At 44.9% G+C, this 144,179-nt stretch overlaps 1 long non-coding RNA gene across 2 annotated transcripts; it reads left to right on the top strand.

The window, feature by feature from the left end:
- Nucleotides 1–29,815: 29,815 nt before the first annotated feature.
- LOC130302886 (uncharacterized) lies at nucleotides 29,816–139,831 on the top strand. 2 transcript variants are annotated; one of them, XR_008853035.1, is made up of 5 exons: nucleotides 29,835–29,937; nucleotides 30,352–30,380; nucleotides 117,599–117,769; nucleotides 118,591–118,742; nucleotides 139,161–139,831. It is a non-coding gene; the product is annotated as an uncharacterized LOC130302886 (long non-coding RNA). The 2 variants fall into 2 exon arrangements; XR_008853041.1 differs by lacking the exon at nucleotides 30,352–30,380 and having other exon boundaries at nucleotides 29,816–29,937.
- The last annotated feature ends 4,348 nt before the right edge of the window (nucleotides 139,832–144,179 follow it).

The following is a 144,179-nucleotide window of genomic DNA, read 5'->3' as shown; positions in this document are numbered from 1 at the left end:
TGCCCGTTTTAACTTCGAGATTCATTTTCGCCCTGCTGACAAAAACATCAGGGCTGACGCCCTTTCTCGTTCCTCTGATGCTTCCGAATCGGAAGCCCCCCTGCAACACATTGTTCCTCCTGAGTGTCTGATCTCCTCTGCTCCAGCTTCTATCAGACAAACACCTCCTGGAAAGACTTTCGTCCCTCCACGCCAGCGCCTCAAGATCCTCAGGTGGGGACACTCCTCGCACCTCGCCGGCCATGCTGGCGTCAAGAAGTCCATCCAACTCATCTCCCGTTTATATTGGTGGCCTACCCTGGAAGCAGATGTCGCTGATTTCGTTTGGGCCTGTACAGTTTGTGCCCGGGACAAGATTCCTCGCCAGAAGCCTGCCGGACTCCTTCATCCTTTGCCTGTTCCTGAGCTACCATGGACTCAGATTGCCATGGATTTTATTACGGACCTACCTTTATCCCATGGCAACACAGTCATCTGGGTGGTCGTTGATCGTTTCTCTAAGATGGCACATTTTATTCCACTTCCAGGCCTTCCTTCTGCGCCACAGTTGGCGAAGCAATTTTTTGTGCACATTATTCGCCTTCACGGGCTTCCCACGCATATCGTCTCGGATATGCGTTCAATTTGTATCGAAATTTTGGAGAGCTCTCTGTAGTCAACTAAAAATCAAATTAAATTTCTCGTCCTCCTATCATCCCCAATCCAATGGGCAAGTAGAGAGAGTTAATCAGATCCTTGGTGACTATTTGCGACATTTTGTTTCCTCCCACCAGGACGATTGGGCTGATCTTCTACCCTGGGCTGAATTCTCGTACAATTTCAAGGACTCTGAATCCTCTGCCAAATCCCCGTTTTTTGTGGTGTACGGCCGTCATCCTCTGCCCCCCCCCTCCCCACTCCCACTTCTTCTGGTATGCCTGCTGTTGATGAAGTTACCCGGGACTTCTCCACCATCTGGAAGGAAACTCAAAAATCCTGTTACGCCGAGCGCTCCGGGTCCCCGCTCCTCCCCGGAGCGCTCGCAACATCCTCGCAATCGCAGCGCCCCGGTCAGACCTGCTGACCGGGTGCGCTGCGATACCTCTCCCAGCCGGGATGCGATTCGCGATGCAGCTCTCCGCTAAATATGTCCGCTTTCGTGTCCCCAGTTACAAACTGGGACCACGCTATCTTGGTCCTTTCAAAGTCTTGTGCCAGATTAATCCTGTCTCTTACAAACTCCTTCTTCCTCCTTCTCTTCGTATTCCCAATGCCTTCCATGTCTCTCTCCTTAAACCACTCATCATCAACCGTTTCTCTCCCAAACTTGTTTCTCCCACTCCTGTTTCCGGTTCTTCTGACATCTTCTCCATAAAGGAGATACTGGCCTCCAAGACGGTCAGAGGAAAAAGACTTTTTTTGGTAGATTGGGAGGGCTGTGGTCCTGAAGAGAGATCCTGGGAACCTGAGGACAACATCCTAGACAAAAGTCTGGTCCTCAGGTTCTCAGGCTCCAAGAAGAGGGGGAGACCCAAGGGGGGGGTACTGTTACGCCGAGCGCTCCGGGTCCCCGCTCCTCCCCGGAGCGCTCGCAACATCCTCGCAATCGCAGCGCCCCGGTCAGACCTACTGACCGGGTGCGCTGCGATACCTCTCCCAGCCGGGATGCGATTCGCGATGCGGGTGGCGCCCGCTCGCGATGCGCACCCCGGCTCCCGTACCTGACTCGCTCTCCGTCGGTCCTGTCCCGGCGCGCGCGGCCCCGCTCCTTAAGGCGCGCGCGCGCCGGGTCTCTACGATTTAAAGGGCCACTGCGCCGCTGATTGGCGCAGTTGGCTTAATTAGTTCATTCACCTGTGCACTTCCCTATTTAACCTCACTTCCCCTTCCCTTCCTTGCCGGATCTTGTTGCCATCGTGCCAGTGAAAGCGTTTCCCAGTGTGTTCCTAGCCTGTGTTCCAGACCTCCTGCCGTTGCCCCTGACTACGATCCTTGCTGCCTGCCCCGACCTTCTGCTACGTCCGACCTTGCTCTTGTCTACTCCCTTGTACCGCGCCTATCTTCAGCAGTCAGAGAGGTTGAGCCGTTGCTAGTGGATACGACCTGGTTGCTACCGCCGCTGCAAGACCATCCCGCTTTGCGGCGGGCTCTGGTGAAAACCAGTAGCAGCTTAGAACCGGTCCACTAGCACGGTCCACGCCAATCCCTCTCTGGCACAGAGGATCCACCTCCTGCCAGCCGAATCGTGACAGTAGATCCGGCCATGGATCCCGCTGAAGTTCCACTGCCAGTTGTCGCCGACCTCACCACGGTGGTCGCCCAGCAGTCGCAACAGATAGCGCAACAAGGCCACCAGCTGTCTCAACTGACCGTGATGCTACAGCAGCTACTACCACAGCTTCAGCAATCATCTCCTCCGCCAGCTCCTGCACCTCCTCCGCAGCGAGTGGCCGCTTCCGGCCTACGACTTTCCTTGCCGGATAAATTTGATGGGGACTCTAAGTTTTGCCGTGGCTTTCTTTCACAATGTTCCCTGCACTTGGAGATGATGTCGGACCAGTTTCCTACTGAAAGGTCTAAGGTGGCTTTCGTAGTCAGCCTTCTGTCTGGGAAAGCTCTGTCATGGGCCACACCGCTCTGGGACCGCAATGACCCCGTCACTGCCTCTGTACACTCCTTCTTCTCGGAAATTCGAACTGTCTTTGAGGAACCTGCCCGAGCCTCTTCTGCTGAGACTGCCCTGCTGAACCTGGTCCAGGGTAATTCTTCCGTTGGCGAGTACGCCATCCAATTCCGTACTCTTGCTTCCGAATTATCCTGGAATAATGAGGCCCTCTGCGCGACCTTTAAAAAAGGCCTATCCAGCAACATTAAAGATGTTCTGGCCGCACGAGAAATTCCTGCTAACCTGCATGAACTCATTCATCTTGCCACTCGCATTGACATGCGTTTTTCCGAAAGGCGTCAGGAGCTCCGCCAGGATATGGACTTTGTTCGCACGAGGCGTTTTTTCTCCCCGGCTCCTCTCTCCTCTGGTCCTCTGCAATCCGTTCCTGTGCCTCCCGCCGTGGAGGCTATGCAAGTTGACCGGTCTCGCTTGACACCTCAAGAGAGGACACGACGCCGCATGGAGAATCTTTGCCTGTACTGTGCCGGTACCGAACACTTCCTGAAGGATTGTCCTATCCGTCCTCCCCGCCTGGAAAGACGTACGCTGACTCCGCACAAAGGTGAGACAGTTCTTGATGTCAACTCTGCTTCTCCACGCCTTACTGTGCCTGTGCGGATATCTGCCTCTACCTTCTCCTTCTCTACTAAGGCCTTCTTGGATTCCGGATCTGCAGGAAATTTTATTTTGGCCTCTCTCATCAACAGGTTCAACATCCCAGTGACCAGTCTCGCCAGACCCCTCTACATCAATTGTGTTAACAATGAAAGATTGGACTGTGCCGTGCGTTACCGCACGGAACCCCTCCTAATGTGCATCGGACCTCATCACGAAACGAGTTTTTGGTCCTCTCCAATTGCACTTCCGAAATTCTCCTTGGACTACCGTGGCTTCAACGCCATTCCCCAACCCTTGATTGGTCCACAGGAGAGATCAAGAGCTGGGGTACTTCTTGTTTCAAGGACTGTCTTAAACCGGTTCCCAGTACTCCCTGCCGTGACCCTGTGGTTCCCCCTGTAACCGGTCTCCCTAAGGCTTATATGGACTATGCTGACGTATTTTGCAAAAAGCAAGCTGAGACTTTACCCCCTCACAGGCCTTTTGACTGTCCTATTGACCTCCTCCCGGGCACTATTCCACCCCGGGGCAGAATTTATCCTCTGTCCGCCCCAGAGACTCTTGCTATGTCTGAATACATCCAGGAAAATTTAAAAAAGGGGTTTATCCGCAAATCCTCCTCTCCTGCCGGAGCTGGATTTTTCTTTGTGTCCAAAAAAGATGGCTCCCTACGTCCTTGCATTGATTACCGCGGACTTAATAAAATCACGGTAAAGAACCGCTACCCCCTACCTCTTATCTCAGAACTCTTTGATCGCCTTCAAGGTGCCCACATCTTTACCAAACTGGACTTAAGAGGTGCATATAATCTCATCCGCATCAGGGAGGGGGACGAATGGAAAACTGCATTTAACACCAGAGATGGACACTTTGAGTATCTGGTCATGCCCTTTGTCCTGTGCAACGCCCCTGCCGTCTTCCAAAACTTTGTTAATGAAATTTTTCGTGATCTCTTATATTCCTGTGTTGTTGTGTATCTGGATGATATTCTGATTTTTTCTGCCAACTTAGAAGAACATCGCCAGCATGTCCGCATGGTTCTTCAGAGACTTCGAGACAATCAACTTTATGCCAAAATGGAGAAATGTCTGTTTGAATGTCAATCTCTTCCTTTCCTAGGATACTTGGTCTCTGGCCAGGGACTACAAATGGACCCAGATAAACTCTCTGCCGTCTTAGATTGGCCACGCCCCTCCGGACTTCGTGCTATCCAACGTTTTTTGGGGTTCGCCAATTATTACAGACAATTCATTCCACATTTTTCCACTATTGTGGCTCCTATCGTGGCTTTAACCAAGAAGAATGCCAATCCTAAGTCCTGGTCTCCCCAAGCGGAAGACGCATTTAAACGGCTCAAGTCTGCCTTTTCTTCTGCTCCCGTGCTCTCCAGACCTGACCCATCTAAACCCTTCCTATTGGAGGTTGATGCCTCCTCAGTGGGAGCTGGAGCGGTCCTTCTACAAAAAAATTCTTCCGGGCATGCTGTTACTTGTGGTTTTTTTTCTAGGACCTTCTCTCCGGCGGAGAGGAACTACTCCATCGGGGATCGAGAACTACTGGCCATTAAATTGGCACTTGAGGAATGGAGGCATCTGCTGGAGGGATCAAAATTTCCAGTTATCATTTTCACCGATCACAAGAATCTCTCCTATCTCCAGTCTGCCCAACGGCTGAATCCTCGCCAGGCCAGGTGGTCGTTGTTCTTTGCCCGTTTTAACTTTGAAATTCATTTTCGCCCTGCCGACAAGAACATTAGGGCCGATGCTCTCTCTCGTTCCTCGGATGCCTCGGAAGTAGAGGTCTCTCCGCAACACATCATTCCTCCTGACTGTCTGATCTCCTCTTCTCCAGCCTCCATCAGGCAAACTCCTCCAGGGAAGACCTTCGTTTCTCCACGCCAGCGTCTCGGGATTCTCAAATGGGGTCACTCCTCCCACCTCGCAGGCCATGCGGGCATCAAAAAGTCCTTGCAACTCATCTCTCGTTTCTATTGGTGGCCGACTCTGGAAACAGATGTTGTTGATTTTGTGCGGTCCTGTACTGTCTGTGCCCGGGATAAGACTCCTCGCCAGAAGCCTGCTGGTCTCCTTCACCCTCTGCCTGTCCCTGAACAGCCTTGGTCTCTGATTGGTATGGACTTTATTACAGACCTACCCCCATCCCGTGGCAACACTGTTGTTTGGGTGGTCGTTGATCGATTTTCCAAGATGGCACATTTTATTCCTCTTCCTGGTCTTCCTTCAGCGCCTCAGTTGGCAAAACAATTTTTTGTACACATTTTTCGTCTTCACGGTTTGCCCACGCAGATTGTCTCGGATAGAGGTGTCCAATTCGTGTCAAAATTCTGGAGGGCTCTCTGTAAACAACTCAAGATTAAATTAAACTTCTCTTCTGCTTATCATCCTCAATCCAATGGGCAAGTAGAAAGAATTAACCAGGTCCTGGGTGACTATTTACGGCATTTTGTTTCCTCCCGCCAGGATGACTGGGCAGATCTTCTACCTTGGGCCGAATTCTCGTACAACTTTAGAGTCTCTGAATCTTCTGCTAAATCCCCATTTTTCGTGGTGTACGGCCGTCACCCTCTTCCCCCCCTCCCTATTCCCTTGTCCTCTGGTTTGCCCGCTGTAGATGAAGTGATTCGTGATCTTTCCACCATATGGAAAGAGACCCAAAATTCTCTTTTACAGGCTTCATCTCGCATGAAAAAGTTTGCCGATAAGAAAAGAAGAGCTCCCCCCATCTTTGCTCCCGGAGACAAGGTATGGCTCTCCGCTAAATATGTCCGCTTTCGTGTCCCCAGTTACAAACTGGGACCACGCTATCTTGGTCCTTTCAAAGTCTTGTGCCAGATTAATCCTGTCTCTTACAAACTCCTTCTTCCTCCTTCTCTTCGTATTCCCAATGCCTTCCATGTCTCTCTCCTTAAACCACTCATCATCAACCGTTTCTCTCCCAAACTTGTTTCTCCCACTCCTGTTTCCGGTTCTTCTGACATCTTCTCCGTAAAGGAGATACTGGCCTCCAAGACGGTCAGAGGAAAAAGACTTTTTTTGGTAGATTGGGAGGGCTGTGGTCCTGAAGAGAGATCCTGGGAACCTGAGGACAACATCCTAGACAAAAGTCTGGTCCTCAGGTTCTCAGGCTCCAAGAAGAGGGGGAGACCCAAGGGGGGGGGGGTACTGTTACGCCGAGCGCTCCGGGTCCCCGCTCCTCCCCGGAGCGCTCGCAACATCCTCGCAATCGCAGCGCCCCGGTCAGACCTACTGACCGGGTGCGCTGCGATACCTCTCCCAGCCGGGATGCGATTCGCGATGCGGGTGGCGCCCGCTCGCGATGCGCACCCCGGCTCCCGTACCTGACTCGCTCTCCGTCGGTCCTGTCCCGGCGCGCGCGGCCCCGCTCCTTAGGGCGCACGCGCGCCGGGTCTCTACGATTTGAAGGGCCACTGCGCCGCTGATTGGCGCAGTTGGCTTAATTAGTTCATTCACCTGTGCACTTCCCTATTTAACCTCACTTCCCCTTCCCTTCCTTGCCGGATCTTGTTGCCATCGTGCCAGTGAAAGCGTTTCCCAGTGTGTTCCTAGCCTGTGTTCCAGACCTCCTGCCGTTGCCCCTGACTACGATCCTTGCTGCCTGCCCCGACCTTCTGCTACGTCCGACCTTGCTCTTGTCTACTCCCTTGTACCGCGCCTATCTTCAGCAGTCAGAGAGGTTGAGCCGTTGCTAGTGGATACGACCTGGTTGCTACCGCCGCTGCAAGACCATCCCGCTTTGCGGCGGGCTCTGGTGAAAACCAGTAGCAGCTTAGAACCGGTCCACTAGCACGGTCCACGCCAATCCCTCTCTGGCACAGAGGATCCACCTCCTGCCAGCCGAATCGTGACAAATCCCTTCTACTGGCCTCATCCCGGATGAAGAAGCATGCCGACAAAAAGAGAAGAACTCCTCCTGTCTTTGCTCCTGGAGACAAAGTGTGGCTCTCCGCCAAGTATATCCGCTTCCGTGTCTCCAGTTATAAACTGGGACCACGTTATCTTGGACCCTTTAAAATCAAGTGCCAAATCAATCCTGTCTCCTACAAATTCCTTCTTCCCCCTTCACTCTGTATTCCTAACGCTTTTCATGTTTCTCTCCTTAAACCGCTTGTCCTTAACCGCTTCTCTCCCAAGGTTGTCGCTCCAGCTCCTGTCTCCGGCTCCTCCGATGTCTTCTCTCTTAAAGAAATTCTTGCGTCTAAGACGGTTAGAGGTAAAAAAAAAATTCTTGTAGATTGGGAGAATTGCGGTCCTGAGGAGAGGTCGTGGGAACCCGAGGATAACATCCTCGACAAAGACCTCATTCACAAGTTCTCGGGTTCCAAAAAGAGGGGGAGACCCAAGGGGGGGTACTGTTACGCCGAGCGCTCCGGGTTCCCACTCCTCCCCGGAGCGCTCGCAGCGTTTACCCGCTCGCAGCGCCCCGGTCAGACCCGCTGACCGAGAGCGCTGCGCTAGTGTCTCTGGCGGGGATGCGACCCGCGATGCGGGACGCGCCCGCTCGCGGTTCGCATCCCAGCCTTCCTACCCGTTTGTCCAGTCCCGGCGCGCACGGCCCGCTCCCTAGGGTGCGCGCACGCTGGCTCTCTGCGGTTTAAAGGGCCACTGCGCCGCTGATTAGTAACTTCATCTGTGCACTAGTCTATATTACCTCACTTCCCCTTCCCTGTATTGCCAGATCTTGTTGCCATTGTGCCAGTGAAAGCGTTCCTTGTATGTCCCAAGCCAGTGTTCCAGACCTCCTGCCGTTGCCCCTGACTACGATCCTTGCTGCCTGTCCTGACCTTCTGCTACGTCCGACCTCGCTCTTGCCTAATGCCTTGTACCGCGCCTATCTCAGCCGTCAGTCGGGGTTGATTCGCTATCGGGTGGAACGACCCGGGGGTTACCTGCCGCAGCAAGTCCATCCCACTTTGCGGCGGGCTCTGGTGAATACCAGTAACCCCTTAGACTCTGTTCCCCTGGTACGGCCCACGTCATCATCCCACTGACACAGAGGATCAACCACCAGTATCCTCACAGTACCCGGATCCTGACACCTTGTTACATGCCTTGAGGGGTGTAGTTTCCAAAATAGTATGCCATGTGTTTTTTTTTTTTGCTGCTGTTCTGGCACCATAGGGGCTTCCTAAATGTGACTTGCCCCCCAAAAACCATTTCAGAAAAACTCATTCTCCAAAATCCCACTGTCGCTCCTTCCCTTCTGAGCCCTCTACTGCGCCCGCCGAACACTTGACATACACATATGAGGTATTTTCTTACTCGAGGGAAATTGGGTTACACATTTTAGGAAGATTTCTCTCCTTTTACACCTTGTAAAAATTCAATAACTGGGTCTACAAGAACATGCCAGTGTAAAAAATGAAGATTTTGAATTTTCCCCTTCAATTTGCTGCTATTCCTGTGAAACACCTAAAGGGTTAACAAACCTTTTGAATGTCATTTTGAATACTTTTAGGGGTGCAGTTTTTATAATGGGGTAATTTTTGGGGTATTTCTAATATGAAAGCCCTTCAAATCCACTTCAAAACTGAACTGGTCCCTGAAAAATTCTGATTTTGAAAATTATGTGAAAAATTGGAAAATTGCCGCTATACTGTGAAGCCCTCTGATGTCTTTCAAAAGTAAAAACATGTCAACTTTATGATGCCAACATAAAGTAGACATATTGTATATGTGAATCAATATATAATTTATTTGGAATATTCATTATTAGCAGAGAGCTTCAAAGTAAAAAAAAAAGCAAAATTTTCAATTTTTTCATCAAATTTTGGAATTTTTCACCGAGAAATGATGCAAGTATCAACAAAATTTTACCACTAACATAAAGTAGAATATGTCCCGAAAAAACTATCTCAGAATCAGAATGAAAGGTAACAGCATCCCAGAGTTATTAATGCTTAAAGTGAAAGTGGTCAGATGTGCAAAAAATGGCCGGGTCCTACAGTGAAAATTGGCTGGGTCCTTAAGGGGTTAAGGATCCGGGGTTGTTCCATTTTTGCATTTTTGTTTTTCCTCCTTACCTTTAAAAAATCATAACTCTTTCAATTTTGCACCTAAAAATCCATATGGTGGCTTATTTTTTGCGCAATCAGTCATTTTATCATGACATCAGTCATTTTACCCAAAAAAACTATGGCGAAACAGAAAAAAATAATAATTGTGAGACAAAATTGAAAACAAAAACAAAAAAAAAAACGCCATTTTGAAACATTTGGGGGCTTCCGTTTCTACACAGTAAATTTTTCGGTAAACATGACACCTTCTCTTTATTCTCTAGGTCCATACGATTAAAATGATACCCTATTTATGTAGGTTTGATTTTGTTGTACTTCTGGAAAAAATCATAAAACTACATGCAGGAAAATACATTTAAAATTGTCATCTTCTGACCCCTATAACTTTTTTATTTTTCCGCCTATGGGGCATTATGAGGGTAAATTTTTTGCGCTGTGATCTGACGTTTTTAGAGGTACCATTTTAGTATTGATAGGACTTATTGATAATTTTTTCATGATCTAACATTTTGGACTTTGGAATTTTTTTACACGTACGCCATTGACCGTGCAGTTTAATTAATGATATATTTTTATAATTCTGACATTTCTGCATGCGGCAATACCACATATGTTTATTTTTATTTACACTGTTGTTTATTTTTTATGGGAAAAGGGGGGTGATTCAAACTTTTATTAGGGAACCATTGATCAATGATTCTGCCGCTTGACTGCTCATGCCTGGATCTCAGGCACTGAGCAGTCATTCAGCGATCGGACACCAGGAGGCAGGTAGGGACCCTCCTGCTGTCTCACAGCCGTTCGGGATGCTGCAATTTCGCTGCGGATATCCCGAACAGGCTCCTGAGCTAGCCGGCAACGATTTACTTCCACTTTAGACGCGGCATTCAACTTTGAGGGTCCTCAAAGGGTCCCTGCCATTGTTATAGAACGGGAGCGGACTCATGACGTACGTGTACGTCATGGGTCCTTAACAGGTTAAGGATGAGTGCACCCCCATTTCAAATAAATGCATCAAGCTGAATTTATTGACAAGACTAATACCTAATGTTTCTAATTCCTAATATTTATCCAGTGCTGGATATAGCCACACACTGTAATGCACACATCATCATGATTCATTTTTCAATATTTTCTAAAGCTTTTGTTTGTCATACTTCAAATAAATAATAGTAGAAACTCTTACCTGAGATTTATGGTCATACTATACTACAACTACATAGGGGGGAATTTACTAACTGCCTCTTTAAACAAAGCTCTTATGGTACTAAAGAGCGCTGTGAGTGGTACTTAATTTATCACATACGTCGGTTCGTAAAAAGTCACATATGTGTAAATGCGTGCTTTGAGTTATAAGTTTGTGACAGCACTTACAATCTCTTTCAGAGCAGCAGATAACAATGACAGACAAGCCTTATGAGTCAGCAACAAATTTATTTGTGCAGTTCTTACAAATACTTTAACTATTAAATAATGGAAAAATCCCCCCAAAATTTTTGTTAACTATTCAATAATGGAATAATCCCCAAACAAGATTTTTTTAAAATAAAAAACACAATCCGTGGATAACTCAAACTAATATATTTATAACATGTTGACAGTGTGCACCATTCAATATAATCGACTGTTCTTTGTATTCATGGTATTTTGTAAGTGTGCTCATAACTGACATAAATGTGTGCAATAATTTATGCTAAAAATAAAAAGATGTGTTTAATAAATGACAAATACATAAACAAAAATCCTTAAAGGGTAACTTCAGTGGAAATTTTTTTTTTTCAAATCATCTGGTGCCAGAAAGTTAAACAAATTTGTAAATTACTTTTATTTAAAAATCTTAATCCTTCCAGTACATATGAGCTGCTGTATACTGCAGATATACTTCAGAGAAATTTGTGAGGTTCTTTCCAGTCTGACCACAGTGCTCTCTGCTAACACCTCTGTCTGTGTCAGGAACTGTCCAGAGCAGCAAAGGTTTTCTTTGGGGATATCCTTCTAGTCTGGACAGTTCCTGACACGGACAGAGGTGTCAGCAGAGAGCACTGTTGTCAAACTGGAAAGAACTTCACAATTTTCTCTGTAGTATACAGCAGCTGATACAGTGGGGATCAAAAGTTTGGGCACCCCAGGTAAAAATTTGTATTAATGTGCATAAAGAAGATGGAAAAATCTCCAAAAGGCATCAGATTACAGATTAGACATTCTTATAATATGTCAACAAAAGTTACATTTTATTTCCATCATTTACACTTTCAAAATAACAGAAAACAAAAAAAAATGGCATCTGCAAAAGTTTGGGCACCCTGCAGAATTTATAACATGCACTGCCCCCTTTGCAAAGCTGAGACCTGCCAGTGTCATGGATTGTTCACAATCATCATCTAGGAAGACCAGGTGATGTCAAACTCAAAGGTTTTAAATGCCCAGACTCATCTGACCTTGCCCCAACAATCAGCACCACGGGTTCTTCTAAGCAGTTGTCTAGAAATCTGAAATTGAAAATAGTTGACGCTCACAAAGCTGGAGAAGGCTATAAGAAGATAGCAAAATGTTTTCAGATGTCAATATCCTATGTTCAGAATGTAATTAAGAAATGTCAGTCATCAGGAACTGTGGAAGTTAAAGCAAGATCTGGAAGACCAAGAAAAATATCAGACAGAACAGCTCGCAGGATTGTGAGAAAAACTATTCAAAACCCACGTTTGACTGCACAATCCCTCCAGAAAGATCTGTCAGACACTGGAGTTGTGGTACACTATTCCACTATAAAGAGATACTTGTACAAATATGGTCTTCATGGAAGAGTCATCAGAAGAAAACCTCTTCTACGTCCTCACCACAAAAATCAGCGTTTGAACTTTGCAAATGAACATATAGACAAGCCTGTTGCATTTTGGAAACAAGTTCTGTGGACCGATGAGGTTCAAATTTAACTTTTTGGCCGGAATGAGCAAAGGTACACTTGGAGAAGAAGGGGAACAAAATTTAATGAAAAGAATCTCTGTCCAACTGTTAAGCATGGGGGTGGATCAATCATGCTTTGGGGTTGTATTGCAGCCAATGGCACAGGAAAAATCTAAAAAATGTCCGGCCGAAACCGATACCGAAACCGAAAATGACTTCTCCCCGTCTTCTGGTAAAATGCAGCGCTCCGCTCATTAGATTAAATTCCCCCACATTAGATTGCCAGCTCCCCCACATTAGGTTGGGAGTTCCCCCACATTAATAGACAGCTCCCCCACAATAGTAGACAGCTCCCCCACATTAATAGGCAGCTCCCCCACAATAGTAGGCAGCTCCCCCACATTAGGTCAGCATTTCCCCCACAATAGTAGGCAGGTTCCCCACAATAGTAGGCAGTTCCCCCACAATATTAGGCAGCTCCCCCCAACAATATTAGGCAGCTCCCCCCACATTTGTAGGCAGCTCCCCCCACATTAGGTCAGCAGTTCCCCCACAATAGTAGGCAGGTTCCCCACAATAGTAGGCAGTTCCCCCACAATATTAGGCAACTCCCCCCAACAATATTAGGCAGCTCCCCCCACATTTGTAGGCAGCTCCCCCCCCAATAGTAGGCAGTTCCCCCACAATATTAGGCAGCTCCCCCCAACAATATTAGGCAGATCCCCCCACATTTGTAGGCAGCTCCCTCCCACAATAGTAGGCAGCTCCCCCCCAACAATATTAGGCAGCTCCCCCCAGATTTGTAGGCAGCTCCCCCCCCAACAATATTAGGCAGCTCCGCCCACATTTGTAGGCAGCTCCCCCCCACATTAGGTCAGCAGTTCCCCCACAATAGTAGGCAGGTTCCCCACAATAGTAGGCAGTTCCCCCACAATATTAGGCAGCTCCCCCCACATTTGTAGGCAGCTGCCCCCACAATAGTAGGCAGTTCCCCCACAATATTAGGCAGCTCCCCCAACAATATTAGGCAGCTCCCCCCACATTTGTAGGCAGCCCCCCCCCCCACAATATTAGGCAACTCCCCCCCAACAATATTAGGCAGCTCCCCCCACAATAATAGGCAGCTCCCCCACAATATTAGGCAGCTCCCCCCAACAATATTAGGCAGCTCCCCCCACATTTGTAGGCAACATTAGGTCAGAAGTTCCCCCACAATAGTATGCAGGTTCCCCACAATAGTAGGCAGTTCCCCTACAATATTAGGCAGCTCCCCCCACATTTGTAGGCAGCTCCCCCCCACAATAGTAGGCAGTTCCCCCAACAATATTAGGCAACTCCCCCCACATTTGTAGGCAGCCCCCCCCACAATATTAGGTAGCACCCCCCCAACAATATTAGGCAGCTCCCCCCACAATAATAGGCAGCTCCCCCCCGCACATTAGGTCAGCAGTTCCCACACAATAGTAGGCAGCTTCCCCCCCACCCCACAGACATACAGCTTCCAGCCATATACAGTGTATGGCTGGAGGCTGTATGTCTGTACTGCTGCCCCCACAGTGTTCCGGTCACCGCTCCTCCGGCCCGAGGTCACATCTACTGCTATGGCCTATGGACCATAGCAGTAGGTGCCGGGACCGGAGGAGCGGTGACCGGAACACTCAAGAAGATGACGCGCCGCCGGTCACTTACCAGGCCCTGGCCAGCGCCCGTTCTCCTGCGACGATCCTGCGGTCCTCCTGCGTTTCTATGGTTGTACGCACGGGACGTCAGTGACGTCCCGTGCGTACGACCATAGAGGCGGAGAAGCGAGGGACCGAAGGAGGATCGCAGGAGGACACCGGGGAATGGTGAGTGACAGGCGGACATCCTTATGTCCCGAAAAGATTTTTCGGGACACAGGGATGTCCGAGATAGGAATACTTCTTTTTATGTGCCCGGGCCAGCTCCCGTGTGTGGCTGCAGGCAGGGGCCGACCAGAGCATATAAAAACTAATACTGTATACTATAAACCAGGGGGCCTCCAGCTGTTGTGAAACTACAACTCCCAGCATGCCCGGACAGACTTTGTCGGTCCGGGCATGCTGGGAGTTGTAGTTTCACAACAACTGGAGGCCCCCTGGTTTTTTAGTATACAGTATTAGGTTTTATATGCGCTGGCCGGCCCCCGCCTGCAGCCACACACGGGAGCCGGCCTGGGCACATAAAAAGAAGTATTCCTATCCCGGAGAGCGCACCCCCCCAGATGTTGCGCCCGGTGCGGCCGCCCTCCCCCCTGCACCCCCCACGCTACGCCTCTGCCATTGGCAGTGTTTGCAACTTGTGCTGTGGGCAGGCAGGGGAGGTGGGTCATTATCGGCACATTTTTTGTTGTTTCGGCATTTCCCCGAAATAGCTATTTTCGGCCGATATGTATCGGCCGCCTATATATCGGTGCATCCCTAATTATAAGAATGTCTAATCTGTAATTTGCTGCCTTTTGGAGATTTTTCCATCTTTCCTTGGCTTCCTTATGCACATTAATACAAATTTTTACCTGGGGTGCCCAAACGTTTGATCCCCACTGTCAATACTGGAAGGGTTAAGCTTTTTTAATAGAAGTAATTTACACATCTTTTTAACTTTCTTGCCATATATCAATGGCTTAAGCTGGTATTGGTGGTGTGGGGGACATTTTCTTGACATATTTGAGTCCCATAGTACCAATTGTAACGGTCCGGACTGGGGACTGGAGGGGGATCCACTGGACCAGAGGAGTGATGGCGTGGGCCGTATCCTGGGAACGATATCTAAGGAGCTAGTGGTCTTCATCAGGGCCCGCCGCAAAGTGGGATGGCCTTGCTGCGGCAGGTAGCCCCCAGGTCTTTCCACCAGATAGCGACTCAACCCCTCTGGTTGCTGAGATATGCACGGTACAGGAGGAACAGGCAGAAGCGAAGTCAGATGTAGCAAAGGTCAGGGCACGCGGCACAGGATCAGAAGCGGTAGTCACTAGCAACAGGTCTAGGAAGGCGGCACGGGTTCAGAGGCGGTGGTCACAGGCAAGGGTCGGCAACAGGCAGGGAACACTATAATGATATGGAACGCTTTCACTAGGCACAAGGCACAAAGATCCGGCGAGGGCAGGAAGGGGCTGCAGAGGAGGGGACCGGAGCGCTCACTGTTACAGTACCCCCCCTTAGGTCTCCCCCTCCTTTTGGTACCAAGAAAACTGGGGATGAGGCTGCGGTCCAAGATGTTCTCCTCAGGCTCCCAAGATCTCTTCTCAGGACCGCAGCCCTTCCCCGGATGAGCTTGGACACCAAAATTTCCTTGACAGAGAACACATCGGTTGTGCCGGTCACAGGGGTAGGGGAAGAGACCTTGGGGTAGAAGCGGTTAAAGATGGCAGGCTTAAGGAGGGAAACATGGAAAGAGTTTGAAATCCTGAAGGAAGGTGGAGTTGGTAGGACACCGGATTGATTAGTTTCTTGATTCTATAGTGACCCAAGTAGCAGGGACCCAACTTGTAGCTTGGGACCTTATATTGTATATATTTGGAGGATAGCCACACCTTGTCATCAGGGAAGAACTCTGGAGGAGCTCTGCGTTTCTTGTCTGCCTGAGACTCTTGCGGGCAGAGGCTTTGAGGAGAGCGGTGCGAGTCTCTCGCCAGACAGAAGAGAAATCCTGGACAACGTCGTCAACTGCGGATACCGGAGAAGAGGAAGTCAGCGACAGCGGTGGAAGCGGGTGGCGACCAAAGACTACAAAAAATGGAGACTTGTTAGAGGCAGAGGTGTGTTTGTAATTATAGGAAAATTCTGCCCAGGGAAGCAGATCGGACCAGTCACTATGGCGTGAGGAGACGAAGTGGCGTAGATAATCTCCCAAAATTTGATTCACCTGTTCCACTTGGCCATTGGACTGAGGGTGATGGGAAGACAAAAAGTCCAACTTGACCCCTAGCTGACCACATAGCGCCCTCCAGAATTTAGAAACAAACTGTACCCCTCGGTCTGAGACAATGTGCATGGGGAGACCATGGAGGCGGAAAATGTGTTGGAAAAACTGTTTGGCCAATGCTGGCGCGGACAGAAGACCAGGCAGAGGTATAAAGTGGGCCATCTTCGAGAAGTGATCTACCACGACCCAAATGACTGTCATTCCATTGGAGGAGGGAAGGTCGGTAACAAAGTCCATGGCGATATGGGACCACGGAGTCTCAGGAATAGGGAGGGGTAAGAGAAAACCAGCTAGCCTCTGGCGAGGTGACTTGTCCAGAGCACAAATCATACAGGCTTGGACATAGTCCGAGACATCTTTCTCCATAGTAGGCCACCAGTATCTTTGGGAGATAAGCTGGAGAGACTTCTGTACCCCAGGATGACCTGCAAATAAAGAGGCATGGCCCCACTTGAGGACACATAGCCGCTGACGTGGGGGGACATAGGACTTGCCTGGAGGGAGAGAGCGCAGATCCACTGGAGCAATGGCAATTATGCGCTCAGGCGGAATTAAATGTTGGGGAGTAGTTTCGATGCCCACCACATTGGAAGAGCAGGAAAGAGCATCCTCCCTGATATTCTTGCTCACTGGACGAAAATGAATAAAAAAATTAAAGCGAGCAAAGAACAACGACCAGCGAGCCTGACGTGGATTCAGCCTTTGAGCGGATTGGAGGTAGGCAAGGCTCTTGTGGTCCGTGAAAATACTCACAGGGTGGATGGAGCCCTCGAGAAGATGCCTCCATTCCTCAAGTGCCAATTTTATGGCCAACAGTTCCCTGTCACCAATAGAATAGTTTCTCTCGGCGGGAGGGAAGGTTTTGGAGTAAAAGCCACAAGTGAGTGTCTTGCCCCTGGGTGACTTTTGGGTAAGTACGGCTCTGGCTCCCACAGAGGAGGCATCCACTTCCAGGGAAAATGGCTTAGTGGGGTCAGGTCTGGAGAGTACAGGTGCGGTGGCAAAAGAGCCTTTCAAAGACTGGAAGGCCTCTTCAGCTTGAGAAGGCCATGATTTAGGATTAGCCCCTTTCTTGGTCAAAGCTATTATGGGAGACACCAGAGTGGAATAATGGGGAATGAATTGCCTATAATAATTGGCGAAACCCAAAAATCTTTGAAGGGCACGGAGACCAGAGGGGCGTGGCCAGTCCAGTACCGCTGAGAGCTTGGCTGGGTCCATCTGTAGACCCTGGGCTGAAATGATGTACCCTAGGAACGGCAAGCTGGACCGCTCGAACAGACACTTCTCGATCTTAGCGTACAATCGATTCTTTCTAAGGCGCGAAAGAACTAGACGAACATGGACCCGATGTTGATCCAGGTTGGTGGAGAAGATGAGGATGTCATCAAGGTATACAACCACGCAGGTGTAGAGCAAGTCTCTAAAAATGTCATTGACAAATACTTGGAATACCGCAGGCACGTTGCAAAGGCCGAATGGCATCACCCGGTATTCAAAATGGCCATCCCGTGTGTTGAAAGCGGTCTTTCACTCGTCACCCTCTCGGATTCGGATCAGGTTGTAAGCTCCACGCAGGTCCAACTTGGTGAAAATCCTAGCCCCATGGAGACGGTAAAATAACTCAGATCAAGGGGAGAGGATAACGATTCTTGATGGTAATCTTATTTAGACCTCTGTAGTCTATGCAAGGACGGAGGGTGCCGTCCTTTTTGGTAACAAAGAAAAACCCAGCGACAGCAGGAGAGGAAGATTTTCTTATAAAACCTCTCTGTAGATTTTCCCGAATGTAATCCGACATGGCGAGAGTCTCTGGTGGTGAGAGTGGGTAGATTCTACCCCGGGGTGGAGTAGTCCCAGGCACCAAGTCGATAAGACAATGGTAGGGTCTATGCGGTGGAAGAACCTCGGCTTGCTTCTTTCAAAAAACGTCAGTGAAGCAGTGGTAAGGCTCTGGAAGACCAGGTGGCGGAGGAACAGCGAGATGTTGCTTGATAAAAACAGACTTGAGGCAACGGCCGGAGCAAGAGGAACCCCACCTCAGGATCTCTCCGGAGGACCAATCCAGGATGGGACAGTGACGCTGAAGCCATAAAAAGCCCAGGAGGAGTTCTGAGGAGCAGTATGGAAGGACCAAGAACTCCGAAGTCTCTGTATGCGAAAATCCGATGTCCATCTGTAATGGCAAAGTGCGGTACTGCACAGTGACAGAAAGTCTCTCACCGTTGACAGTAGAAATGAAACATGGCTTGAGCAACCAGAGAGGCGTGGATGAAATTGCCGGCAGATCCGGAATCCAGGAAGGCGGTAGCAGAGAAGGGGGACTTGGCAGGCACGATGAGCTGTACCGATAATGTAGCAACGCCTCTCCCACATTCACTAGGTGCGTGCGTTTCCCGAACGTGGAGGACGGAGAGGACAGTCTCTAAGGAAATGCTCGGTACTGGCGCAGTACAGATACAGATTCTGATTTCTTTGACAACTCCGTTCTTGAGTGGTCAAACGAGACCGATCCACCTGCATGGCCTCCCTGGCGGGAGGCCCAGAGAAGGGTTGCGGTGGACACTGAAAAACCGGAGCCAGCTGAGGATAATGTCTTGGACGAGCTTTCTCCTTTTCATGCAGCAGTTCCTCTTTTCTTTCCAGGAAACGCTTGTCAATCCTAGTGGCCAGCAGTATAAGGTCACTAAGGGTAGATGGCATCTCACGTGCCGCCAGGACATCCTTGATTTCATTGCATAGTCCCTTCTTAACCCCTTAAGGACCGGAGGTTTTTCCGTTTTTGCATTTTCGTTTTTTGCTCCTTGCCTTTAAAAAATCATAACTCTTTCAAATTTACACCTAAAAATCCATATGATGGCTTATTTTTTGCGCCACCAATTCTACTTTGTAATGACGTCAGTCATTTTGCCCAAAAATCTATGGTGAAGCGGGAAAAAAAATCATTGTGCGACAAAATTGAAAAAAAAACGCTGTTTTGTAACTTTTGGGGGCTTCCGTTTCTACGTAGTACATTTTTCGGTAAAAATGACACCTGATATGTATTCTGTAGGTCCATACGATTAAAATGATACCCTACTTATATAGGTTTGATTTTGTCGGACTTCTGGAAAAAATCATAACTACATGCAGGAAAATTAATACGTTTAAAATTGTCATCTTCTGACCCCTATAACTTTTTTATTTTTCCGTGTATGGGGCGGTATGAGGGCTCATTTTTTGCGCCGTGATCTGAAGTTTTTAACGGTACCATTTTTGCATTGATAGGACTTATTGATCACTTTTTATTCATTTTTAAATGATATAAAAAGTGACCAAAAATGCACTATTTTGGACTTTGGAATTTTTTTGCGCGCACGCCATTGACCGAGCGGTTTAATTAATGATATATTTTTATAATTCGGACATTTCCGCACGCGGTGATACCACATATGTTTATTTTTATTTTTATTTACACTGTGTTTTTTTTTTATTGGAAAAGGGGGGTGATTCAAACTTTTAATAGGGGAGGAGTTAAATGATGTTTATTCACTTTTTTTTTTCACTTTTTTTTTGCAGTGTTATAGGTCCCATAGGGACCTATAACACTGCACACACTGATCTTCTATGTTGATCACTGGTTTCTCATAAGAAACCAGTGATCAACGATTCTGCCGGATGACTGCTCATGCCTGGATCTCAGGCACTGAGCAGTCATTCGGCGATCGGACAGCGAGGAGGCAGGTAGGGGCCCTCCCGCTGTCCTGTCAGCTGTTCGGGATGCCGCGATTTCACCGCGGCTATCCCGAACAGCCCACTGAGCTAGCCGGGATGCTTTCGGTTTCACTTTAGACGCGGCGTTCAACTTTGAACGCCGCGTCTAAAGGGTTAATAGCGCGCGGCACCGCGATCAATGCCGCGCGCTATTAGCCACGGGTCCCGGCCGTTGTTAGAGGCCGGGCCCGACCCGCTATGACGCGGGGCCACGCCGTGGCCCCGCGTTATAGATCGGGAGTGGACACATGACGTTCCAGTACGTCATGTGTCCTTAAGGGGTTAAACATGGCACATAGAGCATCATCATTCCAATTCAACTCTGAGGCAAGAGTGCAGAATTGGATGGCGTAATCACCCATGGTAGAACCTCCTTGGGTGAGGTTCAGCAAAGCAGTCTCTGCAGAGGACACCCGGGCAGGTTCTGCGAATACACTGTGGAACTCTTGGCAAAAATTCCGGACGGAGATAGTGGCTGGATCAGAGCTGTCCCACAAAGGTGTAGCCCAGGCCAGGGCCTTCCCTGTTAACAGACTGAGAATGAAGGCCACCTTGGCACTTTCAGACGGGAACTGGTCGGCCATTAATTCAAGGTGGAGTGAGCACTGCGACTGGAACCCACGGCACTGCTTCAGATCTCCGTCATACTTGTCGGGCAAGGACAAGCGGATTCTGGAAGAGGAGACGGCTGCTGGCTGAGGTGGAGCAGCCAGCATAGGCGGAAGAGACGGCTGTTGCTGGACAGGCAAGAGCTGCTGCACCATGGCGGTCAACTGAGCCAGCTGTTGACCTTGCTGAGCGATCTGCTGCATCTGTTGAGCCACTACGGTAGTGAGATCCACAAGGCTAGGAAGAGGTACCCCAGCGGGATCTTACTGTAACGGTCCGGACTGGAGACTGGAGGTGGATCCACTGGACCAGAGGAGTGATGGCGTGGGCCGTACCCAGGGAACGGAATCTAAGGAGCTACTGGTCTTCACCAGGGCCCGCCGCAAAGTGGGATGGTCTTGCTGCGGCAGGTAGCCCCCAGGTCTTTCCACCAGATAGCGACTCAACCCCTCTGGTTGCTGAGATATGCACGGTACAGGAGGAACAGGCAGAAGCGAAGTCAGATGTAGCAAAGGTCAGGGCACGCGGCACAGGATCAGAAGCGGTAGTCACTAGCAACAGGTCTAGGAAGGCGGCACGGGTTCAGAGGCGGTGGTCACAGGCAAGGGTCGGCAACAGGCAGGGAACACTATAATGATATGGAACGCTTTCACTAGGCACGAGGCACAAAGATCCGGCGAGGGCAGGAACGGGCTGGAGACCTTAATCAATGGTGCGCTGGCCCTTTAAATTTCATGAAGCCGGCGCGCTGCCCTAAGGAGCGGGGCCACGCGTGCTGGGAGGCAGGGGCAGCGCATGAGGATGGGGCCGCGGGTAAGTGGACATGGGATGCAGCATGTGTGCGGGGACCGGCCGCCACACTAACCGCATCCCCGGCGGAGGAGACCCTGTGCTCCCGGTCAGTGTGTCTGACCGGGACGCGCAGGGACACCGTAGACCGGGGCAGAGACAGCAAGCGCTCCGATCCAGAGGAGAGGACCGGAGCGCTCACTGTTACACCAATGGAGCATAGTTTAAATGTGACAGCCTACCTGAGTATTGTTGCTGACTGTGTCCATTCCTTTATGTCCACAATGTACCCATCTTTTGATGGCTACTAGTGTTGAGCGGCATAGGCCATATTCGAATTCGCGAATATTCGCGAATATATGGACGAATATTCGTCATATATTCGCGAATATTCGCATATTCGTTATAGTCTCGTATTATTTTCGCATATGCCAATATTCGCGTATGTGAAAATTAACATAAGTGAATATTGGCATATACAAAATTAACACGCGCGTAAATTCGCATATACGAAAATTAGCATATGCTAATTTTCGCATATGCGAATTTTCGCACGCCAGTCTCACACAGTAGTATTACAGCCTTCTTTACACCACACAAGCTGGAAGCAGAGAGGGATGATCACTGTGATGTGTACTGTGAAGAAAAGAAAAAAAAAAAAAAAAACGAATATTCGTAATTACGAATATATAGCGCTATATTCGCGAAATTCGCGAATATGTGATATTCGCGAATAATATTCGAATTGCGAATATTCGCGAGCAACACTAATGGCTACTTCGAGAAGGATAATGCACCATGTCCCAAAGCTCACATCATCTCAGACTGGCTTCTTGAGTATTATAATCAACTCCCTGTACTCCAATGGGCTCCACAGTCGCAAGATATGAATCCAGTAGAGTATCTTTAGGATGTGGTAGAATGAAAGATCCGCATAATGTGCAGCTGATAAATCTGCCGAAACTGTGTGATGTCATCATGTTCATATGAATGAAAATCTTTGAGGAATGTTTCCAGCACCTTGTAGAAAGTATGCCACGAAGAATGAAGGCAGTTCTGAAGGCAAAAGGTGGTCCATCCTGATACTAGCAAATTGTACCTAGTAATGTGGCCAATGCATGTGTACTAAATAGTCTTTTTAGTCTCTATTAAAAAATTTGTATTGTGTATTTGTTTTATTCTTTTTATGGTTATTTGGGAGGCCATCTTGTTTGAGTTATTTACAGCAGTTCCATAGAGCAGCCTTGATGCAAGCAACTGGACAGAAAAAAGTTAAATAACAACTTAATGGCCTTTTACACTGACCAATTATTGGCTGAATTAAAGTTTTTAGGTACATTTATTTCCCATAATTGGACTGTGTTAAGGGGCCAGAGATTAGCAAGACATACAAGACAATGCTAGTTTGTTTGATCAAAAGAGGCCTAAAAAATTATTAAAAATTATTGTTATTTGGCTGCTTGTCAACCTGTGTAAACAAAGGATGTGTGAGCAACAATGATGGAATTAAAAGGAAGCATTAAACGGGCTCTGTCAGGTACAAAAACTTTTGATATGTTGTAAAGCATACAAGACCAATAGGTTTTGCAATTGCTTTCATTAGAAAATTTTCAGTATTTCATATTAAGAAAGCCAGTCAAACAATTGCCCCCCCCCCTGCCTGCTTGGACACATACTAGTCCTGCTGTGTCCATGCATAATCACCTACGTCATGGACACACTTCCTTGATTGATAGCTGTGAGCGCAGGGCTCATAGCTGGAGGAAAAATCCTCCCACTGTCAGCTTGTGTCCCGCTACTGTCAGTGAGGACAAGCTGGGAGTTGTAGTTTTGCTAATGCTAGGGGAGATGTGAGCAGACAGCATACTGAGGGAGGGGGCGGAGACCTGCACAGTGAGGCCATGCCCCCTCCCTTTGAGAGGAATTCAGACTAGGGAGCTAAATTAAAAGTGTAATACAAAAATAAATAAAGGTGCTGGACACATAAAAATTATATGTACATGGTCAGGATTAGGTACTGAGTGATATATTAAAAAAAGTGTTTTTTTTGTTGGATCTGATGGGTACGCTTTAACAATATTTACAGGAACTTGCTGGGCCATCTAAGAGAATGATGTAAGCATGCTCTGTGATATTTGCAGGGTGGGGAAAAACAGGAGGAGCTATTGTTACTGGTGTGATCCTGTGTTATTGGCCACCAGATTTATAATAGAGGTAGTACACTCCATTGTAATCATACTGATAATAATGAGATGACTTCTGACCCAGCTCCAATGTACACAGCAAAAGTTAAAACATAAAAAGTTATTGTCAGCCTATTGTGAGAACCTGAAATGTTTCAGGATTCTCTTACAGTGATATGACATCCAAAAAAAATAATAAGTACAAATTAAAAATATATATATATTTACCAGAAATTTCAAATTACAATTCCTATTTATTTTGTGTGAGTGACTACACAAATAATTGAAATATCTTTCCCGACATTACTTTTCCCATTTTAAGAACTTTGTCCCAGTCATTCAAAGTTCCTAATTTGGCAGCTTACAACAAGTTGATGAAGTATATATACAGTGACCCATCGACCTACGATGGCCCCGACATACGATAATTTTAACATGCGATGGCCTCTCAGAGGCCATCGCATGTTGAAGGCAGCATCAACATACAATGCTTTTTTATGTCGGGGCCATCGCGTAAACCGCTATCCGGCAGCCCTGACTGCTCCAGCTGCCACCGGATAGCCGTTTACGATGCCCCATGAGCTTCGGTGATGTCTCTTACCTGTCCTCGGGCTCTGGCGCGTCCTCTTCGGGATCCCCTGCATCGTCGGCGCTCCCCATCGACGTCATCACGTTGCTGCGCACGCCGTCCCGTCATCCAATAGGAGCGGCGTGTGTAGCGATGTGATGGCGGAGACGGAGAGCGCGGAAGCAGAGGCCTTGCCGGAGCGTCGGGGACACCTGGGGGACGCGGCGACAGCGATGGACGGCGACATCCCGGGCAGCGGTGACGGTCCAGAGAGACGGGGACAAGTGAGTACAACAGTGGTCTACAACCTGCGGACCTCCAGATGTTGCAAAACTACAACACCCAGCATGCGGGGTGTTGTAGTTTTGCAACATCTGGAGGTCCGCAGGTTGTACACCACTGTCCTATACTTTACATTGCACGGATCTCTCAACATGCGATGGTTTCAACAAACGATGGTCCATTTGGAACGGATTACCATTGTATGTTGAGGGACCACTGTACAAGTGTTGATACTTACCTCTGAAGGTTACCAAGGCTTTCATCTGGATGACCTCCAAAGCGCAATCATTTACTATATTATTATACAATCAGGCAATATTTTCTTCCAAGAAAACCTCTCAGAAAAGAGATCTCTAACCCTTGCATGCCTAATAGCAAAATAGCGAATGGGCACGTCTGCTTAGGACATTGTACATGTGTAAGTAGTGCCTAAAACAGAAAGGATAAGTGAACTATTTGCAGCAAAGGTTTCCATCAAACATTTCATTGTAGGGCAGATCAGCAAGGCTGATGCTCATAAAAAAGAAAATTATGCCCATAAAAATGTAGAAAAGCTAATCTATAGGTTTAATCGTCTCTGCTTCCCCTTCTCTGTCGTTAATCATGCTACAAATTGTATGTAACCCATAGCTGTTTTTTTTTTACTTTTATGGGATTCATAAGCATCACCAATTGACTTGCTTCTGCATAAGCAGCATGGGATGAAAGTGTCCTATGACATAACGTGCGAGTTCATGAAGAAAGAAAAATGGAAGACACGTGAGTCATGGTGACTTTGTTTTCTAAACATGCTGTTCACTTGACACATTTGTCACACAGGAGAATAAAAATACCCATTTTTGTGTTTCTGTTTGCCTGTATCATAAGGCGGCTCTGAGTTCTGTCAGCATTTACAAGCTGTTCCACAGTGTTGAAATTTACTGTCAGTACCAACGTATTCCTTTTGTAGATGATAAAGCCGCCTTGAGAGACATCAAGGCCACATGTATAGGAATACAAATAGAAAATCCCTTGAAATTCAAGTGACTGGATGCCGATTCTGCTCTCTTCCACATTGTGCTTTCATTAAATGAAATCTTTAGTGTACTTAGAATGTAATTCCTTGACCGACAACACAAGTACTCCTCACGGGCACCTGCAGGATTGTTACATTATAGGAAACACTTATTTACATTAAAGTGGACTTAGAAATCTTTGATGCTTGAGAAAGCATGTAAAGCAACACAACTAGCTGTGAATATAAACTAAAGTACCGTATTTTTCGCCCTATAGGACGCAACGGCATATAAGATGCACTCAATTTTAAAGGGGCAAAATATATAAAAAAAAGATTCTGCACCCAACAGTGATTTTCAACTGTGGAAATCCAGATGTGGCAAAACTACAACTCCCAGCATGCCCGCATGCTGGGAGTTGTAGTTTTGCAACATCTGGAGGTCCGCAGGTTGAAGACCACTAGATAGGAGGTAATACTCACATGTCCCTGCAGCTCCAGACCCATCACCGCTGCCCTGGATGTCGCCCTCCATCGCTGTTGCCGCGTCCCCGGGGTGTCCACGACGCTCTAGACATCTTCTTCCCCGGATCCACGCTCTCTGTCGCCGTCATCAAGTCACAGTCATCATGTCACTACGCACGCCACTCCTATTGGATGACGGGACGACGTGATGACATCGAAGGAGAGCGCTGCCATGCAAGGGATCCCGGCACGGAGCAGACACCGAGGAGGCAGGTAAGGTCCCTCTCGGTGTCCCGTAAGCTGTTCGGGACGCCGCGATTTCACCGCGGCGGTCCCGAACAGCCCGACTGAGCAGCCGGGTTAGTGTCACTTTCGCTTCAGACGCGGCGGTCAGCTTTGATCGCCGCATCTGAAGGGTTAATACAGGGCATCACCGCGATCGGTGATGTCCTGTATTAGCTGCGGGTCCTGGCCGTTGATGGCCGCACCAACTTTTCCCCCCCAGTTTTGGGGAAGAAAAAGTGCATCTTATGCGGCGAAAAATACGGTAGTTACTGTGCACATGCATGTTCTGCCATTGAATGCTGCATTCTTAATCATTTTTTTCAACCTCAGAAGACTTCTTTTATGTGTCAATAGGAAATGGACTTCCAACTATGAGACACATATATAAAAGTTTTTTCGTACTACTCCTTGAACTCAGTACAGTGACCCCCTGACCTATGATGGCCCCGAAATACAATCATTTCAACATACGATGGCCTCTCAGAGGCCATTGCATGTTGAAGGCAGCATCAACATACGATGCTTTTGTATGTCGGGGCCATCGCATAAACGGCTATCCGGCAGCGCAGACTGTTTCAGCTTCCACCGGTTAGCCGTTTACAGTGGCGTTGCTTGGGTTGGTGTCACCCGGTACGGTAGAAAATGGTGTCACCCCCATACCTACCCCCTACCCCCAGTAAGTTTTTAGCCTGTTGTGACAGACACCACTGTTGTAGCGCATTGTGAGAAATTCCAGTATAATAATCAGATATACCAGTTGCCACAGAATAGGAAAGTGTTAAAGAAGTTTTCACCATTGAAATATACAGCTCCCAGAATTACTTAAAGGGGTACTCCACTGGAAAACATTTACTTTTATATCAAATGGTGCCAGAAAGTTAAACAGATTTTTAAATTACTTCTATTTAAAATCTTAATACTTACAGTACTTATAAGCTGGTGTATGCTCCACAGGAAGTTGTGTAGTTCTTTCCAGTCTGACCACAGTGCTATTTGCTGACACCTCTGTCCATGTCAGGAACTGTCCAGAGCAGGATAGGTTTGCTATGGGGATTTGCTCCTACCATGGACAGTTCTTGACATGGACAGAGGTGTCAGCACAGAGCACTGTGGTCAGACAGAAAATAAATTAAAAAAGAAAAGAACTTCCTGTGAATCGCTTATACAGCAGCTAATAAGTACTGGAAGGATTAAGATTTTTAAATAGAAGTAATTTACAAATCTGTTTAACTTTGTAGCACCAGCTGATTAAAAAAAATGTTTTCCAGTAGAGTACCCCTTTGAGCAGTGGTGAGGTTATGCTGGGAGTTGTAGTTTCACTGACCTAACTGTAGAACTGACTACAGTGACTACAGCTCTGATGTAGAGAGGAGAATGTACAATGGTATCAGTGACTACAGGTGACATCTTCTCTATAGTGAGGAGAATACACAATGATATCCGACTACAGGTGACGTCTTCTCTATAGTGAGGAGAACACACAATGATATCAGTGACTACAGGTGACGTCTTCTCTATAGTGAGGAGAATACACAATGATATCAGTGACTACAGGTGACGTCTTCTCTATAGTGAGGAGAATACAAAATGATATCAGTGATTACAGGTGACGTCTTCTCTATAGTGAGGAGAATGTACAATGACATCAGTGACTACAGGTGATGTCTTCTCTATAGTCTTCCCTTATCTAATTCAGATGGTACATACCGCCAGGACTTGTTCCAGCTAAAACTTCTCTCTGCATAATGTGACGCCCAGACGTCTCCTCACTATGTCAGCGCATTGTCATCCTCTATATGAAAACAATTATTATTATAAACCTGACAGACCCTGTATCTTCTAAATATAATACTACTATACACTATACTCTTTGATTATAAACCTTCCATACACCGTACCCTCTGAATATAATACTACCACACACTGTACATTCTGAATATAATACCAACACATACTGTACCCTCTGAATATAAATCTGCCACATACTGTACCCCTGAATATAATACTGCCACACACTGTACCTACTGAATATAATACTACCACATACTGTACCCTCTGAATATAATACTACCACATACTGTACCCTCTGAATATAATACTACCACAAACTGCGCCCTCTGAATATAAATCTGCCACATACTGCGCCCTCTGAATATAAATCTGCCACATACTGTACCCTCTGAATATAAATCTGCCACATACTGTACCCTCTGAATATAAATCTGCCACATACTGTATCCCTGAATGTAAATCTGCCACATACTGTACCCCTGAATATAAATCTGCCACATACTGTACCCCTGAATATAAATCTGCCACATACTGTACCCCTGAATATAATACCGCCACATACTGTACCCTCTGAATATAATACTACCACCCACTGCGCCCTCTGAATATAATACTTAGAGATGAGCAAACTACAGTAAATTCAACTCGTCACAAACTTCTCTGCTCGGCAGTTGATAACTTTTCCTGCATAAATTAGTTCAGCTTTCAGGTGCTCCCGTGGGCTGGAAAAGGTGGATACAGTCCTAGGAGACTCTTTCCTAGGAATGTATCCACCTTTTCCAGCCCACCGGAGCACCTGAAGGCTGAACTAATTTACGCAGGATAAGTCATCAACTGCCGAGCCGAGAAGTTCGTGACGAATCGAATTTTCTGTAAGTGGGAGGCCGGTCGGGCACAGATGGGGGGGGGGGGGGTGTCTGTGTAGCTGGGGGGGATGTCTTGGTGTCACCCCATTAGGTTGGTGTCACCCGGTGCGGGCCGCATCCCCCGCACCCGGGTCGCAACGCCACTGGCCGTTTACAGTGCCCCGTGTGGTCCGCTGACAATCACTTACCTGTCCTCGGGGCTCCGGCACGTCCTCTTTGGGATCACCTGCATCGTCGGCGCTCTCCGTCGTCGTCATCACGTCGCTGCGCAAGCCGTCCCGTCATCCAATAGGAGCGGCATGTGTAGTGATGTGATGGCAGTGACGGAGAGTGAGGATGCCGGGGAAGCAGAGGCCTTGCCGGAGCATCGGGGACACCCCGGGGACGCGGCGACAGCGATGGAGGGCGACATATTTAGGGCAGCGGTGATGAGCGGTGACGGTCCGGAGCGGCGGTGACACGTGAGTATTACCTCCAATACCAGTGGTTTTCAACCTGCGGACCTCCAGATGTTGCAAAACTACAACTCCCAGCATGCCCGGACAGCCAACGGCCATGCTCATTTATGTAGCTTACTTTCCCACATTGTATTTTGTGTTTTTTTTGGAGATCAGCTCCCTAGTCCATGTAACCAGATTTATAAACTTGCATAAACTCAATATTTATGCGATAGAATCTCTGTCACTCAATAAAACATATATTTATGTGTGTGTGTGTATATATATATATATATATATATATATATATATATATACACACTTACATAATAACAGTAGGTAAAATACTTACAGTTCAAAAAATGGTAAGGAAACCCTTTACAATTACCTAGATTTCTACAATAATTATTTATAAATTAGGTGATCTGGTTATTAACAAACTTTACTGTTTGTGTTTTTTATTGAGCACATTGGGGGAGATTTATCAAAACCTGTACAAAGGAAACGTTGCTCGGTTGCCCATAGCAACCAATCAGATTGCTTCTTTCATTTTTAACAAGGCCTCTGCAAAATGAAAGAAGCGATCTGATTGGTTGTTATGGGCAACTGGGCAACTTTTCCTCTGCACAGGTTTTGATAAATCTCCCCCATTGTGAGGACATCACAAAGTGCAGGAAACCCTTGTATTTAGAGGGATTCTGTCAAATGGAGACTCCATAGGATAACTATTAGGGTAGCTGAAGATGATGGTAGTTGTTAAGTTTATAAAATTTTATTTTTATTTTTCAGTCAAGGTCAAGGAGGTGGGATTGAGATGCTGAAGTGCCACAGGCTGTCACACCTCCTCACTAACCCTCACCTTCCAGCCCCTAATTGACTGATAAACAGGGCTCTGTATGTCAATCAAGGAGGGGCTGAGAGGAAAGGGTTAATGGGGAGGTGTGACAGCCTGTGGCATGTGAGAATCCTTCTTTAGCAGCAGTCACCTCCACCAAACGTTTCCTGTAAATGCAAATAAGATTTGCCCAATGTTGAAGAGGAATCTTAGACCATTCTTCTTTGCAATTTTGTTTCAGTTCATATGTATTTCTGGGATCTCTTAAGTGCAAAGCCTATATAGTATTTTCTTTACAATTTTTTTAAATAGTTTTTTTGTCTTACAGTATATCACTCAACATCTCTACATCTTGAGGTAATGGCCTGCTGCCCTTACATTCTCTTCTTTTAATTAGATGTTCCCTCAATGATTGTAGGAAATGGAGGCCCTGAGACAGAGCCTACCAAACCATGATGCTCCCTCCACCGCACTTTACAGTTAGGATAAAGTTTTATTGTTGGGTATATAATGTTTCTCCTTCCAACATAGTGATGTGTATTTGTCCTAAAGGTTCCACTTTTTCAGTCCATCTCAAGTTTGCCCAAGACTGATTGTTCCACAATGCCTTTAGAAACAAAATGTTGTTTCTGTGGAAAACTTTAGTTTTTTATTTTTTAAATCAACTGGTGCCACAAAGTTAAACAGATTTGTAAATTACTTCGATTAAAAAATCTTAATCCTTCCAGTACTTATTAGCTGCTGAATACTACAGAGGAAATTATTTTCTTTTTGGAACACAGAGCTCTCTGCTGACATCACGAGCACAGTGCTCTCTGCTGACACCTAAGAACTGTCCAGAGCAGCATATGTTTGCTATGTGGATTTTCTACTACTCTGGACAGTTCTTAAAATGGAAAGAGATGTCAGCAGAGAGCACTGTGCTCGTGATGTCAGCAGAGAGCTCTGTGTTCCAAGAAGAAAATAATTTCTTCTGTAGCATTCAGCAGCTAATAAGTACTGGAAGGATTAAGATTTTTTAATAGAAGTCATTTACAAATCTGTTTAACTTTCTGGCACCAGTTGATTTAAAAATAAAAAGTTTTTCACCGGAGTACCCCTTTAATATATTCATTAATGACCTTGTAGAGGGGTTGAATAGTAAAGTTGCAATCTTTGCAGAGGATACTAAACTCTGTAAAGCGGTAAACACTATAGAGGACAGTGCACTGTTACAAATGGATCTGGATAGGTTGGAGGTTTGGGCTGGGAAGTGGCAGATGAGGTTCAACACTGATAAATGTAAGGTAATGCACATGGGGAGGAAAAATCCAGGCTGGGATTATGTATTAAATAGAAGCACACTTGGGACGACTGACATGGAAAAGGACTTAGGAGTCTTAGTTAATATTAAATTTATCTGTAGTGACCAGTGTCAGGCAGCTACTGACAAGGCAAATAAAATCATGGGGGGCATCAATAGGGGCATAGATGCCCACGACAAGGAAATAATTCTACCGCTGTACAAATCACTAGTCAGACCACACATAGAATACTGTGTACAGTACTGGGCACCAGTGTATGATATCAAATCTTAATTTATTTCACTGATAAAATCGTTATCAAAAAGTGTTAACTAATAATGGGAGGGGGGTGAGGGTACAGGTGAGTGCCTACACTCAGAGCCCTGCCTGATCTAGGGAGGGTACCTAAACTAAGTGTGGATAGGAATGGGAAACATAGAGACAATATATACAGATAAGTTAGCCTCTTCTACCAACGCGTTTCGCCTAATGTGGAGACATAGGCTCATCAGGGGACAAGAGGGCAACAAATATATACAGCGATAACAAAGTATTAGTACATTGAAACATAGATGAGTTAACACTTAAGTACTAAACGATTGACATAGAACAGATACAATCTGATAAGTAGAAGAAGATGGGAATTGGTCACAGTGGTCAGGGACAGTCAAACTAGGGTATATGTTGTCAGTGTCTAATTGTCAAGATAAAGATGCATAGAGACATTTAGAAATGGGATATCAAATACAGTACAGTATTAGACCTAAATGATGTATAATGGTGTCCTATACAAGTTAAGGTATTAATAAAGAAGTAATCTTCAGAGTATTTATATTCACTCCATGTACAATTCCATACTGCAAAAAACAAATTAGAGGACATGAGACATCCAATCTCAAAGAATATTTATAGAGATTCCAAATCGTATATCAATTTATCTTACCACAGGTGTGAATAAGTGGTAGATGCCATAATCAATAGAAAATGATGATAGATCAAGAAGGTAACGTTAGGTCTAGACAAAAAAGATAAATACAAGAAATTGTAGTGTCCAAATACAGTACAGAACCAAATAAATAGAAAACAAAGGGCCTATCACATACCCTGATGCGACAGCCTGTACATGTATGATATCCCATATAAGCCAGATTCAATTGGTTCCAAATCAAAATTGATAACTGTGAACCCAAAGAAACATCAATTGAAATTATCCATGTGCTTATAGTATGAATGTATACTGATGAAGTAATAAGATACATAGTAAGCCAGTTGTACTGACCTGTCCACAGCCACTAAATAGAGTCAGCGTGTGCATAAACAAGATGAGGCCATTTTAGCCTGAGATAGATCCCAGGTAGCTAAAGAGAGAAAATATGACGCCAGGTCAAAAAGAAAGAAACTAAGTGAACAGTCTGTAAACAAGATGAGTGAATAGTCTATGAGCAAGATGCATAAACTAACTGCTAAATACCTTATCAGATGAGGATATGATGTCTACTACCGGAGATGGTGAGCGCCAGCACGCCGCTGGATATCGAAGCTCACCCGGCGTTTAAATAGAGCTCCCGGGCGTCTTTGATGATGCTGCTTCCGGTGTATGGAACGCAGCAAAGACGTCACATCCGGCGAATTGACCCGCACAGAAGGCGGAACTAATCGCGGCGCCACACAGATCGTGTGGAGCGCAACCGGAAGTATGCTGTGGTTCAATGGACCGCAGACCCTGGCAACTACCGGTGCCTGGAACGCAAAGCGATATCTCTTCCGGTCCCCATGAACCGCAAGAGAGGAGCAATAGAAGTTAAAGAGAAACCGCAATTGGTCAAGATGCTAACCTAGATTGACACCAAAGATGACACCAAAACATGTCACATCACATCGGGTTACAATCTATTGACCTGGCATACCAGTTCAAATATATGGAAAGAAAATAAAGATAAATATAGATCAAGTACAGTAGGGACAAGGGAGCCTACCTGAAAAAACACATGGAACATTATAAATAGTCTGTCTGTTCGAGTACCACTGAGACCCAATGATATAGATGGCAAACAAATGATAAAAATAGGGATAGGAGAAGGAGGGGGGAGGGGGGGGGGACCAAAATAAAAAGTCCCATGACCTCTAAGGGTATCCACCAAGATTTTAAATGTATGATGCAAACGAAATTGCGTCATTAAGTCCAAGAGGGACAAAAGTCCGCAACTGGTAAATCCATTTTGTCTCCATTTGAAGAAGTTTTTTGTCTAGATCTCCACCCCTACTATCAAGTTGGACCGTAGTAACACTCTGGAAAGTTAAATTACAAGGAGAGTCTGGGTGGAAGAGATGCATGTGATTAGATAGGGTTTTATCCCTTTTATTTCTTATATCCCCTATATGCTCTAGAATACGTCGTCTAAATTGTCTACTAGTTTTTCCGACGTATCCCTTGGGACAGGTGCAGGAGGCTAAGTAAATGACATCCATTGTTTTGCAATTCGCATAATTGCGATTAGTGTAGACATGATCGTCAGTATAACGTTTAAAGGTTTTTGATACTTTTATGTAGTCACAGGCTTTACATCCCCCACATCTAAATGTGCCCTTGATTTTTGGGTTAAGCCACGTAGATTGTTTTGGAGTGGAGAGGTGACTATGTACTAGGAGGTCCTGTAGATTTTGAGACCTTCTATAAGTCACTATTGCTCTATCTTCAATTAGTTGTCCTACCAGGGGGTCACTTTTTAAGATTGGCCAATGACAATTGATGATTGATCTGATGTCTGACGCTGCTGCATCAAAGGTGGCAATTATGCGTGGGGCAGTCGTCTCATCAGGAATCCTGTCTTTGGATTTGAGAAGACTATTTCTGTCCTTTGTACAAGCATTTTGGTATGCTTGTTTTAGAACTCTGTCGGGATATCCTCGTTGTCTGAAACGTGACCTAAGGTCACTGGCCTCTAATTTAAAGGCATTATCTGAAGAGCAATTTCGTCGAATACGATGGTATTGCCCCTTAGGTATACCCTTTTTTAAGGGGACTGGATGATGACTTTCCCACCTAAGTAGATTGTTACCTGCAGTAGGTTTTCTGTATACTTTAGTATGAATAGTGCCGTCTTCACTTCGTTCCAATGTAACATCTAAAAAATTTAGGGAATTTTTATTAATCTCATATGTGAACCTTAGGCCAATATTATTCACATTGATATCTTTTATAAAGTCATGAAAGGACTCAGATGTTCCAGACCAAATGATCGCTATATCGTCAATATAGCGTGCCCAGAGTATGATGGAATTATGGTACATTGAGTAGTGGTCATTGAAGATAACCGTTTCCTCCCACCAACCCAGGAGCATGTTGGCATATGTGGGGGCCACTGGGGACCCCATTGCCGTGCCCCTGAGTTGGTGGTATATTTTACGGTTGAACAGAAAGAAGTTATGTGTCAAGATGAATGATAGTAATGTCATAATTAGATTGTTATGGGGTGTCAGAAGTACACTTCTGCTTTTCAGATAGAACTCGACTGCCTCCAAGCCTGACTTGTGAGGAATGGAACTATAGAGTGCTTCCACGTCGATCGTGCACAGCCAGTGATTTTGTTCCAGGGTGATGCCCTCCAATTTTAATAATAGATCAGTTGTGTCTCTGGTGTATGACGGTAGACTCAGGACAAATGGTCTAAGTATTTTGTCCAAGTAAATGCTTATATTTTGGGTCAAATTGTCCACACCCGAGACAATTGGGCGACATTTAAGAGGTGATAACCCTTTATGTACCTTAGGTAATCCATAAAAAGTAGATGTCCGTGGGTGGAGAGGAAGTAAAAAGGAAAACTCATTCTCATCAATTAATTTAGCGGATTTTGCCTCCAGAAGGATGTTTTTAAGTTCCTTATGATATTTTATAGTGGGATTGTAGTCTAGAATTCGATAGGTAGTGTTATCGTTTAATACCTGTAAACACATTTGAACATATTGGTCCTGATTCATAATCACCAAATTCCCTTCTTTATCAGAAGGTTTGATAATTATATCGGTGTTGCTTTTGAGTGACTCGAGCGCGGCCGACTCCGATCTTGATAGATTATAACTGGGTATTTGAAAGTTAGAGAGAGTAAGTTCAATATTTCGACAGACTATATCGACAAAACTGTCAATACAGTCATGATCTCCCACTGGTGGGAACCGGGTACTTTTAGGTTTTAGTTTGGTAAAAGGGCCTTCTCCTGGAACCCTATCACTTTCTGATAGCAGTGAGTTAAGTGTGACTATACCTTCTAGGTCCGATGGAGTAATACCAAGGGTGGTACAAGTACGTGTGTCCTGCATTTTAAAAAATTTTTTCCACTTTAATTTTCGTCCAAAGAGATGGATATCTTTTATCCATTCAAACGTTTTAGGAATAGCTGTCGGTACAAATGATAGACCTTTGTTTAGGACTGCTCGTTCATGTTCTGTAAGAACATGTGCAGAGAGATTGATGATCTGATTGTCCGTTGGTTCTACTAACTCCTGGGTACCTGTCCTTGTGGCCCTTGCTCCAAAAAAGAGGGAGAAGATGATGTATATGATTGTGATTGTCCAACCATTGATGGATGAAGAGATGCGGCTGGGATAGAGGAAGTTTGTCCAGAAGGTATAAATGACCCTCTTCCTCTTCCTCTTGGGTTCCTGCCCCTGCCTCGTGGATTGTGATTCCATCTCTGTCCACCGTATCTCGTTTTGTATGGTGAACGGTAATTGGGATTTCTAGATTTATCAGAATCCGATAGTTCTGCTTCCGAAGAGGAAATATCGGTATCGGTAATTCTGTTGGGCTCCTGTCCAATGAAGGTATATGCCCGGTTGTCCCTAAATTCTGTGAGATCTCTTTTGAATTGTTTGTGTTTATGTTCTTTCAGCACAAATTTATATTTCTCTATGTTGTTTTGTAGCTCACCCTCTTTTTTGGTAAAGTCTGGGTCACTTCTCAATGTGTTGGCAGTCTTTATCAGGTCTTGTAATTTTGTTGTAACTGTATCTAAATTAATCTTTTCTTCGTCTAGAAGGAGTTGCATAAATCTAATAGACGCAGAAGTCGCTTCCTTTTCCCATTTAGTCATTAATTGTGGAGTCCTGGATCGAACTGCTGGAATTATGGAAATTCTCAAACCCTTTGGGACAATATTATGAAGAATATAGTTCTCCAATGACTTAACCTCCCACCAAGATTTTAGTTGGTCTTTATATGTTGTATGTAATTCTTTAAAAATAGTAGTAAGTGTTGGGATGGATTTATTAATTTGAATGAGTTCTTTCTCTGAAAAAACCTCTCTAGCCTCCTCATTCCACCCCTCCGTATTCAGGGACTGTAAAAAGTTGCTAGCCATCTCAAGTAAGATTACTCCCTGGTAGGACAACTAATTGAAGATAGAGCAATAGTGACTTATAGAAGGTCTCAAAATCTACAGGACCTCCTAGTACATAGTCACCTCTCCACTCCAAAACAATCTACGTGGCTTAACCCAAAAATCAAGGGCACATTTAGATGTGGGGGATGTAAAGCCTGTGACTACATAAAAGTATCAAAAACCTTTAAACGTTATACTGACGATCATGTCTACACTAATCGCAATTATGCGAATTGCAAAACAATGGGTGTCATTTACTTAGCCTCCTGCACCTGTCCCAAGGGATACGTCGGAAAAACTAGTAGACAATTTAGACGACGTATTCTAGAGCATATAGGGGATATAAGAAATAAAAGGGATAAAACCCTATCTAATCACATGCATCTCTTCCACCCAGACTCTCCTTGTAATTTAACTTTCCAGAGTGTTACTACGGTCCAACTTGATAGTAGGGGTGGAGATCTAGACAAAAAACTTCTTCAAATGGAGACAAAATGGATTTACCAGTTGCGGACTTTTGTCCCTCTTGGACTTAATGACGCAATTTCGTTTGCATCATACATTTAAAATCTTGGTGGATACCCTTAGAGGTCATGGGACTTTTTATTTTGGTCCCCCCCCCCCCTCCCCCCTCCTTCTCCTATCCCTATTTTTATCATTTGTTTGCCATCTATATCATTGGGTCTCAGTGGTACTCGAACAGACAGACTATTTATAATGTTCCATGTGTTTTTTCAGGTAGGCTCCCTTGTCCCTACTGTACTTGATCTATATTTATCTTTATTTTCTTTCCATATATTTGAACTGGTATGCCAGGTCAATAGATTGTAACCCGATGTGATGTGACATGTTTTGGTGTCATCTTTGGTGTCAATCTAGGTTAGCATCTTGACCAATTGCGGTTTCTCTTTAACTTCTATTGCTCCTCTCTTGCGGTTCATGGGGACCGGAAGAGATATCGCTTTGCGTTCCAGGCACCGGTAGTTGCCAGGGTCTGCGGTCCATTGAACCACAGCATACTTCCGGTTGCGCTCCACACGATCTGTGTGGCGCCGCGATTAGTTCCGCCTTCTGTGCGGGTCAATTCGCCGGATGTGACGTCTTTGCTGCGTTCCATACACCGGAAGCAGCATCATCAAAGACGCCCGGGAGCTCTATTTAAACGCCGGGTGAGCTTCGATATCCAGCGGCGTGCTGGCGCTCACCATCTCCGGTAGTAGACATCATATCCTCATCTGATAAGGTATTTAGCAGTTAGTTTATGCATCTTGCTCATAGACTATTCACTCATCTTGTTTACAGACTGTTCACTTAGTTTCTTTCTTTTTGACCTGGCGTCATATTTTCTCTCTTTAGCTACCTGGGATCTATCTCAGGCTAAAATGGCCTCATCTTGTTTATGCACACGCTGACTCTATTTAGTGGCTGTGGACAGGTCAGTACAACTGGCTTACTATGTATCTTATTACTTCATCAGTATACATTCATACTATAAGCACATGGATAATTTCAATTGATGTTTCTTTGGGTTCACAGTTATCAATTTTGATTTGGAACCAATTGAATCTGGCTTATATGGGATATCATACATGTACAGGCTGTCGCATCAGGGTATGTGATAGGCCCTTTGTTTTCTATTTATTTGGTTCTGTACTGTATTTGGACACTACAATTTCTTGTATTTATCTTTTTTGTCTAGACCTAACGTTACCTTCTTGATCTATCATCATTTTCTATTGATTATGGCATCTACCACTTATTCACACCTGTGGTAAGATAAATTGATATACGATTTGGAATCTCTATAAATATTCTTTGAGATTGGATGTCTCATGTCCTCTAATTTGTTTTTTGCAGTATGGAATTGTACATGGAGTGAATATAAATACTCTGAAGATTACTTCTTTATTAATACCTTAACTTGTATAGGACACCATTATACATCATTTAGGTCTAATACTGTACTGTATTTGATATCCCATTTCTAAATGTCTCTATGCATCTTTATCTTGACAATTAGACACTGACAACATATACCCTAGTTTGACTGTCCCTGACCACTGTGACCAATTCCCATCTTCTTCTACTTATCAGATTGTATCTGTTCTATGTCAATCGTTTAGTACTTAAGTGTTAACTCATCTATGTTTCAATGTACTAATACTTTGTTATCGCTGTATATATTTGTTGCCCTCTTGTCCCCTGATGAGCCTATGTCTCCACATTAGGCGAAACGCGTTGGTAGAAGAGGCTAACTTATCTGTATATATTGTCTCTATGTTTCCCATTCCTATCCACACTTAGTTTAGGTACCCTCCCTAGATCAGGCAGGGCTCTGAGTGTAGGCACTCACCTGTACCCTCACCCCCCTCCCATTATTAGTTAACACTTTTTGATAACGATTTTATCAGTGAAATAAATTAAGATTTGATATCTAAACCTTATTGGTGATTTTTCACTTTTGCTATATAATATTTACCTTCACCAAGGGATACCTTTATCATTCTATGGATTGAGAAAACCAATTATCTTTATTTTCTCCTGAATTTCTTCGCACCAGTGTATGAGAAAGATGTAGTGGAGCTGGAGAGGGTTCAAAGACAGGCAACCAGGGTAATACGGGGGATGGGAGGACTACAGTACCCAGAAAGATTATCAGAATTAGGGTTATTTAGTTTAGAAAAAAGAAGGCTTAGGGGAGACCTAATAACTATCTATAAATATATCAGGGGACTGTACAGAGATCTCTCTCATGATCTATTTATACCCAGGACTGTATCTATTACAAGGGGGCATTCTCTACGTCTAGAGGAAAGAAGGTTTCCACACCAGCACAGACGGGAATTCTTTACTGTAAGAGCAGCGAGACTGTGGAATTCTCTCCCGGAGGCGGTGGTCATGGTGAACTCTGTAAAAGAATTTAAGAGGGGCCCAGATGCATTTTTGGTGAATAACAAAATTACAGGTTATGGATATTAGATCTTTATCAACTCAGTAGGGACTCATTAGGGTTATAGGTTGAATTTGATGGACTCTGGTCTTTTTTCAACCTTATGAACTATGTAACTATGTTATATACAGATTAGACGTGCATCTTTTTAGCACAAATGCACAAGCTTAGTTTGAAGGAAAAGAAAAAAGAAAAAAACACTGTACACCAAAATCATAATCTTACTGTAGAGCATGGTGAATGCAGTATTATGGTTCGGGCTGCTGTCATAGCTTGGAAGAAAGACGAGACACAGGCGATATGATAGAATTGTTTAAATACAAAAAGGGAATTAACACGGTAAATGGGGGGAGAATATATTTAAAAGAAGAAAAACGACCAAAAGAAGAATCAAAAATGTTTTATATGTTGTACATCTTGGTAAACCATTAACCTTTCTAATATACTTCATATAAAATGTATCTCCTTTTTTATAGAAATCATGGCTTGCAAAAAAAGACCTCTAGGGGTCCCCATACCATCCAGAACATGTCTGGCTGCAGCCTCATCTTTGTTCCAGCTGAAGCACAGGCTTGGACAAAGTCCTGGAAGTGAGGGCAGCATGAAAACAGAAAGGACGGGTTACAATGCAACCTATAGTGATTGGATGAAGAGACCCAGCATGACACAGCAGACTCAGGGAGGAAATTAATACATGGTGATTGAGAGCTTGCCTCAGACACACCCCTTCCTCAGAATACAGAAGCTAGACAAAAACTACTAAGTTAGGAATATCATATAATAAAAAGGTTACTTATCATTCTGTCCAGAGGAAACCTTATGATGTCAAGATGGGCAATATCTAATCATAGACATCTAATATGGAATGCAAAATACACTCCCCTCCCCCTTCTAACCAACTACAAATCACATGATTCCAAGAATGAGCAAATCCATCTAAGGATATAAACATGGAAGAAATTTTATATACTTCCGCACCATTCTGGACTATTTTCTATACATGATCTTGGTAAGACATTAAGACAAATAACAGAGTTTCATGATCTTGCTAGACTATGTTTTAGGAGGAAGAACTTAAAACAAGTTTCCTGTATGGAAAATATACTTATTATCGATAGAAAAATTCTACCAATATGTCTAAGCAATTATTTAATGTTTTCATAGATTATGAGTCTTGATTCTTCTGCAGGTAGAATGAAGTCTCGCAATATCCTAAAACTATAATCTCAATAAGGAGTGTTACGCCGAGCGCTCCGGGTCCCCGCTCCTCCCCGGAGCGCTCGCTACACTCTCGCTACTGCAGCGCCCCGGTCAGATCCACTGACCCGGTGCGCTGCGATACCGCCTCCAGCCGGGATGCGATTCGCGATGCGGGTGGCACCCGCTCGCGATGCGCACCCCGGCTCCCGTACCTGACTCGCTCTCCGTCGGTCCTGTCCCGGCGCGCCCGGCCCCGCTCCCTAGGGCGCGCGCGCGCCGGGTCTCTGCGATTTAAAGGGCCACTGCGCCGCTGATTGGCGCAAGTGGTTCTAATTAGTGTGTTCACCTGTGCACTCCCTATGTATACCTATGTGTTCCAGACCTCCTGCCGTTGCCCCTGACTACGATCCTTGCTGCCTGCCCCGACCTTCTGCTACGTCCGACCTTGCTTCTGTCTACTCCCTTGTACCGCGCCTATCTTCAGCAGTCAGAGAGGTTGAGCCGTTGCTAGTGGATACGACCTGGTCACTACCGCCGCAGCAAGACCATCCCGCTTTGCGGCGGGCTCTGGTGAACACCAGTAGTGACTTAGAACCGGTCCACTAGCACGGTCCACGCCAATCCCTCTCTGGCACAGAGGATCCACCTCCTGCCAGCCGGCATCGTGACAGTAGATCCGGCCATGGATCCCGCTGAAGTACCTCTGCCAGTTGTCGCTGACCTCACCACGGTGGTCGCCCAGCAGTCACAACAGATAGCGCAACAAGGCCACCAGCTGTCTCAACTGACCGTGATGCTACAACAGCTACTACCACAGCTTCAGCAATCATCTCCTCCACCAGCTCCTGCACCTCCTCCGCAGCGAGTGGCCGCTTCAGGCCTACGACTATCCTTGCCGGATAAATTTGATGGGGACTCTAAATTTTGCCGTGGCTTTCTTTCACAATGTTCCCTGCACTTGGAGATGATGTCGGACCAGTTTCCTACTGAAAGGTCTAAGGTGGCTTTCGTAGTCAGCCTTCTGTCTGGAAAAGCTCTGTCATGGGCCACACCGCTCTGGGACCGCAATGACCCCGTCACTGCCTCTGTACACTCCTTCTTCTCGGAAATTCGAAGTGTCTTTGAGGAACCTGCCCGAGCCTCTTCTGCTGAGACTGCCCTGCTGAACCTGGTCCAGGGTAATTCTTCCGTTGGCGAGTACGCCGTACAATTCCGTACTCTTGCTTCAGAACTATCCTGGAATAATGAGGCCCTCTGCGCGACCTTTAAAAAAGGCCTATCCAGCAACATTAAAGATGTTCTGGCCGCACGAGAAATCCCTGCTAACCTACATGAACTCATTCATCTAGCCACTCGCATTGACATGCGTTTTTCCGAAAGGCGTCAGGAGCTCCGCCAGGATATGGACTTTGTTCGCACGAGGCGTTTTTTCTCCCCGGCTCCTCTCTCCTCTGGTCCCCTGCAATCCGTTCCTGTGCCTCCCGCCGTGGAGGCTATGCAAGTTGACCGGTCTCGCCTGACACCTCAAGAGAGGACACGACGCCGCATGGAGAATCTCTGCCTGTACTGTGCCGGTACCGAACATTTCCTGAAGGATTGTCCTATCCGTCCTCCCCGCCTGGAAAGACGTACGCTGACTCCGCACAAAAGTGAGACAGTCCTTGATGTCAACTCTGCTTCTCCACGTCTTACTGTGCCTGTGCGGATATCTGCCTCTACCTTCTCCTTCTCTACTATGGCCTTCCTGGATTCCGGATCTGCAGGAAATTTTATTTTGGCCTCTCTCATCAACAGGTTCAACATCCCGGTGACCAGTCTCGCCCGACCCCTCTACATCAATTGTGTTAACAATGAAAGATTGGACTGTACCATACGTTTCCGCACGGAGCCCCTCCTAATGTGCATCGGACCTCATCACGAAAAAATTGAGTTTTTGGTCCTCCCCAATTGCACTTCCGAAATTCTCCTTGGACTATCCTGGCTTCAACACCATTCCCCAACCCTGGATTGGTCCACAGGGGAGATCAAGAGCTGGGGTACCTCTTGTTTCAAGGACTGCCTTAAACCGGTTCCCAGTACTCCCTGCCGTGACCCTGTGGTTCCCCCTGTAACCAGTCTCCCTAAGGCCTATATGGACTTTGCTGATGTGTTTTGCAAAAAACAAGCTGAGACTCTACCTCCTCACAGGCCTTATGACTGTCCTATTGACCTCCTCCCGGGCACTACTCCACCCCGGGGCAGAATTTATCCTCTGTCCGCCCCAGAGACTCTTGCTATGTCTGAGTACATCCAGGAAAATTTAAAAAAGGGCTTTATCCGCAAATCCTCCTCTCCTGCCGGAGCTGGATTTTTCTTTGTGTCCAAAAAAGATGGCTCCCTACGTCCTTGCATTGACTACCGCGGTCTTAATAAAATCACGGTAAAGAACCGCTACCCTCTACCTCTTATCTCTGAACTCTTTGATCGCCTCCAAGGTGCCCACATCTTTACCAAACTGGACTTAAGAGGTGCTTATAATCTCATCCGCATCAGGGAGGGGGATGAATGGAAAACGGCATTTAACACTAGAGATGGACACTTTGAGTATCTGGTCATGCCCTTTGGCCTGTGCAACGCCCCTGCCGTCTTCCAAGACTTTGTTAATGAAATTTTTCGTGATCTCTTATATTCCTGTGTTGTTGTGTATCTGGACGATATTCTGATTTTTTCTGCCAACCTAGAAGAACACCGCCAGCATGTCCGCATGGTTCTTCAGAGACTTCGTGACAATCAACTATATGCCAAAATGGAGAAATGTCTGTTTGAATGTCAATCTCTTCCTTTCCTAGGATACTTGGTCTCTGGCCAGGGACTACAAATGGATCCTGACAAACTCTCTGCCGTCTTAGATTGGCCACGCCCCTCCGGACTCCGTGCTATCCAACGTTTTTTGGGGTTCGACAATTATTACAGACAATTTATTCCACATTTTTCCACCATTGTGGCTCCTATCGTGGCTTTAACCAAAAAGAATGCCAATCCTAAGTCATGGTCTCCTCAAGCGGAAGACGCCTTTAAACGGCTCAAGTCTGCCTTTTCTTCTGCTCCCGTGCTCTCCAGACCTGACCCATCTAAACCCTTCCTATTGGAGGTTGATGCCTCCTCAGTAGGAGCTGGAGCGGTTCTTCTACAAAAAAATTCTTCCGGGCATGCTGTTACCTGTGTTTTTTTTTTTCTAGGACCTTCTCTCCGGCGGAGAGGAACTACTCCATCGGGGATCGAGAGCTACTGGCCATTAAATTAGCACTTGAGGAATGGAGGCATCTGCTGGAGGGATCAAAATTTCCAGTTATCATTTACACCGATCACAAGAATCTCTCCTATCTCCAGTCTGCCCAACGGCTGAATCCTCGCCAGGCCAGGTGGTCTCTGTTCTTTGCCCGGTTTAATTTTGAGATTCACTTTCGCCCTGCCGATAAGAACATTAGGGCCGATGCTCTCTCTCGTTCCTCGGATGCCTCGGAAGTAGAGCTCTCTCCGCAACACATCATTCCTCCTGACTGCCTGATCTCCACTTCTCCAGCCTCCATCAGGCAAACTCCTCCAGGGAAGACCTTCGTCTCTCCACGCCAACGCCTCGGAATCCTCAAATGGGGTCACTCCTCCCATCTCGCAGGCCATGCGGGCATCAAGAAATCCGTGCAACTCATCTCTCGTTTCTATTGGTGGCCGACTCTGGAGACGGATGTTGTTGATTTCGTGCGGGCCTGCACTGTCTGTGCCCGGGATAAGACTCCTCGCCAGAAGCCCGCTGGTCTTCTTCATCCTCTGCCTGTTCCCGAACAGCCTTGGTCTCTGATTGGTATGGACTTTATTACAGACTTACCCCCATCCCGTGGCAACACTGTTGTTTGGGTGGTCGTTGATCGATTTTCCAAGATGGCACATTTTATTCCTCTTCCGGGTCTTCCTTCAGCGCCTCAGTTGGCAAAACAATTTTTTGTACACATTTTTCGTCTTCACGGGTTGCCCACGCAGATCGTCTCGGATAGAGGCGTCCAATTCGTGTCTAAATTCTGGAGGGCTCTCTGTAAACAACTCAAGATTAAATTAAACTTTTCTTCTGCTTATCATCCTCAATCCAATGGGCAAGTAGAAAGAATTAACCAGGTCCTGGGTGATTATTTACAGCATTTTGTTTCCTCCCGCCAGGATGACTGGGCAGATCTTCTACCATGGGCCGAATTCTCATATAACTTCAGAGTCTCTGAATCTTCTTCCAAATCCCCATTTTTCGTGGTGTACGGCCGTCACCCTCTTCCCCCCCTCCCTACTCCCTTGCCCTCTGGTTTGCCCGCTGTGGATGAAATAACTCGTGATCTTTCCACCATATGGAAAGAGACCCAAAATTCTCTCTTACAGGCTTCATCACGCATGAAGAAGTTTGCTGATAAGAAAAGAAGAGCTCCCCCCATTTTTTCTCCCGGAGACAAGGTATGGCTCTCCGCTAAATATGTCCGCTTCCGTGTTCCCAGCTACAAATTGGGACCACGCTATCTTGGTCCTTTCAAAATTTTGTGCCAGATTAATCCTGTCTCTTACAAACTTCTTCTTCCTCCTTCTCTTCGTATTCCTAATGCCTTTCACGTTTCTCTTCTTAAACCACTCGTGATCAACCGTTTCTCTCCCAAACTTGTTTCTCCCACTCCTGTTTCCGGCTCTTCGGACATCTTCTCCGTAAAGGAGATACTGGCCTCCAAGAAGGTCAGAGGGAAAACCTTTTTTTTGGTCGATTGGGAGGGCTGTGGTCCTGAAGAGAGATCCTGGGAACCTGAGGACAATATCCTAGACAAAAATCTGGTCCTCAGGTTCTCAGGCTCCAAGAAGAGGGGGAGACCCAAGGGGGGGGGGTACTGTTACGCCGAGCGCTCCGGGTCCCCGCTCCTCCCCGGAGCGCTCGCTACACTCTCGCTACTGCAGCGCCCCGGTCAGATCCACTGACCCGGTGCGCTGCGATACCGCCTCCAGCCGGGATGCGATTCGCGATGCGGGTGGCGCCCGCTCGCGATGCGCACCCCGGCTCCCGTACCTGACTCGCTCTCCGTCGGTCCTGTCCCGGCGCGCGCGGCCCGCTCCCTAAGGCGCGCGCGCGCCGGGTCTCTGCGATTTAAAGGGCCACTGCGCCGCTGATTGGCGCAGTGGTTCTAATCAGTGTGTTCACCTGTGCACTCCCTATGTATACCTCACTTCCCCTGCACTCCCTCGCCGGATCTTGTTGCCCTTGTGCCTAGTGAAAGCGTTCCCTTGTGTGTTCCTAGTCTGTGTTCCAGACCTCCTGCCGTTGCCCCTGACTACGATCCTTGCTGCCTGCCCCGACCTTCTGCTACGTCCGACCTTGCTTCTGTCTACTCCCTTGTACCGCGCCTATCTTCAGCAGTCAGAGAGGTTGAGCCGTTGCTAGTGGATACGACCTGGTCACTACCGCCGCAGCAAGACCATCCCGCTTTGCGGCGGGCTCTGGTGAACACCAGTAGTGACTTAGAACCGGTCCACTAGCACGGTCCACGCCAATCCCTCTCTGGCACAGAGGATCCACCTCCTGCCAGCCGGCATCGTGACAAGGAGATTATTAATTATTTTACTTTATTAATTTATTCGCCAATCTAAATAGTATAATTCCATCCACAGTATCCAAATTGGTCTTAATTAAATGGAATACCATTTTTGTGTCTCTTACCAAGTCTAGAAACTCAGGGATTATCTTTGACATATATAAGTAATTAAAACCTGGATTGTCATAGACATCTTGGGACCTACCTAGACATCCAAATTTATTGGAGAGATAAGAATACCATGGAGGTCTCTTTCACACAGACGTGTGAATCTCTCTCTGTGTTTTGTCAAATGGGTAATTAATTGTTAGTCAGAATAACATTCACAAGACTGGCTAACTAGCCTTGTACAAAGACTCATTATCAAAGTCTATACTTGAGACCTTCCCACCAGGTCTTAGGAATGCAAACACTGAGCAATGCTCCCAGTGAGAATCATATATAAGATAATAGATATATATATATACTGATGTCCTTTACAATACTAACAGTATATGACAAAATCACATGTTTTACTGATTATTATATATATATATATATATATATATATATATATATATATATATATAGAACAAATTTTTGCATGTGGCACCCACCTGTTTTTTCACCGGAACCGCTGGAGGGTCTGAGTCGCGACTACGGGAACGGAAGTCTGTGACGTCAGGACTCAATGCAAGCCTATGGGAGGGGGTGTATTAAGCTGCTGTGGCATGACCAGAAGAGGGCTGTGATTGCAGGGTGTCCCAAAAATATTGTTGAACTGAAACTAATTTGTAGGGGGAATAGTGTAAAATTCCCTTTCAACATTGTACAAATTATATTTGCAGCTACAAGAAATATTTGGTGGATGTGAATCGTGATTGCTGCTAAAGGGGGATCCGCAGATTATTAAAGTGTGAAAATGTGAAAATGAATAGTTTTCAGGGAAATTTACTATGACCAGATTTTGTATGCCCATCTTAAGGCAAAGTGAGCTGGAGCAAGTTGTGTCAGGAGGCCAAGTCCCTACCCTGCAATGCCCTGCCTACATTTAAAAAATAGCTGTAGCAAGATTAAACACTGCCATTGACACCCCAAAGCATATTTTTTTTCAATATTTTGCCCTCAAGGCAAAAGAATTTGCCTAAACACGCAATAAGTTGGTGGTGTCACTCCCATACTTCACAACAATATTTGGCATTGTATATCATTTACTATTTTGCTGTGTCCTTTCCCACTTTGTACTGTGGACAACAGCACCATTGTGGCATAATTGATTGGAACTTTTGATTACTGTGGAGCGGTGGCTAACATATTTGTTTATTACCGTTTATATGTATGTCATTGTGTAAGTATGGGGTGTTGCCTCTTACTCCCCTAAAAGAGTTCTCTCCATTTGTTGTAATCTTTTCAAAGTAAATAATGTACCATATATATATATATATATATATATATATATATATATATATATCTATATATATATCTTATAATCTATTTGAGTAAGCAACTCCCAATTTTTGTATTGTGCTGTATAGTTTATATGATACATATATTTGATATTCTAAGAATTAGAAAAAAGAAATCTGGAAAAATAAATACTGCATCATTCCAACAAGTTAACATTCTTACTGGAAATCATAGATAGAAAACTCTTCTGGACATAACCTGTAGTAGGTACAGTTTCTTGAATTACCAGTTGTTTTATAGATAAAGGTACACAATCAAGAGGGAGCATTCTGAAAAAGGGCATGATTCAAAGGGTCACTGACAGGATCAGATTTTATTCTGGGTACAGTAGGTCTGTAAGAACCCTAACATTTATTGCAGCTGCTCTGATGCTTGGTGGCTGAAGTTCCTACCATAACTGATATCCATCATCACTTAATGCATGTTTTATTTATTTATTGTTAATTCTCTAACACTAGTGATCAGTTCCTTTATGCAGTGCAGTATCTATGTAGAAACTTTTAGGTAAAGCAATAATATTTTATGCTATTTGAAGGAACATTTAGTTTACCCTATTAGGGAATTGTGAGAGCTGAGAGCACCACACTTGTCCTCAGGTTGTGTGTGGTATTGCAACTTTAAACACAATACCAAATCCCTCACCTGGAAGCAACTCCAGGTGGGGGTGCAAAACCCTGTGTAGAGCACCCTCCCTTAAAACGTAACTTTTATTGTGTATTATCGATAATAAAACTTATAGGAACCGAATAGTTAAAAACCCAGCAGTTTAGCCACACTATTTGTATCTGCACTCTCAGCGGATAGTGTGTTTATGCCCTGTGGCTGCAGTGCTACAGGGCTTCTTTAGTGGATATATTGCTAATATTAAAACTATAGTAGCCCAGTCATAAGCCTCAGACACCCCTGATGACGTAACTGTGGTCACGAAACATGTAGGGGAGGCTGTGCTACTATAGTTTTAATATCAGCAATATATCCACTAAAGAGGCCCTGTAGCACTGCAGGCACAGGGCATAAATACACTCTCGGCTAAGAGTGCAGATACAAATAGTGTGGCTGAACTGCTGGGTTTTTAACTACTAGGTTCCTATAAGTTTTATTATCGATAATACACAATAAAAGTGCTCTCCACGGGGTTTTGCAACCCCCACCTGAAGTTGCTTCCAGGTGAGGGGTTTGGTATTGTGTTTAACCCCTTAAAGGGGTACTCCACTGGAAAACATTTTTTTTTATATCAACTGGTGCCAGAAAGTTAAACAGATTTGTAAATTACTTCTGCTGTTATGATCTTTTCTTTTTGAATTTCCTTTCTGCCTGACCACAAAAGCTCTCTGCGGACACCTCTGTCCATTTTAGGAATTGTCCAGAGCAGGAGAGGTTTTCTATTCGCATTTGTTCCTACTCTGGACAGTTCCTAAAATGGACAGTGGTGTCAGCAGAGAGCACTGTGGTCAGGCAGAAAGGAAATTCAAAAAGAAAACAACTTCCTGTGGATCATACGGCAGCTGATAACTACTGGAAGGATTGAGATTTTTTAATAGAAGTAATTTACAAATCTGTTTAACTTTCTGGCACCAGTTGATTTAAGAAAAAATGTTTTCCACTGGATTACCCCTTTAAGGACCAAGCCCATTTTCACCTTAACCCCTTAAGTACGCAGGGTTTTTCAGTTTTTGCATTTTCATTTTTTCCTCATCACTTTCTAAAAATCATAACGCTTTCAATTTTGCACATAAAATTCCATATGATGGCTTATTTTTTGCGCCACCAATTCTACTTTGCAGTGACATTAGTAATTTTACCCAAAAATCCACGACAAAACAGAAAAAAAATTCATTGTGTGACAAAATTTAAGAAAAAATTTCATTTTGTAAGTTTTGGGGGCTTCCGTTTCTACGCAGTGCATTTTTCGGTAAAAATAACACCTTATCTTTATTCTGTAGGTCCATATAGTTAAAATGATACACAACTCATATAGGGTGGATATTGTCGTACTTCGGAAAAAAATCATAACTACATGCAGGAAAATTTATATGTTTAAAATTCTCACCATTTTTGCATTGATCGGACTTTTTGATCGCTTTTTATTCATTTTTTTTCATGATATAAAAAGTGACCAAAAATATGCTATTTTGGACTTCAGAATTTTTTTTGCGCATACGCCATTGACCGTGTGATTTAAGCGATTTAATCGTGATGTCATGACCATGCGATTTTGTCGTGATGTCCCAATCAGCCCGACTGAGCTGCCGGGAAGCGTTTACTTTCACTTTCAGACTCGGCGGTCAACTTTTATCGCCGCGTACTGTTAGCCGCGCACTGTTAGCTCAGGGTCCCGGCTATGAATAGCAGCCGGGACCAACCCGGTGTTATGCGGGGTCATGTTGTGACCCCGTTTTAAACACCGGGCCCGGGCGTAGGGCGTACAGGTACACCCTACGTCCTTAAGAGGTTGAGGACCAGAGCGTTTTTTGCACATCTGACCACTGTCACTTTAAGCATTAATAACTCTGGGATGATTTTACTTATGAATTTGATTCCGAGATTGTTTTTTCATGACATATTCTACTTTAACATAGTGGTAAACTTTCGTCGATACTTTGCATTTTGCAATTTTGCATTTTTCTAACTTTGAAGCTCTCTGCTTGTAAGGAAAATAGACATACCAAATAAATTATATATTGATTCACATATACAATATATCTACTTCATGTTTGCATCATAAAGTTGACATGTTTTTACTTTTGGAAGACATCAGAGGGCTTCAAAGTATAGCACCAATTTTCCGATGTTTCACAAAATTTGCTAAATCGAAATTTTTCAGGGACCAGTTCAGATTTGAAGGGGATTTGAAGGGCCTTCATATTAGAAATACCCCATAAATGACCCCATTATAAAAACTGCACCCCTCAAAGTATTCAAAATAACATTAAGTAAGTGTGTTAACCCTTTAGGTGTTTCACAGGAATATCAGCAAAGTGAAGGAGAAAATTCAAAATCTTCATTTTTTACACTGGCATGTTCTTGTAGACCAAGGGGAAAAAGGAGAGAAATCCCCCACAAAATGTAAAACCTCATATGTGGATGTAAAGTGTTCGGCGGGCGCAGTAGAGGGCTCAGAAGGGAAGGAGTGGCAATGGGATTTTGGAGAGTGAGTTTTTCTGAAATAGTTTTCCCCCACATTTTACATTTTTACAAGGGGTAATAGGAGAAAATGCCCCCAAAATTTGTAACCCCATCTCTTCTGAGTATGGAAATACCCCATGTGTGGACGCCAAGTGCTCTGCTGGCGCACTACAATGCTCAGAATGGAATGAGCCACATTTGGTTTTGGAAAGTAAATTTTGCTGAAATGGTTTTTGGGGGGCATGTCGCATTTAGGAAGCCCCTATGGTGCCTGAACAGCAAAAGAAATAAATAAAAAAACACCCACATGGCATACTATTTTGTAAACTACACTCCTCAAGAAATGTAAGAAGGGGTACAGTGAGCCTTATTACCCCACAAGCGTTTTACAACTTTTTGTTAAAGTCGGATGTGTAAATGAACATTTTTTTTCACTAAAATGCATTTTTTTCCGAATTTTTTTTGCAATTTTTACAATAGGTAATAGGAGAAAATGCCCCCCCAAATGTTTAACCCCGTTTCTTTTGAGTATGGAAATACCCCATATGTGGATGTACAGTGCTCTTCGGGCAAACTACAATGCTCAGAAGAGAAGGAGCGCCATTGGGCTTTTGGAGAGAGAATTTGTTTGGAATGGAGGTCGGGGGCCATGTGCGTTTACAAAGCCCCCGTGCTACCAGAACATTGGACCCCCCACATGTGACCCTATTTCAGAAACTACACCCCTCATGGAATGTAAAAAGGGGTAGAGTGAGTATTTACACCCCACTGGCCTTTGACAGATCTTTGGAACAGTGGTCTGTGCAAATGAAAAATACAATTTTTTATTTTTACGGGTGACTGTTCAAAAAATCTGTCAGACACCTGTGGGATGTAAATGCTCACTGTACCCCTTTTTACATTCCTTGAGGGGTGTCGTTTCCAAAATGGGTTCACATGTGGGGGGGGGGCACTGTTCTGGCACCATGGGGGCTTTGTAAATGCACATGGCCTTCAATTCCAGACACATTCTTTCTCCAAAAGCCCAATGGTGCTCCTTCTCTTCTGAGCATTGTAGTTCGCCCGCAGACCACTTTACATCCACATATGGGGTATTTATATACTCAGAAGGAATGGTGTTACACATTTTGGGGGGCTTTTTTCCTATTACCCATTGTGAAAATGAAAGATTTGGGATAATACCACCATTGTAGTGAAAAATACTGTATTTTCATTTTCACAACCAACTTTAACAGAAATTCGTCAAACACCTGTGGGGTGTTATGGCTCACTGTACCCCTTGTTACGTTCTGTGAGGGGTGTAGTTTTACATGTGGGTGTTTTTTTTTTGCGTTTATGTCAGAACCGCTGTAATGATTAACCACCCCTGTGCAAATCACCTCAAATGTACATGGCGCTCTCACTCCTGAGCCTTGTTGTGTGCCCACAGAGCATTTTATGTCCACCAATGGGGTATTTGCATACTCAGAAGAAATTGTGTTACAAATTTTGGGGGTCAATTTTTCCTTTTACCTCTTGTGAAAATGAAAAGTATGGGGCAACACCTGCATGTTAGTGTGAAATTTTTTTTTTCAATAGCATGCTGGAGTAGACCCCAACTTTACCTTTTCATAAGGGGTAAAAGGAGAAAAAGCCCCCCAAAATTTGTTAGGCAATTTCTCCCGAGTACAGAAATACCCCATGTGTGGCCCTAAACTGTTGCCTTGAAATATGACAGGACTCCGAAGTGAGAGAGCGCCATGCACATTTCAGGCCTAAATAAGGGATTTGCATAGGGACGGACCCGGATGCAAGCATTAGACTTGCCAAAAATACCCTACAGCAGTGTTTCCCAAACAGGGTGCTTCCAGCTGTTGCAAAATTCGCAGCATGCCTGGACAGTCAATGGCTGTCCGGCAATACTATAAGTTGTTTTGCAGCAGCTGTAGGCTCCGTTTTGGAAACAGTGTTGTACGAAACACGTTTTATTTTTATTTGGGGGGGGGGGGGGGGGACTGTGTAGGGGTATATGTATATGTAGTGTTTTACCCTTTATTATGTGTTTTAGTGTAGTGTAGTGAAGTGTTTTTTGGGTACATTCACACAGGTGGGGCTTTACAGGGAGTTTCCCACTGGGAGTTTGAGCTGCGGCGGAAAATTTGCTGCATCTCAAATTTGCTCTAAACCCGCCTGTGTGAATGTACCCTGTATCAAACCTCCAGCTGTTGCAAAACTACCACTACCAGCATGCCCTTTAGCTGTCCGTGCATGCTGGGGATGGTAGTTATGCAACAGCTGGAGGCTCACTGGTTGAAAAACACAGAGTTTGTTACTTAACTCAGTGTTTCGCAACCAGTGTGTCTCCAATTGTTGCAAAACTACAACTCCCAGCATGTATGGTCTATCAGTGCTTGCTGGGAGTTGTAGTTTGCAACAGCTGGGGGCACACTGGTTGCGAAACACTGAGTTAAGTAACAAACTCTGTGTTTCGCCACCAGTGTGCCTTCAGCTGTTGCAAAAACTACAACTCTCAGCATGCAGTGACAGCTGAAGGACATGCTTGGACTTCTAGTTATGCAACAGCTGGAGGCAAACTACTAACACTCCCAGCATGCCCTTTGGCTGTCCGTGCATGCTGAGGGTTGTAGTTATGCAACAGCTGGAGACACACTGGTTGCAAAACACTGGGTGTTTGTTACTTAACTCAGTATTTCCTAACCAGTGTGCCTCCAATTGTTGCAAAACTACAACTCCCAGCATGCCCAGCCAGCCGAAGGACACATTGGGAGTTGTAGTTATGCAACGACTGGAGGAGAACAGTTTGGAGACTACTGTGTAGTAGTCTCCAAACTGTAGCCCTCCAGATGTTGCAAAACTTGAGAGAGCGCCATGCACATTTCAGGCCTAAATAAGGTATTTGCATAGGGACGGACCCGGATGCAAGCATTAGACTTGCCAAAAATACCCTACAGCAGTGTTTCCCAAACAGGGTGCCTCCAGCTGTTGCAAAACTCGCAGCATGCCTGGACAGTCAATGGTTGTCCGGCAATACTGTAAGTTGTTTTGCAGCAGCTGTAGGCTCCGTTTTGGAAACAGTGTTGTACGAAACACTTTTTATTTTTATTTGGGGGGGGGGGGGGGGGGGGACTGTGTAGGGGTATATGTATATGTGGTGTTTTACCCTTTATTATGTGTTTTAGTGTAGTGTAGTGTAGTGTTTTTTGGGTACATTCACACAGGTGGGGCTTTACAGGGAGTTTCCCACTGGGAGTTTGAGCTGCGGCGGAAAATTTGCTGCATCTCAAATTTGCTCTAAACCCGCCTGTGTGAATGTACCCTGTATCAAACCTCCAGCTGTTGCAAAACTACCACTACCAGCATGCCCTTTAGCTGTCCGTGCATGCTGGGGGTGGTAGTTATGCAACAGCTGGATGCACACTGGTTGAAAAACACAGAGTTTGTTACTTAACTCAGTGTTTCGCAACCAGTGTGTCTCCAGCTGTTGCAAAACTACAACTCCCAGCATGTATGGTCTATCAGTGCTTGCTGGGAGTTGTAGTTTGCAACAGCTGGGGGCACACTGGTTGCGAAACACTGAGTTAAGTAACAAACTCTGTGTTTTGCCACCAGTGTGCCTTCAGCTGTTGCAAAAACTACAACTCTCAGCATGCAGTGACAGCTGAAGGACATGCTTGGACTTCTAGTTATGCAACAGCTGGAGGCAAACTACTAACACTCCCAGCATGCCCTTTGGCTGTCCGTGCATGCTGAGGGTTGTAGTTATGCAACAGCTGGAGACACACTGGTTGCAAAACACTGGGTGTTTGTTACTTAACTCAGTGTTTCCTAACCATTGTGCCTCCAATTGTTGCAAAACTACAACTCCCAGCATGCCCAGCCAGCCGAAGGACACATTGGGAGTTGACTGGAGGAGAACAGTTGTAGCCCTCCAGATGTTACAAAACTTCAACTCCAAGCATGCCTGGCCTGTCCAGGCATTCTGGGAGTTGTAGTTCTGCAACATCTGAAGGGCCAGATGTTGCAGAACTACAACTCCCAGCATGCTTGGACTGTCTGGGCATGCCGGGAGTTGTAGTTTGGCAACTTTTATAAGGCAGCAGTGAAGATCACTTACCACTGATTCTTCACTGCTGCCTCCACTGCTGCCTCCGCCTCCTTACTGCTGCCGGTCCTACCGCGATTGCTGGTCCCTTGGCCTCCTCCTAGGGATGTGTTTACCTGATGGAGTTTGTCATCTAAGTGAAAGCAGCTGGTTATGGCTTTTTACATTCAGAGGATGGTGACAGGAAGCTTAGAACATGTGTATGGCCGTTCTCCAATAACTCAGCTATGAATTCTGACAGACTAGGCTACCAGAGCTGTAACAAGTAAAAGCTGGCAAGAAGTGACTTCAGGATACAAATATAAATAGCAGGAAAGGTAACGTGGAGCAGCACAAATTCATTAATCAGTATTTCCTCACAGGATGGAGAGCAGCATGTTGGTGTTGTGTGTTGCTGCTAGTTTGTATATATGGTGTGGATGAGTGTGATACTTAATATGTGGTTAGCATTTGGCTAGTATTATCATTACATAGTACTCTGCAGAATGGCTAATATGTACTGTAGATGCCAAAGACCATGAAACCATAAATATAGTTACAAGCATTATGGAAGATTAAAGGGGTATTCCAGGAAAAAAACTTTTTTTTTTATATATCAACTGGCTCCAGAAAGTGAAACAGATGTGTAAATGACTTCTATTAAAAAATCTTAATCCTTCCAATAATTATCAGCTGCTGAAGTTGAGTTGTTCTTTTCTGTCTGACAACAGTGACCTCTGCTGACATCTCTGCTTGTCTGGGGAACTGCACAGAGTAGAAGAGGTTTGCTATGGGGATTTGCTTCTACTTTAACCCCTTAACGACGCAGGACGTAAATGTACGTCCTGGTGAGGTGGTACTTAATGCACCAGGACATACATTTACATCCTAGGCATAACCGCGAGCATCGGAGCGATGCCCGGATCATGCGCGGCAGATCCTGGCTGCTGATCGCAGCCAGGGACCCGCCCTTAATGGCCGACATCGGCGATCCCGTGGATGTCCGCCATTAACCCCTCAGATGCCGTGATCAATACAGATCACGCATCTGCAGCATCGTGGTCACTAAAATGGATGATCGGATCGCCCGCAGCGCCCTCGCGGAAAACTGAGGTCCCCTCAACTGCCTCCGCTGCCTTCCCGGCGTCTTCTGCTTTGATCTGCCTTCCCCCAGACCAGAGCAGAAGATGACCGATAATGCTGATCAGTGCTGATCATATGTCCTATACATAAGCCCTCATACCGCCAAAATAGGGGGATTTTAAACATACTAATTTGGTTTAAAAGTTTGCGATTTTTTTTAAGCACAACAGTAATAGAAAAGTATGTTATTATGGGTATCATTTTAATCATATTGACCCAAAAAATAAAGAACACATGTCATTTTTACCGTAAATTGTACGGCGTGAAAACAAAACCTTCCAAAATTAGCAAAATTGCGGTTTTCTTTTTAATTTCACCACACAAATAGTATTTATTTGGTTGCACCATACATTTTATGGTAAAGTGAGTGATGGCATTACAACGGACAACTGGTCGCGCAAAAAACAAGCCCTTATACTAGTCTGTGGATGAAAATATAAAAGAGTTATGATTTTTTTGAAGGCGAGGAGGAAAAAATGAAAACGTAAAAATTAAATTGTCTGCGTCCTTAAAGGGGTACTCCGGTGCTTAGACATCTTATCCCCTATCCAAAGGATAGGGGATAAGATGTCTGAGCGCGGGAGTCCCGCCGCTGGGGACCCCCCGTGATCTTCCCCTCCTGTAGGCTTGCATTGAGGGGCAGAGCTTGACATCACACGGGGCGGGGGCGTGACGTCACATGCCGCCCGCCCTGTAGTTGCCGGTAATCAGTCCCGGAGCGGACACGCTCCGGGGACTGATTACAAACGGGGTGCCGCGTGCATGATCCCGGGGGTCCCTAGCGGCGGGACTCCCGCGATCAGGCATCTTATCCCCTATCCTTTGGATAGGGGATAAGATGTCTAAGCACCGGAGTACCCCTTTAAGGCCCAAATGGACTGCGTCCTTAGGGGGTTAAGTACTCTGGGATGCTTATAGTGCAGCATAGGCTATTATGTGTAGAGGTTCGTATGCATGACTTGTGTAAATTTATTTTAGTTGATGTGGCATGCATAGTTTGTCCTGCATTATGATTGCTATTCCCTCTGGTATGATTTTATTGTGCAGCTCACTTTTGTCCTCTGCAAATCCATGATGTCTCTGGCTTTGCATAGTAGGAGGAATCTCATCATTACACTAGCTCTGAGTCCTATCAAAGTGCAGCAAGCGATTGATCAGTGACATGGACCTTTCACATAACTCCCACTATAGGGTATCATATGAGATACAGCTTCAGCCAGTCTCCTTTTCCCAAAAAGTGTTCAGCTGCATCTCATAGGACACACTAGAGAATCGGCACACACTAGAAAGAGACAGGGGACTTTCCTACTATCATTTCACCCCAGATCTCTTACAGTGGGCAGACATTTTATCTTCACCAACACACTGTGCATGGGGATCCATACAGAGGAGCAAAGAGGATGGAGCTAAGGAGGGGTCAGAACTGCATAAAGGGATTAGATATCTGATAATGTAATCCTGTAGTTCACAGGAAGTCAGCCACGCAGGGAGACTGACTTCCTGTTTACACACTTGACCATTCAGTATATTGTCAGACTTGGGACCACATGACTCAGCTGCATTAATGAAATGTATGGATGCAGCTGAGCTGGGGTGAGACAGATAATACTGCAGTAATACTGCTGGTAAGTTAGCCTTATGGGAGCCCACCCCCCAAAAAAATTAAGGGAGGGGGCGCTGCAGAGAGCTCATAAAGGTGCGTGCGTAATGACAGATTGCGGGGGTCCCCAGCGGCGGGACCCCCGCGATCACACATCTTATCCCCTATCCTTTGGATAGGGGATAAGATGTATTAGGGCCGGAGTACCCCTTTAACTGGGCAGAGGTACTGAGTTACACTATACCTGTAGTGCCAAATAAGCCAGTAATAAAAATAGAAGAATCAGACCTCAAGGCACAGTTAACAAATTATATGTATGTATGTATATATAAGGAAATACAATTTGCAGAGATGTGGCTGGTATCAAATAAATATATGATTTATTTGGATAAAATATGCAATAAAATATTTAAGATGTAACCAAGTCTCTGAGCAGGGCCCTTGCTACAGAGATGGTACATTTTTTAGACAATAAAAGCAATTCATACATATTAAGTCATTGAGAATAGTAGTAACCAATATTAAAGGGGTTATCCACCATAAGGTGATTTTAGTACGTACCTGCCAGACAGTAATGGTCATGCTTAGGAAGGATCTGCGCTTGTCTTGGGGCTAAATGGCTATGTTGTGAGATTACCATAATACTGTGGCTAGCTTTTTGTGAACTGGCATTTCCTTTTTGAGTTTTCTTCTTTGCCTACAAATACCATAATTCCATTTTCCTCTCTCCTACACATCCGCCACCCCACCCATTGAAACATAAATGAGCTGCATCCATTCAAAAGACCTGTGGTTTTCAATCAGGGTGCCTACAGCCTTTGCATTAGTTGCAGATTGATCTCTCTCCCACCAAGCGATCGCTCCACCCATTGAAGCAGACAGGCTCCCTTTCATCAGCTGACTAATGAGTCAGGTCTCGGCCGCATTGCAAGCTGGGAAAAATCTGAGACAACAGTAATTTTGTATGCTGTTATAAATAAATACTGGGGTGAAAATCACAGAAGAATTGTGAGAAAACCGTCACACACAGGTACAGACACTATATTATGAACTACACTAACTTTACAGCCCCTGTAGCATAGTCAAATAAAAAAAGTTCCTGGGATACCCCTTTAATATTAGTATGTGAAATTGTATCACTCTAGCATTCCAAAAATAGTTGCAGCACTGGAAATAAAAACAGGATGAAGTATCCTAAAAAACTGTTAGTGCCTGATGATGTTACAGTTAGTATAGTCTATTAGGGTTAGGAATAACAGTATGCAGGTTGGCACTGGTGCTGGTGCTCACAGCGCACCCAGCCTGGCTGTGAAAATACCTGCGATCTTCTTATGAATTGTCCCTTCTGTTGTAGAGGTATAAGTTGTCCTGGCACGTAGATCTGCCGAGTAGGTGGCTCGGAGCTGTGTCCGGCCTTTGGTAGGTGAAGTAGTGGCAGCAAGGATATTAAACCACGTGTGCGGGGATATGCGCAGCACTCACAGTGGCCCCGGCCTCGTGCAGTGGCAATTTCTTTCTGAGCGCGTATCTTGCTGAATGGTGGTTCGCTTGGCAAGGGACTCCAGCGCTTGTGAATGGAAAAGAGTAACCTATCAAAGGTTAATGGTGGCAAGTTAGACTATTCAAAGTCTGTGGGCAATATCAAGACGTGTTTCGGGGGAGAATCCCCTTTTTCAATGGCAAAATGAGAATGATATTAAATCTGAAAACTTGTAGAGGATGCCTACCGAATGTGTAGAAGAAATGCAAAGAGTACAGTTGTACAGTATTGAGTCTTTGCATATACCTGATATATTTGTCAATAGAGCTTAAAAACCTTTCAAATGCTTATAATTGTACTTCCGTATACTGTTGACTAAAATATCTAAAAACACTGAAGCAGAAAACTTTGTGAAAAAAAAATTGTGACAAACTTAAAACTTTTGGCCACAACTGTAAATGAAAAATCTCCAATCAATTCAACTTTTATTAAAATTCCCCTTTTATGAAGTGGATTTCACATATTCTCTAGTCTCTTATTCCAGAACCTATCCATTTCCTTTCTGCATTTTGTATTCTGCAGGGTCTTCTATATTCTTGTTGTGGCCTAGCATAGCTATAATAGCTGCTTCGCCAAACTTAAGTCACGTAGCTAAGGTATTATAAGGCAGGCTGGACTGTAAAGTGTGGATTTCAGGTGCTAAACTCCGAAGTAATTGTGTTTCCTACATTTCATATGTATTATATATAGTGCATATATATTATTATAACATGCATACACTGAGTTCTTCAGCATGCAAAGGGTTAATCTCGCAAAACATTGTGTGGTGAGGGTGCAATGCAAGGGCAGATGTTATTACCCTAGGGGCAGATGGCATTAATCCCTTGTGTTCGTGACTCCAGGGCGTGGTTATCCTCTACCACCCGAGGTATGGCCGGTGGTTCCTGGGCTAGGCGCGGGGCAAATAATCACTCAGATGCAAAGTTACGGAAAGACAACTGCTTTACTAAGGCAGACAGATGGAATAGTCTTTACAGCTCAGTTAAGCCCAAGGAGATGACCAGTTACTTAAAGGGAACCCGTCATTAAATTTTACCATATATAACGAGTGGCAACACGTAATAGAGGTTAATATCATGTATCCTACCATGTTTGGATGTCTGCTGGCACGTCTGTAAATGTGGCAAAAACAACTTTAATAACTGTCACATGCAGTATGTAAATGAGGCTTAAGTAGTCACCAGGCATGCTCAAGTAGTCACCAGGCATGCGGCCTGCTGAAGAAGTCACGGATCCCCACGCTGTACTCACGCTCATTCAGGCTCTAATCACTCCTATTTAGACATGATTGACAGCCTACCTCTAAGAAATGACATCAGACCCTGACTGAGCTGCTGAATCATACCTAGATACGTATTATTTGAGCCTGAATAGGCGTGATTACTGCTATGGTAGCCATGACTACTTTAGCAGCCACACGCCCGACTGAGCCTCATTTACATACAGCATGTGACCATTTATAAAAGTTCATTCACATGCGACTTCTGTCGCCATCTCTACTTACCTGCCACACGGTTACAGGATACCGTTTTCTCCTTAACTCCACCTCTCCTCCGCAGCAATCCGGTCTGAGGAAGGTCATGTTTGACCGAAACGTCACATATATTTTTGGATTGCAAGAATAAAATTTACTACTATTTTCACCGCAAAGTGGAGTGCTATGTTATTATTTATTTCAATCTACACGGGTTGGGACCCTAACAGTGCACCCACGCTTAGACAGAGAGTGCTGTATCTTCTATCAACATTTATAAAAGTTGTTTACTTCACATTTATAGATGTACCAGCAGACATCCAGACATGGCAGAACACGTGATATTAACCTCTATTATGTGTTGCCACTGATTATATAGGGTAAAACTAGTGATTGGTTCCCTTTAAGGAGAATTGCGGGTTCGCTGGGACATGTAGTGGACTTGGACTGAATGAAGCAGATCCATGCTGACTTTAGCAGACTTGACTGACTTGACTATGACTGAATAGACTTCACCCCTGTGGTTGCTTACCAGGCTTTGATGTTCACCTGAAGGGGCACTTGGTGTTTAAAGCGTGGCTGTGTGGTTAGGCCTAGGTCTCTCTCTCTCAGGACACCTGACTTTCTCAGGTCTTGACTGTTCTGTACTCAGCACTGAACTCTAGACTGCACTAGCTAGCTCCTCCCTTGGTTTATTAGGGAGCAATTTGGAGGGGTCCTATAGGTCACCACACAAGACACCTTCCCTGTTTACATGATTTGATTTACATCCCGGGACCCGAGCAGTGCTTCGCAGCCGTTATCTCCTGCAGACCCGACCTGCGTAGACTCCTCAGCAGCTGCGAGATTCACCACAGCACACCAGGGCTCTCTGTCCTTTGCCTCTCTAGAGGAGTCTATTGCGGAGGGGCTTATAGGTGGAGCCTCCTCATTCTGGTACCATTTCTCCTGTGGGATGTTCTCTCACCTCCCCACTGAGGCCTTGACAATTGGAACGATGTCCTCGAGGCACCCTTGTGTCTCGCTTTCATTGATTGCCGTTGTCTCTTCTTGAGCCGTAAGGTCCTTGGTTTGTTTTTGGATCTGTTTTTTTCCTGTTTTGTTTTGTATTGTCTTGTCTCCCCTGTCTTGTCTGACTGTGTTTGGCGTGTTGTTTCCTTCCCTTCCTGGTCTCCCCTCTTTTCCTCCTCTGTTCTTTTTTAGCTTCTCTGTCTGTGGTCCTGGGTTGTCCTGGCTGTACCCATTGCTGCCTCCCCTGGCTCCTCGCGGTCTCTTCTGGTTCCTGGGTGAGCACCCTTTTTTCATAGCTTTCCCACCCTATTTTTCTTTCCTATGGCTAAGTGTGTCATCTTATATGTGAAGGGACTTAACTCCCCTACTAAGAGGCGTCTCTTGCAACTGGAGTTGGTCGCACAGAGGACCAATATTGATTTTCTTCAGGAGACACACTTTGACCTGTCTGGCTCTTCCCAATTCCTACTTCACCTTTATCCCCTGGGGCTTTCTGGGTGGTAAATCTCTACTTCTCTGTAACATTTATGCTCCCAACTCTGCCCAGATCCCCTTTTTAAGTGTAGTCCTCACTAAACTTCATAGGTACCCTCTCTCTGCATGGGGGGTGATTTAAATCTTATCTTCTCTCCCTCGATGGACCGCCACTCTCTCCTTGTTAGCCCTCTCTCTCCTGTTCAATTGTGCCTTGCTTCTCTGTTTCAGCACCTTGTTCACTCCTCCTCTCTATACGATCTCTGGCAGATCAACCACCCTACTGATAAATACTGTACTTTCTATTCCCATTCTCACAAACTACATACACGCATTGACTATTTCATTGGCAATCTGCCCATGGTTCAAATGCTGTCTGCTGCTTCTCTGGATCCTATTTTCTGGTCGGACCATAGTCCGGTCTTGCTCTCTTTCTCTCCTGTCTCTTCTTTTCCTTGGCGCTGTCATTGGCGCCTGAATCATTCTTTACTCAAATCTCTAAACTCCCGGGAGTCGATCAAGGCGTGCATCACTGAATAATTTGCTCTCAATCAGTACTCAGTCTCTTCTCAGGCGGTACTCTGGGAGGCTCATAAGTCTGTGATCCGGGTACATTGCATTGCCCTGGGTTCTCGATTGAAGAAAGATGCCATGGCTCGCTCCTCGGAGTTGCGTACGCAAATTGCTGGGCTTCTCCTTCTTTTCCCCTGTTTAATGGCACTAGACGGGGCTGCACGTTGTCCCCCCTGATTTTTGCTTTGTGTATTGAGCCTCTTGCTGCCATTATCCGGGAAGGACACAGAAATCTCTGGGATAGGCTTACATGATAGGGGATTCAAAATCGGTCTTTTTGCGGACAATGTTCTCCTTACTCTTACACGTCCTTTACTTTCGCTCCCTAACCTTTACAGAGTCTTGCCCTGTTATGGTGTTGTTTCTTGCTATAAGATTAATCTTTCTAAAACTGAGGTCTTGCCTTTAAATCTCCCCATGCATCAGTCTACTCTTCTCCGTGCCAATTACTCTTTTAAAGGGGTTCTCCGGTGCTTACACATCTTTTCCCCTATCCAAAGGATAGGGGATAAGATGCCTGATTGCGGGAGTCCCGCCGCTGGGGACCCCCGGGATCATGCACGCGGCACCCCGTTTGTAATCAGTCCTCAATGCAAGCCTACGGGAGGGGGCGTGATAGTTGTCACGCCCCCTCCCGTAGGCTTGCATTGAGAGGCGGAGCGTGACATCACACGGGGGCAGAGGCGTGACGTCACACGCCGCCGGCCCCGTGGTCGCCTGTAATCAGTCCCGAAGCGAACACGCTCCGGGGACTGATTACAAACGGGGTGCCACGTGCATGATCCCGGGGGTCCCCAGTGGCGGGACTCCCGCGATCAGGCATCTTATCCCCTATCCTTTGGATAGGGGAAAAGATGTGTAAGCACTGGAGAACCCCTTTAAGTGGTCTCCTTCTGCTATTCACTATCTTCTTACTCCCCGCTACTCCTCTCTTTACACTGCTAATTTTCATCATCTATTTCAAAATTACCGATCCCTGTTGGAGAAGTGGCGGTCTCAATACATTTTGTTTTTTAGCTATATCTTAAGCAGCGCTTAAGATGACAATCCTCCCCAAGCTACTCATCTTCTTTGAAACATTGCCGGTGCGTGTCCCTTTGTCTGCTCTCCGCTCATTTCAAATTGCTCTCTTTCGCTTTATTTGGGATGGTAGGAGACATCGTTTGCCCATAACTATGATGATGGCTAGTAGGTCTATGGGCGGGTTGTCCATACCAGATGTAGTCAAATACTATTGGGCTGCTCATTTGCGACACCTGGCAGCGTGGTCCACCTACCACGCCTACAGCCGCTGGATGGAGCTCGAGAAGTTGTGGCTGGCCCCCATCCACCAGAATACCCTTCTTTGGAGTCCCTCCTCCTCTCATGTTTCCTTAGCTTTTCTCACTACGTCTGGAATTACTGCTCTAGGAAATTCAGTTTTTTTTCCTCTGCCTCTCCCTTACAATCTTTTCTTTATCACTTTGACTTTCCTTCTGGCTTAACTTCCTGTATGGTTAGAGAATGGGTTTCTAGGAGTCTCTTCTATTGGGCTGATGTAGTTGATCCCCTTTCCAGTTCCCTATTGCCCTTTGAGCAACTGGCTTCCCGATATGGTCTTCCCCCATCCGAACGGCTCCATTACCTGCAGCTTAGTCACTTTATGTCTTTTAAGCTGGGGTCTACTGTGGCTTCCCTACCAACGGTGTGCCGCTTTGGACTGCAGATGAAGGGACTTCTTTCAGATGTCTATTCTATTCTCAATGCTCCTCCTGATGGGGGTGTCCCTTCTCATCGTTACATGGGCCATTGGGAGGAGGTTTTTAACACCTCCATCACCCTTCCTCAATGGAAGATTATCTGGGAGCGGGCTTCCAAGGCCTCTATATGTATGGTGTATAAAGAGTTTAAGATGCGGATGGGCTAATACCATACGCCTGAATTGCTGAATAAGCTTAACCCTAATATCCCTCCTCAGTGCTGTTGTTGTGGAGTGGGGCTTTGGACTGTCTTTCACATCTTCTGGTCTTGTCCGCTTATTACTGATTACTGAAAGATGTGGGCCTTTTGATTTACAATGTTCTGGGAGTCTCTGTTCCCTTAGATCAGTTAGTTTACCTCCTGCATCTCTCTCATAGGGGCCTGTCCAAGAGACCTTTTAAGCTATTTATGCATATTGTGCTTGCAGCTAAAACCCTTATAGCTAAGTGTTGGAAGCGGCCTCTTCCCCCTTTTGAAATGGATCTTCTGGCCCAGATACGTGAGATACGCTCCCTTGAATCCCTTACTGCCTCTTTGAATAATTCTGTGCCTCTCTTTCCCTCCGTGTGGGAGCCATGGGGTAGATCTTCTGACAGACAGCCTCCCTGAATTTTCTGCTCCTCTCCTTCTACGCTTCTTTTGTTCTCTTCCCATTCTCTTTTCCCTTTCCCTCCCATCCCTCCCCCCCCTCTTTTCCTTTTTGCTGTTTAGTGTTGTCTTGTCTATTGTTCTTGTGGTGGTGTGTTTTGTTGTGATCAGTGTTTTCCCTTTCTTGCTGGTTGCCCAGTTTTTTTGTTTTTCTTATTCTATAGTTCTACATGCCTTGTTGTTTTGATTACTCTGTTCCATCCCCCCTCCCTATTTTGTTGCCGAGAGACTGAGTACGCCATTTTTGGAGGGAGGCGGTTGGTGTTGGGTTTTATATATGTATTTCTCTGGGCAACTGTCTACTTATTGAAGTTTGCTGATGTTTTGTACTTTTTTCTCAGCCTTTGTTCCCTGCTTACCATGTGTAATGGTTTGTACTTCCATATTTTCCTTGTATTGTATTACAAAATGATAACTCTTTAACTCCTTGGGGACGAAGGGCGTATGCATACGCCCTCGCATCCCGTCACTTAAGGACAGAGGGCGTATCCATACGCACTCGGCATTTCCGATCACTGCCGCTCGCTGGGCGCTGATCGGACCGGGATGACTGCTGATATCTATCAGCAGGCATCCCGTGGCAATGCCTAGGGGGGTCTCGGCAATCGCAGCAAATCGCAGGTCAATTCAGACCTGTGATTTGCCGCGATCCGGGCAAATCGGGTCACTGGTGACCCGATCTCCCGGAAAATAAGACTGATCGGAGCTGTCTAAAGGATAGGAGCAAGGTGGCAGTGTTGCCACCCCCTCCTATCCCCTGCCATTGGTTGGTCAGGCTGACCACCAATGGCAGGAGGGGGGCGGGGGGGGTTAGAGTTCATTTCCCCCGCTCTGGCCACCGATCGGAAGTCGGTACAGAGCGGGGGAACACGGGCAGAGAGGGGGGAGCATGGCCCGGCTTACCCGGACATTCGGAGGCGTCATCGGCGGAATCCACAGAGCAGTGGCGCAAGCAGGAAGAGCGGTGGCCGGAAAGTGCGGCTGAGAAGGCTGCAGTGAAGATCGCGATAAGTGATCTTCACTGTGGCCTTCTAAAAGCTGCAAAACTACAACTCCCAGCATGCCCAGACAGCCAAAGGCTGTCTGGGCATGCTGGGAGTTGTAGTTTTGAAACATCTGGAGGGTCACAGTTTGGAGACCACTGTGTAGTGGTCTCTAAACTGTGGTCCTTCAGATGTTGCAAAACTACAACTTTCAGCATGCACTGACTGTCTGGGCATGCTGGGAGTTGTAGTTTTGCAACATCTGAAGTGGCACAGTTTGGAGACCACTATATGGTGGTCTCCAAACTGTAGCCTTCCAGATGTTGCAAAACTACAACTCCCAGCATGCCCAGACAGTCAGGGATGCTGGGCGTGTAGTTCTGCAATATCTGGCCCTTCAGATGTTGAAGAACTACAACTCCCGGCATGCCTGGACAGTCTAGGCATGCTTGGAGTTGCAGCTTTGCAACATCTGGAGGGCTACAGTTTGGAGGCCACTACTACGATCTCCAAACTGTTCTTCCCCAGTTGTTGCATAACTACAACTCCTAGCATGCCCAGACTGTCCAGGCATGCTGTGAGTTGTAGTTCTGCAACATCTGAAGGGCCAGATATTGCAGAACTACATGCCCAGCATCCCTGACTGTCTGGCTGTGCTGGGAATTGTAGTTTTGCAACAGCTGTAGGCACACTGGTTGGGAAGCACTGAGCTAGAGTCTGTTTCCTAACTCAGTGATTCCAACGCGTGTGCCTCCAGCTGTTGCAAAACTACAACTCCCAGAGTGCACTGACAGACCGTACATGCTGGGAGTTGTAGTCTTGCAACAGCTGGAGGCATATGGGTTGGAATCACTGAGCTAGAGTCTGATTTCTAACTCAGTGGTTCCCCACCAGTGTGCCTACAGCTGTTGTAAAACTACAACTCCCAGCATGTACGGTCTGTCAGTGCATTCTGGGAGTGGTCATTTTACCACAGCTGAAGATTTGGGGTGCTCCCCCCCCCATTTGGGGTGCTCCCCCCCCCCCAGGGTACATTCACACGGGCGGGTTTACAGTGGGTTTCAAGGAAACTTACTGTGAACCCCTGCCTGTGTGAATGTACCCTAAAAACACTACACTAACAAATAATAAAAAGTAAAACACTACACATACACCCCCTTACACGTCGCCCCCCCCCCCCCCCCCCAATAAAAATGAAAAACGTCTCATACGGCAGTGTTTCCTAAACGGCGCCTCCAGCTGTTGTAAAACCACAACTCCCAGTGTTGCCAGATAGCCATAGACTGTCCTGACAGGCTGGGAGTCTTGCAACAGCTGGTGGCACCCTGTTTGGGAAACACTGCTGTAGGGTTTTGGTGGAGACAAGCCCTGTCCTTGTAACCGGGTCCACCACTATTGCAAATTCTTTATTCAGGCCTCAAATGCGCATGGTGCTCTCTCACTTCAGAGCCCTGTAGTATTTCAAGGCAACAGTTTAGGGCCACATATGGGGTATCTCCGTACTCGGGAGAAATTGCATTACAAATTTTGGGGGGATTTTTATCCCATTACCCTTTGTAGAAATGGTAAATTTGAGGGAAAAAACTGCACTTTAGTGAAATTTTTTTTTTCATTTACACATCCGAATTTAACGAAAAGCCGTCAAACACCTGTGGGGTGTTAAGGCTCACCGGACCCCTTGTTACGTGCCTTGAGGGGTGTAGTTTCCAAAATAGTATGCCATGTGTTTTTTTTTTTGCTGTTCTGGCACCATAGGGGCTTTCTAAATGCCCCCAAAAACCATTTCAGCAAAATTCACTCTCCAAAATCCCATTGTTGCTCCTTCCCTTCTGTGCCCTCTACTGTGCCCGCCGAACACTTGACATACACATATGAGGTATTTCCATACTTGAGAGAAATTGGGTTACAAATTTTGGGGGGCTTTTTCTCCTATTACCCTTGTAAAATTTCAAAAACTGGGTCTACAAGAACATGAGGGTGTAAAAAATGAAGATTTTGAATTTTCTCCTTCACTTTGCTGCTATTCGTGTGAAACACCTAAAGGGTTAACAAACTTACTGAATGTCATTTTGAATACTTTGAGGGGTGCAGTTGTTATAATGGGGTAATTTATGGGGTATTTCTAATATGAAGGCCCTTCAAATCCACTTCAAACCTGAACTGGCCCCTGAAAAATTCCGATTTTGAAAATTTTGTGAAAAATTGGAAAATTGCTTCTGAACTTTTAAGCCCGCTGATGTTTTCCAAAAGTAAAAACATGTCAACTTTATGATGCAAACATAAAGTAGACATATTGTATTTGTAAATCAATAAATAATTTATTTGGAATGTCTGTTTTCCTTACAAGCAGAGAGCTTCAAAGTTAGAAAAATGCAACATTTTTTATTTTTTCATCAAATTTTTTAATTTTTCACCAAGAAATGATGCAAGTATTGACAAAAATTTACCACTAACATAAAGTAGAATATGTCACGAAAAAACAATCTCGGAATCAGAATGAAAAGTAAAATTATCCCAGAGTTATTAATGCTTAAAGTGACAGTGGTCAGAATTGCAAAAAATGCTCCCGTCCTTAGGGTTATAATGGGCTCCGTCCCCAAGGAATTAATAAATATATACAGTTGCAAAAAAAAAAGACAGAGTAATAAATAACATAGGTCACTTAACCATTTAGGGCACATATAATGAAGGTCGACTCAGGGGGCTCTGAAATAGAGTCCGCCACACTGGACAGAAAGGGTACAGGAGAGCAACTCCTGTATTGAACTACCACAATTGCATTTGCAAAAGTGGTTTATCTGCACAACAAAGAGCAGAATCTAGTCCCAGCTAAGACTCCTAGACAATGCAGGAGTTGTCCCAACTCAACCCACCTAGCCTGGAAAATACTAAGTTAGAGTTTAGCCCTCACCTTGGTCAGCCTTCACATATCAATTCCTCTCACCCTACTAATTCCTTAGAAGACTGATTTCTGTAAGTCTAGACCACTTTTTCATGAGTGCATCAGAGAGTTATCTACATCTGTCTACCTCTGCAGAAAGAATTCTCAAGTGTATGTGCATCCACACCAAAGTCAAATTCCCGAATAGTCTGTGAAAATTGTGTCTACTTAAAGTGACAGTCAGGCCCGTCGCTACTGGACCGGCAAACCAAGCAATTGCTTGGGGCCCCGAGCTGGCTGGGGGGCCCCGAGCAGAACTGGCACTTGCCCGTCCTGTAGCGGTGGGGCACTTCGGGGGGCCTGCACATTTCAATTACCTTTTTGTAGGGCGCAGGCTGTTGGGAGTAGTGTTGAGCGGCATAGGCCATATTCGAATTCGCGAATATTCGCGAATATATGGACGAATATTCGTCATATATTCGCGAATATTCGCATATTCGTTATATTCCCGTTTTATTTTCGCATATGCGAACATTCGCGTATGCGAAAACTATCATATGTGCATATTAGCATATACAAAATTAACATACGCGAAAATTCGCATATGTGAAAATTCACATGTGCTAATTTTCGCATATTCGAATATTCGCATATGCGAATTTTTGCGCGCCAGTCTCACACAGTAGTATTAGAGCCTTCTTTACACCACACAAGCTGGAAGCAGAGAGGGATGATCACTGTGATGTGTACTGTGAAAAAAAAAAAAAAAATAATATTCGTAATTACGAATATATAGCGCTATATTCGCGAAATTCGCGAATTCGCGAATATGCGATATTCGCGAATAATATTCGAATTGCGAATATTCGTGAGCAACACTAGTTGGGAGTAGAGACGTCACGTGCCCCGCGCAGGCACGCACGTCTACGCCAATCACCTGACCTGTCCCTGCTTACGTCCCCACGCGAACCTCCAGCATCCTCCGTGCTGTGACAGGAGCAGCAGCAGACTCACGCCGCTGCAACGATCCCCGGCAGGGTAAGTAAACTGGCGCGGGGGGATTGTATGGTGGTCAGGGGACTGCAATGGTGATGAGGTGTGTGTGTGTGTGTGGGGGGGGGGTGTTATGGGGGTCATGAGAGATGCAGGGGGGTGTTATGGGGGTCATGAGAGATGCAGGGGGTGTTATGGGGGTCATGAGAGATGCAGGGGGGTGTTATGGGGGTCATGAGAGATGCAGGGGGGTGTTATGGGGGTCATGAGAGGTGCAGGGGGGTGTTATGAGGGTCATGAGAGGTGCAGGGGGGGGGTGTTATGGGGGTCATGAGAGGTGCAGGGGGGGTGTAATGGGGTCATGAGAGGTGCAGAGGGGTGTAATGGGGGTGATGAGAGGCACAGGGGGGGATGTAATGGGGGTGATGAGAGGTGCAGGGGGGGATGTAATGGGGTGATGAGAGGTGCAGGGGGGTGTTATGGGGGTGATGAGAGGTGCAGGAGGGGTGTTATGGGGGTGATGAGAGGTGCAGGGGGGTGTTATGGGGGTGATGAGAGTTGCAGGGGGGTGTTATGGGGGTGATGAGAGGTGCAGGGGGGGTGTTATGGGGTGATGAGAGGTGCAGGGGGGTGTTATGGGGTGATGAGAGGTGCAGGGGGGTGTTATTGGGTGATGAGAGGTGCCCCCCCTGCACCTCCCCTCATCACCCCCCCCATAACCCCCCCCCCCTGGTTATAATAGTGATGAGGAGAGGTGGGGTGGAGTTATAGTAATGATGAGGAGAGGTTTGGCGGGGGGGGGGGGGTTATGGGGGTGATGAGGACACAGGATAAGAGGGGTGTAAATGTATATATGATGTGTATGCATGTGTGGCAGTATTGTATTCAGTGGATACAGTGTGGAGCAGCATTATATTCAGGGTACAGTGTGTGGCAGCATTATATTCAGGGTACAGTGTGTGGCAGAATTATATTTAGTGGGTACAGTGTGTGGCAGTATTATATTCAGGGTACAGTGTGGGGCAGTATTATATTTAGTGGGTACAGTGTATGGCAGTATTATATTCAGGGCACAGTGTGGGGCAGTATTATATTCAGGGTACAGTGTGGGGCAGTATTTTATTTAGGGTACAGTGTGGGGCAGTATTATATTTAGGGTACAGTGTGGGGCAGTATTATATTTAGGGTACAGTGTGGGGCAGTATTATATTTAGGGTACAGTGTATAGCAGTATTATATTTAGTGGGTACAGTGAATAGCAGGATTATATTTAGTGGGTACAGCCTTGTTGGATCTGATCATTTCCAACAACGCAGAGCTGGTTGGTAATGTAACTGTGCGGGAAAACCTTGGTAATAGCGACCACAATATAGTTACTTTTGACTTAAAATGTAGAAAACAAAGACAGACGGGGAAGGCAAAAACATATAACTTTAAAAAGGCAAATTTCCCTGGGCTGAGGGCTGCACTACAGGACATAGACTGGGGGGAGGTGTTGTCAAATACTGATACAGAAGGTAAATGGGAAATTTTTTAATCAACTCTAAATAACTATACAGCTAAATATATACCAAAGGGGAACAAATATAAACGATTAAAACTAAATCCTACATGGCTGACAAATGATGTTAAAAGAGCAATAAACAACAAAAAAAATAACCTTCAAAAAATTCAAATCTGATGGGTCAGCTATAACATTTAAACAGTACAAGGAGCTTAATAAAATCTGTAAAAATGTAATAAAAACAGCAAAAATTCTAAATGAGAGACAGGTGGCCAAAGAAAGCAAAACTAATCCTAAATATTTTTTTAGATATATAAATACAAAAAAACCAAGGACAGAGCATGTAGGACCCCTTAATAATGATAATGGGGAGGTTGTCACGGGCGATCAAGAGAAGGCGGAGCTACTGAATGGGTTCTTTAGTTCTGTATATACTAGGGAAGAAGGAGCTGACATTGGCCAGGTCAGTGCTGGTAACACATCATGTAATGTACTGAACTGGCTTAATGCAGAGATGGTACAAGGTAAGTTAAGTAAAGTAAATGTAAGCAAATCTCCAGGACCGATGGACTACACCCAAGAGTTCTTAGAGAGGTAAGTTCAGTAATATCTGTACCCTTGTTCATGATATTTAGAGATTCTCTGGTGTCTGGTATTGTGCCAAGGGACTGGCGCAAGGCTAATGTGGTACCAATCTTCAAGAAGGGCTCTAGGTCTTCCCCAGGAAACTATAGACCGGTAAGTTTAACGTGCATTGTGGGTAAATTGTTTGAAGGACTTATAAGGGATTACATACAGGAATACATAGGGGATAATAGTATTATAAGTGATAGCCAGCATGGGTTTACTAAGGATAGAAGTTGTCAAACCAATCTAATTTGCTTTTATGAAGAGGTGAGTAGAAGCCTTGACAGAGGAATGGCTGTGGATATAGTGTTTCTGGATTTTGCCAAAGCGTTTGATACTGTCCCTCACAGACGTCTGACAGGTAAGTTAAGGTCCTTGGGCTTGGAAACTTTAGTTTGTAACTGGATTGAACACTGGCTCATGGATCGTACCCAGAGAGTGGTGGTCAATGATTCGTACTCTGGTTGGTCCCCGGCTGTTAGTGGTGTACCCCAAGGTTCTGTACTGGGACCGCTGTTGTTTAATTTATTTATCAATGATATAGAGGATGGTATTAACAGCTCTGTTTCTATCTTTGCAGATGACACCAAGCTTTGTAGAACGGTACAGTCTATTGAGGATGTGCATAAGTTACAAGATGACTTGGATAGACTAAGTGTCTGGGCATCCACTTGGCAAATGAGGTTCAATGTGGATAAATGTAAAGTTATGCATCTGGGTACTAATAACCTGCATGCGTCGTATGTCTTAGGGGGGATTAAACTGGCAGAGTCACTGGTAGAGAAGGATCTGGGTGTACTTGTGGACCACAGACTTCAGAATAGCATGCAATGTCAGGCTGCTGCTTCCAAAGCCGGCAGGATATTGTCATGTATAAAAAGAGGCATGGACTCAAGGGACAGGGACATAATACGCCCCCTTTATAAAGCATTGGTACGGCCTCACCTGGAATATGCTGTTCAGTTTTGGTCGCCTGTACATAAAAGGGACACTGCGGAGCTGGAAAGGGTGCAGAGATGTGCTACTAAACTAATATGGGGCATGGAACATCTTAGCTATGAGGAGCGATTAAAGGAGTTACAATTGTTTAGTCTTGAGAAGAGACGTTTAAGGGGGGATATGATAAATGTATATAAGTATATAAATGGCCCATACAAAAAATATGGAGAAAAACTGTTCCAGGTTAAACCCCCCCCCCAAAGGACGAGGGGGCACTCCCTCCGTCTGGAGAAGAAAAGGTTTAGTCTAAAGAGGCGACACACCTTCTTTACCATAAGAACTGTGAATTTATGGAACAGTCTACCTCAGGAACTGGTCACAGCAGGAACAATTAACCACTTTAAAACAGGGTTAGATACATTCCTGGAACAAAATAACATTAATGCTTAAGCAGAATTATAAAACAACATCCCTTCCCCTTATGCCCTTACACCATTCCCTTCAATTCCCTGGTTGGACTTGATGGACGTATGTCTTTTTTCCACCATACTAGCTATGTAGCTATGTAGTGTATGGCAGTATTATATTTAGTGGGTACTGTGTATAGCAGTACTATATTTAGGGTACAGTGTGGGGCAGTATTATATTCAGGGTACAGTGTGTGGCAGGATTATATTCAGGGTACAGTGTATAGCAGTATTATATTCAGGGTGCAGTGTGGGGCAGTATTATATTCAGGGTACAGTGTGGGGCAGTATTATATTCAGGGTACAGTGTGGGGCAGTATTTTATTTAGGGTACAGTGTATAGCAGTATTATATTCAGGGTACAGTGTATAGCAGTATTATATTCAGGGTACAGTGTATGGCAGTATTATATTCAGGGTACAGTGTGGGGCAGTATTATATTCAGGGTACAGTGTGGGACAGTATTTTATTTAGGGTACAGTGTATAGCAGTATTATATTCAGGGTACAGTGTGGGGCAGTATTATATTCAGGGTACAGTGTATAGCAGTATTATATTCAGGGTACAGTGTGGGGCAGTATTATATTCAGGGTACAGTGTGGGGCAGTATTATATTCAGGGTACAGTGTGTGGCAGGATTATATTCAGGGTACAGTGTATAGCAGTATTATATTCAGGGTGCAGTGTGGGGCAGTATTATATTCAGGTTACAATATGGGGCAGTATTATATTCAGGGTACAGTGTGGGGCAGTATTATATTCAGGGTACAGTGTGGGGCAGTATTTTATTTAGGGTACAGTGTATAGCAGTATTATATTCAGGGTACAGTGTATAGCAGTATTATATTCAGGGTACAGTGTATAGCAGTATTATATTCAGGGTACAGTGTATGGCAGTATTATATTCAGGGTACAGTGTGGGGCAGTATTATATTCAGGGTACAGTGTGGGGCAGTATTTTATTTAGGGTACAGTGTATAGCAGTATTATATTCAGGGTACAGTGTGGGGCAGTATTATATTCAGGGTACAGTGTATAGCAGTATTATATTCAGGGTACAGTGTGGGGCAGTATTATATTCAGGGTACAGTGTGGGGCAGTATTTTATTTAGGGTACACTTTCTGTCAAGGTTATAATGATTACTGTCTTCATGCAGAAGATGAGGATCTGCTTACAGTGAGGAGCTAATGATGTCTGGATTTCAGACTCTGCAGAGAAGATGGAGCTGGAGGAAGACCTGGTCTCTGGATCAGATGAAGAAGAGAAGACATCACTCAGGTCAGAAGACGTCACTCAGGTCACTGACATCGTTGTGTATTCTCCTGACTGTCCCATCAGAGCTGTAGTCACTTGTAAGTTCTGCAGTGATGATGGGTAAAACTGTGTCCAATCTGTGTCTCTCCAGCTGTTACAAAACTACAACTCTCATTGCCAGAGGCTCTCCAGACATGATGGGAGTTTTAGCTTTCCAACAGCTGGAGAACCACTTTAACCGAGGTGATCGGTGGGGGTCTCAGCAGTCAGACCCCCACCAAAAAAATGGCCCGGGGGGGGGGGGGGTGTCTGGACAGGGGGTATGGGTAGGGAACACTGCTGCACCTAATGTGGGGGGAATAATGTGGGGGGAACTCTGCTGCACCTAATGTGGGGGGAATTCTGCTGCACCTAATGTGCGTCGTATCAACGTTCGCTCACATTGCGCTCCCAGACGCCAGCCCTAGAACGTGACGTGCGTGAACATCAAAGGGGGGGGGGCTCCATGTCCATTTTGCTTGGGGCCCCCAAATTCCTTCAAACGGCCCTGGTGACAGTGACTAGATTCTACTCCTCCTGAAACTAAATTGGTACTCTGGAGCTATACCAATTCAAGCTACAATCCAAGTATCTGTACTGATCTGAATTAGGAGTAAAATATGAGTTGCAGTAACCAGTAGATAGCTTAGGAGGGGCTTATCACTTACCTGTTTACAGCACTATGATCAACCCCCTCTGTTGCTGAGTTATAGGGCTTTTAAGTCCTTTCTGACTGATTCAGAGAGAGAGAGCTTTTCATATGGGCTGTGTTTGACTAAGTTCTGTGCGGTGACAGTACAGGGGCATGCATATCTAATAAAGAACACTGAAAGGAACAGCTACAAGGATATTGTGAGGTTTGTAGAGGAACTCTAGGTTGCACCACTTAGCCACATGACATATCAGGAACTGCTACCCTCATCATACAAACCCACTCATTACTCCGCTAGCACTCCACATTCTCCCACTCCCTCTTTGTGTAAATCATGCTTTTTGAAGTACTGTTTTAGCTGAACTCTTTAAAGCGTACCTTTCAGATCCCCTCCTCTCCCCAAAAAAAGTTATATGTAGCTCAGTACCTCATCCTGATCATGTACGTCTAAGTTGTAGGTGTCTATGACATATATTTCTCTCAGAATTACCTTTATTTACTTGCCATCATTACTGTGGCATGTCCCTCTCTTCTCCTCAGTGTAATAACTCCTCCTCCCCCTCCCTCACTCTGCTCTGTCTCACAGAGGGCCTGGAGCAAGCACAGCAGCTCTGGACCTGCCTGCAACCCTGTCAATCTCTCATGGTGTCCATGACGTGTCGATGACCACTGGACACTTCAGGACTGGCATGTGTCCCAGGAGGCAGGGGGACCCCTAGTGGCCACTTTTTGACTGGCTATTTCCGTATGAAATACTGAAAAATTTCTGATGAAAGCAATTGTAAAACGTATTGTTTTTGCATGCTATATAATAAATCAAAAGTTATTGTATCTGACAGGACAGTGCCCAATTAAAGCGCAATTGTCATCAATATTAATGCTCTAAAGTTATACACAGCATGTAAAAGCTTTGTAGCACAGTAATGCAGGCATACCTTTTATTTTGTAATTGCGGTCAATCTTGCATAGTCGGATAGGCATGGCTTGGGGTTCGCAAACCCAGCCTCCACCAAGCCTATCCTCTCTGTTAGCGCTGGGACCTCTGTGTAGTAAGACACAGCAGTTCACAGCGCATGCGCTCCTGACGGCGCTGGTGATGTAAAGTTTTCTGGGATTCTTTACATCACCAGCACATGCACATCAAAGCCAGCAAGTGCGTATGCGTTGCAGACCGCTGTGTCTTACAACACAGAGGTCCCAGCGCTGACAGAGAGGATAGGCATGGCGGTGGGGCTTTGCAAACCCAAGCCATGCCTATTTGATAGTGCATGACTTCGGATAAAAGCAGTTTTTATAGTCAAAAAGACAGCGATTACACAATAAAAGGTATGCCTGCATTACTGTGCTACACAGCTTTTACATGCTGTGTATAACTTTAGGGCGTAAATATCGATGACAGTTTTGCTTTAACACCATGAAATTTGTGTATTTTTTATCTAAATAAACTTGGGGAAAAGAGTTGGAGGCAGGATGAAATTGAGGACACAGAGTTTGGCTCGTGGTGCCCCATTAGTAACTCCAGATTGTTAAAGGGATTGTCCAGCCAAAACTAAGTTATCTCCTATCTACAGGATAAGGCATAAGCAGCTGATCACGGGGAGTCCAATCGCTGGGACCTGCTACGATCTCCGGAACGGGTCCAGTAGACCACACACAGTCCATCCATTTCAACGGGTCTTTTCGGAGCTCCCATAGAAATGAATGAAGCACGTGCTGTGAGAGCCAGGGTCTCGTTCCAGAGATCGCAGGAGGTCCCAGTGTTGGACCCCCCGCGATCCGCTACTTATCCCCTATCCTGTAGATAGTTTTGGCTGGTCACTGTATGTCAGTATTACTTGTTATATTAGTGCTTGTACAGTGGTGGCATACATTTGAGACTGATAAAGCAAATGTACATGTAACCCTGACTGTGATTTGCACAAAGAAACCCCTAAGAAGGTGGGCTATAGGCCCTCTTTATATCAATAATCAAACCCTCAGGCCAAAGCCTGGGAGAAAAAAAAAAACTAATATTAATCTCCATTCCTAAAAATATCTCTTTATTTGAAATTATATATTAAAAAATTCCTGCAATTCACATGGCATGCACTGGCTATATACCCAGTTACCACTGGGGTTACCCAGTAAGTTCTCACTATTTCTACAGCCTGTAGTGGTATAATAACTAGACCAGTGTAACAGCCAAATTGTCAAAAACAGTATCCACTTGCCCCCTGAACATGTTTTGTTGCGTCTGCAACATCTTTTGGAGGGTAACTGCCCATTACTCTCCTGAAGACATTGAGGACGCAACAAAACATGTAAAGGGGGCAAGTGGATACTGTTTTTAACAACTTGGCTGTTACACTGGTCTTACTGGGTAATCCCAGTGGTACTTGGATATGTAGACAGTGCATGCCATATTTTAAAGTGTATGTGAATCACAGGAACTCTTAAATATATAATTTCAAATAAAGAGATATTTTAGAGGTGGGGATTAATATTACGTTTTTTATTTTTTATTTTATTACCCCATTCTTCAGCCTGAGGGTTTGGTTACTGACTGTGTTTAGTTGATTCTGTATACCACTTTTCTGTTCCTTCTAGTGATGATGGTTGTTACGCCGAGCGCTCCGGGTCCCCGCTCCTCCCCGGAGCGCTCGCTACACTCTCCTCACTGCAGCGCTCCGGTCGGATCCACTGACCCGGGGCGCTGCGATACCGCCTCCAGCCGGGATGCGATTCGCGATGCGGGTAGCGCCCGCTCGCGATGCGCACCCCGGCTCCCGTACCTGACTCGCTCCCCGTCAGTCCTGTCCCGGCGCGCGCGGCCCCGCTCCCTAGGGCGCGCGCGCACCGGGTCTTTGCGATTTAAAGGGCCACTGCGCCGCTGATTGGCGCAGTGGTTCCAATTAGTGTTATCACCTGTGCACTTCCCTATATCACCTCACTTCCCCTGCACTTCCTTGCCGGATCTTGTTGCCATCGTGCCAGTGAAAGCGTTTCCTTGTATGTTCCTAGCCTGTGTTCCAGACCTCCTGCCGTTGCCCCTGACTACGATCCTTGCTGCCTGCCCCGACCTTCTGCTACGTCCGACCTTGCTTCTGTCTACTCCCTTGTACCGCGCCTATCTTCAGCAGCCAGAGAGGTTGAGCCGTTGCTAGTGGATACGACCTGGTCACTACCGCCGCAGCAAGACCATCCCGCTTTGCGGCGGGCTCTGGTGAAAACCAGTAGTGACTTAGAACCGATCCACTAGCACGGTCCACGCCAATCCCTCTCTGGCACAGAGGATCCACTACCTGCCAGCCGGCATCGTGACAATGGTATGGTTTACATATGTAGCATAGTATTAGGAGATGTAAGCAAATAATGCTAAATATTGTATAAGGAGGTATGGTATGTGGGCTGGTGGGATTTCTGCTTTTTAGTCCCAGTCTAGCCCTGTTCTCTGTCAGGACTATGTTGTATTAAAAACTAGGTTTCACTTTGTATGTGTATTATGCTTGGTGTGTCACTGCACTATAAATGATGTAGACAATGAATTATACACTGACAACTACATCTAGGAGCTTGGGAGACATCTTGCCAAACCACAAGTGTAAACTCTGGAGTTGTTTATTGTGACACCTGAATTCGAAGATATAATTCCACCATGAAGCTGTAAATGTCTGCATCTCTATCTGTCTCCTTACAATGCAGCACACATGGGTGGTTAGCTGGGGATTTAATCATGTTGTGTGACCTGAAATTCTATTAATCATACAAGTGACATCAGCTCTAGCTCAGATTTAAAGTAATGATGTCACAAAAAAGAATGATTACAGCCTGAGGATCACTAAAGAAGACAGTGGAAAAATTTGCCCTCTCAAAAAAATGAGTTACAGTGTTTACTTTTGCTACAGATATAAGTTAGGGAGCGAATACCTGTTTATATGTATTTTGCACTTATTTAACATATTTGTGGTATGGGGTGTGATGCAGGGCAGATGGAATCACCCTAGGGGCAGATGGCATTAACCCCTTGTATTTGTGACGCCAGGGCTTGGTTTATCCTTAATACCACCTGAAGGTATACTGCTGTATCCTCGGCTAGGGATGGCGCCAATAATGACTCCGCCGCCAAGTTATGGACAACGGTAGCTTTACTGAGTCCCAGATGGTATAGTCTAAACAGTGTAGCCAGGCCCACGGAGGTGACCAGTGACTTCAGAGACCTTAAGGGCTTGCTGGGACTTGCAGTGGTTTTGGACAATTTAATGCAGGCCACGTTGACTTGACAATAGTTGACAGTGACCGACTTGACTTGACTGGAGACAGACTACCTGTGACTTAACCCCTTAAGGACACATGACGTACTGGAACGTCATGTGTCCGCTCCCGATCTATAACGCGGGGCCACGCCGTCATAGCGGGTTGGGCCCGGCCTCTAACAACGGCCGGGACCCGTGGCTAATAGCGTGCGGCATTGACTTGTTTATATGTATTTTGCACTTATTTAACATATTTGTGGCATGGGGTGTGATGCAGGGCAGATGGAATCACCCTAAGGGCAGATGGCATTAACCCCTTGTATTTGTGACGCCAGGGCTTGGTTTACCCTTAATACCACCTGAAGGCAGTGGCATACCAAGGGGGGGGGGCAGCCTGCCCCGGGTGCCACTCTCAAGGGGGGTGCCAGGGGCGGACTGACCCGCCGCCGCCGCTGCTGAGGTCTGGGATCTCCAGCAGTAAGCGCTACATTCTCCTGTATGCGCGATACACGCACATACAGGAGAAGGCGTCCCCTCTGTGTGAGCCGCATCTGCAGCTACACAGGGGAGACGTGACCTCCGCCCCCACGCAGCAGGCAGTACAGGAGCCGGTGACGTCACTCATCCGGCGCCTGTACTGTGGAGGGGAGAAGACGCAGGCCCTGCAGCTGAGGAGATCGCTGCGTGGGATATCAGGGGAGCATCAATTTTTTTTTTGCTCTGCATATACTTACAGGGAAGGGGGGGGGGAGAGGGAGCGGGGATGCTCTGCATTTACCTATAGGGAAGGGGGGGGAGAGGGGGGTGCTCTGCATTTACCTATAGGGAAGGGGGGGAGAGGGGGGTGCTCTGCATTTACCTATAGGGAAGGGGGGGAGAGGGGGGGTGCTCTGCATTTACCTATAGGGAAGGGGGGGAGGGGGGGGTGCTCTGTATTTACCTATAGGGAAGGGGGGGTGCTCTGCATTTACCTAGGGGGGGAGAGGGAGGGGGGGTGGTATGCATTTACCTATAGGGAAAGGGGGGAGAGGGGGGTGCTCTGCATATACCTAGGGCTGGGCGGTATGACCATATATGTGTATCACGGTATTTTTTTAACTTACGGCGTTCCACGGTAATATAACTGTATCCCCCCCCCCCCCAGAATCATGTGACCCGCCAGCGCTGTTCTGACCCCCCCCCCCCGCCCCTATCATGTGACCCGCTTGCGGTGTTCGGCCTCCCCCCCCAAATGCTGGGAGTTGTAGTTTTGCAACAGCTGGAAGTCCGCAGGTTTGAGACCACTGCTGTACGCTGTATACCTATGCCCGGGCTGCAAAAGATACAGAAAATAAACTTAACTCACCCATGTCGGCCGCACGCTGGGGACGGGAACGCCGGACAGCTGTCAGCCTATCACCGGCTAGAGAGCGATGCCCCGCCCCTGCCAGTGATAGGCTGAGCCCACTGTCATGTAAGAAGCCGGCCTAATACATGACAGTGGGCTCAGCCTATCACTGGCCAGGACGGGGCATCGCTCTGGCCGGTGATAGGCTGACGGCTGTACGGCGTTCCCGTAAGTTTATTTTCTGTATCTTTTGCAGCCTGGGCATAGGTATACAGCTCCTGGGGGAGGGGAGGGAGGGGTGGTAATTAAGGGGGGGGGGTGCGTGTGTGTGTGTGTGTATGGGGGGGGGGTGCCAAACAAAGGGTCCACCCCGGGTGCCAAATGCTCTAGGTATGCCCCTGCCTGAAGGTATACTGCTGGGTCCTCGGCTAGGGACGGGGGCAATAATGACAAGTTATGGACAACGGTAGCTTTACTGAGTCCCAGATGGTACAGTCTATACAATGTAGCCAGGCCCATGGAGGTGACCAGTGACTTCAGAGACCTTAAGGGCTTGCTGGGACTTGCAGTGGTTTGGACAATTTAATGCAGGCCACGTTTGCTTGACAATAGATGACAGTGACTGACTTGACTTGACTGGAGACAGACTACCTGTGACTTTAGCTTACTTGTAGACTTGTAGCTGGTGGCTGCAGACTTGACTTGAGGCCTCCTATGACTCCCGACACAGTCTTAGGCTCGACTGCACCTCAGCAAAGACTCCAGAACTAAGATAGAGAGAGACTCCTCCCAGGGCTTCTATGGGGGAGACTCTGGTGGGATTCCATTGGTCCCCCCTGTCACCTGGTCACTGATTCCTCCTGGTAACAATCACATGACAACTCACATGACAACTGGTAATCACATGTTGACCTTTCTTAAAGATACAACATTCTTATATACATAACATGGAGCATAATATACACTTACAGTAGAACAGATGCAAAGGAGGCCCAGGGGACACTGCAGGGAGGCTGCCTGACAGAGCAGCAAGGGTATGGGGTAACCCCTCCCGTACTGGGCCACCACAAACTCCCCCTCTTAAACATAGCCGTCCTCGGCACCCGGTGCTGGAGGGCGGATGACTGGAAGTGGCCTAGACTGACAGTTCCTGGGGCATTATTGTCGAATGTCCTTCACAGGTATGAATAAAAAGAACTGAGACAAGTCCATGTAGCATTTTTGTGAAAATGTCCATACATGTTCCTTTCAAAAATGGGACATAAACATGTGGGATTCATTACCCTTATAACAAAATTTTTATCACATTTAATATACTTGAGTCGGATCAGGCTGCCTGAGGCTCTCTACCTGATGCCTTAGCTACTGGGGCCACTCGGCACTAACCACTTCTCCCCAGAACTCTATACATGTTTTTATATAACATACCAGTGTTACCTTTATATGCAGCAACTCTGTCGCTCTACGTACTTTATTTATATTTTCAGGGGAACCCTCTGGCCAGGAGAGTACCCTGTACACGTGGACAGGAAAAATGTTAGACAGGTGAATTATGGACTGGAAATGTACATGTTAGATACAGTCCTAACTAGGCATTTGACTAGCTTATATAATACATTATGTAAGCTGACTGAATTAGACTATGTGTTATACTGACAACTTTGTACACAGCATTACCATTATTACTTATATCTAGCTTGTAGTTGTCCTTGTGTCGACCTTTGGGATCTGTTCAAAACCACTCTTGGGACTTCTGGAGCTGCAGCTGGCTCTCCCTCAGCATACTCAGGAGCTAGTATTAGTTCAGGACTGGCTGGACTCAGAGTCGCTGGCAGCTGTGCTGGAGAGGCTGGTGACAGGGTTGCGACTCTGGAGACTGCTGTATAGGCTGGAGCCAACGGTGACAAGATTGGGACTGGTGTGGAGACTAATGTGGGTTGAACCAGCCCAGAGGGTTGGTGAGACACAGAAGATCGCAGGCTGATTTGGAGAAAACATGGGGAAATCCATAGATGGGTGGATTCCCTCGCCCAGGACATACTCTTTTGCAGGCCTCACAGCTGGAGGAGGTGGCGCTGGGATCATTGGTAGATCTTCTTTGAGACATAACTTGATTCGATTCCGATGGACGACTTGTGGATTTTGCGCTTCATAGACATGAGACTCAGGATAGGGTATGGCTGTCACGTGTACAGTTCTGTCTCCGAGATAGAATCTAGCTTGTTGGTCCTTGGAAACTTCTGTAGCCAGACTTTATCTGCAAATTGAAGTGGTTTGGCAGAGGCATGACAGTTAGGCTAGGTTCCCACTACGGAATTTCCGCCTGCAATTCCGCTCCGAAATTGCAGGCAGAAATTCCGCTATACTAAAATGTATAGTATAGTGAATTGTTTTCCATTCACAAAGTCACACTTCGGGAAGCGGAATTTGTGAACAGAAAATCTGCTTGAAAATTTCCGCCATGAAAAATAGCGTTGCTCATTCTTCAGGCGGAAATACTGTCTATTGGAGACTGCAGTGTCTGCACGGTCCTAGCGCCGAGTGATTCAGTCGGCGCTGGCCGCACTGGGAATCTCCGGGTGTAAATTTTCTGCCCGGAGATTCCGCAGTGTGAACCTAGCCTTATGGTCCTCTTGTTGTCTCTGTTAAGCCTCGCACATCTTTTTGGTGATAATTTCTTTGGCTTCTTGGATCCTGGTCAGAGACCCATTCTAGGGAGGCTTGCGGAGAATTATTGAAAGGGGCCTGGAACCCAAATGTCCGGCAGCTGCCCATGTCGCCCCATCATCAAGTAGAAAGGGGTATACCCCATAGAACAATGGGCTGTGTTGTTATTTATCTCCAGTAATTCGGGCAGCAGTCGGGGCCACTCTTCGTGTCTTGACAAAGAGTCTGCATGAAACATGTGGATAAAGACTTGATTGATGCGTTCACAGAGACCATTCCCCTGGGGATAGTAAGCGGTAGTCTGGAGTTTCTTACAGGCATGGAATTGACATAACTCTTGGAAGAGTTGGGCCTTGAAGGCCGTTCCTCGGTCTGTTAAGACAGACTCCGGACACCCAAAAGTTTGCACCCAATTGGAGTAGAATATCTGGGCCGCTGTCTTGGCTGTGAGATCTTTGATCGGTATAACGACAACCCATTTAAAGTAATGATCCACCATGGTGAGAGCATAAGTATACCTGGACCGGGTAGGAGATAATTTGACATGGTCTAGCGCAACCAAGTGGTTGGGCCTTTCACTCTGGATGGAATGGAGGAGTGCTCTTGCTTCCTTGCACACATTCTTGGTGACGTTAAAGACTGCACATTCACTGCACAATTTCTCAATGTCACTCCTCATCCCAATCCAATAGAATCTTCGCCTGACAGTAGCTTCGGTCTTATGGACTCCAAAGGGTCCCAACTGGACATGGTATGCGTTGAGGACCATCGGCACGTCTATTCGGGGAACCAGAATCTGATTTAGTCGATCACCAGAGACCAGATCCAAAGAATTTCGGTACAACAGTCTGTACACAAACAGTCGTTTCCTCTGTCGCCACAGACGTTTAAACACGTAGTCTCACTGGGCTCGGCGTAGACTGGTTGGCACCTTTTTTGCCAGAAGGTAGTTCAACAGACTCAACTTTTGTCTTGAAGAGTCTTCCAGATGTATAGGTCTTCCTTAACCTTTTTGGACCTGGGTTTACCATCCATTAGGGCGGTCACAACATTCAGGTTCACAAACCGCTGATAAAATGGGGGCATCTCCGCGTCTTTCCATATGTCTTTGACAGGTGGTTCTTCGCTTGGAGTCATCCGAAACCGTACATCGGCATTGACGTTTGACTTGCCACTTCTGTACTTGATGGTGAAACTGTAATTGGCTAGTCTTGAAGCCCATCGCTGTTCAATGGCACCCTACTTGGCATTGTTCAGGTAGGCCAATGGGTTGTTATCCGTGTAGACAGTAAATGGTGTGGCAGCCAAATTGTCTTTGAATTTTTTGGTCATGGCCCACACCAGGGCAAGAAGTTCTAACTTTAATGAGCTGTAATTGGTATCGTTAATCTATGCTCCTCGCATGCTCCTCCATCTGGCATAGGCATAGGCAATTACTTGCTCTTGTCTTTCCTGGACTTGGGACAGGACAGCTCCCAGACCCTCGAAACTGGCGTCAGTATACAGCCGGAATGGCTGACTGTAGTCTGTATTCACCAAGAGGGGTGGCTCCGTCAGCTCAGAGTTTGGAACGCTGTCTCTTGTTCTTCGGCCCATTCAATAGGTAGTTTTCCATTACAGTTCTCCTTCGCCATACCCCGTAAGAGAGCTGTGAGGGGTTCTGCAATCTGGGCGAAGTGGGGAATGAAGCGGCGGTAGTAGCCGGCAAATCCCAGGAAGCTCCTGACAGCTTTCACCGTGCGCGGGGTAGGCCAGTTCTTGACAGCTTCCACCTGGACCCCTTCTGCACTGACAACATGAACCAAATAATGTAACTGAGGCTTGAGCAGGTGACACTTGGACGGTAAGACTTGGAAGACGTCTGGCAGATGACTGAGGTGTTCCTCGTAGGATTTGGAATACACAATGACATTGTCCAGGTACAATAGGACACTTTGAAAATTCAGATTGCCCAGGGACCTGTCCATCAGACGCTGGAACGTAGCAGGGGCATTGCACAGCCCAAACGGCTTACTTTCAAACGAACAGTCCCATGGATGTCACAAAAGTGGTCTTCTCCCAATCCTCCACGGCCATGGGCACTTGCCAATATCTGCTGGTTAAGTCCAGGGTGGAGAAGTAAGCAGCCGACCCAAGGGGTGTGAGAAACTCCTCGTTCCTTGGCAAAGGATAAGCGTCTTTATGTGTGACATTGTTCAGTTTCCTGTAATCAACACAGAAGCGGATGGTTCCGTGTTTCTTCTTGACGAGGACAAGTGGCGCCGCCCAGGGGCTCTGACTTTCTTGAATCACATCTGCCTCTGTCATGTCAACCAGCATCTTCTTGACAGTCTGATACATGCCTGGCGCGACCGGACGGTGTCTTTCCTTGATAGGTGGGCTATCACCTGTGAGGTTTTGGTGCTGGATCATTGAAGTATGCCTAAAGTCTGTGGGGTGCTTGCTTAAAGCCTCATGACTGCTTGGTGACATTGATGATCCCATTGACTTGGTCCCTTGGGGTAGTGTCATCTCCAACCTGGAGTTCTGTCCACCAGGGCTCTGGAGGACTCTTACCGGATCCTTCGGCCACCTGAGCTGCACGATGTTGATCCACCAACTCTTCTGTCACAATGTGCTTCGACTCTAGGAGGTACAGCTGGGCTACAGGAGTGTATTTGGGCAAGACAGTAGCAGAATCAGACAGGTTTACTAACCGCACCGGGACTCTCCTGTTGGTAACAGTGACAAGGCTTCTCGCAGCTCGAGAGAATGATCTTCTAATTGCATAGGTTCCAGCAGGGCTTGATAGTTCCTATTTTTGACTTCGGGACGTGCACGACACCAGATGATGGTCTTCGTGTTGGGTTGTAAGGTCACCGACCTGATGTCTTGAACTCAAACTCTGCAGATTTCATCATGCTTTTTGGCAAACTTTTGCTCCACCGGTAGAACTTTCAAGTGGTGCTGCGAAGCCCCCTGGCCGGAGGGGGACAGATGGGGAAGAGAGGCATGCAAGGCATCTAATATTTCAACAAAACAATTTTTCATAATGTTTATCCCCATTATAAACTCAGCAGACCCCTTATCTATCACATTAGTTACAATCACTCCCTGCCCAGAAAGTACATGCTTTCCCAACTGAATAGTTAGCTCCCAGTATCCATGTTTGGGGACTGGTTGCCCATTACCCGCAACTACTCGGGAGTTAACATCATCAGGCTCACACAATAAACTAGCATTCCAATGCTGATAGAAAACTCTTTTAGGTATAGCAGACACTTGTGACCTGTATCTGTCAACACCTCCAATGGTACACCTTCAACAACAATTTTTACATAGGGGCAGGAGGCGACATAAAAGTGAGAGTCCTGACTTAGGTCGTTTGGAGATTGGACCTGATGACTGTTTTCCTGAGGGCCGATCCTCGAACTCAGGGGAAATCTGTTTAAATCCCAGCACTGCACTTTCCAATGTCCTGACTTATTACAGTAAGTGCAAAAGGGTCTTTGAGTCACCTAGGGTCTATTGGGCAGAGGATTGCAGTAATTGAAATTGCGGGGAGCAGGGACAGGTTTTCTAGGCAGGGGCGGATCATGGTCCTGCCTAACACTGTAAATATGAGGCTGCGGTGGCTGGCAAAGTAGAGGACACTGGGGTTGGGGCTGGTGATGGTATAGGTCTGGCTACTGCCCCTAGTGTCTCTTGAACGGATGTAAGGGGTGTACACACTTCCTATAACTCAGTCCTGGACTCAATCACTTGCATAGCCAGTCTTTTGAAAGCGGGGAATGACATGTTGGAGTTTTGGACCGCTAACATTCTCAGCTGGGCTTTGTCCCACTTATTAAGAGCCCCATCAATAAATTTGCACCCCGGGTGGCGGAGGACTGTCCTCCACCACCCGGGGTGCAGAAACTCTTCTGCTTTGGCATACCATTTACTAAATTCGAGGGGAAGGAGCTTTGGAACCGAGTCCTCATTTTTATGTGTTCCATGATATGGTTCACACACCTGGAATCTCACTTAAAGCACTGAGCGTCTAGTACACTCAGAGGGGACCCTGGAGCTGCTGACCTCACGCCGACTAAGCGATACTACATGCCATCATATGTGTTGTGCCCTCAGCACAACGCCCTCTGGTAAGCCTAAAATTTGTTTTTTCTAAGGGGCTCACCTACCGTAAACATACCACACTAGGAGCGCATCTCTTTTAACACGGGGCAAAAGGGGCAGCTGCCCTGGCCCTGTCATTCCTGGGGGCCCAAAGCAGCTAGCCCTTTAGCCCCTATGTTAAAATAGGCCCAGCAGCCCGCACAGGCGGTCTGGCGCCCGCGGCAGCTACATTTACAGAAAAATAGGGCTGGCCCTGCGATGTCCCAGGCCAACCCTGTTTCCTTACCTAGGCCCTGGGTGATGACGTGGGCTGCGTAACCTCCTGACCTGTGTGCGCACGTCCCTGCTGCGTGCCCCACATGATGTCAGGGTAGTGTAAGAGGCTCCTCCCCCTAGTGGCTGCTGCCTGCCTGAGGTTCAGTCTGCGGTTTCTGCCCCTGGAGTCCCCCCAAAGGTACCACCAGTCCACCAAGCATGAACTGATTTGCCATTCAGGTACACAGAAAAGCTAGGTGACAATTTCTCACCTAGCTTTTCCATGCTTCTGAATGGCATGTCTGCTTATAATAGCTGAGCTATTATAGGCAGACATGCCATTCAGGAGCATGGGAAGGCTAGTTGAGAAATTTTCACCTAGCTTTTCTGGGCTCCTTAAAGGCATTTCTGCTTATCATAACTTAGCTATTATAGATAGAGTTACCTGTAACTTTTAGTCAAATCTGTCTATAATAGCTGAGCTATGATAAGCAGATATGCCATTCAGTAGCATGAAAACACAAGGTGAGAAATTGTCACCTAGCTTTTCTGGGCTCCTGAATGGCATATCTGCTTATCATAGCTCAGCTATTATAGACAGATTTGACTAAAAGTTATAGGTAAATCTATCTATAATAGCTGAGCTATTATAAGCAGATATGCCATTCAGTAGAATGAAAAATCTAGGTGAGAAATTGTCACGCAGCTTCTCTGTGCTCCTCAGTGTCATTTCTGCTTATATTAGTTTTGGTATTACTGACAGATTTTCCTACAATTTATAGTAAGTTATCCTTCTAGGCTATAAGCAACAATAGCATTCAGGAGCACTGAAAAGCTAGGTGATAATTTCTCACCTAGCTTTTTCATGCTCCTGAATGGCATGTCTGCTTATAATAGCTCAGATATTATAGACACATTTGCCTAGAAGTTATAGACAAATGTGCTTAACCCCCTTCCCACAAAATAAGTGTTAAAAAAAAGTAATACAAAGTAATACAATTGAATTAACCCCTTCCCTAATAAAAGTTTGAATCATCCCCCTTCTCATGTTTTAAATAAAAAAATTAAAAAAACGAAAAAATATAAAACCGTGGTATCGCCGCGTGCGTAAATGTTCAAAATAAAATATAATGTTGAGTAATCCGCATGATCAACGGCCCAATTTGGGTATTGTTGTAATCTTATGGACCTACAGAATAAAGCTAATGGGAGAGATTTATCAAAACCTGTGTGGAGGAAGAGGGGTGCAGTTACCCATAGCAACCAATCAAATTGTTTCTTTATTTTTTAAAAGGCCTCTGAAAAATGAAAGAAGCAACCTGATTGGTTGCTATGGGCAACTGCACCTCTTGTTCTACACAGGTTTTGATAAATCTCTCCCCATGTGTCACGAAAAGGTTGCAAAAAAAGTGCACTGTGTAGAAAGCCCCTCAAAATTGCATTTTTCTTCAATTTTGTCCCACTAATATTTTTTGTGTGTTTCGCTGTAGATTTCATGGTAAAAGAAGTTATGTCATTGCAAAGTACAATTGGTGATGCAACAAACAAGCCCTTATATGAGTCTGTAGGTGGAAAATAAGAGTTATGTCTATTAGAAGGCGAAGAGGAAAAAGCGAAACCCCAAAATTGAAAGGGTTAAGGCTTTCAGCAGAAATGGCATTTAGGAGCATGTAAAAGCTTGGTGCCAATTTTTCACCTGGCTTTTCTATGCTCCTGAATGGCAAATCTGCTCATAATAGATCTGCTATGAGACAGATGTGCCTATAAGCAGATACAGTCATGGCCGTAAATATGTCATTCAGAAACCAGGAAAAGCACTTCACACCTAGCTTTTTCATGCTCCTGAATTGCACATCTGTTTATAATAGACGAGCTGATATAAGCAGATACACCATTGAGGAGCATGAAATTGTGAGAAATTGTCACCAAGCTTTTCTGTGTTCCTGAATTGCAGGAACACAGAAATTTTTCTGAAATTTTTCAAGAAAATTAAATTTTTCTGAAATTTTTCAAGAAAATGAAGTATTTCTCACAGAAAAGGATTGCAGTAACACATGTTTTGCTATACAGATGTTTATTCCCTTTGTGTGTATTGGAACTAAACCAAATTGGACATAATGTCACACCAAACTCCAAAAATGGGCTGGACAAAATTATTGGCACTCTTAACTTAATATTTGGTTGCATTCCCTTTGGAAAAAATAACAAATCAGTTGCTTCCTATAACCATCAATAAGCTTCTTACACCTCTCAGCCGGAATGTTGGACCACTCTTGGTTTGCAAACTGCTCCAGGTCTCTCTTATTGGAAGGGCGCCTTTTCCCAACAGCAATTTTAAGATCTCTCCACAGGTGTTCAATGGGATTTAGATCTGGACTCATTGCTGGACACTTCTGAACTCTCCAGCGCTTTGTTGCCATACATTTCTGGGTGCTTTTTGAAGTATGTTTGAGGTCATTGTCCTGCTGGAAGACCCAAGCTCTCGGATGCAAACCCAGCTTTCTGAAACTGGGCTGTACAATGCAACCCAAAATCCGTTGGTAATCCTCAGATTTCATGATGCCTTGCACACATTCAAGGCCCCCTGTGGCAGAGGCAGCAAAACAACCCCAAAACATCATTGAACCTTCACCATATTTCACTGTAGGTACTGTGTTCATTTCTTTGTATGCCTCATTCCGTTTTCGGTAAACAGTAGAATGATGTACTTTACCAAAAAGCTCTATCTTGGTCTCATCTGTCCACAACACGTTTTCCCAGAAGAATTTTGGCTTACTTAAGTTCATTTTGGTTCTTTATGTCTGGGGTCCTCCTGGGTCTCCTACCATAGCGTTTAAATGTCAATTGACACTGATGCTCCCTGAGCCTGCAGGACAGCTTAAATATCTTTGGAACTTGTTTGGGGCTGCTTATCCACCATCCTGAGTATCATGCATTGACACCTTTCATCAATTTTTCTCTTCTGTCCACGCCCAGGGAGATTAGTTACAGTGCCATGGGTTGCAAATTTCTTGATAATGTTGCACACTGTGGACAAAGGAAAATCTAGATCTCTGGGAATAGACTTGTAACCTTAAGATTGTTGATATTTTTCCTAAATTTTGGTTCTCAAGTCCTCAGACAGTTCTCTTCTCCTCTTTCTGTTGTCCATGCTTAGTGTGGCACACAGACACACAAGTGAACTTCTCTCCTTTTTATCTGCTTTCAGGTGTGATTTTTATATTGCCCACACCTTCTACTTGCCCCAGGTGAGTTTAACTCCTTAAGGACCAGACCAATTTTCACTGTAGGACCAGAACGTTTTTTGCACATCTGACCACTTTCACTTTAAGCATTAATAACTCTGGGATGCTTTTACCTTTCATTCTGATTCTGAGAATGTTTTTTCATGACATATTCTACTTTATGCTAGTGGTAAAATTTTGTCGATACTTGCATCATTTCTTGGTGAAAAATTCAAAAATTTTATGAAAAATTTGAAAATTTTGCATTTTTCTAACTTTGAAGCTCTCTGCTTGTAAGGAAAATAGACATTCCAAATAAATTATATTTTGATTCACAAATACAATATGTCTTTGTGTTTGCATCATAAAGTTGACATGTTTTTACTTTTGGAAAACATCAGAGGGCTTCAAAGTTCAGCAGCAATTTTCCAATTTTTCACAAAATTTTCAAAATCGGAATTTTTCATGGACCAGTTCAGGTTTGAAGTGGATTTGAAGGGCCTTACTATTAGAAATACCCCACAGATGACCCATTATAAAAACTGCACCCCTCAAAGTATTCAAAATGTCATTCAGCAAGTGTGTTAACCCTTAAGGTGTTTCACAGGAATAACAGCAAAATAAAGGAGAACATTCAAAATGTTCAGTGTATATGTTGTGTTTTACCCTTTATTATGTGTTAGTGTACAGTGAGTTTACAGTGAGTTTACCGCTAGGAGTCTGTGCTGCGGCGAAAAATTTGCCACAGCTCATACTTGAAGCAGGAAACTTACCGTAAACCTGCCTGTGTTAATGTACCCTGTACATTCACATGGGGGGGGGGGGGGGGGGCAAACCTCCAGCTGTTTCAAAACTACACTTCCATCTCCGACACCGATTGTCTCCCACAGCCTCACCCACAGGGTAAGTGGACTTCGTCGCCGGTCCCCTATGGTTTCGCCGTTCTGCCCCGCCTATTGTGGGTGTGCAGAACGTGTAAACCGAAAGTTAACCCCCCCCCGCCCGCGATCTGCTATTAGTCATTGCGTCTATACAGCCAATAGCAGGGATAGGAGGGGTGGCACCCCTGCCACCTCACTCCTATCCCTTTAGGGGGATCGTAGGTGTCTTGGAGAACTGTGATCCCCCTTATTTTCTGGGTCACCATAGACCCGTATGACCCGGAATAGCCGTATGAATTCACTTGCGATTTGCGCCGATCGCCGACATGGGGGGTCTGATGACCCACCTGGGCATTTGCGCGGGGTGCCTGCTGATCGATATCAGCAGGCAACCCGGTCCGGTCCCCGCCCGGCGCGCGGCGGGGACCGAAATTCCCACGGGCGTACAGGCACGCCCTTGGTCCTTAAGTACCAGGGAGCAAAGGCGTACCTGTACACCCTTGGTCCTTAACAGGTTAAAGGAGCATCACATGCTTGAAACAATCTTTTTTTCCCTCAATTTTGAACGGGTGCCAATCATTTTGTCCAGCCCATTTTTGGAGTTTGGTGTGACATTATGTCCAATTTGGTTTTTTTCCTCCCTTTTTTGGTTTAGTTCCAATACAGACCCCCCCATGTCGGCAATTGGCGCCAATCGCAACTGAATTTGCAACGCGATTTGCACCGATTCCGGGTCATACGGTCATACAGCTATTTGCTGTGTGGGCCTGCTGGGATTTGCAGTTTTGCAACAGCTAGAGGGCTACAGTTTGGAGATCACTGTGCAGTGATCCAACTGTGGCCCTCTAGATCTTGCAAAACTACAACTCCTAGCATGCCCACACAGCAATTTGCTGTCTGGGCATGCTGGGATTTGTAGTTTTGCAACATCTGGAGGGCCACAGTTTGGAGATCACTGTGCATTGGTCTCTAACTGTAGCCCTCCAGATGTTGCAAAACTGCAAATCCCAGAATGCCCAAACAGCAAACAGCTGTCTCGGCATGCTGGGAGTTGTAATGAGTACCTCCAGCTGTTGCATAACTACATCTCCCAGCATGCGCTTTGGAGATCAGTACATGCTGGGAGTTGAAGTTTTGCAACAGCTGGAGGCACCCTGGTTGGAAAATACTGAGTTAGATAACTGAAGGTTTTCCAACCAGTGTGCCTCCAGCTGTTGCAAAAGTACAACTCCCAGCATGCACGATCTGTCAGTAATGCTGGGAGTTGTAGTTTTGAAACAGCTGGAAGTTTGCCCCCCCCCCCCCCCCCCATGTGAATGTACAGGGTATAAGGGTATACAGGTGGGTTTACAGTAAGTTTTTGCTTCAAGTTTGGGCTGCGGCAAATTTTTCGCTGCAGCGCAAACTCCTAGCGGGAAACTCACCATAAAGGCCTTCCAGTGTGAATGTACCCTAAAAACACTACACTACACTAACACATAATAAAGGGTAAAACACTACATATACACCCCCTTACCCTGTCCCACTAATAAAAATGAAATACGTATCATACGGCAGTGTTTCCAAAACAGAGCCTCGAGCTGTTGCAAAACAACAACTCCCAGCATTTCCGGACAGCCACTGACTGTCCATGCATGCTGGGAGTTTAGCAACAGCTGGAGGCACCCTGTTTGGGAATAACTGGCGTAGAATACCCCTATGTCTACCGCTATGCAATCCCTAATTCAGTCCTCAAATGTGCATGGCGCTCTCTCACTTCGGAGCCCTGTCGTATTTCAAGGAAACAGTTTAGGGTCACATATGGGGTATTTCCGTACTCAGGAGAAATTGCACTTCAAATTTTGGGGGGCTTTTTTTCCTTTTACCCCTTATGAAAAGGAAAAGTTGGGGGCTACACCAGCCTGTTAGTGTAAAAAAAACACTAACACTAACATGCTGGTGTTGTCCCATACTTTTTATTTTCACAAGCTGTAAAAGAAAAAAAAGACCCCCAAGACCTCTCCTGAGTAAGGAAATACCCCGTATGTGGGCGTAAAATGCTCTGCAGACGCACAACAACAACGTTCAGGAGTGAGAGCGCACTATGTACATTTGAGGCCTAAATTGGTGATTTGCACAAGGGTTGGCTGATTTTACAGCGGTTCTGACATAAACGCAAAAAAAAAAAATACCCACATGTGACCCCATTTTGGAAACTACACCCCTCACGGAACGTAACAAAGGGTATAGGGAGCCTTAACACCCCACAGGTGTTTGACGAATTTTGACGAAAGAGAAAATTTGTCCGGAAATGAAGGCCACGCGTGTTTACAAAGCCCCATAGGGCCAGAGCAATGGACCCCCCACATGTGACCCCATTTTGGAAACTACACCCCTCACAGAATTCAATAAGGGGTACAATGAGCATTTATCGGTGAAAATGAAAAATTTTATTTTTCATTTGCACAGCCCACTGTTCCAAAGATCTGTCAAACACCAGTGGGGTGTAAATACTCACTGCACCCCTTATTACATTCTGTGAGGGGTGTAGTTTCCAAAATTGGGTCACGTGTGGGGGGGTCCACTGTTCTGGCACCACGGGGGGCTTTGTAAACGCACATGGCCCCCGACTTCCGTTCTAAACAAATTCTTTAAAAAAGCTCAATGGTGCTCCTCCTCTTCTGAGCATTGTAGTGCGCCAGCAGAGCACTTGACGTCCACACATGGGGTATTTCCATACTTATATGGGGTATTTTATACATATACATTTTGGGGGTCATTTTCTCCTATTATCCCTTGTAAAAATGTAAAATTTGGGGGAAAAACAGCATTTTAGTGAATTTTTTTTTTTTTTTCATTTACACATCCAACTTTCACAAGTGTGGGATGTTAAGGCTCACTGTACCCCTTGTTACATTCCTTGAGGGGTGTAGTTTCCAAAATAGTATACCATGTGTTTTTTTTTTGCTGTTCTGGCACCATAGGGGCTTCCTAAATGCAACATGCCCCCCCCCCCCCCCCCAAACCATTTCAGCTAAATTTGCTTTCCAAAAGCTAAATGTGACTCCTTCTCTTCTGAGCATTGTAGTTCACCCACAGAGCATTTTACGTCCTAACCTGGGGTATTTATATATTCAGAAGAGATGGGGTTACAAATTTTGGGGGGCATTTTCTCACATTACCCTTTGTAAAAATGATAAAATTGGGGGGGAAAATGCACTTTAGTGAAAAAAAGTTTTTTTCATTTTCAAATCCGACTTCAACGAAAAGTCATCAAACACCTGTGGGGTGTTAAGGCTCACTGGACCCCTTGTTATGTGCCTTGAGGGGTGTAGTTTCCAAAATGGTATGCCATGTGGGAGTTTTCTGCTGTTCTGGCACCATAGGGGCTTCCTAAATGTGACATGCCCCCAAAAACCATTTCAGCAAAATTCACTCTCCAAAATCCCATTGTCGCTCCTTCCCTTCTGAGCCCTCTGCCGTGCCCGCCGAACACTTGATTTCCACATATGAGGTATTTCCTTACTCAAGAGAAATTGGGTTACAAATTTTGAGGGCTTTTTCTTCTATTTCCCCTTGTATTTTTTTTAAATAAGAAAGCCCTTCAAATCCACTTCAAACTTTTTTGAAAAATTGGAAAATTGCTGCGGAACTTTGAAGCCCTCTGATGTCGTCCAAAAGTAAAAACATGTCAACTTTATGATGAAAATATAAAGTAGACATATTGTATATGTGAATCAAAATATTATTTATTTGGAATGTCTATTTTCCTTACAAGCAGAGAGCTTCAAAGTGGTACAACTGTGTTGTGTGTTATAAATTTTGCTTCATTTTGTTTCTAAATATTTGTGATTAAGATAACGGTCTGACTTTATTTTGTCATTAATCACTGCAGAAATCCAAGTAATTTCAAAAGGTTCAAAAACCTAGTAGAAAACTTAGCCTTAGGCTTCCTCACCAGGGCACCAATACAACAGCTACCTCTTGATGCCATTCCCTATAACTATGCAACTATGTCTACCCCCATATTCAGAAAGTGGGAACCACAAGAGTAGCTGCTGGGGTACAGAAGAGAGAATTTTCTTTTTTTTATGTTTTATGCCCTCACCATTTCTTTACATACCCCCATAAAATAAGCAACCCATGGACAGTCTTTTTAATAATATCATTATTCCACAGCATGCAAGTACAAGCTTTTTGTATTTCTTGAACATTCACAGTCATAATAATATACATAAGGATTAGAATTCACAAGTCTGAGCAGTTTACTTAAATATGTTATCATTAGATCTGCATGTATTATTGAGCAAAATATGTTTAAGTGAAATAAACGTATACAAACTCTTAGTGAACATTATGTTTTTGTACATATTTTTGTTTGCATTCTGTTCTTATTTTGTTCTTCCCTAATGTGCTGTATTGTGTTTGAGAAATGTTATTAAGTGTTGAGATGTTTATTTTTTTTGTTTGTTAAAGTGATGTATTCCAATAGAAATCTACTTTTTTTTTTATTAGGCACAAAATGTTAAATAGGTAATAATCAAGGGCACCACTGGAAAATTTTCCACTGCCTAAAAATTGTATGGGTCAACTTACTAAAGAGAACCTAAAGAGTTATTTTATTACATAAGTGACTGTAAATTATTCAATAATTAAAGGGATTATTCATGACCAGGTAAAGTATTAACTTTCCTTGGGTGCCTGGGGTTCACATCTGCTTCTTTGTTGCTAGGATGTATATCTTTCAAGACGAGTACTGTATCGTGAAGCATGCAAAACCATGCCCCCTAAATGTGGTGACTGTATCATCTATTTCTCACCACTCCTGGCCTGGGGTCTGCTCTGTTCAGTACTTTGTGTCCCATGTGGCCAATCAGCTTCCACGTGCACTTTCAGATTCTACCTATAAGCCATGTGCTTCTCCATAGATTTAATGGGTCAGTGCACATATTATTGGTTTTTGCCCCCAACTATCCTAGTTTGTCATGTATAATGGGGAGCTGCCCAAAAACCTGTGCATCAGAGTTGTTTCCTTGTGTCCCTAGTGAAGATGTGCTATCCTGTGCATCCTGACCTGTACCTTTTTCTTGAACTATGCTTATCCACCTTATGGCTCTGTCTCTCCTGTTGTTGACACATGTTACTGACCTGAACCTTTTTCCTTCTGCCTTGACCATCTGCTTGCATTGGACATTGCCTCTGTCTGATCCCTGAATACTGTTCTATTTCTCCTGTGTACAAACAAGCCTGTTTACTACACTATGTGCCTGACCCCCAGATGCCATGCACTGATACATCTGGTCTTCTAAGCCATTCGCTACCCACACTGGGACCATTACCACTACTGGGACTAACTTAAATGAAGGAAAGCCTTATGCCTATCCCATGCATGCTTAAACGCCTTAACTGTTTGCCCACTGACAAAGAAAGGATCACTCTATAATATTAACCCCTTAAGGACTGAGCGATTTCACGTTTTTACATTTTCGTTTTTTCCTCCTTGCCTTTAAAAAATCATAACCCTTTCAATTTTACACCTAAAAATCTGTATTATGGCTTATTTTTTGCTCCACTAATTCTACTTTACAGTGACATTAGTCATTTTACCGAAAAATCCACGGCAAAACGGAAAAAAAATTCATTGTGCGACAAACTTGAAGAAAAAATGCCATTTTGGAAATTTTGGGGGCTTCCGTTTCTACGCAGTACATTTTTCGGTAAAAGTGACACCTTATCTTTATTCTGTAGGTCCATACGGTTAAAATGATACCATACTTGTATAGGTTTGATGCATTAGTTCAGAAAAAATCATAAATACATGCAGGAAAATTTATACGTTTAAAATTGTCATTTTCTGAGCCCTATAACTTTATTTTTCTGCGTTCAGGGGACTATGAGGGCTCATTTTTTGCGCCGTGATCTGAAGTTTTTAGCGGTACCATTTTTGATCTGATCAGACTTTTTGATCACTTTTTATTCACTGTGGTATAAAAAGTGTGGTATAAAAAGTGATCAAAAATGCGCTATTTTGGACTTTGTAATTTTTTGCGCGTACACCATTGAACGTGCGGTTTAAAAGTGGTATATTTTTATAATTCGAACATTTACACATGCGGTGATACCACATATGTGTATTTTTATTTACACTGTTTTATTTTGTTACTAGGAAATGCTGGGTGATTTAAACTATTAATTCAGAAGGGAATACCTGAAAGGGTTAACTTTTTTTTACACTTTTTTTTTGCAAGCTGATAGGTGCCATAGAGAACTATCAGCTTGCAATGGCTGATTTCATTCACAGACTGCTGCCTTGCCGTTGCATGGCAACAATCAGTGAAATCGGTGATTGATTGCTCCAGCCTGTAACTCAGGCTGGGAGTAATCAATCGGAGCCCGGACGCCGCCGGAGAAGGTAAGAGACCTTGTTCTCTCCGGGTAGCTTATCGGGGCCTCGCGATTTTATCGTGATGACCCCGATCAGCCTGACTGAGCAGCCGGGAAGCATTTAGTTTCACTTTCGATGAGGCGCTCAGCTTTGAGCGCCGCATCGGAAGGGTTAATAGCGCGTTGCCTAACGATCACGGCCACGTGCTATTAGCCGTGGGTCCCGGCTGTGAATAGGCGCTGGGACCATCCCGCTATGACGCGGGGTCCCGCCGGGACCCCGCGTTATAGACAGGGACCACGCTTAGGACGTTTATGAACGTCCATTTGCGGGAAGGGGTTAATGGTAGATTTATTTGAATAGTGAGAGACAGAATAACAGCAAAAAAAATCCTGAAAAAAATATCAAATAGATTACGAATTGATTTGCATTTTATTTAGTGAAATTAGTTTTTGATCCCAATCAACCTGTCTCCCAGGTTTTTTTTATTTATTTTTTTAAGTAACGGGCTGACAGTAGGAGCACTCTTAAAGGGAGTCATCCCAATCTCATCTTGTTATCTATATAAAAGACACCTGTCCACAGAAGCAATCAATGAGATTCCAAACTATCCACCATGGCGAAGATCAAGCTGCTCAAGAATGTCAGGGATTGTAGACCTACACAAGACTGGAATGGGCTCCAAGACCATTGCCAACAGCTTGGTGAGAAGTTTGCAACAGTTAGTGTCATTGTGGTGACCTAGGGGAATGTATGATGATACTATACAGTGGTGTCACTGGTTGATATGTCACAGGTGGTGCCAGTGGTGTTGCGGCCCCTTGTATCTCTCCCAGATGTGCACAATCTTTTGTGAAGGATGAAGAACTGCATGTGTTGGCCTTGACTTAGGGCGCGTCCATGTGAACTGTATGCTGGTGATGGGGATCTGGATGCCTTTGATGTTGTTTGCAAGTGCTGTTAAACTAGACACAGGGATACAAAGAAAATGTGTGACACAATTTTCCCTAAAATACTTAAGATGTTAAACAGCGTTAACAGATTGTTTTACAACTCCCAGGCTGTAAAGCTGAAAGGGTTTTCTAGTGTGTCCAGCAGAAAGGTGCCCATTACAAGTCTATTAAGAGACTAAATGGACTTGAATCGGAAATTAACCTTCTTGCTTTAATTGTGCTGGAATCAGTGGTTGGATATCCCTGGACCTTTCCTAGATACCTAAGGTGATAGCCTAACTTGTTTCTTGGATCTGGAAACGTGACTATGACTTGTGGGGACTCTGTAGCTCACTGAAGGAGGGTGTAACTGAGGTAACTTGTAGACAGTAGCACAGGCTCTCACACCAACAGAGTTGCCCTTGCTGAGATGCGTTTCTGCAGGGCATACAGATGGGTATTCCCCACTTTTAATCAGTCCGCTCAACTGGACCAAGACCTCGAGACAAGCAAATGTGATGGGGCCCCCTGCGGGCACGGGGCCCGGAGCAGACGCTCCATAGCGCCAATGATGATCCGGCCCTGGGAATAGGCTAAGTGACAGACTGACTTGGTCTTTTTCTCTCTTTACTCCTCAACAACCTGGGTGACCAGGGTTTTTATAGACCCTGATTCATATACACCTAACATGTGCTTTGGCCCTTAAAAGGACCTAACTCTTACATGGAACTTCTGCAGCATGTGTGTTTGTGTGTGGTGTGTTATCTATATTGTACTTTGCAGCATCAGCTTAACTGGGAACAACACAGAATCATACTTGTAGAATAAAGGCATATTTTCCTAGTATCAAAGACAACAAGGTTTGTACCCATTGTGGGACATTACATTATTACTATAAATGGAAGAAACACAAACTAACTGTCAATCTCCCTTGGTCAGGGGCTTCATGCAAGATCTCCCTTTGTGGAGTTTCAATGGAGTTTCAATGATCACAGGAACTTTTAGAAATCAGCCCAGAATAAGGGACGGTTCACACCACGTTTTTAGCAATACGGGACCTTATCTAGCAGGGATAGCGAAAACCGATCACTCTCGTATCCCAGTCGGACGCTGACTCCGGTCGGCTCATTTTTGCCCCGTATACGGTTTTCTGACCGGACCTAAAACCGTGGTATACCACGGTTTTAGGTCCGGTTAGACAATCGTATACGGGGCAAAGATGAGCCGACCAGAGTCAGCATCCGGTTGGGATACGAGAGTGACCGGTTTTCGCTATCCCTACTGGATACGGTCCCGTATTGATAAAAACATGGTGTGAACCGGCCCTTATTCAAGGCTGACTCCGGTCGGCTCATTTTTGCCCCGTATACGGTTTTCTGACCGGACCTAAAACCGTGGTATACCATGGTTTTAGGTCCGGTTAGACAATCGTATATGGGGCAAAGATGAGCCGACCGGAGTCAGCATCCGGTTGGGATACGAGAGTGACCGGTTTTCGCTATCCCTGCTGGATACGGTCCCGTATTGATAAAAACGTGGTGTGAACCGGCCCTTATTCAAGGCTGACTCCGGTTGGCTCATTGAAATGAAAAACGTGGTGTGAACCCATCCTTACACAGGAAATCTCAACTTATTAAGCAACTGAAGAAGCATTCACCTTATAAATTACAATTTAAAAATGGATGAATCCCAATAATTAAGCAAGAAATAAGATATTACTGTCATCTTCACTGTTAGTGCTCAAGTACATATAGGCTGATTTACAACATAAAGGTGTGGCCGGGGGGCTTGTATCATTTTCCAGCATATAAGGAAAATACAATAATTGCTATTTTATTAATGATTATATTATGAAACTTTGTTCATAATCCTTTATGTACAGCATATGAATGCAGACATACTATATAGGATAGCTACAGCATATACTGTGTCACCCACACACTGCACAGGACAATTCCAGGATTTCTATGCTAATAATCAGCTCTGAAAATCTAATACTGATCATGAAAGGATTCAATCACAGCTAATGAATGCAATTTTAACAAAAATTGGGTAAGATAATGGCTTTATTCTGAGTCAGTTATAAGTAAAAGATAAAAGTTTATCTTATGGAATGTCTCCCAGCATTAGCAAAATGGATCAATTTAATGCATGATATTAAGACATGTATTTCCTTCCTATCTCTGTTGGAGGAAGAAAATGCCACTTTGGCTCTAGATGATAAGGGGGTGTGGTGTTTTAGAATGGAAAGGGTGATAGGAATTATCAATAGGAATTATTTTACATCTAAATTTAAAATAGCAAGCCTTTGTTCCTGCATGTGAAGGGCTTGCAACAGCTGCGTGTAAGGCTACCATTAAGCTGTGTCGAAAACGTCCGACAGAGCCTTTTTTCTTTTTTTTCCCCTGACTTTAACAGCCATTCTCATAACAGGAAGCAACGGCAAACAACAGGTCCCGGTGGCTCCTATTTACTGTTATGGGGGCCGCCGGGACCCATTATGAATAACGGTAGAAAAAGACGGTACATGCTGTAATTTTTCTCCCGTTATTCTGCCCGGCTCTCCCAGCTGTTGTCACACTGCTGGGCACTAACGGCAATGTGAAAGGGGCCTTAGCTGTAATAGCATTATTTTCTCAATTATGCCTAAAATGCGCACAAAAAATAAAGGATGTACCGTATTTATCGGCGTATAACACGCACTTTTTAGGCTAAAATTTTTAGCCTAAAGTCTATGTGCGTGTTATACGCCGATACACCCCCAGGAAAGGCAGGGGGAGAGAGGCCGTCGCTGCCCGCTTCTCTCGCCCTGCCTTTCCTGGGGTCTAGAGCCCTGCTGCCGTCCCTTCTCTCCCCCTGGCTATCGGCGCCGCTGCCCGTTCTGTCCCCCTGACTATCGGTGCCGGCCCCATTGCCGGCGCCGATAGCCAGGGGGAGAGAAGCGGCGCCGACAGCCAGGGAGAGAGAAGGGGCAGCGGCACCCATTGCCGGCGCCGCTGCCCCGTTGCCTCCCTCCATCCCCGGTGGCATAATTACCTGTTGCCGGGGTCGGGTCCGCGCTGCTTCAGGCCTCTGGCATGCGTCCCCTGCATCGCTGCTATGCGCTGCGCCGTGCAGTGCATAGCAACGACGCAGGGGACGCACGCCGGAGGCCTGAAGCAGCGCGGACCCGACCCCGGCAACAGGTAATTATGCCACCGGGGATGGGGGGAAGCAACGGGGCAGCGGCGCCGACAATGGGTGCCGCTGCCCCTTCTCTCCCCCTGGCTGTCGGCGCCGCTTCACTCCCCCTGGCTATCAGCGCCGGCAATGATAGTCAGGGGGACAGAACGGGCAGCGGCGCCGATAGCCAGGGGGAGAGAAGGGCCGGCAGCAGGGCTCTAGACCCCAGGAAAGGCAGGGGGAGAGAAGCGGGCAGCGACGGCCTCTCTCCCCCTGCCTTTCCTGGGGGTGTATCTGGGTATACACACGCACACACGCACCCTCATTTTACCATGGATATTTTGGTAAAAACTTTTTTTACCCAAATATCCTTGGTAAAATGAGGGTGTGTGTTATAGGCTGGTGCGTGGTATACCCCGATAAATACGGTAAGTATGTATATACGCTGTGTGAACTTAGCCTAATACTGAGTACAGGGAAGGGAAGCACATATAGGGGAAAATTTATCAAAACCTGTCCAGAGGAAAAGTTGCTAAGTTGCCCATAGCAACCAATCAGATTGCTTCTTTCATTTTTGAAAAGTCCTCTGAAAAATGAAAGAAGGGATATGATTGGTTGCCATGGGCAACTCAGCAACTTTTCCTCTGGACAGGTTTTGATAAATCTCCCCCATTGTGTTCATCTTCATCTATATACACAGTGGGTCCTGTGGAAGACTAAATCTTACTGTTCAGGGGCCATGTTCAGTCCTAAAAAGATCTAGTTTGTTTTCCATTATTGTGACAATATCATAAAATACCTTCATCTTCTCAGTTTGTTAAATCACATTTTCCTCTCATTGGTTGTCATTGGAACAGTGACTAGTAATAGGAACCTTACTGTAATCCTATATAAGTATTGTAATGTCCAGAAAATATGACTTCATAATCCAGTTTCTGGCGACCCTTTGATGCAGACAAAGAACCTTGTAATCCACTGTGCAATGCCTTCTCCCTGTCCCAGTACTCTGCTTTTTCATATAAAAAATAGGGATAGAGTAAGACGGAAAACCACATCCTAAAATGTGATCGCTGGCACCTACCGTATTTTTCGCCATACAAGAGGCACTTTTTCTTCCCCAAAACTGGGGGGGGGAAAGTTGATGCGTCTTATACGGCGAATACACACACCTATCGCAGCGGTCCCTGCGGCCATCAACGGCCGGGTCCCGCGTCTAATACAGTACATCACCGATCGCGGTGATTCACTGTATTAACCCTTCAGATGCGGCGATCAAAGCTGACCGCCGCGTCTGAAGGGAAAGTGACACTAACCCAGCTTCTCAGTCGGGCTGTTCGGGACCGCCGCGGTGAAATCGTGGCGTCCAGAACAGCTTACAGGACACAAGGAGGGACCTTACCTGCCTCCTCGGTGTCTGCTCCGTGCCGGGATTCCCTGCATGGCCGGCGCTCTCCTTCGACGTCATCACGTCGTCGTGATGATGGCAATGGAGAGCGTGCATCCCGGGGAAGAAGACGTCCAGAGCGTCGGGGACACCACAGGGACGCGGCGACAGACATGGAGCGACATCCAGGGCAGCGGTGACAGGTCCGGAGCGGCGGGGACACATGAGTACTACCTCCTATGCCAGTGGTTTTGCAACATCTGGAGGTCCGCAGGTTGAAGATCACTGTTTGGTTCAGAATCTTTTTTTTTCTAGATTTTGCACCTTTAAAATTGGGTACGTCTTATATGCCGGTGCGTCCTACAGGGCGAAAAATACGGTACATCATAAACCTTTGCTTTGAAGACCTCCAGACAAGGAAATAAGTACAGAAATAACTGTACAACTATTGCCTGTAATACTGAAAATGGAAGATCTTTACATCTAGTTGTGATCTAGCAAAAGAAAACATAACACAGCAGCTGAATTTTAAGTGAGCTGGGATTTGAGACTCAGCTGGCAGGCATGAAGGCAAGTAAAAAGAAAGCTTAAAACAAAGGTATCATAGACAAGGGCTCTGTTGTAAGATATCACCTGTTTTCCGGTCAGATCTAGAAACCACATTGGCATCAATTAACTGTTACGCTCCTGAGGTCCCATGCGAAATGTGTAATAGTGCCTCCCTTTCAAGATATAGGGGGAAATGTTGCATGAAATGTCTCGTGCACCAAAGCACATTTATTTGCGACTTTTCTGCCAGAGAGGTCAGTAAGCAAAAATCTACAAATGGTCTTACTTAAAAGTCAATTTCCTATTTCAACTTGCAGTGGAACCGGATTTATCAAGTGAGAATGTCGCACTTAGGTCAAAAATGTTTGCATCAAGGTCAAAATCTATACCAGCCCAGACCTGGCTTACAAAACTGGCTGTGGAAAGCATTTTTAAAATGTCGCGCAAAACTCGCAATGTCGTGTGTCGTGTGAAAAATGTCATGTGAAAAGCCACAAAAAGGTCACAGGGGCTGTCACGCCCCCTCCCATTGACTTGCATTGAGGGGGCAGGGCGTGATGTAATGAGGCGGCGGGGCTATGATGTCACGAGCTCCCGGCGCCGGCTCCAGTCTTCAGAACAGTTTGTTCCAAACGCTGAGCAGCGGAGTACCCCTTTAAGTGATTTATTTTTCACTCAATCGGCAGATTTATCAACCTTCATGCGGTATTATGATAAATATGTCACATGTAAGCAAAACCAAAGGAAAAAAAAGAATATATATATATATATATATATATATATATATATATATACACAGTACAACCAGTTTATGCTGGCACTTTTTTCAAGGTACTTTCAGATACATACACTGCTCAGGTAAATACCTCTAAAACATATTGGGGACATTTATCATTGTTTTCTTTGGTAACTGAGTTCTGAAGTCATTTTTTTTTGCTTTAGTTTAGCTTTTGAGCTACATATTTATCATACTAACACAGGGGGTGGATAAACACAAAAGTCGCAGTTGAGCACAAAACACAAAAGTCACAGTTGAGATTTTTTTTAAACTTTTTGGCGACTTTTTAAAAGTGCTCATGAGTGTTTTTCAGGGGTTCTCCGATGCTTAGACATCTTATCCCCTATCCAAAGGATGGATCCCCGATCCAAAGGATAAGATGCCTGATCGTGGCAGTCCCGCCGCTGGGGACCCCCGTGATCTTGCACGCGGCACCCCGTTTGTAATCAGTACCCGGAGCGGCATGTGACGTCATGCCCCCGCCCCCGTGTGATGTCACGCTCCGCCCCTCAATGCAAGCCTACGGGAGGGGGCGTGACAGCTATCACGCTCCCTCCCGTAGGCTTTCATTGAGGGGCGGAGCGAGGTAAGCCAGGTCAGACCTGGAGTTGACTTGTGACTTTTTCTAAGGGTTTTGTGACTTTATTACCTATGTACGACATTCGCACATTATAAATTTGCGGCCACTGCAAAGTGGAAACTGAAAGTTGATTAGGTAAGGCTGTTTGCAACTTTAAGCGTACCCACAAAAGTTGCCAAAAAAGTGCTTAGGCACACGTGCGACTTTTTGTGTGCCCGGAGTAAGCAGAAAAAAAGTCTCTAAATACCATGATATGTGTCCCCCATTTTAATATAATTAAAATAATATTTACAAACAATTTATATTTTGCCTCATTTTGAGCATCAACTGGTGATGGAAATTTTCAGAGGATTTTGCAATATGTGAGGTCTAAGTTTCTCCACAAAATCGCATTTATACAAATACTAGTCATTCTGGCACAAGAAGAAGGGAAATGCAGTGGGACCAGTAGGGAACTGGGCGTAGGTAAGTGTATGTTTTTTTTTCTATTTTTCTATGGCCCAAGTATACTTATATTTTCATTTTTATGTAAACAAATCAGTCGTGTGCTTTTACAGAAGTTAGGGTAAATGCACTAGGGCAAAAACTTTTATTTTCTGCTAGCTTTCCCACCAATTCACCTTTGCAAATTGAAGTCAATTGGAGATAAAAAAATAAATAAAAAAAAGGCCAGTTAATGCCCATGTGAACATATTTCTATATCATTGTGACTGTCCTTTCCAGCATGCTAACAAATAAAGAACTCTACTGTCTTCAGATGATAAAATGTGGCTTTATTTAACAGAAGTGAATTCAGGTAGAAGAAACAGGCATGGTCGCACATCCACAAAAAGTACAAGCCCACTCGCCACGTCAAGGCCACCTATTTAGAGTGGGTCCCTAACGTCCCTAGCATAAAAGGGCGTAGCACTGGGCGGCAACCACCACCGCCGTGACACCAGTGCCCACGGGGGGAACGACCCACTGGCAGAGTGGCCCCAATGCCACTCAAACCAGTCTATGGGTCGCACCTCCCCACAGACACGGCGCCACGGCAGCAACGGACGCCGCACAGCACCACACCAGAGTGAACAAGGTGTAACAGCACACTTACCAAGCTCTCCCAGTCAGACTGGGAGGCTGCTAGGAAATAAATGACCCTTGTGTAGCTAACTACTACTTATATAGGGTTGGGCTGAGGGGGTGGGGAAGAGTGCAGACACATGTTCAAAAAAAAAAAAAAAAAAGGAGGGGATAGAAAACACAGTGTGAATTCGGGTAGAAGAAACAGGCATGGTCGCACATCTACAATCTTGTATAATGATCTGATTGCTTCTTAGCATAATATCAAAAACTAACAGGTTGTTAGTATACATTTTTGATCAAAAAGTACAAGCCCACTCGCCACGTCAAGGCCACCTATTTAGAGTGGGTCCCTAACGTCCCTAGCATAAAATGGCGTAGCACTGGGCGGCGACCACCACCGCCGCGACACCAGTGCCCACGGGGGGAACGACCCACTGACAGAGCGGCCCCAATGCCACTCAAACCAGTCTATGGGTCGCACCTCCCCACAGACACGGCGCCACAGCAGCAACGGACGCTGCACAGCACCACACCAGTGTGAACAAGGTGTAACAGCACACTTACCAAGCTCTCCCAGTCAGACTGGGAGGCTGCTAGGAAAGAAATGGCCCTTGTGTAGCTAACTACTACTTACATAGGGTTGGGCTGAGGGAGTGGGGAAGAGTGCAGACACATGTTCAAAAAAAAAAAAAAGGCCCATAGACTGGTTTGAGTGGCATTGGGGCCACTCTGCCAGTGGGTCGTTCCCCCCCTGTGGGCACTGGTGCCGCGGCGGTGGTGGTCGCCGCCCGGTGCTATGCCATTTTATGCTAGGGACGTTAGGGACCCACTCTAAATAGGTGGCCTTGACGTGGCGAGTGGGCTTGTACTTTTTGATCAAAAATGTATACTAACTACCTGTTAGTTTTTGTTATTATGCTGAGAAGCAATTAGATCATTATACAAGATTGTAGATGTGCGACCATGCCTGTTTTTTCTACCTGAATTCACATTATTTAACAGAAGTGGTTACAGCCAACTGGTACATAGAACACACACAACACGTACCTGATGCCGATGCGTTTTGGAAAGTCTGGCCCTTAGTTATGGCTTTTTTTTTCAGAATGTTCCCCAGATTTCTTGTTCCAACCTGCTCAAATCTGGACTTTTGAGATACACGAATGTCCAGTTTAAAATGTGCTTAAAGGGGTTATCCAGCGTAGGGTGATTTTAGTACGTACCTGGCAGACAGTAATGGACATGCTTAGGAAGGATCTGCGCTTGTCTTGGGCTAATTGGCTATGCTGTGAGATTACCAGAACACTGTGGCTAGCTTTCTGTGAACTTGTATTTCCTGTTTGCAGTTTTCTTGTTTGCCTACAAATCCCATGATACTATTTTCCTCCTTCCCACACATCAGCTACCCCACCCATTGAAACATAATGAGCTGCAGACCTGTGGTTTTCAATCAGGGTGCCTCCAGCTGTTGCATTACTTGCAGATTTCTCTCTGCACCCATTGAAGCAGACAGGCTTCCTGTCATCAGCTGACTAGTGAGTCAGGTCTCTACCGCATTGTAAGCTGGGAAAAATTCCAAAACAGCAGTCATTTTGTATGCTGTTAAAATGAAATATTGGGATGAAAATCACATAAGAATTGTGAGAAAACCGTCACACACAGGTACAGACACTATATTATGAACTACACTAACTTTACAGCCCCTGTAGCATAGTCAAATAAAAAAACATTCCTGGAATACCCCTTTAATAAAGGTCAAAAGAAACAATATAGTCACAAAACAGTGTAAAAATATATTCGGTTTAAGACTTTATTCGTTGAAAGGCTAAAAATTATTAATCTAAGCAATTGAAATGTCTGTGTGTCACAGAATGGCCTATGTAGCTTTAGTTCTGTCTGACCTTGAGATTATATAAGAAGACAAATAAATTACTAATCGTAGCCAAACTGCAATTAACATGTCTCAAACACAAAAAAAATTATTATAATAACAGGATATTAACGGAATGCTGCCATCATGTTTAAGCCTAAGTGTTTTTCAGTATTTCTTATCATCAGCAAAACAATAAAGAAAAGGAAAAGCCAGTGGCTATTTAGCCAATAGATACAGGTATTAGAGGTCCCTAGGAATCTTTGACCATCCAAGAAACAGATTACCTAAAACTTGTAGCCTCATATAGATAACTGAAAACATTTTTTTTTCTTTTTTAAATGTGCAGATGTGGTCACTTCTATTCGTTACAGCCCTTTATAGGTGCTTTACCATTAAAGGATCTGTCTGGTTACAGAATTCCTTAAAGGGGTAATATGCCCCTAGACATCTTATCCCCTATCCAAAGAATAGGGGATAGATAGGGATAAGATGTCAGATCGCCGGGGTCCCGCTGCTGGGGAGCCCTGGGATTGCCACTGCGGCACCGCATTATTATTACTGCACAGAGCGAGTTTGCTCTGCACATAATGACGGGCAATACAGGGGCCGGAGCATCGTTACGTCACGGCCCACCCCCCCACCCCTCAATACAAGTCTATGGGAGGGGGCATGGCGTCCCCTGCGATAGACTTGCATTAAGGGGATGGGCCATGACGTCACGCTGCTCTGTCCCCTGTATCGCCCGTCATTACGTGCAGAGCGAACTCGCTCTGTGCAGTAATGATAGCGCAGTGCCGCAGCGGCAATCCCGGGGGTCCCCAGCAGCGGGACCGCGGCGATCTGACATCTTATCCCCTATCCTTTGGATAGGGGATAAGATGTCTAGGGGCGGAGTACCCCTTTAAGTTGAATTTTTCTGCAGAACTGACATTTCTCTATGGGAATATCAATCCCTATGGGCACTAAAATGCTCCTGAACCAATTAATTATGGCAGGTGAATATGATATCAGGTAGCAATTCAGTTTTGCATTTTCAGTGGTTTATCCTTGTTTAGCACCTGCAACCACTGCATACTGTAGAGGTGCTAAATAAAATATTATGCAGTCAATAAACTTGATATGGTGATACATTCTAAAAATAAATATAAAAAAAAAACTGAGTAAAAACATTAACTATCATGTTTGCTTTATTTCTATATCTGTGCAGAGGTAAATAATTTTTTTAAACCATATAAAAGAACCATCAAAATGATTTTATGTATATTTTACATTTCAGGAACCAGATTAGTAGATTAAAAATATTTCATATATAATATTGTTATATCAGAATGGGAATTCTCACCTCCTAAAAGGAAATATTAATTTATGTTTTGGGGAATAGTGATTTATGCCATTGCCAACAAATAAATAAGGTTTCTGAAAACTTCATTTTTCTGGCAATTAATTATCATATACAAAGATGCAACAAGCTATTTAAAGCGTTCAGTACTTAATGTAAATCATGCTTTATTTGGTCTAATATAACCAGATTCATGCTATACTTACTCTAGATGGAACTCTGCGTTCCATCCAGCAAATAAATTAAAGGGGTATTCCAGGCCAAAAGTTTTTTTTAAATATCAACTGGCTCCGGAAAGTTAAACAGATTTGTGAATTACTTCTATTAAAAAATCTTAATCCTTCCAATAGTTATTAGCTTCTGAAGTTGAGTTGCTGTTTTCTGTCTAACTGCTTTCTGATGACTCACGTCCCAGGAGCTGTGCAGCTCCTATGGGGATGTTTTCCCATCATGCGCAGCTCCCGGGACGTGACATCATCACTGAGCAGTTAGACAGAAAACTTCAGAAGCTAATAACTATTGGAAGGATTAAAGCAAAATGAACAGTGGCACACCAAGTGACGAAAAAAGAAAGGTGATTTATTCAAAAAAACGTGCTAGGCAACGTTTCAGCTGGCTCACCCAGCCATTTTCAAGGAAATGGCTGGGTGAGCCAGCTGAAACGTTGCCTAACACGTTTTTTGGAATAAATCACCTTTCTTTTTCGTCACTTGGTGTGCCACTGTTCATTTTGCTTTGTGTTTTGGACGGGTCCCCAACCAGGACCTGACACAGTAGGCACCCGTGCACTTTTTTTCTTCTGGAGTGCTGCTTTCCTGCTTTCTCTATTGGAAGGATTAAGATTTTTTTATTGAAGTAATTTACAAATCTGTTTAACTTTCTGGAGCCAGTTGATATATAAAAAAAAAGTTTTTGCCTGGAATACCCCTTTAAGATCCCCAAAGAAACCACCCCAAAAGAAGAAAAACAGCATTAGATAGGCAGCATAGTTTCCCCACGTTAGATAGGCAGCATAGTTTTCCCACATTAGATAGGCAGCATAGTTTTCCCACATTAGATAGGCAATTTAGTTTTCCCACATTAGATAGGCAGCATAGTTTTCCCATATTAGATAGGCAGCATTGTTTCCACACATTAGGTTGGCAGTATAGTTCCCCCACATTAGGTTGTAGTTCCCCCACATTAGGTAGGCAGTATAGTTCCCCCACATTAGGTTGTAGTTCCCCCACATTAGGTTGGCAGTATGTTCCCACACATTAAATTGTAGTTCCCCCACATTAGGTAGGCAGTATAGTTTCCCCACATTAGATAGACAGCATAGTTTTCCTACATTAGATGGGCAGCATAGTTTCCCCCAGGGCCGGTTTTAGGCTTAGCATTGCCCTGGGTAACATCAAAAGTGGGGCCCCAAAAGTCCAAATAGTGCACTAACCAGATTTGTGGGTCTGTATTCAAAAATACAAAAACAGAGCTTCCTATTGGGCAGTATGTTTTAACTAGGTGAAAGTAATGAGGTGGATATAAGTAATGATCTCACCTTGCAAGGTTGTGGTGGCACACAACAACCTTGTGAACGTCTGGTATATGTGATCCCTTCGGATCCTGTTTGCGGTGCAGCCGTCCGGGTTGCTCGAGATGTGTGGCAGCACACTCGATGAAGCAAGTTTGCAGGGTCTGGAAAAAAGGTTCCCGGGATGTTCGGCGCCAACCGTGGATGGAATGAAGATTCGGTGAGTCTCAGTTATTTAAAAAATGTTCTTTATTGCCGTATCAGACGCCTTTCGAGGTCTTGCACCTCTTTTTCAATGATTATGGCATACATACATAAAAGCATTATCACTGGCTTTTTATAGTTTCTAAAAAAGGGCGCCAGAGAGTACAATTGGATGAATTAAAAGGGTGTCATAGGGCTGTGCTCTGGTGTATTGTAGTGGCGCTGTCCGATGACGTAGGGGTGTTTCATTCATAAAATTCAAGGTAAATGTTTTTGTTTCGCAGTAAAATGTGACTATACATTAAAATCAAGGATTGCGAAAATGTGCCATATTATTTAAGGAGGTATGGTGTTATGCGGTGATGCGAGTATGCGAGTGTGTGAGAAATTTCACATTAGGTCCTGAGATATAGTTTGCTGTAATATGTGTGCATGTGTTGTATCAAATGTGTTTCTTTTGGAGTTGATGGAGTGGATCTGCTGTGTTAGCGATGGTCGGATGATGTGTATCAAATGCCAGGTAGTGGAAATGTCCTATTGACGGAGCTGCCGCGTGAGATGTCATATGCCGGGTTGCTGCGCTATTCCATGCTAGATGGTGGGTACCGTGGCTGGTATGTTTTTTAATTGGTATTTGTTCACAGTGCTGTAGATGGTTATTTTATTCCCAGGTTTGTGACTATTTTCATTGTTAGGAAAAGGGTTTCGGTCCTTGGTGCAGTGTGTCTCCTTTTGCCGGATAATCAGACGAAGATTGCTGTACTTGTTGTTGCCAGATAATTGGTATAGTAAATGGTATTTTTGTGTTTTTAACACAGATGTGTGGACAGCAGAGGATGCTGTGGTGCTGTCATTGTATTGTTTGTTGAGAGAGGTTTTGTTAACGCAAGTGTATATAATTGTGACAGAAGCAGTGGTCTCATGTGATGGTACTGCAGCACTTTAGAATATGGGGGCCTGGTGGTGGGTTTTGTTTGGAGAAACGTGTGTACTATTAATTTTTTGTAGTGGATGGCATGCTGTGTGTGACAGCAGCGGTGGTCTCAAATGATGATACTGCAGCGCTTTATAGAAAATGGGGGCCTGTTGGTAGGTCGTGTTAAGAGAAATGTGTGCTGTTGATATTTTGTTGTGGATGGCATGCTGTACGCTATGTGTGTTGGATTGATCGTGTCCAATGGGCTGCCTGTGAAGAATAAGTTGTGGGCTGTATTAAGTTGGGTGTTTGGTTGGATGACAGTATGTCTTTGGTTGGGTATTGAGATAGGGTTGTGTAATTGTTGGTATTTGGTGATTTTTTGATGATTTTTCAGTGTTGGATTCCGGGTGTATATTATATTATATATTATCAATATTTTCATTAAGGCCCAAGGGGGTTAAAGTGTTCATTTTGAAGATCTAAAATGACTCTCTCCTGCAGAGTCTTTCAAATCTATCTTTACAATTGTCCGATATCTGTTCAATTCCAGTGATTCTGAATTCTTTAAAGTTGTTATTATGTTTTTCAGTTGCGTGTCTGGATACGCTGTGTTTTGGAAATTTATGTGACATTGAAACGGTGTCCACTCATACGGTTTCTTAGGGTTTGTGAGGTCCGTCCAATGTATTGTAGGCCACAGCCACATTCTATTAAGTAAATGACATTGGTTGAGTTGCAGTCTATTTTGGATTTTATTTTGAATGTTTCGCCTGTTTGGTTGCTTTTGAACGTTTTTGCATTGTGGTTGATGTTTATACATAATTTACAGTTTCTTACTCCGCATCTGAAGCATCCATTCTGGTCCATGGTTGTATTCTTCATCTGTTTATTCTTTGGTATTTCTTCTCTAAGGTGACTGGGAGCCACCATCGCTAACACAGCAGATCTACTCCATCGACTCCAAAAGAAACACATTTGATACAACACATGCACACATATTACAGCAAACTGTATCTCCGGACCTAATGTGAAATTTCTCACACACTCGCATACTCGCATCACCGCATAACACCATACCTCCTTAAATAATATGGAACATTTTCGCTATCCTTGATTTTAATGTATTGCCACATTTTACTGCGAAACAAAAACATTTACCTTGAATTTTATGAATGAAACACCCCTACGTCATCGGACAGCGCCACTACAATACACCAGAGCACAGCCCTATGACACCTTTTAATTCATCCAATTGTACTCTCTGGCGCCCTTTTTTAGAAACTATAAAAAGCCAGTGATAATGCTTTTATGTATGTATGCCATAATCATTGAAAAATATGTGCAAGACCTCAAAAAGCGTCTGATACGGCAATAAAGAACATTTTTTAAATAACTGAGACTCACCGAATCTTCATTCCATCCACGATTGGCGCCGAACATCCCAGGAACCTTTTTTCCAGACCCTGCAAACTAACCAGATTTGCACATTTTTGGTCACTTCAAATACCATTAAAAAATATCTAAAAAGCAATTGAAAAGTCCCATCAAAACAAAAATGGTACCGATAACTACAAATCACAGCGCAAAAAAATACCCTCATACACTCCCATATATATAGAAAAATAAAAGTTATAGGGATCAGAATGGTACAATTTTATATTTTTGTATAGGTCCCCCACATTAGGTTGGCAGTATAGTTCCCCCACATTAGGTTGGTAGTATAATTCCCCCACATTAGGTTGTAGTTCCCCCAAATTAGGTAGGCAGTATAGTTCTCCCACATTAGGTTTTAGTTTTCCCACATTAGGTTGGCATTATAGTTGCCCCACATTAGGTTGTAGTTCCCCCACATTAGGTTGGCAGTATAGTTCCCCCACATTAGGTTGGTAGTATAGCTCCCCCATATTAGGTTGTAGTTCCCCCACATTAGGTTGGCAGCATTGTTCCCCCCACATTAGGTTGGTAGTATAGCTCCCCCATATTATGTTGTAGTTCCCCCACATTAGGTAGGCTGTATAGTTCCCCCACATTAGGTTGTAGTTCCCCCAAATTAGGTTGGCAGTATGTTCCCCCACATTAGGTTGTAGTTCCCCAACATTAGGTATGCAGTATAGTTCTCCTACTTTAGGTTGTAGTTCCCCCACATTAGGTAGGCAGTATAGTTCCCACACATTAGGTTGTAGTTCCCCCAGATTAGGTCTTGCAGTATGTTCCCCCACATTAGGTAGGCAGTATAGTTCCCCCACATTAGGTTGGCAGTATAGTTACCCCACATTAGGTTGGCAGTATAGTTCCCCCACATTAGGCTGGCAGTATAGGTCCCCCCACATTAGGTTGGCAGTATAGTTCCCCCACATTAGGTTTGGCAGTATAGTTCCTCCCACATTAGGTTGGCAGTATAGTTCCCCCACATTAGGTTTGGCAGTATAGTTCCTCCCACATTAGGTAGGCAGTATAGTTCCCCCACATTAGGTTGGCAGTATAGTCACCCCACATTAGGTTGGCAGTATAGTTCCCCCACATTAGGCTGGCAGTATAGGTCCCCCCACATTAGGTTGGCAGTATAGTTCCCCCACATTAGGTTTGGCAGTATAGTTCCTCCCACATTAGGTTGGCAGTATAGTTCCTCCCACATTAGGTTTGGCAGTATAGTTCCTCCCACATTAGGTTGGCAGTACAGTTCCCCCACATTAGGTTGGCAGCATAGATCCCCCCACATTAGGTTGGCAGTATAGTTCCCCCCACATTAGGTTGGCAGTATAGTTTCCCCCACAGTAGGTTGGCAATAAAGTTCACCCAAATTAGGTTTGCAGTATAGTTCCCCCACATTAGGATGGCAGTATAGTTCCCCCCGCATTAGGTTTGCAGTATAGGTCCCCCCACATTAGGTTGGCAGTATTTTCAAACTGTCCTGGCACCGGCGCTTCGCTGTTGGTGGAATGTCCACAGGGAAATTTTCTGTGAACATAGCCTTAAAGCACATCCACATGGACAGGATCTACAACGAGTTTCCTGCTGCAGCTTTCTACTGCTGCAGTTTACATTGGCTTCAATGGGATCTGCTGCATTTTTTCTGCTGCAGAAGATACGGACATTTGAATGTACCCTTAAACTAAATATAAAAATTTTGCAATTCTGTCATTTCTGATAATTGAGAATCATTTAAAGCGTACCCGTCAGATCAAACAAAAAAAATAAATTTTTTTAAGGTGTCACTCAGTACCTAATCTGCTCTAAGATGCTCTGAAAAATACTAGTATGTGGTTCAAAGGCCATCAAAATGTTACCTCATGGTAGGTAACCAATGAAGATAAAGATACCCTTCCAAAGGGCAAAATAGCTGCTGGAAACTGGGAATCACTTTCCATGTTGAGAACAAAAGCTGTTTCGGGGCCCTGTATAATACACAGTATGTTGTGTGTAGTAAAAACAAAATAAAGCTGCCCTTACTTGAAATCCAAAAAAGCATCTGCATTCCAGGCTTCCCTTCTAATTCCCTAGTCATAAGTTTTCAGTTTCTGAAGAGGTACAGAAGTATTTTTTTTTTTTCTTATAGTAATGTTAGTGTTTGGACTTGCAGGACATTGAGGACCCTTGCTGTGGGTTGTGAGCTTTTGCCAACATATTCACTGATCCTTGTGTATCACATTTAACATTTTTTTAGGATGCAGGCTTGTCTTAATACTGTGGAAGCCCAGGGCCCCAACGATTTTTGTGGTGCACATAGAAGATACTGGGCAATCCGTCTAATCAAATACCATAAGCATACCAAACTAATAGGGTGTAAGCCAGTATGGTGCACTATATGTCCCCCCTCCCCCAGCATTAGTCACATAATGGTTTGTAACATAATATTTTGGGAGTCTTGTAAACATAAAAATAAAAATCAGGTGTTTTTTGGTGTAATCGGATAGGCATCATCTGTAGTAATCACATTAGTAAAATAAATGAAGGATGAAGTTTTTGTCTGTTCTAGGAAAGTACCCTGAGTCTTTTATATTTAATGTGTTGTTTGAATGTTAATAAATCATCTGTTGCATAAGTTTACAAATTGAAAGAAGGGTCATTATAAAAAGTATCTTTCTGTATAATTTCTTCATTATTGAGGGACAAAATACAATCTAACAGGAATTATTAAATAACATTTTCAAGGGAAAAAAAATCATTTATGTTACCTGCCTCCATGTGCACTCAAAATAGAAAAGCTGATATACTTACCTTCCCCAATGCCCCACAGCTGCTGCTATCAAGTCTTCTGTTCTCTGCTGTGAACTTCCTAATGATGTTTCACGCCAACAGGAACTACCCCCTCAATCTAGCGTGCACAAAATATCATTGGAAGCAGAAAGGAGAGAACTGCAGCAGGAACTAGAAGACTTGACTGTGGCAGTGAGGGAGCAGGGAAAATGGGAAAGTATGCAGGCTTTTTTATTCTGAGTGTAAAGGGAAGCAGGTAACACAAATGTATTTTTCCCCATGAAACTAACTCCTTTAAACTAAAGCATGTTAAGCTTTTGGCAAAGCAAATAAAATATACATTTCACATGTGAAGCAATTGTCTAAATTAAAAGTATACCTCCATTTTTAAATAAGCTTCCAACATGTCATAGAGACCTGTCAACTATTTGTATCCACTATAGAAAAATAAATTAGGAAAACTCATCTGCTCAATTCCCTTCCACTGCCATCCAGACGGTGTTCGGATCCCTGCTGAACTCTACCTTCTGGTCCCTATTTCTACATTTACTGGCTTCAGAGGTGACATGTCAAGTTGGGGACTTATAAGTGATTAGCAAAAAACTGGCACACTGGTAAGTCATGCTTTTTTAATTTTAAAGGAATGTTTCTCCTTCTCTCCTGTGATGGAATCAGATTCTCCTTTTTAATACCTTAAATGGGTTTTCCAGGAATGGAAAAACAGAGTTAATTTTGTTCAAAAATCGCTCCCCGTCTGTCTCCAGGTTGGGTGAGGTTTTGCAGCTTAGTTCCATTGCAGTGAATAGAGTTAAGTTGTAATACCACACCCAACCTGTATACATTTTGGGAGTGCTTTTTAAAAGAAATAAACTTTGTTTTTTTTTATTCCTGGACGGTGTATCTCCCATACTAGGTGTGAAAAGAAGCTTGTCCAGTCGCAATTAACAGGCTTCATGGATTTCAAATGGAGCCTGTCTAGTGCTATCAGGGAGTTGAAGGGGTACTCTGCCCCTAAACATGTTATCCCCTATCCATAGGATAGGGAATAAGATGTCTGATTGCGGGGGTTCGGCCTCTGGGACCCCCATGATCTCTGACACAACATCCCAGGGGCAAAGTACACCTTTAAAGTGCTTAAGCATGCACTTCTACTGGCTCATACTAATGATCATGGGGTCTGAATACTTAGATTACAACAGATCAAAATGTTTTACATCTCTTGGATATGTCAAAAGTTTTGGCAAATGGTAAGGACATTTTTAGGGAGTAGTTCAGTTCCAGCAAATAAATGTTATTATTTGTATAATGAATTTACACAGTTTCCCATATTACTGTCTGCATCAATTCAATGTGGTTTTTATAATCCTATGAAAAAATTGGTCATGAGATGGTGCTTGACCTATTAGATGACAGAGCTTTGTGTGTCGTCGTCAAGGCAACGTCATTATTCCGGGGCCGGGCGCGAAGCGTGGAGAAGAGGCCCACACGGTGGAGATGGACAGCCCGGAACAACTATCCCTCCCCACCGGACGGTCCTGCAGCACAGACGGCCTGGACCAGCTCACCCGAACGTCCCGCCGAGCGGAGGTGAGTTCAAAACTAAAGGGGGGGCTGGATGATGAAGGCCCGGACAGTGGTCTTCAACCTGCGGACCTCCAGATGTTTCAAAACTACAACTACCAACATGCCCAGACAGCAGATAGCTGTCCGGGCATGGTGGGAGTTGTGGTTTTGGAACATCTGGAGGTCCGCAGGTTGAAGACCACTGTTAAATCAGACATTGACAAGCGGGGATGATGAAGGGGGTGGTGTGGGATGATGACAGGGTAATGAAGAAGGAGGGATGATGACAGGGTAATGATGAAGGGGGGGATGATGAAGGGGGGATGATGACAGGGTAATGATGACAGGGTAATGATGAAGGGGGGGATGATGAAGGGGAGGATGATGACAGGGTAATAATGAAGGGGGGGGGGATGATGAAGGGGGGATGATGACAGGGTAATGATGAAGGGGGGGATGATGACAGGGTAATGATGAAGGGGGGGGATGACAGGGTCATGATGAAGGGGAGGATGATGACAGGTGATGATGATGAAGGGGGGGATGATGACAGGTGATGATGATGAAGGGGGGGATGATGACAGGGTAATGATGAAGGGGGGATGATGACAGGGTAATGATGAAGGGGGGATGATGACAGGGTAATGATGAAGGGGGGGATGATGACAGGGTAATGATGAAGGGGGGGATGATGATGGGGGGGATGATGACAGGGTAATGATGAAGGGGGGATGATGACAGGGTAATGATGAAGGGGGGGATGATGACAGGGTAATGATGAAGGGGGGATGATGACAGGTGATGATGATGAAGGGGGGAATGATGACAGGGTGATGATGATGAGGGTGTTAATGACGGGGGTCTGGATGATGACAGGGGGGATGATGTATTTCCCACCCTAGGCTTATAGTCGAGTCAATAACTTTTCCTGGGTTTTTGGGGTGAAATTACGGGCCTCTGCTTATATTGGGGTCGGCTTATACTCGAGTATATATGGTAGACGAGGTATTGGAAAATTAAATGAAAGTTATTTCTTCCTGGGCTCAACTCTGTTTAGTTGAAAAAACAATATAACAAAGAATAATTGTATATTGTTGGGCACAGTGGCGAATCCAGGAGGGGGCAAGGGGCAATTCCCCCCCCCCCCCAGATTATTTCCCCCCCCCCCCCCATCACAGTCTTGGTTACCTTTCTGCTGAAGAAGACAAAAAGAACGGGGGGCTCAATCTAGTATCATATAGAAAGCTGGGTGCTACTCAGTGAAGAAAGCGATATGCATAACTTTGGACAGAAAGCAACCCTGAAGTATAATGGCACACCAATAATAATATCCAATTCAAGTGATCTTTATTGCACAAAATTCTTCTACACACACAATAAACACAAACAAAGAGGTTGTTTAAAAACAGTTAAAACTAGCCCCTGAGAGCCAAAGCACAACTCAGGAGAGAGGCCATGAACCCCCTCCCCTAAAGATAAGCACCCACCCTTAGAAGATCTGTACATGTGAATTTAGACACTCCAGACAGTATAAAGACCAATCAAAGAAAAACATGTATGCAAGCAGATATGAGTGAGCATATAATACACTAATGGGGTAAGTGACCAGTGCAGATAACACAATAATTGCACATATCCCTAAGTAATAATAATCATATGAAAAAATAAATATATTGGATATAAACAAAAGAATTACAGTCCCCCAATATAAAGTGCAGTGTCTGAAAAGTAATCACCCAATCCACATGGTTTTGGCAAATACTAAACCCTGCAAGAGGCAAGTGTCCCAGACTGGAGGAATTCATGTTAGTTGTTGTCAAACTAAAGATGGGGCCACAGAGGACCCAACGCGTTCCGTCGCCACCTGGCAACTTCCTCAGGGGTGTTGTGACCCTCAAGAATTTATATACACTCCATAATCAACCCATCATACCTTGCAGATGGAAGCTTAGTGGCTACACATGCTGGTGGCGGTGAGATGCTGGAGTCACTTCCGAACTCCAAGTTTACATCACATCCCGTTGACGCCACACAGTAAAATCACGCACTGAATGGCACAATGACATGGCACATGCGCTAGGATAGTACGCACGAAGTAGAGCGCACACATGATCCAGCGATCCGCACCACCTGATCAGTGGAACGCACACGTGATCTGGTGATGCGCATCTCCCACTCGGTGACATGCCCACGTGCTCTTCCAGCCTAATTCTATTGTTACTATGTGTTAGTCACCACAGGAACGTACATCTAGTGCATGTGTGCGCACTTAAATCCTACCCAAGGCGCATCCAACGTCCTAATAGCCACCACAGCTAAATATATATTACAGACATATAGATATATACTGCAGATGTATGTATGTTAAATAACTCAGGTAGTAATTTATAATAAGTTAATTTAAACAGTGGTATTCCACTACAATATACAAAAATCATAGATCTCAGCACCAGCAAAACAGAAAAATGGAAGAAAAATAAAATAAAATAAAAAGCAAAAAGTATATTAGTTGATAGTGATCCTTAGATCCATATTATAAGTGCACCATTGTGAACTTCACAAAATAAAAAATATATATAAATATGTGTGTTCAATATTGTTCACTAGAGATGAGCGAAGTTAAAGTGATTCGATTCATCACGAACTTCTCGGCTCGGCAGTTGCTGACTTTATCCTGCATAAATTAGTTCAGCTTTCATGTGCTTCGGTGGTCTGGAGACTTTCTCCAAGGACTGTATCCACCTTTTCCAGCCACCGGAGCACCTGAAAGCTGAACTAATTTATGCAGGATAAGTCATCAACTGCCGAGCCGAGAAGTTCACGACAAATCAAATCACTGTAAGTTCGCTCATCTCTATTGTTTATGTTTCCACACTAATTTTTAGCTTATTCTTACATATAAACTCCAAAAATGAAGACATCCTTAAATATATGTACATTACAGTAACAAAACCTGTTAATATAGCTAATCGCATATTAGAGTATTTATAATGAGCATGTATTCACAAGAGTGCACATCTTCATACACACTCAATAATATCTAGTAATATCTAATAATATCTACCACACACCTGCGCAACCACGTCACTCCACCGTATACACAATATCTTAATCTATATATATAAAACTCAATGTGTGTGTATGTGGCATACATGTTACTAATATGTCAACAACAAACATAGAATAGGTGATTTAAACCTTACTCACCCCCATTTGCCAGGGTCGGGGTTTTTGTTTAAAGTCCCATACAAGTCTATGGCAAACATATGTTACTGCATGACTTTCAAACGGCTGGAGATATTTCGATAATACTTGGTCACATGTTACTTATATGTCAACTTAAAATATAGGATAGTTAATTTAACCCTTAACTGCCCCCATTTGTGACGGTCAGGGTTTTTGTTTAAAGTCCCATGCGAATCAATGGGAAATGTATGTTCCCTCATAACTTCCATACGGCTGGAGATATTTCAATACCTGGTACAAATCTTACAGGTCCAGATATGAGGATGGGATGGGAGGTCGGGATGGGAGGTCGAGATAGGAGGTCGAGATAGGAGGTCAGGATAGGAGGTAAGGATAGGAGGTCGGGATAGGAGGTCGAGATAGGAGGTCAGGATAGGAGAATGGGATATGAGGATGGAATAGGAGGACGGGATAGGAGGTCGAGATAGGAGGTCGAGATAGGAGGACGGGATAGGAGGACGGGATAGGAGGACGGGATAGGAGGTCGGGATAGGAGGTCGGGATAGGAAGTCGGGATAGGAGGTCGGGATAGGAGGTCGAGATAGGAGGTCGGGATAGGAAGTCGGGATAGGAGGTCGGGATAGGAGGTCGAGATAGGAGGACGGGATAGGAGGACGGGATAAGAGGTCGGCATAGGAGGTCAAGATAGGAGGTCGAGATAGGAGGACAGGATAGGAGGACGGGATAGGAGGTCGGGATAGGAGGTCGGGATAGGAGGTCGAGATAGGAGGTCGAGATAGGAGGATGGGATAGGAGGACGGGATAGGAGGTCGGGATAGGAGGTCGGGATAGGAGGTTGAGATAGGAGGTCGAGATATGAGGACAGGATAGGAGGTCGGGATAGGAGGTCGGCATAGGAGCTCGAGATAGGAGGTCGGGATAGGAGGTTGAGATATGAGGACGGGAAAGGAGGTCGGGATAGGAGGTCGGGATAGGAGGTCAGGATAGGAGGTCGGGATAGGAGGTCGAGATAGGAGGTCGAGATAGGAGGTCGGGATAGGAGGTTGGGATAGGAGGTCGAGATAGTAGGTCAAGATAGGAGGTCGGGATATGAGGACGGTATAGGAGGTTGGGATAGGAGGTCGAGATAGGAGGTCAAGATATGAGGATGGGATAGGAGGTCGGGATAGGAAGAGGGGATAGGAGGTCTGGATAGGAGGTCGGGATAGGAGGTCGGGATAGGAAGTAGAGATAGGAGGTCGAGATATGAGGACGGGAAAGGAGGTCGGGATAGGAGGCTGGGATAGGAGGTCGAGATAGGAAGCGGGATATGAGGACGGTATAGGAGGTCGGGATAGAAGGTCGAGATAGGAGGTCGGGATATGAGGACGGTATAGGAGGTCGAGATAGGAGGATGGGATAGGAGGACGGGATAGGAGGTCGGGATAGGAGGTCGGGATAGGAGGTTGAGATAGGAGGTCGAGATATGAGGACAGGATAGGAGGTCGGGATAGGAGGTCGGCATAGGAGCTCGAGATAGGAGGTCGGGATAGGAGGTTGAGATATGAGGACGGGAAAGGAGGTCGGGATAGGAGGTCGGGATAGGAGGTCAGGATAGGAGGTCGGGATAGGAGGTCGAGATAGGAGGTCGAGATAGGAGGTCGGGATAGGAGGTTGGGATAGGAGGTCGAGATAGTAGGTCAAGATAGGAGGTCGGGATATGAGGACGGTATAGGAGGTTGGGATAGGAGGTCGAGATAGGAGGTCAAGATATGAGGATGGGATAGGAGGTCGGGATAGGAAGAGGGGATAGGAGGTCTGGATAGGAGGTCGGGATAGGAGGTCTGGATAGGAAGTAGAGATAGGAGGTCGAGATATGAGGACGGGAAAGGAGGTCGGGATAGGAGGCTGGGATAGGAGGTCGAGATAGGAAGCGGGATATGAGGACGGTATAGGAGGTCGGGATAGAAGGTCGAGATAGGAGGTCGGGATATGAGGACGGTATAGGAGGTCGAGATAGGAGGTCGAGATAAGAGGATGGGATAGGAGGTCGGGATAAGAGGACGGACTAGGAGGTTGGGATAGGAGGTCGAGATAGGAGGTCGAGATAGGAGATTGGGATATGAGGACGGTATAGGAGGTCAGGATAGGAGGTCGAGATATAAGGATGGGATAGGAGGTCGAGATATGAGGATGGGATAGGAGGTCAGGATAGGAGGTCGAGATAGTAGGTCAAGATAGGAGGTCGGGATATGAGGACGGTATAGGAGGTTGGCATAGGAGGTCGAGATAGGAGGTCAAGATATGAGGATGGGATAGGAGGTCGGGATAGGAGATCTGGATAGGAGGTCGGGATAGGAGGTCGGGATAGGAAGTAGAGATAGGAGGTCGAGATATGAGGACGGGAAAGGAGGTCGGGATAGGAGGCTGGGATAGGAGGTGGAGATAGGAGGCGGGATATGAGGACGGTATAGGAGGACGGGATAGAAGGTCGAGATAGGAGGTCGGGATATGAGGACGAAATATGAGGACGGGATAGGTGGTCGGGATAAGAGGACGGGCTAGGAGGTTGGGATAGGAGGTCGAGATAGGAGGTCAAGATAGATCAGGATATGAGGATGGTATAGGAGGTCAGGATAGGAGGTCGAGATATGAGGATGGGATAGGAGGTCGGGATAGGAGGTCTCGATAGGAGGTCGAGATAAGAGGTCGAGATAGGAGGTCAGGATATGAGGACGGTATAGGAGGTCGGGATAGGAGGTCAAGATAGGAGGTCGAGATATGAGGATGGGATAGGAGGTCGGGATAGGAGGTCTGAATAGGAGGTTGAGATAGGAGGATGGGATAGGAGGTCGGGATAGGAGGTCGGGATAGGAGGTCGAGATAGGAGGATGGGATAGGCGGTCGGGATATGAGGTCGGGATATGAGGACGGCATATGGGGTTGGGATATGACTACAATATATGAGGACAGGCTATGAAGTCAAAAGCTTCCTCTGTTGCTTTTCCTCCACAACAAGGATTAGGAAGGAAAAAATGGGCAACGCCGGGTACTCAGCTAGTCTATATATATAAAACACAATGTGTGTGTGTGTGTGTGTGTGTGTGTATGTTCCAGCATCACGTCCAAACGGCTAAAGATATTAACATGAAACTTGGAACACGTTACTTATATGGCAACAACAAACATAGGATAGATTATTTAACCCTTACTCACCTCCATTTGCCAGTGTCAGGGTTTTTGTGCAAAGTCCCATACAAGTCTATGGGAAATATATGTTATTGCATTACTTCCAAACGGAGATATTTTAATAATACTTGGTTACATGTTACTTATATGTCCAATTAAAATATGGGATAGTTCATTTAACCCTTAACTACACCCATTTCTGAGGGTCAGGGTTTTTGTTTAAAGTCCCATGCAAATCAATGGGAAATGTATGTTCCTGCACAAATTCTGTACGGCTGGAGATATTTCAATAATACCTGGTTCACATATTACTTATATGTCAAATAAAATATATGATAGTTAAATTAACCCTTACCTACACCCTTATATAAAAGATGTGTTTTTGTTTCAAGTCCCATGCAAGTATATGGGACTTCCAGTACCTTACTTCATAAGGTCCACTCTGCATCTCCTGGTGAATGTGTCAGTCTGGCTTGCAAACCACACCCCATCTCACAAAGACATGCCCACATTTGAGCCCCACCCATTTTATTATCTACCCTTTTTGTGCATCGGTCTGGCTTGAAAATCACGCCCAGTCCCACAAAGCCACACCCCCTTCTATTTTCAGCTTACAATATCTTCATCACAAATCAGTCCCACCTGAGGACAGGATATGAGGATGGGACATAAGGACCGGATATGAGGTCGGGATATGAGGGTGGTAAATGAGTTCGGGATATGAAGATGGGATGTGAGGATGATATATGAGGACGGGATATGAGGTCGAGATAGGAGGAAAGGAAATAAGGGATAGATAGGAGGTCCGTATTTGAGGACAGGACATGAGGTTGAGATGTGAGGACAGAATATGAGGACGGAATATGAGGACGGAATAAGAGGTCGGGATAGGAGGTCGAGATATGTCAAAAGCTTCCTCCTTTGTTGATTTTCCTCCCTAACAACGATTAGGAAGGAAAAAACGGGCAATGCCGGCATTCTCCATTCCCACGTCCCCTCACCACTAATCACAATAGCAGAGGATGTTTATTTCAGCATAATGTGAGCTGCACCATCCACTACTCTGATAGCCTTACTCCTTTCTCCTTCATTCCTATGACGTTTAGTGCATCGGGAGATGCTACACTTTCTTTTCTAAAAAGGGAAGTACAATGCATGCTGTACCCTCCCCCTTCCCTCCCCATGTCTCTTGCAGGTCTCCTCTTATGGCATGTCTCAATGTGTGGTCTTTTTTTCTTTCTGAAAACAAAAACTGCTTAGGAAAATGGTCTTTGGTTGGATAAGTGCTTGGTTAGTTTACAGAATAACAATTTCCATAGACTGTAATGGGAACTAAAATCCATCACAGAACAAAAAATCTGTTTTGATGGGAGCAAATTCTTGTCACAGGGGTGGTCTTCTAGGGGAGGTTCCACTATATAAATGTCATCTTTTCATTTCACCGTAAGATGCTCTTTAAATTGTGTTCTTAAATGGGTAGTCTCAACTGTAAAAGTTATCCCCTATTTATAAGATACAGGATTACAAGATGATCGATGGGGGTCTGCGACAGGGACTTGCATCAATCATAAAAATAGGGAAAAATTGTCTAAGCAATGTTCAGAACCCTATAGAGAATAAGTGGAGCGCTCTCCATTTATTTGGGGGGACAATGCTTATGATTGGTGGTGGTACCAGCAATTGGATTCCCACTAATCATCTTTTTATCCCTTATCCTGTGGATAGGGATAACTTTTCCAGAGGGGAATACTTCTTTAAAGGGGGTTTAAAATGCTTTTTGATCGGTTTCCAGTGGAGCAGGGTCCGTGGTATTTGCTAATTCAGCAATGCCTGTCTCTACACCCTCCATCATTCCCAAAATATTGAATATTTATCATGCTTCATTTGTATGCTGAACAAAAAGGCATTCTATTAATAACAATGGTCTGTATCTTGTACTGGAATAAACCGGGAACTAAAAAAAAAAAAAAAGAAGTTGAATTGCTAACCTTTTGCAAGAAATGATACTAAGAATAAAAAGATCACACAAAGGATATTTATCTTAGTATTCTATATCACACCCTAAGAAAGTGTCAGTTGTGGAGCTCAATCACTATGGGTGGAAAAGCCCAATAACAATAATATAGCATAATGCAACCAGTTAAAATATATGATTCACTTGGCGCATTTGAAAATGTAATCATTCTTCTAAAAAGAATCAAACTATCAAAGTGTGGCAAGGCATTTAGTTTCAATACAGATGTGTCCCACATGTGCCCCTGGAGCAGGATCTAGGGTGGTCAGCCAGCACATGAACACAGGATAGTGTCAGAGTTGGGAATACCATGCTGCACAATAATATAATGAGCTTAAATGTGCTAAAGTTATCCCTGATCAAATTCTAGCACAATGGGGTGGCAATAGGGTTGTTCTGTAGGCAAGGAGCATCTGTAAAAAGCACAGGTTTCCTATCTCTGTTCTTGCAGTCTGAGGCTAGGTTCCCACACAGGTTTTTTCGGGTATTTTTGATAACTGCCACTGCCGTTTTTGAGCCAAAGACAGAATGGGCTTCCTTTATATAAGAATGAGAAATATAAAGGAAGGACTTATGCTGCTTCCGCTTGCTGGACCCACTTCTGGACACAATAGGCCAGCCAACCTTTTACGACTAGCCTCTCTATTAGTTAATTCTATATCTCCCAAATATAATAGGGGCTCACTACTACATAATAATTCCTTCATCTTGATTTGAAACATTACTGTAATTTAAAAAACTTTTTTTATGAAGTATTTTTTTATTGAAGTTATAAAGTATATATATATATATATATATATATATATATATATATATATATTCACACAGTCATGGCCGTAAATGTTGGTACCCTGACATTTTTCTAGAAAATTAAGTATTTCTCAGAGAAAAGGATTTCGGTAACACATGTTTTGCTATACATATGTTTACTCCCTTTGTGTGTATTGGAACTAAACCAAAAAAGGGAGGAAAAAAAGCAAATTGGACATAATGTCACCAAACTCCAAAAATGGGTTGGACAAAATTATTGGCACCCTTTAAAAATTTTTGAAAAAAATAAAAGGTTTCAAGCATGTGATGCTCCTTTAACCCCTTAAAAACCAAGGACGTACCAGTACGTCCTTGGTCCTGCTCTCCTGATATAACGCGGGGTTATACAGTAACCCCGCGTCATATCACGGCGGGCCCGGCATCATAGTGAAGCCGGGACCCGCCTCTAATAGCGCGCAGCGCCGATCGCGGCGCCGCGCGCTATTAACCCTTTAGCCACGCGCTCAGAGCTGAGCCGCGCGGCTAAAAGCGAAAGTGAAAGTTGCCGGCTAGCTCAGTCGGGCTGTTCGGGATAGCCGCGGCTAATCACGGCATCTCGAACAGCTGACAGGACAGCGGGAAGGCCCCTTCCTGCCTCCTCGCTGTCCGATCGCCGAATGACTGCTCAGTGCCTGAGATCCAGGCATGAGCAGTCATGTGGCAGAATCGTTGATCACTGGTTTCTTATGAGAAACCAGTGATCAATGATGAAGATCAGTGTGTGCAGTGTTATAGGTCCCCATGGGACCTATAACACTGCAAAAAAAAAGTGAAAAAAAAAAGCGAATAAAGATCATTTAACTCCTCCCCTATTAAAAGTTTGAATCACCCCCCTTTTCCAATAAAAAAAAAAAACACAGTGTAAATAAAAATAAACATATATGGTATCACCGGGTGCGGAAATGTCCAAATTATAAAAATATATCATTAATTAAACCGCTCGGTCAATGGCGTGCGCGCAAAAAAATTCCAAAGTCCAAAATAGTGCATTTTTGGTCACTTTTTATACGATCAATAAGTCCTATCAATGCAAAAATGGTACCGTTAAAAACTTCAGATCACGGCGCAAAAAATGAGCCCTCATACCGCCCCATACACGGAAAAATAAAAAAGTTATAGGGATCAGAAGATGACAATTTTAAACGTATTAATTTTCCTGCATGTAGTTAGGATTTTTTCCAGAAGTCCGACAAAATCAAACCTATATAAGTACGGTATCATTTTAATCGTATGGACCTACAGAATAAAGATAAGGTGTCATTTTTACCGAAAAATGTACTACGTGGAAACGGAAGCCCCCAAAAGTTACAAAACAGCGTTTATTTTTTTCAATTTTGTCGCACAATGATTTTTTTTCCCGTTTCACCGTAGATTTTTGGGCAAAATGACTGATGTCATTACAAAGTAGAATTTGTGGCGCAAAAAATAAGCCATCATATGGATTTTTAGGTGCAAAATTGAAAGAGTTATGATTTTTTAAAGGCAAGGAGCAAAAAACGAAAATGCAAAAACGGAAAAACCCCCGGTCCTTAAGGGGTTAAACTCACCTGGGGCAAGTAGCAGGTGTGGGCAATATAAAAATCACACCTGAATGTCAATAAAAAGGAGAGAAGTTCACTTATTCTTTGCAATGTGTATCTGTGTGTGCCACACTAAGCATGGACAACAGAAAGAAGAGAATAGAACTGTCTGAGGACTTGAGAACCAAAATTGGAGAAAAATGTCAATTTCAAGGTTACAGGTCCATCTCCAGAGATCTACATTTGCATTTGTCCACAATGTGCAACATTATCAAGAAGTTTGCAACCCATGGTTCTGTAGCTAATCTCCCTGGGCGTGTGGACGGAAGAGAAAAATTGATGAAAGGTGTCAACGCAGGATAGTCCAGATGGTGGATAATCAGCCCCAAACAAGTTCCAAAGATATTCAACTGACCTGCAGGCTCAGGGAGCATCAGAGTCTGCGTGAACTATCCGTTGATATTTAAATGAAATGAAACACTATGGCAGGAGACCCAGGAGGACCCCACTGCTGACACAGAGACATAAAAAAGCAAGACTACATTTTGCCAAAATGAACTTGAGTAAGCCAAAATCCTTCTGGGAAAATGTCTTGTGGACAGATGAGACCAAGATAGAGCTTTTTGGTAAAGCACATCTTTCTTCTGTTTACCGAAAACGGAGTGAGGCCTACAAAGAAAAGAACACAATGCCTAAAGTGAAATATGGTGGAGGTTCAATTATGTTTTGGGGTTGTTTTGCTGCCTCTGGCACTGGGTGCCTTGTATGTGTGCAGTCTGAGGATTACCAACGGATTTCTAGTCACACTGTACAGCCCAGTGTCAGAAAGCTGGGTTTACGTCCGAGATCTTGGGTCTTCCAGCAGGACAATCAAAAAGCACCCAAAAATGAATGGCAACAAAGCGCTGGAGAGTTCTGAAGTGGCCAGCATTGAGTCCAGATCTAAATCCCATTGAATTCCTGTGGAGAGATCTTAAAATTGCTGTTTGAAAAAGGCGCCCTTCCAATAAGAGAGACCTGAAGCAGTTTGCAAAGGAAGAGCGGTCCAACATCCTGGCTGAGAGGTGTAAGAAGCTTATTGATGGTTATAGTTATTTTTTTCCAAAGGGTGTGCAACCAAATATTAAGTTAAGGGTGCCAATACTTTTGTCCAGCCCATTTTTGGGGTTTGGTGTGACATTATATCCAATTAGCTTTTTTTCCTCCCTTTTTTGTTTAGTTCCAATACACACAAAGGGAATAAACATGTGTATAGCAAAACGTGTTACTGCAATCCTTTTCTGTGAGAAATACTTCATTTTCTGGAAAAATTTCAGTAGCTTAATCTGGACCTCGTGTCGGGTGCTGTATCCTAGCAGAGGAAGTGTTTATATATATATATATATATATATATATATATATATATATATATATATATTAACAAAGTCATAAAAATTTGCACCACAGAACAAATTTGTATTGCAGTAGGACACATACACCTCTTTATAAGACACTAAGCCAAGGTATTACAAGTCCAAAAGTAAGTTCATGACAGCAAATCAGGGAGCAGAGGAACAGTCACGGGGCAAGTTAGAGCACGACAGAGCAGATACACTCAATGAATCTTCCCACACTTCTAGGTTGTTTTATTTTGTTCTAAAGATGGTGAATCAGAAAAAGAGTCGACAGTTTAGTTATGCTGCTAGCAAACTTTTCAGTTTCCAAGAAAGCTAACAAATCCTGAGAAGTAAAACAATAACTTAGTTAGTCCACTCCCCAGCCATGCATATTTTGACTATGGGTTGCCTGACAAAACAGCCATGGGTTTACTCTGCCAACCTCCGGAGTGTGCCAAGAATAGCACTACTGTATGCTACCAAATGCCTTCATGGCATCTAATAAAAATGGGCCAATTTGTGCCACACTCAAGAATAGTAACCTAATATTTATTGATGTGAATTAAGTGGGCATAAACCTATGTGGACAAGAGCAGATATAATGCAACAGCATTAGGGCTCATGAACACTATGGAATTCCTGCATTATCTTTAATGGGGCTAAACTGTGCACATCCTTAAAAAACATACACCCCAACAAGCAAAACAGCAGGGGAACACCCCAGAAGTACAAAGGTAGTACATAAAGTGCAAGCCCAAATTGTGCAATTACAGACTGTAACATCAGCAATAATATAGTCCAAAAATATATGTTTAAAAGATTGATACCACATCTAGTTGCGACATGCTGATATCCTGGGGGAGTCCCCCTGCAAGCTCGACACGTTTTTTGTGACAATCCACCGGAGGGGGCATGGGTGGCATGCATGTAGGGCACGGGTACACGTGAGTGCTGTGTGGGGGTGTTATGGTGCGTGGGTGTATGTGTGTGTGGGGGGGGGAGGAGTTTGTGGGTTTGAGTGGGGTAGAGTAGTTTTGATTGAAGTGGTTGAGGTTTTGTGGGGTGGTGGGGGGGGGTATATGGTGGCAGCACTTATTAATATCATAATTACTTTATATGAGCTTTGGGCTCTCACTAATATTAATGTAATATATGCACGTTAATTTTTTGGGGTATTAATTTCACTTGGTAGGTGGTGTGTTGATATCTGTTGTATGACAAATTTGGGAATTTGTCAATATGGGGGCACATTAGTAAATAGGTTATGGGGTATGGATCAGTATTCTAAAACAGTTTTTCTGGGGACTACGGGATAGGATAGGGAAGTCATTGGATACTAATTGTGTAACTACTTATTATACACTATAGTAGATTTGATAATTGGATATGCTTGGCCATTGAATTTACACTGCATATGAATTTTGGGAATATTATCATGCATTATAAATTATTCAATATACAGGATATTATTACAATGGTTATATTTATTCTAATGTGGGGAATGTATGATATGATATATATATATATATGATATATATATATAATAAGTTATTGTATTTTTTTAAATAGATTATGGAGGGTGTGTTTAGTTTATAATTCTGTATATTATTGTCATTATCACTATGGGGTTATTGGTATAAAGCTAACATAAAATATACCTTTTGGTTTTTGGATTTTTTGAATTTGTTGGTTATAACTATATCTACAATTATGCATGATATAAATTGTGTGTTGCCCGCATATAATTATGTATATGAATTACCATATGATTAGATATACTATTGTGAAAGGTTGCGTCCCATACATATGAACTAGATATAATTGCGATACACTGATTGTCCTACTAGTGGCCATTACATGTAGGTTTACTCTCCTTGCATGCCAAGTGTGCATGCGCGTATTGTGAACGATGTGCTGGCTTTCTGTTGGCTGTCTGTACATCAGAGTGATGCTCGCCAGTCTGAGACGCCACCCGGAAGTCGGCCGGCGTGAGGAATCGGCGGCATGCGCCATTAGATGGCATGGCACATAAAAGGCAGGCGGTTTTCCTCTGCAGAAATTCCAATTCTAGAATCCGCTGAAAGAATTAACATGTTCATTCCATTCCAGTAAAGCCTGCTGCACACAGAATCTCCAGGTGGAAATTATGTAGTGTGCATGGGCTATTAGCTAGTGACTTTAAAGGGGTTATCCACCATAAGGTGATTTTAGTACGTACCTGGCAGGCAGTAATGGACATGCTTAGGAAGGATCTGGACTTGTCTTGTGGATAAATGTTGTCAGATTATCATAACACTGTGGCTAGCTTTTTCTGAATTGGTATTTCATGTTTGAGTTTTCTTCTTTGCCTACAAATCCCATAATTCCATTTTCCTCCCTCCCACACATCAGCCACCATACCCATTGGAACATAAATGAGTTGCATCCATTCAAAAGACCTGTGGGTGCCTACAGCTGTTGCATTAGTTGCAGATTGACCACTCTCCCACCAAGCGATCGCTCCACCCATTGAACCAGACAGGCTCCCTGTCATCAGCTGACTAGTGAGTCAGGTCTCGGCCACATTGCAACCTTGGAAAAATCTGAGACAACAGTCACATGTGAAAATCACATAAGAATTGTGAGAAAACCATTGCACACAGGTACAGACACTATATTATGAACTACACTAACTTTACAGCCCCTGAAGCATAGTCAAATAAAAAAAAATCCTGGAATACCTCTTTAAGTCCATAGAAAGAAGGGAAATAGGGTAATAGGATTTGGCAAGGAGTGGACCTTTTGTGGCAAAACCACTACTATAGCCTCCTTAAAAGAAAATGGTAGATAACCCTGTTCTAGAAAGTATTGAAAAACCTTGAGGAGTTGAGGAAGAAGAATATCAAAGTATATATAAAGGCATAAAAGCTCCCCAAAACTCCCAAAATACCAGATGTATTAGTGAGCAGATTAACTGATATAAAGTAATAACTCACCGGCCTTATTGGACTCTTTACGGCCCAAAATACATTTATAATTTAGGTTACGTGTTTGCATTTTTTTGAACCGTAAATGACCCAAAACATTTCCCTATGCTAAAAGAAATTCATTTGTTTGTCTTCATATGAAATTAGAGGTAAATAAATGTATGGTATAAGAAATCTATAGAAGAGTACAGGTGCCCTATGACAATCTGATGAACAGAAAAATTATTTAGCCAAGCACACGTGCTCCTAGGATGGAATTTTTAGTTGTCAGATCATTAAAATGGTTTCAGTAAATGTGAAGAATTGTAAAACAAAAAACAAAACAGATACTCAGCCCTCTGTATCATACAAGTTATTACCTACACATTAATAAAATGTTTAATGGAAACAGCAATTAGTGGAGATAGACTACTGACAGTGGTAATGGAGCAATCACACAAGACCTCTTAATAGATTGCAATACACTAATAAGATAAAAGGTAATAAAAGATTTTAAATTAACCCCTTAAGGACCAGGCCATTTTACATCTCAGGACCAGAGCGTTTTTTGCACATCTGACCACTGTCACTTTAAACATTAATAACTCTGGAATGCTTTTAGTTATCATTCTGATTCCGAGATTGTTTTTTCGTGACATATTCTACTTTAACATAGTGGTAAAATGTTATGGTAACTTGCATCCTTTCTTGGTGAAAAATCCCCAAATTTTATGAAAAATTTGAAAAATTTGCATTTTTCTAACTTATAAGCTCTCTGCTTGTAAGGAAAATGGATATTCCAAATAAAAAATATTTTGATTCACATATACAATATGTCTACTTTATGTTTGCATCATAAAATTGACGTGTTTTTACTTTTGGAAGACACCAGAGGGCTTCAAATTTCAGCATCAATTTTCCAATTTTTCACAAAATTTTCAAACTCACTATTTTTCAGGGACCAGTTCAGGTTTGAAGTGGATTTGAAGGGTCTTCATATTAGAAATACCCCACAAATTCCCCCATTATAAAAACTGCACCCCCCAAAGTATTCAAAATTACATTCAGTCAGCGTTTTAACCCTTTAGGTGTTTCACAGGAATAGCAGCAAAGTGAAGGAGAAAATTCGCAATCTTAATTTTTTACACTCGCATGTTCTTGTAGACCCAATTTTTTTATTTTTACAAGGGGTAAAAGGAGAAAATTTATACTTATATTTGTAGCCCAATTTCTCTCAAGTAAGCACATACCTCATATGTCTAAGTAAATTGTTTGGCGGGCGCAGTAGAGGGCTCAGAAGCGAAGGAGCGACAAGAGGATTTTGGAGAGTACGTTTTTCTGAAATGGTTTTTGGGGGGCATGTTGCATTTAGGAAGCCCCTATGGTGCCAGAACAGCAAAAAAAAAAAAAAAAAAAAACACATGCCATACCACTTTGGAAACTAGACCCCTTGAGGAACGTAAAAAGGAATTAAGTGAGCCTTAATACCCCACAGGTGTTTCCCGACTTTTGCAGATGTAAAAAAAAATTATTTTTTTTTCACTAAAATGTGTGTTTCCCCCCAAATTTCACATTTTTACAAGGGTTAATAGCAGAAAAGACCCCCCAAAATTTGTAACCCCATCTCTTCTGAGTATGGAGGTGCCCCATAAGTTGACCTGAAGTGCACTACGGGTGAACTACAATGCTCAGAAGAGAAGGAGTCATATTTGGCTTTTTGAGAGCAAATTTTGCTCGGGGGGCATGTCACATTTAGGAAGCCCCTATGGTGCCAGAACAGCAAAAAAAAAAAAAAAAACACATGGCATACCATTTTGGAATCTAGACCCCTTGAGGAACATAACAAGGAATAAAGCAAGCCTTAATACCCCACAGGGGTTTCATGACTTTCACATATGTAAAAAAAAAAAAAAAAAATTTCACTAAAATGTGTGTTTCCCCCCAAATTTCACATTTTTGTAAGGGTAAATAGCAGAAAAGACCCCCCAAAATTTGTAACCCCATCTCTTCTGAGTATGGAAATACCCCATGTGTGGACGTCAAGTGCTCTGCTGGCGCACTACAATGCTCAGAAGAGAAGGAGCGCCATTGAGCTTTTGGGAAAAAAAATTGTTTGGAATGGAAGTCAGGGGCCATGTGCGTTTACAAAGCCCCCCCGTGGTGCCAGAACAGTGGAACCCCCCACATGTGACCCTATTTTGGAAACTACACCCCTCACAGAATGTAATAAGGGGTGCAGTGAGCATTTACACCCCACTGGCGTTTGACAGATCTTTGGAACAGTGGGCTGTGCAAATGAAAAATAAAATTTTTCATTTTCACGGACCACTGTTCCAAAAATCTGTCAGACACCTGTGGGGCGTAAATGCTCACTGTACCCCTTATTACATTACGTGAGGGGTGTAGTTTCCAAAATGGGGTCACATGTGGGTATTTATTTTTTTGCGTTTATGTCAGAACCGCTGTAAAATCAGCCACCCCTGTGCAAATCACCAATTTAGACCTCAAATGTACATGGTGCGCTCTCACTCCTGAGCCTTGTTGTGCGCCCGCAGAGCATTTAACGACCACATATGGGGTATTTCTGTACTCAGGAGAAATTGCGTTACAAATTTTGGGGGTCTTTTTTTCCTTTTAATGCTTGTGAAAATAAAAAGTAAAGGGCAACACCAGCATGTTAGTGTAATTTTTTAAAAAATTTTTACACTAACAAGCTGGTGTAGCCCCAACTTTTCCTTTTCATAAGAGGTAAAAGGAGAAAAAGCCCCCCAATATTTGTAGTGCAATTTCTCCCGAGTACGGAGATACCCCATATGTGGCCCTAAACTGTTTCCTTGAAATACGACAGGGCTCCGAAGTAAGAGAGCGCCATGCGCATTTGAGGACTAAATTAGGGATTGCATAGGGGTGGACATAGGGGTATTCTATGCCAGTGATTCCCAAACAGGGTGCCTCCAGCTGTTACTAAATTCCCAGCATGCCTGGACAGTCAGTGGCTGTCTGGAAATGCTGGGAGTTGTTGTTTTGCAACAGCTGGAGGCTCCGTTTTGGAAACACTGCCATACAATACGTTTTTCATTTTTATTGGGGGGGGGGGGGGGGGCAGTGTAAGGGTGTATATGTAGTGTTTTACTCTTTATTATGTGTTAGTGTAGTGTTTTTAGGGTACATTCGCACTGGCGTGTTACGGTGAGTTTCCCGCTAGGAGTTTGAGCTGCGGCGCAAAATTTGCCGCAGCCCAAACTTGAAGCAGGAAACTTACTGTAAGCCTGCCCATGTGAATGTACCCTGTACGTTCACATGGGGGGACAAACCTCCAGCTGTTTCAAAACTACAACTCCCAGCATGTACTGACAGACCGTGCATTCTGGGAGTTGTACTTTTGCAACAGCTGGAGGCACACTGGTTGGAAAACCTTCAGTTAGGTTCTGTTACCTAACTCAGTATTTTCTAACCAGTGTGCCTCCAGCTGTTGCAAAACTACAATTCCCAGCATGTACTGATCGCCGAAGGGCATGCTGGGAGATGTAGTTATGCAATAGCTGGAGGTACGCAACTACAACTCCCAGCATGCCAAGACAGCTGATTGCTGTTTGGACATGCTGGGATTTGCAGTTTTGCAACATCTGGAGGGCTACAGTTTTAGAGAACACTGCAAAGTGATCTCCAAACTGTGGTCCTCCAGCTGTTGCAAAACTACAATTCCCAGCGTGCCCTGACAGCAAACAGTTGTTTGAGCATGCTAGGAGTTGTAGTTTTGCAAGATCTGGAGGGCTACAGTTTAGGGACCACTATATAGTGGTCTCAAACTGTAGCCCTCCAGCTGTTGCAAAACTACTTATTCCAGCATGCCCAAACAGCTGTCTGGGCATGCTGGGAGTTGTAGTTTTGCAACATCTGGAGGGCTACAGTTAGAGACCACTGTATAATGGTCTCAAACTGTACCCTCCAGATGTTGCTAGGCAACTCACCGGCTTCCGTCGGATCCAGCCGCACGTTATCGCCGCCCACCGATCTCCGTCGCCCGCAGCCTCCGTCGCCCGCCCGGATCGGTAAGTGGATCTTCGGCGCCGGTCCCCGTCGTTTCGCCGTCCTGCCCCGCCTATTGTGGGAGGGCAGGACGGGGAAAACGAAAGTAAACCCCCCCCCCCTCCCCGATCTGCTATTGGTGGTCGCGTCTAGACCACCAATAGCAGGGATAGGAGGGGTGGCACCCGTGCCACCTCACTCCTATGCCTTCAGGGGGATTGTGGGTGTCTTAGACACCCACGATCCCCCTTACATTCCGGGTCACGGGTCACTATAGACCCGTAATGAACCGGAATCGCGCAAATCACAAGTGTGAATTCACTTGCGATTTGCCATGATTGCCGACATGGGGGGGTCTGATGACCCCCCTGGGCATTTGCACGGGATGCCTGCTGAATGATTTCAGCAGGCATCCCGCTCCGATCCCCGCCCAGCGCACTGCGGGGACTAGAACTGCCCATGACGTAGATGTACGTCCCTGGTCCTTAAGACCCAGGGTGTCGGGACGTACCGTTACATCATGGGTCCTGTAGGGGTTAAACATCATAAGGGTATGTTCACACATACGCAGAATTTGATGCGCAGGATTTTCTGCTGCAGATTTCAATGTAAACTAAATGATTGAGCACAGCTTCTAATCTGCAGTTACAAATCCTGCGCATTAAATCTGCACAGGATCCTGTATGTGTGAACGTACCCTAAGAGTAGAAAAACACATTTAAAGGGGTTATCCAGCATAAGGTGATTTTAGTACGTACCTGGCAGACAGTATTGTACATGCTTAGGAAGGATCTGCGCTTGTCTTGGGCTAAATGGCTATGCTGTGAGATTACCATAACACTGTGCCTAGCTTTCTGTGAACTTGTATTTCCTGTTTTCAGTTTTCTTGGTTGCCTACAAATCCCATGATACCATTTTCCTCCCTCCCACACATCAGCTACCCCACCCATTGAAACATAAATGAGCTGCAGACCTGTGGTTTTCAATCAGGATGCCTACAGCTGTTGCATTACTTGCAGATTGATCCCTCTCCCACCAAGCGATTTCTCAACCCATTGAAGCAGACAGGTTCTCTGTCATCAGCTGACTAGTGCGTCAGGTCTCGACCGCATTGCAAGCTGGGAAAAATCTGAGACAGCAGTCATTTTGTATGCTGGTAAAAATAAATATTGGGGTGAAAATCACATAAGAATTGTGAGAAAACCATCACACACAGGTACAGACACTATATTATGAACTACACTAACTTTACAGCCCCTGTAGCATAGTCAAATAAAAAAAAATCCCGGAATACCCCTTTAAAACTCACATACATAAACTGCATATTCAGAATGTAATTTGAACAATAGCTGAATAATTTTCATTTCACTTAGTTCACAGGTGCTGAGTGCACTTAGAACGCTGGAATCTGGTGTGGTCCCATTCCCAAGCCATGAAGGTGGAATGAAATCCGGAAAACCTAGAACTGATTGTGACTTGTCATAGTATAGAGAGCCCTGTGAAGGGTTAAGCACTCAGTGCTCATTGTGGCTGCAGACTGCTCTCTATTGCTTTCTTTTATTATATGCTTTATCTGCCTTGAGGTCTTATGATCTAGTCTCAGGGGGATGGAGAGAGAGACACGGCATTGCAGGGCTTTCCACCTTTTCTTTTGTCTGCTTCCTGCTTTACGAAGAAAAAAAAGACCCTATCATTTCCTAGCAGACAGGCAGACGGGTTAGAAAAAAAATACTCTCAGTTCTGCTAAAGGCAAGTTCTCTTCCAGATGAGAGGGAGGAGGAGAATGGGAGGGACCAGAGGTGATCCCCTTCTTTTCCTCTCTGTCTTGCACTCCCGATACCACACACGTATAAATAAAATATGTGAAATGACCCTCTATCGGGAACGACTTACCCTTTGGACATGCATCATAAAATTGCCTTTACAAAGTAATTGGTGTTATTTTTTTTCTTACACACACCATTTATCCTAACCCAAACCATTGATCAGTAATGTTTTTTATGGAAAACCCCTTGCCAATGAAGTAGGTATAATTCTGTTTTTCTCTCCGCTCTTCAATTTCCATATGAAAGTGTAAATAACATATATAATAAATATTTAAGGTCATTGTAAAAATGTACAATTAGAATTTATGACATTTCATAATATGCTGCTGGTGGGGTTATCAGATCCTGCATTTACTGAATTTTGGGGTCTTCAATACATTGCTCATGTTTACTGCTTGCAAGAAAGCCATCATCCAGGTGTTTTTTTAATTCTGTGTTCTCGCCATCCAATTTTCCTGTAACGTCTCTGGTCAATAGTGTATCACATTTCTCGGCTACTTCCTTTGTGTTCGATCTCTTTACATGACTGTTTGCGTGTGCTCCCCCTCCTATAGGCTTTGGATGCATCTTGTCAGCAGAAGACTACTAGGACTGCTTCTCCAGCTTTCTTGTGTATTGATCTTTGTGATAGCTGGGGAGGAGAACTGTGGTTTCTCCGTTCAGTCCATGCAATATGTCTACCTATGTAAAGACGGAATAGTGACCTCCTTCTTAGTAATTCATTCTGCTTTCTTCAGCTTGGCTGCTGTGCTTCCCCGCACATTAAACCAGTTTTAGATGCTTCTTCGTTAGCACATTTGAGCCATCTACTGATGGCATATGTTACTGCGTAATCGCTGCCTGATCCTGAACTCATTTCATCTGATTCTGCCACATCATTGTCCTTCTGTCAGTCACAAATGAACCTTTCCCCTGACCATTCAGTGTTCCCTAGGGAATCATAACTCAAGACATGTATTTGGCAGTCAAACAAAACTACACAGATGATATAATGATGAGGAAAGGTGCGTTCTTGTCAGACACTAATGGCTCCATGTATTATATAACCACAGTGTAAAGCTGCCCTAACACCAGACACCACTGCATATACAGTCATGGCCGTAAATGTTGGCACCCCTGAAATTTTTCTAGAAAATTAAGTATTTCTCACAGAAAAGGATTGCAGTAACACATGTTTTGCTATTCACATGTTTATTCCCTTTGTGTGTATTGGAACTAAACCAAAAAAGGGAGGAAAAAAACAAAAACAAATTGGACATAATGTCACACCAAAGTCCAAAAATGGACTGGACAAAATGATTGGCACCCTTTCAAAATTGTGGAAAAATAAGATTGTTTCAAGCATGTGATACTCCTTTAAACTCACCTGGGGCAAGTAACAGGTGTGGGCAATATAAAAATGATACCTGAAAGCAGATAAAAAGGAAAGAAATTCACTTAGTCTTTGCATTGTGTGCCTGTGTGTGCCACACTGAGCATGGATAACAGAAAGAGGAGAAGAGGACTCTCTGAGGACTGGAGAACCAAAATTGTGGAAAAATATAAACAATCTTAAGGTTACAAGTCCATCTCCAGACATCTAGATTTGCCTTGGTCCACAGTGCGCGACATTATCAAGAAGTTTGCAACCCATGGCAGTGTAGTCAATCTCCCTGGGCGTGGATGGAAGAGAAAAATGTTTTAAAGGTGTCAACACAGGATAGTCCTGATGGAGAATAAGCAGCCCCAAACAAGTTCCAAAGATATTCAAGCTGTAATGCAGGCTCAGGGAGCATCAGTGTCAGCACGAACTATCCGTTTACATTTTTTTAATATAATTGTTTATTTTTTAAAGTTTTTGAATTTTCCAAAAGAAAAAAAAGTTACATGAAAAGTTCCGTCGACGATTAGACAACAGGTCTAAAAGACCACAGAAAATAAAACTTTTCGTGACAATCCTCATAGATTCCGATCATCATATGTGTCACGATTCGGCTAGCTGGATGTGGATCCTCTGTGTCAGCGAGGGATTGGCGTGGACCGTGTCGGTGGACTGGTTCTAAGATGCTACTGGTATTCATCAGAGCCCGCCGCAAAGCGAGATGGTCTTGCTGCGGCGGTAGCAACCAGGTCGTATCCACCGGCAACGGCTCAACCTCGCTGACTGCTGAGAAGGCGTGGGAAAGAAGGACTAGGCAGAGGCAAGGTCAGACGTAGCAGAAGGTCGGGGCAGGCGGCAAGGTTCGTAGTCAAATGGAATAGCAGAAGGTCTGGAACACAGGCTTTGGACAACACAACGCTTTCACTGGCACAAGGCAACAAGATCCGGCAAGGAAGTGCAGGGGAAGTGAGGTAATATAGCCAGGGAGCAGGTGGAAGCTAATTAGGCTGATTGGGCCAGGCACCAATCATTGGTGCACTGGCCCTTTAAATCTCATAGAGCTGGCGCGCGCGCGCCCTAGAGAGCGGAGCCGCGCGCGCCAGAACATGACAGCCGGGGACCGGGACGGGTAAGTGACTTGGGGAGACCAGGCACAGGAGGAGACACTGAGGCCCGACAGACGGGACTGGGAGCAGAGGTGAGGCATTTCTTACGGCAAGCAGAACCCCAATTCTTGATCTCCCCGGTGGTCCAGTCAAGGGTGGGAGAATGATGCTGGAGCCATGGCAGACCGAGGAGGACTTCAGAGGTGCAGTTGGGAAGGACGAAAAATTCTATCTTTTCGTGATGGGGTCCAATGCACATTAAGAGGGGTTCTGTGCGGTAACGCACAGTACAGACCAACTTCACTCCGTTGACCGAAGAAATGTAGAGCGGCTTGACGAGACGGGTCACCGGGATGCAGAACTTATTCACCAAAGAGTCCAGAATAAAATTTCCAGAAGCACCAGAGTCCAAGCAGGCCACGGCTGAGAGGGAGGAGTTGGCAGAAGGAGAAATTCGCACGGGCACAGTGAGACGTGGAGAAGCAGACTTCGTACCAAGAGACGCCACACCCACGTGAGCTGGGTGCGTGCTTGCGTTTCCCAGACGTGGAGAACGAATAGGGCAATCCACCAAGAAATGTTTGGTACTGGCGCAGTACAGACAAAGATTTTTTTCCCTACGGCGAGTCCTCTCTTCCTGGGTCAGACGAGACCGATCCACTTGCATAGCCTCCTCGGCGGGAGGCACAGGCGTAGATTGCAAAGGATACTGTGGGAGAGGTGCCCAGAGATCAAGGTCTTTTTCCTGGCGGAGCTCATGGTGTCTCTCAGAAAAACGCATGTCAATGTGGGTGGCCAAATGGATAAGTTCTTGCAGGTTGGCAGGAATCTCTCGTGCGGCCAGCACATCCTTGATGTTACTGGATAGGCCTTTTTTAAAGGTCGCGCAGAGAGCCTCGTTATTCCAAGATAATTCGGAAGCGAGAGTACGAAATTGGATGGCGTACTCGCCTACTGAAGAATTACCCTGGACCAGGTTCAGCAGGGCAGTCTCGGCAGAAGAAGCTCGGGCTGGTTCCTCGAAGACACTACGGACTTCAGCGAAGAAGGACTGGACTGTGGCTGTGGCAGGATCATTGCGGTCCCAGAGCAGTGTGGCCCAAGACAAAGCCTTTCCAGATAGAAGACTCACTACGAACGCCTACTTAGACCGTTCTGAAGGAAATTGGTCCGACAACATCTCCATATGCAGGGAACATTGAGACAAGAAGCCATGGCAGAGTCGGGAGTCCCCATCAAACTTGTCCGGCAGGGACAAGCGGAGGCTAGGAGCGGCCACTCGCTGCGGAGGAGGTGCAGGAGCTGGCGGAGGAGATGGTTGCTGCTGTAGCAGTGGCAGAAGTTGCTGTAACGTGGCGGTCAACTGCGACAGCTGCTGTCCTTGTTGGGCAATTTGCTGCGATTGCTGGGCGACCGCCGTGGGTAGGTCAGCGAGACTTGGCAGCGGCACCTCAGCGGGATCCATGGCCGGATCTATTGTCACGATTTGGCTAGCTGGATGTGGATCTTCTGTGTCAGCGAGGGATTGGCGTGGACCGTGTCGGTGGACCGGTTCTAAGATGCTACTGGTATTCACCAGAGCCCGCCGCAAAGCGAGATGGTCTTGCTGCGGCGGTAGCAACCAGGTCGTATCCACCGGCAATGGCTCAACCTCGCTGACTGCTGAGAAGGTGTGGGACAGAAGGACTAGGCAGAGGCAAGGTCAGACGTAGCAGAAGGTCGGGGCAGGCGGCAAGGTTCGTAGTCAAATGGAATAGCAGAAGGTCTGGAACACAGGCTTTGGACAACACTAAACGCTTTCACTGGCACAAGGCAACAAGATCCGGCAAGGAAGTGCAGGGGAAGTGAGGTAATATAGCCAGGGAGCAGGTGGAAGCTAATTAGGCTGATTGGGCCAGGCACCAATCATTGGTGCACTGGCCCTTTAAATCTCAGAGAGCTAGCGCGCACGCGCCCTAGAGAGCGGAGCCGCGCGCGCCAGAACATGACAGCCGGGGACTGGGACGGGTAAGTGACTTGGGATGCGATTCGCGAGCGGGCGCGTCCCGCTATGTGAATGGCATCCCCGCCGGCAATGTCAGTGCAGCGCTCCCGGTCAGC

This window comes from Hyla sarda, chromosome 1, assembly GCF_029499605.1.
Source record: "Hyla sarda isolate aHylSar1 chromosome 1, aHylSar1.hap1, whole genome shotgun sequence".
NCBI lineage: Eukaryota > Metazoa > Chordata > Amphibia > Anura > Hylidae > Hyla > Hyla sarda.
This window is presented reverse-complemented; position numbering and strand designations above follow the sequence as displayed.